At 33.5% G+C, this 137,353-nt stretch overlaps 22 protein-coding genes and 1 pseudogene across 38 annotated transcripts; 12 read left to right on the top strand and 11 right to left on the bottom strand.

Moving 5' to 3' along the window:
* Window positions 1-30,679: 30,679 nt before the first annotated feature.
* On the bottom strand, window positions 30,680-32,405 carry LOC125587596 (mitochondrial outer membrane protein porin 1-like). The gene is made up of 6 exons (XM_048758367.1): window positions 32,271-32,405; window positions 32,075-32,142; window positions 31,762-31,872; window positions 31,609-31,695; window positions 31,321-31,529; window positions 30,680-31,229 (listed from the first exon to the last, which is right to left on the bottom strand). The coding sequence occupies exons 1-6, from the start codon at window positions 32,317-32,319 to the stop codon at window positions 30,923-30,925; spliced, it is 831 nt and encodes a 276-aa protein (XP_048614324.1). The 5' UTR covers window positions 32,320-32,405; the 3' UTR covers window positions 30,680-30,922.
* Window positions 32,406-34,925: 2,520 nt separating this feature from the next.
* LOC125587595 lies at window positions 34,926-35,513 on the bottom strand. The gene has a single exon (XM_048758366.1). It carries the CDS (start codon window positions 35,476-35,478, stop codon window positions 34,996-34,998), a length of 483 nt encoding a protein of 160 aa, XP_048614323.1. The 5' UTR covers window positions 35,479-35,513; the 3' UTR covers window positions 34,926-34,995.
* A 277-nt stretch (window positions 35,514-35,790) lies between these two features.
* On the top strand, window positions 35,791-36,354 carry LOC125587594. Its single transcript, XM_048758365.1, has one exon. The coding sequence runs from the start codon at window positions 35,876-35,878 to the stop codon at window positions 36,266-36,268; it is 393 nt and encodes a 130-aa protein (XP_048614322.1). The 5' UTR covers window positions 35,791-35,875; the 3' UTR covers window positions 36,269-36,354.
* Window positions 36,355-38,935: 2,581 nt separating this feature from the next.
* Window positions 38,936-39,603, top strand: LOC125587593. The gene has a single exon (XM_048758364.1). It carries the CDS (start codon window positions 38,980-38,982, stop codon window positions 39,355-39,357), a length of 378 nt encoding a protein of 125 aa, XP_048614321.1. The 5' UTR covers window positions 38,936-38,979; the 3' UTR covers window positions 39,358-39,603.
* Window positions 39,604-41,711: 2,108 nt separating this feature from the next.
* LOC106345707 (homeobox-leucine zipper protein ATHB-20) lies at window positions 41,712-44,189 on the bottom strand. Its single transcript, XM_013784874.3, has 3 exons — window positions 43,818-44,189; window positions 43,354-43,739; window positions 41,712-42,292 (listed from the first exon to the last, which is right to left on the bottom strand). The coding sequence occupies exons 1-3, from the start codon at window positions 43,912-43,914 to the stop codon at window positions 41,942-41,944; spliced, it is 834 nt and encodes a 277-aa protein (XP_013640328.2). The 5' UTR covers window positions 43,915-44,189; the 3' UTR covers window positions 41,712-41,941.
* Window positions 44,190-44,391: 202 nt separating this feature from the next.
* LOC125587592 (pyruvate, phosphate dikinase regulatory protein 2-like) lies at window positions 44,392-46,421 on the top strand. The gene is made up of 3 exons (XM_048758363.1): window positions 44,392-45,160; window positions 45,454-46,093; window positions 46,174-46,421. The coding sequence occupies exons 1-3, from the start codon at window positions 44,771-44,773 to the stop codon at window positions 46,278-46,280; spliced, it is 1,137 nt and encodes a 378-aa protein (XP_048614320.1). The 5' UTR covers window positions 44,392-44,770; the 3' UTR covers window positions 46,281-46,421.
* A 1,960-nt stretch (window positions 46,422-48,381) lies between these two features.
* On the top strand, window positions 48,382-49,976 carry LOC125587591 (peroxidase 27-like). The gene is made up of 4 exons (XM_048758362.1): window positions 48,382-48,820; window positions 48,895-49,080; window positions 49,167-49,326; window positions 49,415-49,976. Exons 1-4 carry the CDS (start codon window positions 48,608-48,610, stop codon window positions 49,813-49,815), a joined length of 960 nt encoding a protein of 319 aa, XP_048614319.1. The 5' UTR covers window positions 48,382-48,607; the 3' UTR covers window positions 49,816-49,976.
* A 988-nt stretch (window positions 49,977-50,964) lies between these two features.
* LOC125587589 (starch synthase 2, chloroplastic/amyloplastic-like) lies at window positions 50,965-54,423 on the top strand. Its single transcript, XM_048758354.1, has 8 exons — window positions 50,965-51,500; window positions 51,681-52,293; window positions 52,401-52,465; window positions 52,546-52,623; window positions 52,728-52,838; window positions 52,922-52,966; window positions 53,049-53,222; window positions 53,309-54,423. The coding sequence occupies exons 1-8, from the start codon at window positions 51,189-51,191 to the stop codon at window positions 54,263-54,265; spliced, it is 2,355 nt and encodes a 784-aa protein (XP_048614311.1). The 5' UTR covers window positions 50,965-51,188; the 3' UTR covers window positions 54,266-54,423.
* A 569-nt stretch (window positions 54,424-54,992) lies between these two features.
* Window positions 54,993-56,199, bottom strand: BNAA05G34040D (uncharacterized protein At5g19025). Of its 4 annotated transcripts, none has more exons than XM_048758359.1 (2): window positions 56,001-56,199; window positions 54,993-55,913 (listed from the first exon to the last, which is right to left on the bottom strand). In XM_048758359.1, the coding sequence occupies exon 2, from the start codon at window positions 55,821-55,823 to the stop codon at window positions 55,170-55,172; it is 654 nt and encodes a 217-aa protein (XP_048614316.1). In that variant the 5' UTR covers window positions 55,824-55,913; window positions 56,001-56,199; the 3' UTR covers window positions 54,993-55,169. The 4 variants fall into 4 exon arrangements, with proteins under 4 accessions (XP_048614316.1, XP_013750980.2, XP_048614317.1 ...); XM_013895526.3 differs by having other exon boundaries at window positions 54,993-55,862; XM_048758360.1 differs by having other exon boundaries at window positions 54,993-55,862; window positions 56,067-56,166.
* Window positions 56,200-56,304: 105 nt separating this feature from the next.
* On the top strand, window positions 56,305-59,257 carry LOC125587590 (pre-rRNA-processing protein ESF1-like). The gene is made up of 7 exons (XM_048758355.1): window positions 56,305-56,948; window positions 57,044-57,118; window positions 57,292-57,521; window positions 57,607-57,769; window positions 57,862-57,990; window positions 58,099-58,775; window positions 58,874-59,257. Exons 1-7 carry the CDS (start codon window positions 56,415-56,417, stop codon window positions 59,139-59,141), a joined length of 2,076 nt encoding a protein of 691 aa, XP_048614312.1. The 5' UTR covers window positions 56,305-56,414; the 3' UTR covers window positions 59,142-59,257.
* Window positions 59,258-59,450: 193 nt separating this feature from the next.
* Window positions 59,451-62,343, bottom strand: LOC125574894 (polypyrimidine tract-binding protein homolog 1). 3 transcript variants are annotated; one of them, XM_048758357.1, is made up of 10 exons: window positions 62,043-62,343; window positions 61,743-61,952; window positions 61,202-61,264; window positions 61,046-61,119; window positions 60,855-60,950; window positions 60,684-60,741; window positions 60,455-60,559; window positions 60,289-60,370; window positions 59,943-60,145; window positions 59,451-59,834 (listed from the first exon to the last, which is right to left on the bottom strand). In XM_048758357.1, exons 1-9 carry the CDS (start codon window positions 62,214-62,216, stop codon window positions 59,964-59,966), a joined length of 1,044 nt encoding a protein of 347 aa, XP_048614314.1. In that variant the 5' UTR covers window positions 62,217-62,343; the 3' UTR covers window positions 59,451-59,834; window positions 59,943-59,963. The 3 variants fall into 3 exon arrangements, with proteins under 3 accessions (XP_048614314.1, XP_048614313.1, XP_048614315.1); XM_048758356.1 differs by having other exon boundaries at window positions 60,033-60,145; XM_048758358.1 differs by having other exon boundaries at window positions 60,080-60,145; window positions 62,043-62,299.
* Window positions 62,344-65,475: 3,132 nt separating this feature from the next.
* On the top strand, window positions 65,476-67,116 carry LOC125587587 (transcription factor MYB106-like). The gene is made up of 4 exons (XM_048758353.1): window positions 65,476-65,765; window positions 65,856-65,985; window positions 66,068-66,408; window positions 66,477-67,116. Exons 1-4 carry the CDS (start codon window positions 65,633-65,635, stop codon window positions 66,878-66,880), a joined length of 1,008 nt encoding a protein of 335 aa, XP_048614310.1. The 5' UTR covers window positions 65,476-65,632; the 3' UTR covers window positions 66,881-67,116.
* Window positions 67,117-68,293: 1,177 nt separating this feature from the next.
* On the top strand, window positions 68,294-69,461 carry LOC106453253. The gene is made up of 3 exons (XM_013895522.3): window positions 68,294-68,503; window positions 68,614-68,679; window positions 69,145-69,461. Exons 1-3 carry the CDS (start codon window positions 68,456-68,458, stop codon window positions 69,202-69,204), a joined length of 174 nt encoding a protein of 57 aa, XP_013750976.2. The 5' UTR covers window positions 68,294-68,455; the 3' UTR covers window positions 69,205-69,461.
* A 2,607-nt stretch (window positions 69,462-72,068) lies between these two features.
* LOC125587586 (cystathionine gamma-synthase 1, chloroplastic-like) lies at window positions 72,069-74,884 on the top strand. The gene is made up of 11 exons (XM_048758352.1): window positions 72,069-72,589; window positions 72,699-72,802; window positions 72,930-73,003; window positions 73,088-73,256; window positions 73,369-73,428; window positions 73,518-73,721; window positions 73,802-73,888; window positions 73,971-74,078; window positions 74,170-74,265; window positions 74,357-74,475; window positions 74,563-74,884. The coding sequence occupies exons 1-11, from the start codon at window positions 72,139-72,141 to the stop codon at window positions 74,684-74,686; spliced, it is 1,596 nt and encodes a 531-aa protein (XP_048614309.1). The 5' UTR covers window positions 72,069-72,138; the 3' UTR covers window positions 74,687-74,884.
* Window positions 74,885-76,106: 1,222 nt separating this feature from the next.
* On the top strand, window positions 76,107-80,297 carry LOC125587584 (CSC1-like protein HYP1). Of its 2 annotated transcripts, none has more exons than XM_048758345.1 (11): window positions 76,107-76,274; window positions 76,667-77,031; window positions 77,104-77,253; window positions 77,321-77,384; window positions 77,472-77,681; window positions 77,767-77,955; window positions 78,031-78,329; window positions 78,414-78,690; window positions 78,769-79,044; window positions 79,442-79,675; window positions 79,915-80,297. In XM_048758345.1, exons 2-11 carry the CDS (start codon window positions 76,751-76,753, stop codon window positions 80,074-80,076), a joined length of 2,142 nt encoding a protein of 713 aa, XP_048614302.1. In that variant the 5' UTR covers window positions 76,107-76,274; window positions 76,667-76,750; the 3' UTR covers window positions 80,077-80,297. The 2 variants fall into 2 exon arrangements, with proteins under 2 accessions (XP_048614302.1, XP_048614303.1); XM_048758346.1 differs by having other exon boundaries at window positions 76,164-76,274; window positions 76,723-77,031.
* Window positions 80,298-80,595: 298 nt separating this feature from the next.
* LOC106453250 (SNF1-related protein kinase catalytic subunit alpha KIN10) lies at window positions 80,596-83,726 on the top strand. Of its 7 annotated transcripts, none has more exons than XM_048758350.1 (12): window positions 80,621-80,809; window positions 80,879-80,930; window positions 81,145-81,339; window positions 81,408-81,592; window positions 81,673-81,855; window positions 81,932-82,063; window positions 82,166-82,351; window positions 82,450-82,542; window positions 82,660-82,743; window positions 82,823-82,960; window positions 83,060-83,281; window positions 83,381-83,726. In XM_048758350.1, exons 3-12 carry the CDS (start codon window positions 81,156-81,158, stop codon window positions 83,492-83,494), a joined length of 1,521 nt encoding a protein of 506 aa, XP_048614307.1. In that variant the 5' UTR covers window positions 80,621-80,809; window positions 80,879-80,930; window positions 81,145-81,155; the 3' UTR covers window positions 83,495-83,726. The 7 variants fall into 7 exon arrangements, with proteins under 7 accessions (XP_013750973.2, XP_013750970.2, XP_048614307.1 ...); XM_048758347.1 differs by having other exon boundaries at window positions 81,387-81,592; XM_048758349.1 differs by having other exon boundaries at window positions 80,624-80,809; window positions 80,879-81,015.
* A 313-nt stretch (window positions 83,727-84,039) lies between these two features.
* On the bottom strand, window positions 84,040-89,763 carry LOC125587585 (annotated as a pseudogene). Its single transcript, XR_007323845.1, has 12 exons — window positions 89,027-89,763; window positions 88,176-88,732; window positions 87,679-87,828; window positions 87,384-87,562; window positions 86,340-86,781; window positions 85,954-86,238; window positions 85,556-85,873; window positions 85,233-85,463; window positions 85,030-85,130; window positions 84,842-84,944; window positions 84,396-84,773; window positions 84,040-84,313 (listed from the first exon to the last, which is right to left on the bottom strand). The product of XR_007323845.1 is annotated as a cyclin-dependent kinase C-2 C-like (transcript).
* A 6,162-nt stretch (window positions 89,764-95,925) lies between these two features.
* Window positions 95,926-97,184, bottom strand: LOC106345701 (lamin-like protein). The gene is made up of 2 exons (XM_013784870.3): window positions 96,806-97,184; window positions 95,926-96,478 (listed from the first exon to the last, which is right to left on the bottom strand). Exons 1-2 carry the CDS (start codon window positions 96,978-96,980, stop codon window positions 96,120-96,122), a joined length of 534 nt encoding a protein of 177 aa, XP_013640324.2. The 5' UTR covers window positions 96,981-97,184; the 3' UTR covers window positions 95,926-96,119.
* Window positions 97,185-97,823: 639 nt separating this feature from the next.
* Window positions 97,824-100,853, bottom strand: LOC125574892 (probable galacturonosyltransferase 13). Of its 3 annotated transcripts, none has more exons than XM_048758343.1 (6): window positions 100,364-100,853; window positions 99,934-99,989; window positions 99,664-99,822; window positions 98,998-99,588; window positions 98,603-98,905; window positions 97,824-98,528 (listed from the first exon to the last, which is right to left on the bottom strand). In XM_048758343.1, exons 1-6 carry the CDS (start codon window positions 100,572-100,574, stop codon window positions 98,247-98,249), a joined length of 1,602 nt encoding a protein of 533 aa, XP_048614300.1. In that variant the 5' UTR covers window positions 100,575-100,853; the 3' UTR covers window positions 97,824-98,246. The 3 variants fall into 3 exon arrangements, with proteins under 3 accessions (XP_048614300.1, XP_048614301.1, XP_048614298.1); XM_048758344.1 differs by having other exon boundaries at window positions 99,664-99,819; XM_048758341.1 differs by having other exon boundaries at window positions 99,664-99,989.
* Window positions 100,854-101,142: 289 nt separating this feature from the next.
* LOC106453245 (40S ribosomal protein S19-1) lies at window positions 101,143-102,329 on the bottom strand. Its single transcript, XM_013895510.3, has 4 exons — window positions 102,149-102,329; window positions 101,753-101,843; window positions 101,471-101,654; window positions 101,143-101,361 (listed from the first exon to the last, which is right to left on the bottom strand). Exons 1-4 carry the CDS (start codon window positions 102,230-102,232, stop codon window positions 101,289-101,291), a joined length of 432 nt encoding a protein of 143 aa, XP_013750964.1. The 5' UTR covers window positions 102,233-102,329; the 3' UTR covers window positions 101,143-101,288.
* Window positions 102,330-102,459: 130 nt separating this feature from the next.
* LOC125587583 (probable mitochondrial-processing peptidase subunit beta, mitochondrial) lies at window positions 102,460-106,211 on the top strand. Of its 2 annotated transcripts, none has more exons than XM_048758339.1 (9): window positions 102,460-103,235; window positions 103,651-103,815; window positions 103,895-104,032; window positions 104,121-104,272; window positions 104,370-104,478; window positions 104,583-104,681; window positions 104,784-104,849; window positions 105,601-105,708; window positions 105,851-106,211. In XM_048758339.1, the coding sequence occupies exons 1-9, from the start codon at window positions 102,570-102,572 to the stop codon at window positions 105,935-105,937; spliced, it is 1,590 nt and encodes a 529-aa protein (XP_048614296.1). In that variant the 5' UTR covers window positions 102,460-102,569; the 3' UTR covers window positions 105,938-106,211. The 2 variants fall into 2 exon arrangements, with proteins under 2 accessions (XP_048614296.1, XP_048614297.1); XM_048758340.1 differs by having other exon boundaries at window positions 102,502-103,235; window positions 105,601-105,712; window positions 105,851-105,945.
* A 549-nt stretch (window positions 106,212-106,760) lies between these two features.
* On the bottom strand, window positions 106,761-108,329 carry LOC106345700 (UDP-glycosyltransferase 83A1). The gene is made up of 3 exons (XM_013784869.3): window positions 107,816-108,329; window positions 107,319-107,745; window positions 106,761-107,230 (listed from the first exon to the last, which is right to left on the bottom strand). The coding sequence occupies exons 1-3, from the start codon at window positions 108,309-108,311 to the stop codon at window positions 106,777-106,779; spliced, it is 1,377 nt and encodes a 458-aa protein (XP_013640323.2). The 5' UTR covers window positions 108,312-108,329; the 3' UTR covers window positions 106,761-106,776.
* Window positions 108,330-108,491: 162 nt separating this feature from the next.
* LOC106449896 (serine carboxypeptidase-like 25) lies at window positions 108,492-111,248 on the bottom strand. The gene is made up of 8 exons (XM_048758338.1): window positions 110,808-111,248; window positions 110,061-110,264; window positions 109,804-109,979; window positions 109,430-109,711; window positions 109,224-109,354; window positions 109,048-109,143; window positions 108,846-108,951; window positions 108,492-108,762 (listed from the first exon to the last, which is right to left on the bottom strand). Exons 1-8 carry the CDS (start codon window positions 111,070-111,072, stop codon window positions 108,619-108,621), a joined length of 1,404 nt encoding a protein of 467 aa, XP_048614295.1. The 5' UTR covers window positions 111,073-111,248; the 3' UTR covers window positions 108,492-108,618.
* Between the last annotated feature and the right edge of the window lie 26,105 nt (window positions 111,249-137,353).

Genomic DNA, 137,353 nt, shown 5'->3' with positions numbered 1-137,353 from the left:
AACTCAATATTTCGTAGGGGTTAACACATAGATTTTGAAAAAAATTCAAAAAATATAACAATATTGCTTTAATGCATAGTGCCTCCTGTACTAATATATGATGATGATCAAAGAGGTTTGGAACCTTTGTTGTCTCCATTTCTCTAGAGAATAACGATTTTATAATGGTTAGTCCACTAATATAGGGAGTATAAGAGTTTTACTAAATTAATTGATAAAAAAATTATAACGATTCCCATATACCACGAAAGAGAGTTTAACATACATTAATACAAATGTAAATGTGGTTAGCAATTTTAAAACAACAGTAAGAAGTATAAGCTTCAGTATATAGAGCGTTTAACGTAAAACTCAATATTTTCGTAGGGGTTAACACATAGATTTTGAGAAAAATTCAAAAAATATAACAATATTGCTTTAATGCATAGTTGCCTCCTGTACTAATATATGATGATGGTCAAAGAGGTTTTGAACCTTTGTTGTCTCCATTTCTCTAGAGAATAACGATTTTATAATGGTTAGTCCACTAATATAGGGAGTATAAGAAGTTTTACTAAATTAATTGATAAAAGAATTATAACGATTCCCATATACCACGAAAGAGAGTTTAACATACATTAATACAAATGTAGAATGTGGTTAGAAAATTTAAAACAACAGTAAGAAGTATAAGTTTCAGTATATAGAGCGTTTAACGTAAAACTCAATATTTTCGTAGGGGTTATCACATAGATTTTGAAAAAAATTCAAAAAATATAACAATATTGCTTTAATGCATAGTTGCCTCTTGTACTAATATATGATGATGGTCAAAGAGGTTTGGAACCTTTGTTGTCCCCATTTCTCTAGAGAATAACGATTTTATAATGGTTAGTCCACTAATATAGGGAGTATAAGAAGTTTTACTAAATTAATTGATAAAAAAATTATAACGATTCCCATATACCACGAACGAGAGTTTAAAATACATTAATACAAATGTAGAATGTGGTTAGAAATTTTAAAACAACAGTAAGAAGTATAAGCTTCAGTATATAGAGCGTTTAACGTAAAACTCAATATTTTCGTAGGGGTTAACACATAGATTTTGAAAAAAATTCAAAAAATATAAAAATATTGCTTTAATGCATAGTTTCCTCATTTACTAATATATGATGATGGTCAAAGAGGTTTGGAACCTTTGTTGTCTCCATTTCTCTAGAGAATACCGATTTCATAATGGTTAGTCCACTAATATAGGGAGAATAAGAAGTTTTACTAAATTAATTGATAAAAAAATTATAACGATTCCCATATACCACGAAAGAGAGTTTAAAATACATTAATACAAATTTAGAATATGGTTAGAAATTTTAAAACAACAGTAAGAAGTATAACCTTCAGTATATAGAGCGATTAACATAAAACTCAATATTTTCGTAGGGGTTAACACATAGATTTTGAGAAAAATTCAAAAATATAACAATATTGCTTTAATGCATATTTTCCGCCTGTACTAATATATGATGATGATCAAAGAGGTTTGGAACCTTTGTTGTCTCCATTTCTCTAGAGAATAACGATTTTAAATGGTTAGTCCACTAATATAGGGAGTATAAGATGTTTTACTAAATTAATTGATAAAAAAATTATAACGATTCCCATATACCACGAAAGAGAGTTTAACATACATTAATACAAATGTAAAATGTGGTTAGCAATTTTAAAACAACAGTAAGAATAAGCTTCAGTATATAGAGCGTTTAACGTAAAACTCAATATTTTCGTAGGGGTTAACACATAGATTTTGAGAAGAATTCAAAAAATATAAAAATATTGCTTTAATGCATAGTTGCCTCTTGAAATAATATGTGATGATGGTCAAAGAGGTTTTGAACCTTTGTTGTCCCCATTTCTCTAGAGAATAACGATTTTATAACGGTTAGTCCACTAATATAGGAAGTATAAGAAGTTTTACTAAATTAATTGATAAAAGAATTATAACGATTCCATATACCACGAAAGAGAGTTTAAAATACATTAATTCAAATGTAGAATATGGTTAGAAATTTTAAAACAACAGGAAGAAGTATAACCTTCAGTATATAGAGCGTTTAACATAAAACTCAATATTTTCGTAGGGGTTAACACATAGATTTTGAAAAAAATTCAAAAAATATAAAATATTGCTTTAATGCATAGTTTCCTCATTTACTAATATATGATGATGGTCAAAGAGGTTTGGAACCTTTGTTGTCTCCATTTCTCTAGAGAATAACGATTTTATAATGGTTAGTCCACTAATATAGGGAGTATAAGAAGTTTTACTAAATTAATTGATAAAAAAATTATAACGATTCCCATATACCACGAAAGAGAGTTTAAAATACATTAATACAAATGTAGAATATGGTTAGAAATTTTAAAACAACAGTAAGAAGTATAACCTTCAGTATATAGAGCGTTAACATAAAACTCAATATTTTCGTAGGGTTAACACATAGATTTTGAGAAAAATTCAAAAAATATAACAATATTGATTTAATGCATATTTTCCTCCTGTACTAATATATGATGATGGTCAAAGAGGTTTGGAACCTTTGTTGTCTCCATTTCTCTAGAGAATAACGATTTCATAATGGTTAGTCCACTAATATAGGGAGTATAAGAAGTTTTACTAAATTAATTGATAAAAAAATTATAACGATTCCCATATACCACGAAAGAGAGTTTAAAATACATTAATACAAATTTAGAATATGGTTAGAAATTTTAAAACAACAGTAAGAAGTATAACCTTCAGTATATAGAGCGATTAACATAAAACTCAATATTTTCGTAGGGGTTAACACATAGATTTTGAGAAAAATTCAAAAAATATAACAATATTGCTTTAATGCATATTTTCCCATACTAATATATGATGATGATCAAAGAGGTTTGGACCTTTGTTGTCTCCATTTCTCTAGAGAATAACGATTTTAAATGGTTAGTCCACTAATATAGGGAGTATAAGATGTTTTACTAAATTAATTGATAAAAAAATTATAACGATTCCCATATACCACGAAAGAGAGTTTAACATACATTAATACAAATGTAAAATGTGGTTAGAAATTTTAAAACAACAGTAAGAAGTATAACCTTCAGTATATAGAGTGTTTAACGTAAAACTCAATATTTTCGTAGGGGGTTAACACATAGATTTTGAGAAAAATTCAAAAAATATAACAATATTGCTTTAATGCATAGTTGCCCTTGTACTAATATATGATGATGGTCAAAGAGGTTTGGAACCTTTGTTGTCTCCATTTCTCTAGAGAATAACGATTTTATAATGGTTAGTCCACTAATATAGGGAGTATAAGAAGTTTTACTAAATTAATTGATAAAAAAATTATAACGATTCCATATACCACGAAAGAGAGTTTAAATACATTAATACAAATGTAAATGTGGTTAGAAATTTTAAAACAACAGTAAGAAGTATAAGCTTCAGTATATAGAGCGTTTAACATAAAACTCAATATTTTCGTAGGGGTTAACACATAGATTTTGAGAAAAATTCAAAAAATATAAACAATATTGCTTTAATGCATAGTTGCCTCCTGTACTAATATATGATGATGGTCAAAGAGGTTTTGAACCTTTGTTGTCTCCATTTCTCTAGAAAATAGCGATTTTATAATGGTTAGTCCACTAATATAGGGAGTATAAGAAGTTTTACTAAATTAATTGATAAAAAAATTATAACGATTCTCATATACCACGAAAGAGAGTTTAACAATACATTAATACAAATGTAGAATGTGGTTAGAAATTTTAAAACAACAGTAAGAAGTATAACCTTCAGTATATAGAGCGTTTAACATAAAACTCAATATTTTCGTAGGGCACACATAGATTTTGAGAAAAATTCAAAAAATATAAAATATTGCTTTAATGCATATTTGCCTCCTGTACTAATATACGATGATGTTCAAAGAGGTTTGAAACCTTTGTTGTCTCCATTTCTCTAGATAATAACGATTTTATAATGGTTAGTCCACTAATATAGGAAGTATAAGATGTTTTTATAAATTAATTGATAAAAAATTATAACGATTCCCATATACCACGAAAGAGAGTTTAAAATACATTAATAAAATGTAGAATGTGGTTAGAAATTTTAAAACAACAGTAAGAAGTATAAGCTTCAGTATATAGAGCGTTTAACGTAAAACTCAATATTTTCGTAGGGGTTAACACATAGATTTTGAAAAAATATAAAAAATATTGCTTTAATGCATAGTTTCCTCCTTTACTAATATATGATGATGGTCAAAGAGGTTTGAACCTTTGTTGTCTCCATTTCTCTAGAGAATAGCGATTTTATAATGGTTAGTCCACTAATATAGGGAGTATAAGAAGTTTTACTAAATTAATTGATAAAAAAATTATAACGATTCCCATATACCACGAAAGAGAGTTTAAAATACATTAATACAAATGTAGAATATGGTTAGAAATTTTAAAACAATAGTAATAAGTATAACCTTCAGTATATAGAGCGTTTAACATAAAACTCAATATTTCCGTAGGGGTTAACACATAGGTTTTGAGAAAAACTCAAAAAAGATAAAAAATATTGCTTTAACGCATATTTGCCTCCTGTACTAATATATGATGATGATCAAAGAGGTTTGGAACCTTTGTTATCTCCATTTCTCTAGAGAATGGCGATTTTATAATGGTTAGTCCACTAATATAGGGAGTATAAGATGTTTTACTAAATTAATTGATAAAAAAATTATAATGATTCCCATATAACACGAAAGAGAGTTTAACAGACATTAATACAAGTGTAGAATGTGGTTATAAATTTTAAAACAACAGTAAAAAGTATAAGTTTCAGTATATAGAACGTTTAACGTAAAACTCAATATTTTCGTAGGGGTTAACACATAGATTTTGAGAAAAATTCAAAAAATATAACAATATTGCTTTAATGCATAGTTGCCTCTTGTACTAATATATGATGATGGTCAAAGAGGTTTTGAACCTTTGTTGTCCCCATTTCTCTAGAGAATAGCGATTTTATAATGGTTAGTCCACTAATATAGGGAGTATAAGAAGTTTTACTAAATTAATTGATAAAAAAATATAACGATTCTCATATACCACGAAAGAGAGTTCAAAATACATTAATAAAAATGTAGAATGTGGTTAGAAATTTTAATACAACAAGAAGAAGTATAAGCTTCAGTATATAGAGTGTTTAACGTAAAACTCAATATTTTCGTAGGGGTTAACACATAGATTTTGAGAAAATTCAAAAATATAACAATATTGCTTTAATGCATTGTTGCCTCTTGTACTAATATATGATGATGATCAAAGAGGTTTGGAACCTTTGTTCTCTCCATTTCTCTAGAGAATACAGATTTTATAATGGTTAGTCCACTAATATAGGGAGTATAAGAAGTTTTACTAAATTAATTGATAAAAAAATTATAACGATTCCCATATACCACGAACGAGAGTTTAAAATACATTAATACAAATGTAGAATATGGTTAGAAATTTTAAAACAACAGTAAGAAGTATAAGCTTCAGTATATAGAGCGTTTAACGTAAAACTCAATATTTTCGTAGGGAAACACATAGATTTTGAGAAAAATTCAAAAAATATAACAATATTGCTTTAATGCATAGTTGCCTCTTGTACTAATATACGATGATGGTCAAAGAGGTTTGGAACCTTTGTTGTCCCCATTTCCCTAGAGAATAGCGATTTTATAATGGTTAGTCCACTAATATAGGGAGTATAAGAAGTTTTACTAAATTAATTGATAAAAAAATTATAACGATTCCCATATACCACGAAAGAGAGTTTAAAATACATTAATACAAAAGTAGGATATGGTTAGAAATTTTAAAACAACAGTAAGAAGTATAACCTTCAGTATATAGAGCGTTTAACATAAAACTCAGTATTTTCGTAGGGGTTAACACATAGATTTTGAGAAAAATCAAAAAATATAACAATATTGCTTTAATGCATATTTGCCTCATGTACTAATATATGATGATGATTAAAGAGGTTTGGAACCTTTGTTATCTCCATTTCTCTAGAGAATAACGATTTTATAATGGTTAGTCCACTAATATAGGGAATATAAGATTTTTTACTAAATTAATTGATAAAAAAATTATAACGATTCTCATATACCACGAAAGAGAGTTCAAAATACATTTTATTAAAAATGTATAATGTGGTTAGAAATTTTAAAACAACAGTAAGAAGTATAAGCTTTAGTATATAGAGCGTTTAACGTAAAACTCAATATTTTCATAGGGGTTAACACATAGATTTTGAGAAAAATTCAAAATATATAACAACATTGCTTTAATGCATTGTTGCCTCATTTACTAATATATGATGATGGCAAAGAGGTTTGGAACCTTTGTTGTCTCCATTTCTCTAGAGAAATGTGATTTTATAATGGTTAGTCCTAATTAGGGAGTATAAGAAGTTTTACTAAATTAATTTCTAAAAAAATTGAACGATTCTCATATACCATGAAATAGAGTTTAGCATACACTAATGCAAATGTACAATGTGGTTAGAAATTTTAAAACAACACTAAAGATTATAGGTTTCAGTATATATAGCATTTACGAAAAACTCAATATTTTTCGTAGGGGGTTAACACATAAATTTTGGAGAAATTCGAAAAATATGACAATATTGTTTTAATGAATAGTTGCATCTTGCACTAACATATGATAATGTTCAAATAGGTTTGGACACTTCTTTGTCTCCGTTTTTCAAGAAATTAGCGATAGTGGTTATTTTATCGATTTAGGGAGTATTTTAAAGTTTTACTAAATTAATTGATAAAAAAATTATAACGATTCTCATATGCCACGAAAGAGAGTTTAATATACATTAATACAAATTTAGAATGTGGTTAGAAATTTTAAAACAACAGTAAAAAGTATAAGTTTCAGTATATAGAGTGTTTAACGTAAAACTCAATAATTTCGTAGGGGTTAACACATAGATTTTGAAAAAAATTCAAAAAATATAACAATATTGCTTTAATGCATAGTTGCCTCCTGTACTAATATATGATGATATTCAAAGAGGTTTGGAACCTTTGTTATCTCTATTTCTCTAGAGAATAACGATTTTATAATGGTTAGTCCACTAATATAGGGAGTATAAGATGTTTTACTAAATTAATTGATAAAAAAATTATAACGATTCCCATATACCACGAAAGAGAGTTTAACATACATTAATACAAATGTAAAATGTGGGTAGCAATTTTAAAACAACAGTAAGAAGTATAAGCTTCAGTATATAGAGCGTTTAACGTAAATCTCAATATTTTCGTAGGGGTTGTTAACACATAGATTTTGAGAAAAATTCAAAAAATATAACAATATTGCTTTAATGCATAGTTGCCTCCTGTACTAATATATGATGATGGTCAAAGAGGTTTGGAACCTTGGTTGTCCCCATTTCTCTAGAGAATAGCGATTTTAAATGGTTAGTCCACTAATATAGGGAATATAAGATGTTTTACTAAATTAATTGATAAAAAATTATAACGATTCCCATATACCACGAAAGAGAGTTTAACATACATTAATACAAAAGTAGAATGTGGTTAGAAATTTAAAACAACAGTAAGAAGTATAAGTTTCAGTATATAGAGCGTTTAACGTAAAACTCAATATTTTCGTAGGGGTTATCACATAGATTTTGAAAAAAATTCAAAAAATATAACAATATTGCTTTAATGCATAGTTGCCTCTTGTACTAATATATGATGATGGTCAAAGAGGTTTGGAACCTTTGTTGTCCCCATTTCTCTAGAGAATAACGATTTTATAACGGTTAGTCCACTAATATAGGGAGTATAAGAAGTTTTACTAAATTAATTGATAAAAAAATTATAACGATTCCATATACCACGAAAGAGAGTTTAAAATACATTAATACAAATGTAGAATGTGGTTAGAAATTTTAAAACAACAGTAAGAAGTATAAGCTTCAGTATATAGAGCGTTTAACGTAAAACTCAATATTTTCGTAGGGGTTAACACATAGATTTTAAAAAAAATTCAAAAATATAAAATATTGCTTTAATGCATAGTTTCCTCATTTACTAATATATGATGATGGTCAAAGAGGTTTGGAACCTTTGTTGTCTCCATTTCTCTAGAGAATAACGATTTCATAATGGTTAGTCCACTAATATAGGGAGAATAAGAAGTTTTACTAAATTAATTGATAAAAAAATTATAACGATTCCCATATACCACGAAAGAGAGTTTAAAATACATTAATACAAATTAGAATATGGTTAGAAATTTTAAAACAACAGTAAGAAGTATAACCTTCAGTATATAGAGCGATTAACATAAAACTCAATATTTTCGTAGGGGTTAACACATAGATTTTGAGAAAATTCAAAAAATATAACAATATTGCTTTAATGCATATTTTACTCCTTTACTAATATATGATGATGATCAAAGAGGTTTGGAACCTTTGTTCTCTCCATTTCTCTAGAGAATAACGATTTTAAAATGGTTAGTCCACTAATATAGGGAGTATAAGATGTTTTACTAAATTAATTGATAAAAAAATTATAACGATTCCCATATACCACGAAAGAGAGTTTAACATACATTAATACAAATGTAAAATGTGGTTAGTAATTTTAAAACAACAGTAAGAATAAGCTTCAGTATATAGAGCGTTTAACGTAAAACTCAATATTTTCGTAGGGGTTAGTAGACACATAGATTTTGAGAAAAATTCAAAAAATATAAAAATATTGCTTTAATGCATAGTTGCCTCTTGTAATAATATATGATGATGGTCAAAGAGGTTTTGAACCTTTGTTGTCCCCATTTCTCTAGAGAATAACGATTTTATAACGGTTAGTCCACTAATATAGGGAGTATAAGAAGTTTTACTAAATTAATTGATAAAAAAATTATAACGATTCCATATACCACGAAAGAGAGTTTAAAATACATTAATTCAAATGTAGAATATGGTTAGAAATTTTAAAACAACAGGAAGAAGTATAACCTTCAGTATATAGAGCGTTTAACATAAAACTCAATATTTTCGTAGGGGTTAACACATAGATTTTGAAAAAAATTCAAAAAATATAAAAATATTGCTTTAATGCATAGTTTCCTCATTTACTAATATATGATGATGGTCAAAGAGGTTTGGAACCTTTGTTGTCTCCATTTCTCTAGAGAATAACGATTTTATAATGGTTAGTCCACTAATATAGGGAGAATAAGAAGTTTTACTAAATTAATTGATAAAAAAATTATAACGATTCCCATATACCACGAAAGAGAGTTTAAAATACATTAATACAAATTTAGAATATGGTTAGAAATTTTAAAACAACAGTAAGAAGTATAACCTTCAGTATATAGAGCGTTTAACATAAAACTCAATATTTTCGTAGGGGTTAACACATAGATTTTGAGAAAAATTCAAAAAATATAACAATATTGATTTAATGCATATTTTCCTCCTGTACTAATTTATGATGATGGTCAAAGAGGTTTGGAACCTTTGTTGTCTCCATTTCTCTAGAGAATAACAATTTTATAATGGTTAGTCCACTAATATAGGGAGAATAAGAAGTTTTACTAAATTAATTGATAAAAAAATTATAACGATTCCCATATACCACGAAAGAGAGTTTAAAATACATTAATACAAATTTAGAATATGGTTAGAAATTTTAAAACAACAGTAAGAAGTATAACCTTCAGTATATAGAGCGATTAACATAAAACTCAATATTTTCGTAGGGGTTAACACATAGATTTTGAGAAAAAGTTCAAAAAATATAACAATATTGCTTTAATGCATATTTTCCGCCTGTACTAATATATGATGATGATCAAAGAGGTTTGGAACCTTTGTTATCTCCATTTCTCTAGAGAATAACGATTTTAAAATGGTTAGTCCACTAATATAGGGAGTATAAGATGTTTTACTAAATTAATTGATAAAAAAATTATAACGATTCCCATATACCACGAAAGAGAGTTTAACATACATTAATACAAATGTAAAATGTGGTTAGCAATTTTAAAACAACAGTAAGAATAAGCTTCAGTATATAGAGCGTTTAACGTAAAACTCAATATTTTCGTAGGGGTTAACACATAGATTTTGAGAAAAATTCAAAAAATATAAAAATATTGCTTTAATGCATAGTTGCCTCTTGTACTAATATATGATGATGGTCAAAGAGGTTTTGAACCTTTTTTGTCCCCATTTCTCTAGAGAATAACGATTTTATAATGGTTAGTCCACTAATATAGGGAGTATAAGAAGTTTTACTAAATTAATTGATAAAAAAATTATAACGATTCCATATACCACGAAAGAGAGTTTAAAATACATTAATTCAAATGTAGAATATGGTTAGAAATTTTAAAACAACAGGAAGAAGTATAACCTTCAGTATATAGAGCGTTTAACATAAAACTCAATATTTTCGTAGGGGTTAACACATAGATTTTGAGAAAAATTCAAAAAATATAACAATATTGATTTAATGCATATTTTCCGCCTGTACTAATATATGATGATGATCAAAGAGGTTTGGAACCTTTGTTATCTCCATTTCTCTAGAGAATAACGATTTCATAATGGTTAGTCCACTAATATAGGGAGTATAAGAAGTTTTACTAAATTAATTGATAAAAAAATTATAACGATTCCCATATACCACGAAAGAGAGTTTAAAATACATTAATACAAATGTAGAATATGGTTAGAAATTTTAAAACAACAGTAAGAAGTATAACCTTCAGTATATAGAGCGTTTAACATAAAACTCAATATTTTCGTAGGGGTTAACACATAGATTTTGAGAAAAATTCAAAAAATATAACAATATTGCTTTAATGCATATTTTCCACCTGTACTAATATATGATGATGATCAAAGAGGTTTGGAACCTTTGTTGTCCCCATTTCTCTAGAGAATAACGATTTTAAAACGGTTAGTCCACTAATATAGGGAGTATAAGAGTTTTACTAAATTAATTGATAAAAAAATTATAACGATTCCCATATACCACGAAAGAGAGTTTAACATACATTAATACAAATGTAAATGTGGTTAGAAATTTTAAAACAACAGTAAGAATAAGCTTCAGTATATAGAGCGTTTAACGTAAAACTCAATATTTTCGTAGGGGTTAACACATAGATTTTGAGAAAAATTCAAAAAATATAAAAATATTGCTTTAATGCATAGTTGCCTCTTGTACTAATATATGATGATGGTCAAAGAGGTTTTGAACCTTTGTTGTCTCCATTTCTCTAGAGAATAACGATTTTATAATGGTTAGTCCACTAATATAGGGAGTATAAGAAGTTTTACTAAATTAATTGATAAAAAAATTATAACGATTCCATATACCACGAAAGAGAGTTTAAAATACATTAATTCAAATGTAGAATATGGTTAGAAATTTTAAAACAACAGGAAGAAGTATAACCTTCAGTATATAGAGCGTTTAACATAAAACTCAATATTTTCGTAGGGGTTAACACATAGATTTTGAAAAAAATTCAAAAATATAAAAATATTGCTTTAATGCATAGTTTCCTCATTTACTAATATATGATGATGGTCAAAGAGGTTTGGAACCTTTGTTGTCTCCATTTCTCTAGAGAATAACGATTTCATAATGGTTAGTCCACTAATATAGGGAGTATAAGAAGTTTTACTAAATTAATTGATAAAAAAATTATAACGATTCCCATATACCACGAAAGAGAGTTTAAAATACATTAATACAAATGTAGAATATGGTTAGAAATTTTAAAACAACAGTAAGAAGTATAACCTTCAGTATATAGAGCGTTTAACATAAAACTCAATATTTTCGTAGGGGGTTAACACATAGATTTTGAGAAAAATTCAAAAAATATAACAATATTGATTTAATGCATATTTTCCACCTGTACTAATATATGACGATGATCAAAGAGGTTTGGAACCTTTGTTGTCTCCATTTCTCTAGAGAATAACGATTTTATAATGGTTAGTCCACTAATATAGGGAGTATAAGAAGTTTTACTAAATTAATTGATAAAAAAATTATAACGATTCCCATATACCACGAAAGAGAGTTTAAAATACATTAATACAAATGTAGAATATGGTTAGAAATTTTAAAACAACAGTAAGAAGTATAACCTTCAGTATATAGAGCGTTTAACATAAAACTCAATATTTTCGTAGGGGTTAACACATAGATTTTGAGAAAAATTCAAAAAATATAACAATATTGCTTTAATGCATATTTTCCGCCTGTACTAATATATGATGATGATCAAAGAGGTTTGGAACCTTTGTTATCTCCATTTCTCTAGAGAATAACGATTTTAAAATGGTTAGTCCACTAATATAGGGAGTATAAGATGTTTTACTAAATTAATTGATAAAAAAATTATAACGATTCCCATATACCACGAAAGAGAGTTTAACATACATTAATACAAATGTAAAATGTGGTTAGTAATTTTAAAACAACAGTAAGAAATATAACCTTCAGTATATAGAGTGTTTAACGTAAAACTCAATATTTTCGTAGGGGGTTAACACATAGATTTTGAGAAAAATTCAAAAAATATAACAATATTGCTTTAATGCATAGTTGCCACTTGTACTGATATATGATGATGGTCAAAGTGGTTTGGAACCTTTGTTGTCTCCATTTCTCTAGAGAATAACGATTTTATAATGGTTAGTCCACTAATATAGGGAGTATAAGAAGTTTTACTAAATTAATTGATAAAAAAATTATAACGATTCTCATATACCACGAAAGAGAGTTTAACATACATTAATACAAATGTAGAATGTGGTTAGAAATTTTAAAACAACAGTAAGAAGTATAAGCTTCAGTATATAGAGCGTTTAACGTAAAACTCAATATTTTCGTAGGGGTTAACACATAGATTTTGAGAAAAATTCAAAAAATATAACAATATTGCTTTAATGCATAGTTGCCTCCTGTACTAATATATGATGATGGTCAAAGAGGTTTTGAACCTTTGTTGTCTCCATTTCTCTAGAGAATAGCGATTTTATAATGGTTAGTCCACTAATATAGGGAGTATAAGAAGTTTTACTAAATTAATTGATAAAAAAATTATAACGATTCCCATATACCACGAAAGAGAGTTTAAAATACATTAATACAAATGTAGAATGTGGTTAGAAATTTTAAAACAACAGTAAGAAGTATAACCTTCAGTATATAGAGCGTTTAACATAAAACTCAATATTTTCGTAGGGAACACATAGATTTTGAGAAAAATTCAAAAAATATAAAAATATTGCTTTAATGCATATTTGCCTCCTGTACTAATATATGATGATGGTCAAAGAGGTTTGGAACCTTTGTTGTCTCCATTTCTCTAGAGAATAACGATTTTATAATGGTTAGTCCACTAATATAGGAAGTATAAGAAGTTTTACTAAATTAATTGATAAAAAAATTATAACGATTCCCATATACCACGAAAGAGAGTTCAAAATACATTAATTAAAATGTAGAATGTGGTTAGAAATTTTAAAACAACAGTAAGAAGTATAAGCTTCAGTATATAGAGCGTTTAACGTAAAACTCAATATTTTCGTAGGGGTTAACACATAGATTTTGAGAAAAATTCAAAAAATATAACAATATTGCTTTAATGCATAGTTGCCTCTTGTACTAATATACGATGATGGTCAAAGAGGTTTGGAACCTTTGTTGTCCCCATTTCCCTAGAGAATAGCGATTTTATAATGGTTAGTCCACTAATATAGGGAGTATAAGAAGTTTTACTAAATTAATTGATAAAAAAATTATAACGATTCCCATATACCACGAAAGAGAGTTTAAAATACATTAATACAAAAGTAGGATATGGTTAGAAATTTTAAAACAACAGTAAGAAGTATAACCTTCAGTATATAGAGCGTTTAACATAAAACTCAATATTTTCGTAGGGGTTAACACATAGATTTTGAGAAAAATTCAAAAAATATAACAATATTGCTTTAATGCATATTTGCCTCATGTACTAATATATGATGATGATTAAAGAGGTTTGGAACCTTTGTTATCTCCATTTCTCTAGAGAATAACGATTTTATAATGGTTAGTCCACTAATATAGGGAATATAAGATTTTTTACTAAATTAATTGATAAAAAAATTATAACGATTCTCATATACCACGAAAGAGAGTTCAAAATACATTTTATTAAAAATGTATAATGTGGTTAGAAATTTTAAAACAACAGTAAGAAGTATAAGCTTTAGTATATAGAGCGTTTAACGTAAAACTCAATATTTTCATAGGGGTTAACACATAGATTTTGAGAAAAATTCAAAATATATAACAACATTGCTTTAATGCATTGTTGCCTCATTTACTAATATATGATGATGGCCAAAGAGGTTTGGAACCTTTGTTGTCTCCATTTCTCTAGGGAAATGTGATTTTATAATGGTTAGTGTTCTAATTTAGGGAGTATAAGAAGTTTTACTAAATTAATTTCTAAACAAAATTGAACGATGCTCATGTACCATGAAATAGAGTTTAGCATACACTAATGCAAATGTACAATGTGGTTAGAAATTTTAAAACAACACTAAAGATTATAGGTTTCAGTATATATAGCATTTACGAAAAACTCAATATTTTTCGTAGGGGGTTAACACATAAATTTTGAGAAATTTTGAAAAATATGACAATATTGTTTTAATGAATAGTTGCATCTTGCACTAACATATGATAATGTTCAAATAGGTTTGGACACTTCTTTGTCTCCGTTTTTCAAGAAATTAGCGATAGTGGTTATTTTATCGATTTAGGGAGTATTTTAAAGTTTTACTAAATTAATTGATAAAAAAATTATAACGATTCTCATATGCCACGAAAGAGAGTTTAATATACATTAATACAAATTTAGAATGTGGTTAGAAATTTTAAAACAACAGTAAAAAGTATAAGTTTCAGTATATAGAGTGTTTAACGTAAAACTCAATAATTTCGTAGGGGTTAACACATAGATTTTGAGAAAAATTCAAAAAATATAACAATATTGCTTTAATGCATAGTTGCCTCCTGTACTAATATATGATGATGATCAAAGAGGTTTGGAACCTTTGTTATCTCCATTTCTCTAGAGAATAACGATTTTATAATGGTTAGTCCACTAATATAGGGAGTATAAGATGTTTTACTAAATTAATTGATAAAAAAATTATAACGATTCCCAAATACCACGAAAGAGAGTTTAACATACATTAATACAAATGTAAAATGTGGGTAGCAATTTTAAAACAACAGTAAGAAGTATAAGCTTCAGTATATAGAGCGTTTAACGTAAATCTCAATATTTTCGTAGGGGTTGTTAACACATAGATTTTGAGAAAAATTCAAAAAATATAACAATATTGCTTTAATGCATAGTTGCCTCCTGTACTAATATATGATGATGGTCAAAAAGGTTTTGAGCCTTGGTTGTCCCCATTTTTCTAGAGAATAGCGATTTTATAATGGTTAGTCCACTAATATAGGGAGTATAAGATGTTTTACTAAATTAATTGATAAAAAATTATAACGATTCCCATATACCACGAAAGAGAGTTTAACATACATTAATACAAAAGTAGAATGTGGTTAGAAAATTTAAAACAACAGTAAGAAGTATAAGTTTCAGTATATAGAGCGTTTAACGTAAAACTCAATATTTTCGTAGGGGTTATCACATAGATTTTGAAAAAAATTCAAAAAATATAACAATATTGCTTTAATGCATAGTTGCCTCTTGTACTAATATATGATGATGGTCAAAGAGGTTTGGAACCTTTGTTGTCCCCATTTCTCTAGAGAATAGCGATTTTATAATGGTTAGTCCACTAATATAGGGAGTATAAGAAGTTTTACTAAATTAATTGATAAAAAAATTATAACGATTCCCATATACCACGAACGAGAGTTTAAAATACATTAATACAAATGTAGAATGTGGTTAGAAATTTTAAAACAACAGTAAGAAGTATAAGCTTCAGTATATAGAGCGTTTAACGTAAAACTCAATATTTTCGTAGGGGGTTAACACATTGATTTTGAAAAAAAATCAAAAAATATAAAAATATTGCTTTAATGCATAGTTTCCTCATTTACTAATATATGATGATGGTCAAAGAGGTTTGGAACCTTTGTTGTCTCCATTTCTCTAGAGAATACCGATTTCATAATGGTTAGTCCACTAATATAGGGAGAATAAGAAGTTTTACTAAATTAATTGATAAAAAAATTATAACGATTCCCATATACCACGAAAGAGAGTTTAAAATACATTAATACAAATTTAGAATATGGTTAGAAATTTTAAAACAACAGTAAGAAGTATAACCTTCAGTATATAGAGCGATTAACATAAAACTCAATATTTTCGTATGGATTAACACATAGATTTTGAGAAAAATTCAAAAAATATAACAATATTGCTTTAATGCATATTTTCCGCCTGTACTAATATATGATGATGATCAAAGAGGTTTGGAACCATTGTTATCTCCATTTCTCTAGAGAATAATGATTTTAAAATGGTTATTCCACTAATATAGGGAGTATAAGATGTTTTACTAAATTAATTGATAAAAAAATTATAACGATTCCCATATACCACGAAAGAGAGTTTAACATACATTAATACAAATGTAAAATGTGGTTAGCAATTTTAAAACAACAGTAAGAATAAGCTTCAGTATATAGAGCGTTTAACGTAAAACTCAATATTTTCGTAGGGGTTAGTTAACACATAGATTTTGAGAAGAATTCAAAAAATATAAAAATATTGCTTTAATGCATAGTTGCCTCTTGAAATAATATGTGATGATGGTCAAAGAGGTTTTGAACCTTTGTTGTCCCCATTTCTCTAGAGAATAACGATTTTATAACGGTTAGTCCACTAATATAGGAAGTATAAGAAGTTTTACTAAATTAATTGATAAAAGAATTATAACGATTCCATATACCACGAAAGAGAGTTTAAAATACATTAATTCAAATGTAGAATATGGTTAGAAATTTTAAAACAACAGGAAGAAGTATAACCTTCAGTATATAGAGCGTTTAACATAAAACTCAATATTTTCGTAGGGGTTAACATAGATTTTGTGAAAATTTCAAAAAATATAACAATATTGATTTAATGCATATTTGCCTCTTGTACTAATTTATGATGATGGTCAAAGAGGTTTGGAACCTTTGTTGTCTCCATTTCTCTAGAGAATAACGATTTTATAATGGTTAGTCCACTAATATATGGAGTATAAGATGTTTTGCTAAATTAATTGATAAAAAAATTATAACGATTCCCATATACCACGAAAGAGAGTTTAACATACATTAATAAAAATGTAAAATGTGGTTAGAAATTTTAAAACAACAGTAAGAAGTATAAGCTTCAGTATATAGAGCGTTTAACATAAAACTCAATATTTTCGTAGGGGTTAACACATAGATTTTGAAAAAAATTCAAAAAATATAAAAATATTGCTTTAATGCATAGTTTCCTCATTTACTAATATATGATGATGGTCAAAGAGGTTTGGAACCTTTGTTGTCTCCATTTCTCTAGAGAATAACGATTTCATAATGGTTAGTCCACTAATATAGGGAGAATAAGAAGTTTTACTAAATTAATTGATAAAAAAATTATAACGATTCCCATATACCACGAAAGAGAGTTTAAAATACATTAATACAAATTTAGAATATGGTTAGAAATTTTAAAACAACAGTAAGAAGTATAACCTTCAGTATATAGAGCGATTAACATAAAACTCAATATTTTCGTATGGGTTAACACATAGATTTTGAGAAAAATTCAAAAAATATAACAATATTGATTTAATGCATATTTTCCGCCTGTACTAATATATGATGATGATCAAAGAGGTTTGGAACCTTTGTTATCTCCATTTCTCTAGAGAATAACGATTTTAAAATGGTTAGTCCACTAATATAGGGAGTATAAGATGTTTTACTAAATTAATTGATAAAAAAATTATAACGATTCCCATATACCACGAAAGAGAGTTTAACATACATTAATACAAATGTAAAACGTGGTTAGCAATTTTAAAACAACAGTAAGAAGTATAACCTTCAGTATATAGAGCGATTAACATAAAACTCAATATTCCGTATGGGTTAACACATAGATTTTGAGAAAAATTCAAAAAACATAAAAATATTGCTTTAATGCATAGTTGCCTCTTGTACTAATATATGATGATGGTCAAAGAGGTTATGAACCTTTGTTGTCCCCATTTCTCTAGAGAATAACTATTTTATAATGGTTAGTCCACTAATATAGGGAGTATAAGAAGTTTTACTAAATTAATTGATAAAAAAATTATAACGATTCTCATATACCACGAAAGAGAGTTTAACATACATTAATACAAATGTAAAATGTGGGTAGCAATTTTAAAACAACAGTAAGAAGTATAAGCTTCAGTATATAGAGCGTTTAACGTAAACCTCAATATTTTCGTAGGGGTTAACACATAGATTTTGAGAAAAATTCAAAAAATATAACAATATTGCTTTAATGCATAGTTGCCTCCTGTACTAATATATGATGATGGTCAAAGAGGTTTTGAACCTTTGTTGTCTCCATTTCTCTAGAAAATAGCGATTTTATAATGGTTAGTCCACTAATATAGGGAGTATAAGAAGTTTTACTAAATTAATTGATAAAAAAATTATAACGATTCCCATATACCACGAAAGAGAGTTTAGCATATATTAATACAAATGTAGAATGTGGTTAGAAATTTTAAAACAATAGTAAGAAGTATAACCTTCAGTATATAGAGCGTTTAACATAAAACTCAATATTTTCTTAGGGACACATAGATTTTGAGAAAAATTCAAAAAATATAAAAATATTGCTTTAATGAATATTTGCCTCCTGTACTAATATACGATGATGTTCAAAGAGGTTTGAAACCTTTGTTGTCTCCATTTCTCTAGAGAATAACGATTTTATAATGGTTAGTCCACTAATATAGGAAGTATAAGATGTTTTTATAAATTAATTGATAAAAAAATTATAACGATTCCCATATACCACGAAAGAGAGTTCAAAATACATTAATTAAAATGTAGAATGTGGTTAGAAATTTTAAAACAACAGTAAGAAGTATAAGCTTCAGTATATAGAGCGTTTAACGTAAAACTCAATATTTTCGTAGGGGTTAACACATAGATTTTGAAAAAAATATAAAAATATTGCTTTAATGCATAGTTTCCTCATTTACTAATATATGATAATGGTCAAAGAGGTTTGAAACCTTTGTTGTCTCCATTTCTCTAGAGAATAGCGATTTCATAACGATTAGTCCACTAATATAGGGAGTATAAGAAGTTTTACTAAATTAATTGATAAAAAAATTATAACAATTCCCATATACAACAAAAGAGAGTTTAAATACATTAATACAAATGTAGAATATGGTTAGAAATTTTAAAACAATAGTAATAAGTATAACCTTCAGTATATAGAGCGTTTAACATAAAACTCAATATTTTCGTATGGGTTAACACATAGATTTTGAGAAAAATTCAAAAAATATAACAATATTGCTTTAATGCATATTTTCCGCTTGTACTAATATATGATGATGATCAAAGAGGTTTGGAACCTTTGTTATCTCCATTTCTCTGGAGAATAACGATTTTATAATGGTTAGTCCATTAATATAGGGAGTATAAGATGTTTTACTAAATTAATTGATAAAAAAATTATAACGATTCCATATACCATGAAAGAGAGTTTAACATACATTAATACAAATGTAAAATGTGGTTAGCAATTTTAAAACAACATTAAGAAGTATAACCTTCAGTATATAGAGCGTTTAACATAAAACTCAATATTTTCGTAGGGGTTAACACATAGGTTTTGAGAAAAACTCAAAAAAGATAAAAATATTGCTTTAATGCATATTTGCCTCCTGTACTAATATATGATGATGATCAAAGAGGTTTGGAACCTTTGTTATCTCCATTTCTCTAGAGAATGACGATTTTATAATGGTTAGTCCACTAATATAGGGAGTATAAGATGTTTTACTAAATTAATTGATAAAAATTATAATGATTCCCATATAACACGAAAGAGAGTTTAACAGACATTAATACAAGTGTAGAATGTGGTTATAAATTTTAAAACAACAGTAAAAAGTATAAGTTTCAGTATATAGAACGTTTAACGTAAAACTCAATATTTTCGTAGGGGGTTAACACATAGATTTTGAGAAAAATTCAAAAAATATAACAATATTGCTTTAATGCATAGTTGCCACTTGTACTGATATATGATGATGGTCAAAGAGGTTTTGAACCTTTGTTGTCCCCATTTCTCTAGAGAATAGCGATTTTATAATGGTTAGTCCACTAATATAGGGAGTATAAGAAGTTTTACTAAATTAATTGATAAAAAAATTATAACGATTCTCATATACCACGAAAGAGAGTTCAAAATACATTAATAAAAATGTAGAATGTGGTTAGAAATTTTAATACAACAAGAAGAAGTATAAGCTTCAGTATATAGAGCGTTTAACGTAAAACTCAATATTTTCGTAGGGGTTAACACATAGATTTTGAGAAAAATTAAAAATATATAACAATATTGCTTTAATGCATTGTTGCCTCTTGTACTAATATATGATGATGATCAAAGAGGTTTGGAACCTTTTTTCTCTCCATTTCTCTAGAGAATACCGATTTTATAATGGTTAGTCCACTAATATAGGGAGTATAAGATGTTTTACTAAATTAATTGATAAAAAAATTATAACGATTCCCATATACCACGAAAGAGAGTTTAACATACATTAATACAAATGTAAAATGTGGTTAGCAATTTTAAAACAACAGTAAGAAGTATAAGCTTCAGTATATAGAGCGTTTAACGTAAAACTCAATATTTTCGTAGGGGTTAACACATAGATTTTGAGAAAAATTCAAAAAATATAACAATATTGCTTTAATGCATAGTTGCCTCTTGTACTAATATATGATGATGGTCAAAGAGGTTTTGAACCTTTGTTGTCCCCATTTCTCTAGAGAAAAGCGATTTTATAATGGTTAGTCCACTAATATAGGGAGTATAAGAAGTTTTACTAAATTAATTGATAAAAAAATAATAACGATTCTCATATACCATGAAAGAGAGTTTAAAATACATTAATACAAATGTAGAATATGGTTAGAAATTTTAAAACAACAGTAAGAAGTATAACCTTCAGTATATAGAGCGTTTAACATAAAACTCAATATTTTCGTAGGGGTTAACACATAGATTTTGAGAAAAATTCAAAAAATGTAACAATATTGCTTTAATGCATATTTGCCTCCTGTACTAATATATGATGATGATTAAAGAGGTTTGGAACCTTTGTTATCTCCGTTTCTCTAGAGAATAACGATTTTATAATGGTTAGTCCACTAATATAGGGAGTATAAGATGTTTTACTAAATTAATTGATAAAAAATTATAATGATTCCCATATACCACGAAAGAGAGTTTAACATACATTAATACAAATGTAAAATGTGGTTAGAAATTTTAAAACAACAGTAAGAAGTATAAGCTTCTGTATATAGAGCGTTTAACGTAAAACACAATAATTTCGTAGGGGTTAACACATAGATTTTGAGAAAAATTCAAAAAATATAAAAATATTTCTTTAATGCATAGTTACCTCATTTACTAATATATGATGATAGTCAAAGAGGTTTGGAATCTTTGTTGTCTCCATTTCTCTAGAGAATAGCGATTTTATAATGGCTAGTCCACTAAGTTAGGGAGTATAAGAAGTTTTACTAAATTAATTTCTAAACAAAATTGAACGATGTTCATGTACCATGAAATAGAGTTTAACATACATTAATACAAATATAGAATGTGGTTAGAAATTTTAATACAACACTAAAGATTATAGGTTTCAGTATATAAAGCATTTACCAAAAACTCAATATTTTTCATATGGGTTAGCACATAGATTTTGAGAAAATTTCGAAAAATATGAAAATATTGTTTTAATGCATAGCTGCATCCTGCACTAACATATGATAATTTTCAAATAGGTTTGGAGCCTTCTTTGTCTCTGTTTTCAAGAAATTAGCGATTTTATAACGGTTATTCTATCGATTTAGAAGTTTACTAAATTAATTTCTAAAAATAATTGAACGATGCTCATGTACCGTGAAAGAGAGTTTAACATACATTAATACAAAAGTAGAATGTGGTTAGAAATTTTAAAACAACAGTAAAAAGTATAACCTTCAGTATATAGTGCGTTTAACGTAAAACTCAATATTTTCGTACGGGGTTTAACACATAGATTTTGAGAAAAATTCAAAAAATATAACAATATTGCTTTAATGCATAGTTTCCTCCTGTACTAATATATGATGATGGTCAAAGAGGTTTGGAACCTTTGTTGTCTCTATTTCTTTAGAGAATAGCGATTTTATAATGGTTAGTCCACCAATATAAGGAGTATAAGAAGTTTTACTAAATTAATTGATAAAAAAATAATAACGATTCTCATATACCACGAAAGAGAGTTTAACATACATTAATACAAATGTAGAATGTGGTTAGAAATTTTAAAACAACAGTAAGAAGTATAAGCTTCAGTATATAGAGCGTTTAACGTAAAAATCAATATTTTCGTCGGGGTCAACACAAAAATTTTGAGAAAAATTCAAAAAATATAAAAATATTGCTTTAATGCATAGTTGGCTCATTTACTAATATATGATGATGGTCAAAGAGGTTTGGAACCTTTGTTGTCTCCATTTCTCTAGAAAATAGCGATTTTAAAAGGGTTAGTCCACTAAGTTAGGGAGTATAAGAAGTTTTACTAAATTAATTTCCAAAAAAAATTGAACAATGCTCATGTACTGTGAAATAGAGTTTAACATACATTAATACAAATATAGAATGTGGTTAGAAATTTTAAAACAACACTAAAGATTATAGGTTTCAGTATATAAAGTATTTACCAAAAACTCATTATTTTTCGTAGGGGTGTTAACACATAGATTTTGAGAAAATTTAGAAAAAAATGAAAATATTGTTTTAATGGATAGCTGCATCCTGCACTAACATATGATAATGTTCAATTAGGTTTGGAGCCTTCCTCGTCTCCGTTTTCAAGAAATTAGCGATTTTGTAGTGGTTATTATATCGATCTAGGGTGTATTATAAAGTTTTACTAAATTAATTGATAAATAAATTGTAACGATTTTCATATACCATGAAAGAGAGTTTAACATACATTAATACAAATGTAGAATGTGGTTAGAAATTTAAAAACAACAGTAAAAAGTATAACCTTCAGTATATAGAGCGTTTAACGTAAAACTCAATATTTTCATAGGGGGTTTAACACATAGATTTTGAGAAAAATTCAAAAAATATAACAATATTGCTTTAATGCATAGTTTCCTCCTGTACTAATATATGATGATGGTCAAAGAGGTTTGGAACCTTTGTTAGTCCACTAATATAGGGAGTATAAGAAGTTTTACTAAATTAATTGAAAAAAAAATTATAACGATTCTCATATACCACGAAAGAGAGTTTAACATACATTAGTACAAATGTAGAATGTGGTTAGAAATTTTAAAACAACAATAAGATGTATAAGCTTCAGTATATAGAGCGTTTAACGTAAAACACAATATTTTCGTAGGGGTTAACACAAAGATTTTGAGAAAAATTCAAAATAGATAACAATATTGCTTTAATGCATATTTGCCTCATGTACTAATATATGATGATGGTCAAAGAGGTTTGGAACCTTTGTTGTCACATTTTCTCTAGAGAATAGCGATTTTATAACGGTTAGTCCACTAATATAGGGAGTATAAGATGTTTTACTAAATTAATTGATAAAAAAATTATATCGATTCCCATATACCACGAAAGAGAGTTTAACATACATTAATACAATTGTAGAATGTGGTTAAAAGTTTTAAAACAACAGTAAAAAGTATAAGCTTCAGTATATAGAACGTTTGACGTAAAACTCAATATTTTCGTAGGAGTTAACACATAGATTTTGAAAAAAATTCAAAAATTAAAAAATATTGCTTTAATGCATAGTTGCCTCATTTACTAATATATGATGATGGTCAAAGAGGTTTGGAACCTTTGTTGTCTCCATTTCTCTAGAGAATAGCGATTTTATAATGGTTAGTCTTCTAATTTAGGGAGTATAAGAAGTTTTACTAAATTAATTTCTAAACAAAATTGAACGTTGCTCATGTACCATGAAATAGAGTTTAACATACATTAATACAAATATAGAATGTGGTTAGAAATTTTAAAACAACACTAAAGATTATAGGTTTCAGTATATAAAACATTTACCAAAAACTCAATATTTTTCGTAGGGGTTAACACTTAGATTTTGAGAAAATTTCGAAAAAAATGAAAATATTGTTTTAATGCATAGCTGCATCTTGTACTAACATAGTATAATGTTCAAATAGGTTTGGAGCCTTCTTTGTCTCCGTTTTCAAGAAATTAGCGATTTTATAGTGGTTATTCTATCGATCTAGGGTGTACTATAAAGTTTTACTAAATTAATTGATAAAAAAATTGTAACGATTACCCTATACCATGAAAGAGAGTTTAACATACATTAATACAAATGTTGAATGTGGTTAAAAATTTTAAAACAACAGTAAGAAGTATAAGCTTCAGTATATAGAACGTTTAACGTAAAACTCAATATTTTAATAGGGGTTAACACATAGATTTTGAGAAAAATTCAAAAAATATAAAAATATTGCTTTAATGCATAGTTGCCTCATTTACTAATATATGATGATGATCAAAGAGGTTTGGAACCTTTGTTGTGTCCATTTCTCTAGAGAATAGCGATTTTATAATGGTTAGTCCACTAAGTTAGGGAGTATAAGAAGTTTCACTAAATTAATTTCTAAAAAAAATTGAACGATGCTCATGTACCTTGAAATAGAGTTTAACATATATTAATACAAATATAGAATGTGGTTAGAAATTTTTAAGCAACACTAAAGATTATAGGTTTCAGTATATAAAGCATCTACCAAAAACTCAATATTTTTCGTAGGGGTTAACACATAGATTTTGAGAAAATTTCGAAAAATATGAAAATATTGTTTTAATGCATAGATGCATCCTGTACTAACATATGATAATGTTCAAATAGGTTTGGAGCCTTCTTTGTCTCCGTTTTCAAGAAATTAGCGATTTTATAGTGGTTATTCTATCGATCTAGGGTGTATTATAAAGTTTTACTAAATTAATTGATAAAAAAAAATATAACGATTCCCATATACCATGAAAGAGAGTTTAACATACATTAATACAAAAGTAGGATGTGGTTAGAAATTTTGAAACAACAGTAAAAAGTATAACCTTCAGTATATAGAGCGTTTAACGTAAAACTCAATATTTTCGTAGGGGTTAACACAAAGATTTTGAGAAAAATTCAAAAAATATAAAAATATTGCTTTAATGCATAGTTGACTCATTTAAAAATATATGATGATGGTCATGGAGGTTTGGAACCTTTGTTGTCTCCATTTCTCTATAGAATAGCGATTTTATAATGGTTAGTCTACTAATTTAGGGAGTATAAGAAGTTTTACTAAATTAATTTCTAAAAAACAATTGAATGATGCTCATGTACCATGAAATATAGTTTAACATTCATTAATACAAATATAGTATGTGGTTAGAAATTTAAAAACAATACTAAATATTATAGGTTTCAGTATATAAAGCATTTACACATAGATTTTGAGAAAATTTTGAAAAGCATGAAAATATTGTTTTAATGCATAGATGCATCCTGCACTAAAATATGATAATTTTCAAATAGGTTTGGAGCCTTCTTTGTCTTCGTTTTTAAGAATTTAGCGATTTTTATAAAGGTTATTCTATCGATTTAGGAAGTATTATAAAGTTTTACTAAATTAATTGATAAAAAATTATAACGATTTCCATATACCACGAAAGAGAGTTTAACATACATTAATACAAATGTAAAATGTGCCAAGAAATTTTAAAACAACAGTAAAAAGTATAACCTTCAGTATATAGAGCGTTTAACATAAAACTCAATATTTCCGTAGGGGTTAACACATAGATTTTGAGAAAATTTCAAAAAATATAACAATATTGCTTTAATGCATATTTGCCTCCTTTACTAATATATGATGATGGTCAAAGAGGTTGGAACCTTTGTTGTCTCCGTTCCTCTAAAGAATAACGATTTTATAATGGTTAGTCCACTAATATAGGGAGTATAAGAAGTTTTACTAAATTAATTGATAATAAATTATAACGATTCCTATATACCACGAAAAAGAGTTTAACATACATTAATACAAATGTAGAATGTGGTTAAAAATTTTAAACCAACAGTAAGAAGTATAAGCTTCAGTATATAGAGTTTTTAACGTAAAACTCAATATTTTAGTAGGGATTAACACATAGATTTTCAGAAAAATTTAAAAAATATAAAAATATTGCTTTAATACATAGTTACCTCATTTACTAATATATGATGATAGTCAAAGAGGTTTGGAACCTTTGTTGTCTCCATTTCTCTAGAGAATAGCGACTTTATAATGGTTAGTCCACTAAGTTAGGGAGTATAAGAAGTTTTACTAAATTAATTTCTAAACAAAATTGAACGATGCTCATGTACCATGAAATATAGTTTAACATACATTAATACAAATATAGAATGTGGTTAGAAATTTTAAAACAACAAAAAAAAAGATTATAGATTTCAGTATATAAAACATTTACCAAAAACTCAATATTTTTCGTAGGGGTTAGTTAACACATATAATTTGAGAAGATTTCGAAAAATATGAAAATATTGTTTTAATGCATAGCTGCATCCTGAACTAACATATGATAATTTTCAAATAGGTTTGGAGCCTTCTTTGTCTCCGTTTTCAAGAAATTAGCGATTTTATAGTGGTTAATCTATCGATCTAGGGTGTATTATAAAGTTTTACTAAATTAATTGATAAATAAATTGTAACGATTCCCATATACCATGACAGAGAGTTTAACATACATTAATACAAATGTAGAATGTGGTTAGAAATTTTAAAACAACAGTAAAAAGTATAACCTTCAGTATATAGAGCGTTTAACCTAAATCCCAATATTTTCGTAGCGGGTTTAACACATAGATTTTGAGAAAAATTAAAAAAATATAACAATATTACTTTAATGCATAGTTGCCTCCTGTACTAATATATGATGATGGTCAAAGATGTTTGGAACCTTTGTTGTCTCAATTTCTCTAGAGAATAGCGATTTTATAATGGTTAGTCCACTAATATTGGGAGTATAAGAAGTTTTACTAAATTAATTGATAAAAAAATTATAACGATTCCTATATACCACGAAAAAGAGTTTAACATAAATTAATACAAATATTGAATGTAGTTATAAGTTTTAAAACAACAAAAAATGATTATAGATTTCAGTATATAAAACATTTACCAAAAACTCAATATTTTTCGTAGGGGTTAGTTAACACATATAATTTGAGAAAATTTCAAAAATTGTGAAAATATTGTTTCAATGCTTTGTTGCATCCTTCACTAACAGACGATGAAGTTCAAATAGGTTTGGAGCCCACTTTATCTCCGTTTTCCAAGAAATTAGCGATTTTATAGTGGTTATTCCACCGATTTAGGGAGTATTATAATGTTTTACTAAATTAATTGATAAAAAAATTATAACGATTCTCATATTCCATAAAAGAGAGTTTAATATAAATTAATACAAATATAGAATGTGGTTAGAAAATTTAAAACAACAGTAAAAATATAAGCTTCAGTATATAGAGCGTTTAGCGTAAAACTCAATATTTTCGTAGGGGGTTTTTGAGAAAATTTCAATAAATATATAAATATTTCTTTAATGCATAGTTTTCTCATGTACTCATATCTGATGATGGTCAAAGAGGTTTGAAACCTTTGTTGTCTCTATTTCTCTAGAGAATTGTGATTTTATAATAGTTAGTCCACTAATTTAGGGAGTATCTGAAGTTTTACTAAATTAATTTTTAAAACAAAATTGAACGATGCTCGTGTAGCATGAAATAGAGTTTAGTATACATTAATACAAATGTAGAATGCGGTTAGAAATTTTAAAACAACACTAAAGATTATAGGTTTCAGTATATAAAGCATTTACAAAAACCTCAATATTTTTCGTAGGGGTTAACACATAGATTTTGAGAAAATTTCAAAAGATATGATAAAATATTTTTTTAATGCATAGCTGCATACTGCACTAACATATGATAATTTTAAAATAGGTTTGGAGCCTTCTTTGTCTCCGTTTTCAAGAAATTAGTGATTTTATAGCAGTTATTCCACCGATTTATGGAGTATTATAAAGTTTTACTAAATTAATTGATAAAAAAAAATTTATGATTTCCATATACCACGAAAGAGAGTTTAATATACATTAATACAAATGTAGAATGTGGTTAAAAAATTTAAAACAACACTAAAAAGTATATGCTTCAGTATATAGAGCGTTTAACGTAAAACTCAATATTTTCGTAGGGGTTAATCCATAGATTTTGAGAAAAATTCAAAAAATATAACAATATTGCTTTAATTCGTAGTTGCCTCATGTACTAATATACGATGATGGTCAAAGAGGTTTGGAACCTTTGTTGTCTCCATTTCTCCAGAGAATAGCGATTTTGTAATGGTTAGTCCACTCATTTATGGAGTATAAGAAGTTTTACTAAATTAATTTCTAAAAATAATTGAACGATGCTCATGTACCATGAAATAGAGTTTAGCATACATTAATAAAAATGTAGAATGTGGTTAGAAATTTTAAAACAACAATAAATATTATAGGTTTCAGTATATAAAGCGTTTACCAAAAACTCAATATTTTTCGTACACATAGATTATGAGAAAATTTTGAAAAATATGACAATATTGTTTTAATGCATAATTGCATCATGCACTAACATATGATGATGTTCAAATAGGTTTGGAGCCTTCTTTGTCTCCGTTTTTCAAGAAATTAGCAATTTTATAGTGGTTATTCTATCGATTTAGAGAGTATTATAAAGTTTTACTAAATTAATTGATTAAAAAATTAAAAAGATTCTCATATACCACGAAAGAGAGTTTAACATACATTAATACAAATGTAAAATGTGGTTAGAAATTTTAAAACAACACTAAAAAGTTTAGGCTTCAGTATATAGAGTGTTTAACGTAAAACTCAATGTTTTCTTAGATTTTGAGAAATTTTCGAAAAATATGAAAATATTGTATTAATGCATAGTGACATCTTGCACTATCATATGATGATGTTCAAAGAGGTTTGGAGCCTTTGTTGTCTCAGTTTTTCAAGAAAATAGCGATTTTATAGTGGTTATTCCATCGATTTATCGAGTATTATTAAGTTTTACTAAATTAATTGATAAAAAAATTATAACGATTCCCATAAACCATGAAAGAGAGTTTAACATACATTAATAGAAATATAGAATATGGTTAGAAATTTTAAAGCAACACTAAAAAGTTTAGGCTTCAGTATATATAGCGTTTAAAGTAAAACTCAATATTTTGTATGGGTTTATACATAGATTTTGAAAAAATTCAAAAATATAGCAATATTGTTTTAATACATAGTTGCATCCTAAACTAACATATGATGATGGTCGAAGAGGTTTTGAACCTTTGTTGTCTATATTTCAGTAGAAAATAGCGATTTTATAATGGTTAGTCCATTGATTTAGGGATTATATGAAGTTTTACTAAATTAATTGATTAAAAAACTAGAAAGATGTCCATGTTCCATGAAAGAGAACTAAAATACATTAATACAAATCGAACTAAAATACATTAATACAAATGTAGCATGTGATTAGAAATTTTAAAACACCACTAAAGATTATAGGCTTGAATATATAGAGTATTTACCGAAAAACTTAATATTTTTGTAGGAGGGGTTAACACATAGATTTTGAGAAAATTCAAAAAATATGACAATATTATTGTTATCATCATACACTAACATATTATGATGTTCAAGGAGGTTTGGAACCTTTGTTGTCTCCGTTTCTCTAGGAAAATAGAGATTTTATAGTGGCTAGTCTACTGATTTAGGAAGTGTTATGAAGTTTTACTAAATTAACTGATAAAAAATTAGAACGATTTCAATCTATCGTGAAAGAGAGTTTAACATACATTAATATAAGAGAGTTTAACATACATTAATACAAATGTAGAATGTGATTAAAAATTTTAAAACAAAACTAAAAAGTGTAGGCTTTAGTATACGTTATAATTACTTCTGTGATTTTTGAATATATTATTTTTTAAACTCTTTTCGCAGCTTAACTTTTTTTCGGTGATTCAATAAACATATTATTCAACTCTTAGAATTTTTCTCTTGCCCACTTACCTAACCAAAGCACAATCGAATATCCAATTTCATATTCATACTTTTTTCGTATAATGTTAAGCTCATAGGACCAAAAAGATCACGAAAACAAATTCAAATGCATAGGGAAGAAAGAGTAAGGGAAAGGATCTCTAATGTTTCATCATATCACCAAGAAAGACGATAATTTTTCAACCTTATTATTCTCTACAAATCCGACAAGAAAATGAGAAAAAGATCTGAGCAGTGGCCATTAAAACCACCGAACCATGCGGAGGAAAACAGAACCACGTTGGAAAAGAGTTGAAATGCTATGCTTGGATTCATCATCTGTTGCTCATTCTCAAGGCTTGAGAGAGAGGGCCAAACCAACCTTAGCATTCTTGTCAATAGCCTTGGTGTCAACTTCTCCTGAGATAGTGAAGAAGGACCTGGGTGTCCACTGGTGTTGAATGAGTGCATTGGCTATCCCCGCACTGTTCACGCGTGCCTTCACGGTGGTCAAGGGGTCAAGTGAATGCTGCGTTCCCACGGTTATGGTGTTGACATTGGTAGAAAACTTGTGGTTCACTTCAGCTCCCACAGCGGTGTTGAACAGCGGGTTAACAATGTGGTAGTATGATGCGTTGACAGAATCTCCTTTGTCATTCCTAAAACGGACAAGGAAAAGCCAAAGATATCTTTTTTATCGAAATTGATCAAGAAGGAAGGACCCATATTTTCTGACAGGAATTGACTTACAGGGTAAGGGAGGCAATGAGATCATCCTTGGTGAAGTTGACACCAGCGTTGATCTTGGTGAAATTGCCAGATTTGGTGTCGAAGGAAACGTCAGTACCAAGGGCCAACACATTGGTTCCCACTACACCAGAGAAGTTGACAGTGGGGTTTTGAGTCAATCCCATGCTCGTGCTGATACCGGCATATTCATGCAAGTACTGAAGCTCAATCTGATTGACACCATTATTAAGTTAAGGAAGCCAGATGATAAACAATACAGATAATATGGTTGAAAAGAGAATAATATACCTTGCCAGAGTTTTGGTCAGGGGCCCTGAAGCTGAAGATGGACTTCAATCCAGGTGCAGCCTCATCAACCGTAGCAGTGATCAAAACCTGACACATAGGTGTTGGGGTGAATAGATAAGATAAATCTGATAAAAGGAAGGAATATACACTTACGGTACTGTCAGTGGAAACTTTGAGATCGGTAGTGATGTTTTTTTGCTTGAGTTGGAGAGAAACATCTCCCAGCAGTGAGTCACCTTTCTTGGTTCCAGTTGATGTGATGGCCTAAGAGATTGTAACAGGTAAAGAAGGCTTATGAGTAACAATGAGATGTACAGAATAGACTACTGCAATGCAATCTTAGAAGTGAACTTAACAAAAGCTAATTGAATAGAACAAAACAAAAAAGTAGAGAAGACCTCAACATATTCCATATTATCATCACTCATCAGTAAGAGATAATGAAGAGAGTTGAAGTGAAACTTACAACACCGGCAGGAGAGTGAGTAGTGATACTCAATTTCTGGTCGCTGTTGTGGTCCTTGTACAAAAGATCTGTCACCAAAAACCAAAACAAAAGAAACATGAGAGAGAGACCCAAACATCAATTCGAATCTCCTTCAAATTGAATACGAGAATGCACATATCTCCATTTTGATCGGAAAGAGAGATAGTGGTTTTACCTCTGGCTTTTTTGCCGATGTCAGTGTAGCGACCTGGTCCTTTCCCCATTTTTTTCCTCTTCCTAAAACACACAAAATGACTAAACCTCTGCTTCTATAAGAAAACCCTAATTTTTATTCATTTTTCGGGCTAAATTTTATGAGCCGTAGGATCTTCACTCGCTCTTTCAGTTTTCCTCATCCACAGCCGTCCAACGAAACTAGTCATTTTCTTTTCTTCTCTATTTATTACGGCGTCGTTTAGCACTTAATCATTTTTTATTCTTCATTTTCCTTCGAATCAGGGAACGGTCCGATGGCATATTCCATCTGGCTTTCTAGTTTGGACCTCTCTTTGGCCCATTCAATTGTCGATTTTCAATTTCACTTCTGATTTGTAATACACTCTCGATTCTATTCTAGTAAATTCGTGAGTACATAATATATAATACATCAGTTTCAATTCTAATTTGTATCACATCCTATAAAATAATCATATATCGAGTTATACCGGATCGATTCAGATAATTTAATTTAAAATCTTAACTTTAATTTCTTTTAAAAAAAGAGCATAAGAAATATATATTTATTTATATAGAATTGGATATATAAGGTTCTTATTTAAATTTTAAATATTTATCTTTAGATATCATATCAAAATAAATATGAAATTGAATATTTTAAATACATACGTATGTTTCTGATATTTCTATTGCATACTAATTTCGATATTCAGATCGGTTTCTTTGGATATTATTTTGGGTTTTTGGGTTTTTTTTTATTTTTTTTAATTATTCGTTTGAGTTCGGTTAATAACACTTCAGGTTCGGATATATTTTGTAATACCCTACAAGACTCATTCGAGTATTTTTAACATTTCAAATTGGATACGGATCAGGTTTTTGGGTTCGAATTCGAGTTCAGTTCAAATTTAGGGTTTCAGATATTATGCCCATGCCTAATGACAACCATGGATGATAAAAAAATATATCGCTATATTATTTTACTAGATTCTGACCCGTCTTTTGAAGGACGGGTATATTTTTTGTTTTAACTTTTTTTTTTTTAATCTTTTAAAAAAGAATAATTTTCACATTTGTATTTTTTTTTATAATCATATTTGTGTTTTTCTTTGTAATCATATTTGTGTATAAATATTAATCAAAGTTTATTTATAAAATAATTGCAATTTAAAAGTTGATTCGGCATACATTTGGTTCTTTGTAATCATATATCTATATACCCATTTTTTTATAATCATAAATCATATTAGTCTGTTTTAGATCTTGACCCGCATGTATAATGTTGGTTTGTAGTTTTTTGTTTTATATGTTTCTATAAATATGTAACATTTTTCTGTATTTTTTCTTATATGTTAAAAATATAATTTAACGTATGGTTATTCTAACATAGTGGTTAGTGTATATTTATAGAAAACGTAAGGTTATATAATGTATATTAAGGTAGGGTTAGTTTTTTTTACTTGTTGATAACTGCTCTAATGGTATTGTTTAAATAGAATATAGTTATTATATAAAGAGAATAATAAGATGTTTCTTAAATAAAGTGAATAATAGTTGGACATAATATGTATCTATAGGCTATGATTATGTCATAATATAATAGATGATTTAATTTTTTGTTTTAAGTTAAACTAATTTTTTGAAGATTTGAGATAATTCAGACCCGCATTATGGCTTTGTTGATTTAACCATTTATTATTTTAACCTGATTTTATTTTGGTGGTTTAATTTAATAAATCAACAGAATAATCCTGAAAAATTGTAATCATCAATTAAAACTTATATTTAAAAATATCATATATTTTATTTTTATTATATAAATCATGATTGAAATAATACTTAGTTAGTAAATATTTTGGTTCAATCTGTTGATGAAAATTTTAATGAAATTTTTAATATGTTACAAAATTTTAGTGATTTAACCCATATTCATGTATTACGTTGAAGTAATGTTAAAACTCAACATTTTTTGGATCTGTATTGTAATAAACTGAGATTTTTTCCAAATTTATTCAAATGGTATATGTAGATCTTAATTTAAAGATTAATAGTCTCTACAAAAGTATATAATCAATACTATTAAATTTATATCAAATGCATGGTAAGTATTATAAATATACCTATATAATTTGATTAGAAACGTATTGAAATTGACATTAGGAATCTAAATGTTTTGCTTTTATATTTTCTGAAGGTAAAAATATTTAGTGAAACATGTTAAAGTGATTGAACTTTTTAAAACTCATTTATGAAATCCTCACACAAACCATATTCTTATTCAAAAAGGGATGTATTGATACAATTAACATTATACTGTGAGTAATATGAGGTACATTGTAAAGTATTGCATCAGTACTATTATAAAATAAAGGATATGAATGGTATATGATAAAGGATGAAATGATGTTTGACCATAACAACAAAATTGTATGTGGTTGGTTAAAAAAACAAAATAGTGTAGGTCCCGCAAAAATTGTATAGTGGATTATTAACCGTATAATGGAAAGTGATTAATAAGTTACTAAATGAACCCAACTTTTATCAATCGGTCATGATTGTGTTTTAATAGCATTGATTTTTACTAATTTGACCAAATACAACGTTCTTACAAAACACAAAACAAAACAGTGTAATTACTAATTACAAAAAGTTCTAACGTAACAAATAATTGATATATAGACGCGATTTTTCTCTTTTGAATATCATAAAAGTCAACCCTCCCTCTAAGTTTTCTTCAACAGCTTAATAATGCGTTTTATGTTAGACATAAACTCTTTCTCCTTCTCTGGAACCACCGAATGATATGCATTCTCCTTCCATGCTCTGTAGAAAAACGATTCTTTCTCTACAAATATCGTAGCTTTGTTTGCATTGCACGTTCCGTTCTTGAGTGTATCCGACATTTCGTTAAGTAGCGTTTCAGATTTCATCAAAGAACTCAACTCCTCTTTCATATCATCTTTTGATTCCTTCTTCAACGTTTTCAACTCTCCCAGCAATTTCTTTGCATTCTCAATCTCTTTTGTAAGTTTATCGTTCAAGAGTTCTTTTTCTTCTTCTCCTTTTAATGTTGTCAACGTTTCGGGCTTTACATCGCGGAGTTTCACTAGCTTTACGTCTCTCGCTGCAGCCTCTTCGATGTTGCATATCAATGCGATGACTAGGGTCACGACAAGACCATACAGTATTAAAGACTTCGTTGCCATATTGTATAGATTCAAATTAATGCAAATCTTCTAGCGTCATATATATGAGAGGATTGAAACTTCTTTTCGTGGTTGCCTTTAATTACACGGAAAAATGTTGTCTAAAAGTAGAAGGTTTTTTTTGCATGTCTAACAGTAGAAGGAAAAATTAGCAAAAAAAAACAAATTGAGACATTTATGGCTCTATACTAATATGAGTATGACCTAGTCAATACAATACGTTGACCATCAATTTAAGGTTATATATGTACATACTATTATTAGTCACAGATAGTAGTATAAAATACCTTAAAATATAGATGGCAATATCTCACATCTCTACTCACCTCTTTTCCTTTAACAAACTATTTGAATATAATTTCAAATTTAATTGTTAAGGGAAAACTGAGCTCTAATCATGACAAAGATCTCCTTATTGCTTTTCGTCATGGCCCTTCTTGCCTCTCTCCACGCTTATGAAGCTCACCGCATGGTAAAATTCGATGAAGCAATTGAAAGGGACTTGCACAAAGCCGAGGCCCTCATCGAGGAAGACTTAAAGGCCACGCAAACGAGCATTCAAGGTTTGACATCTGAGATGAAAACCTTGAGCAAATCTGAAGAGGTGTTAAATCAACTTGGAAAAGACTACAAAAAGGATATGGATGTAGCTCCTTATGGAAAGAAACTCAGAACATTCAGCAGGGCAGCAAAAAATGTCACGAAAGCACCACCTGCTAAAAACAAGAAACCTGCATCCGTGATCCAAACGATCTTGAAGGATTTTGGGCTAAACGGAGGGAGGGAATGACAAAAATAATAATAATTAGGGTTTGATTAATGTTTTTGAGTGAGTTTAAAGAGGTCTGAACTTGTTCATGGAGTTTAGCTTAACAAGTGAGGAGCAAATAAATACCCCACATAGTATATACGTTACGTTGCTATCATTTTGTAATTAATACGATTAAATGAACTACTTATGATATCAAAATATGTTTCTATGCGATTTTTCTTCTTTTTTTTTTATAGCAGCTTGCTACTGGATTATAACTCAATTAACTGTTTTTGGATACAAAGTTTGAGATAATATTTATAAAATACTAATGATGAACCACATTAGTTTACAAAACGGTGAAACGTTTTCTCAAATATAGATGACAAATTGATAGAATGTGGCTTAATATATATAGTTACAGATAAATGATTTAGGGGTTAATATATCCACTAACATAATCATGTGATTTTCAACATTATTTCTAATATTATTATTGTCATAGGAGATGTTCTACATCAGACGTTGTCACTAATGCTAAAATATATGTCCTCTGTTTATAAAAGATAAAAGGGATAAAAATTGTAAAAAAAAATATTTTTTTGAAAAGATATATAGAGATAAGGACCAATTTTCGAGAGTTATCCCGAAAATGGATGATCATTGGGTCACCAATTTGCATGGATTCTATAGTATATTTGGAAATGCAGGAATAATAAAGTATTTAATAATATTGATATAGACCCCAGGGATACTCTTAATTTGGCAGAGGTTGAATCCACTCTATGGGCGGAAGCACAAACTCTGCATACAAAGGTGGTACCAAACATAGAAGTGGAGAATTTACCATCAATTCCAGGACGATGGTGTTTTGTGGATGCATCCTGGAAAGAATGTGACCCAATGGCCGGACAAGGTTGGTATAGCAATTTAGAAGGTTTTGACGATTTGATGGGTGCAAGGAATGTTAGGGCTCTTCTGTCTCCCCTTCACGCGGAGATGGAAGCACTACTTTGGGCTATGGAATGTATGCGAAACTTACGTCAATTTCAGGTCACATTTGCAACGGATTATTCCCAATTGGTGAAGATGGTTTCGGAACCAAAGGAATGACCAGCTTTTGAAGCTTACTTGGAAGATCTCAAGATTTTGAAGGATAGTTTTCACAGCTCACAGATCATTCATATCTCGCGGACGCAAAATAAAAAGACGGATAGCCTAGCACGGGGTGCCAGGAGACAACTGTCTTTCGTTGTCCATATGGATGCGGAGCAACCTTTTTGGTTTTCATAGCCTACATGAGTCTCTTTGTTGTTGTCAAAAAAAAAATATATATATATATATATATAGATAAGGACATTAGTTATAGATAACGATAATTTCCATATTGTAGTTATCGATCTTTACATATTGTCCTTCGTATTAGGGTTCTATTACTTGTATATAAAAGGCTACCTTGTACATGAATAAGAGACACGCTTTCACATTATTTCAAGATACATGTTTTTACATTGAATATATAACTTTTATTAGCTAATAATGATAAATTGTAAATTGCAAACAAATAATTAGTTATTCAAATACTATTGGTTTAACATTATGAAAAATAGCTGAACATAAAAATAGTACATTTATAATCAACTTTTAATATAGTTTATTATTATGTATGAAACACAAAAGCATTCATTATTTTGAAACAGATAAAGAGTACAAAACAACATCTTCCTTCCATTTCATAATAAGTTTGAATTCCACCTTTTCTTTTCTACATTTCATTCAGGAGTATAGAACCTTGTTATTTAGGCAAAGATCCGCTAATAGAAATGACTTTCCCTGATGTTTTATCATTTTTGTTTCGTAAAATGTGGTTTGTATTCTAGCACACAGATTTTTACAACAAAGTTTTAATTTCTCTATTACTTTAACATATTAACTAGAGATATAAAATTGTGCAATGCACTAATAAAATACAGTCAAATTTCCAATACTTTTCTTAGTATGTATGGAAATAACTTACCATAAACATGTTGACTAATATTTTAGTTCGGAACACTGAATTTTGGATAGCAAAGTGCTTATAGCATACTTTTGATGCAATTGTATAGGACTTTGTAGTATATCATGGTCCTTATAAACCTTAAAATTGAGGACCATGATATATTATTGGGTATGTTTTAATTTATATTGTTTCGCTTCCCAAATGCTACCCATAAGCTTAAAATGTTTTCTTAAATAATTTTCTTAGCATAAAACTCTTCTACATTAAAGTGAGTACATATTATCTTAATTTACATTTAAACATTATAAAAATTAGTTATAATTTTTTTTTAATTTGAGCAGTCTAGGTCGAGATCTCTGAAAATGGCTCCGATGTATTATCTATCAATACATATTTTTTTAACAAATATTTTCTTATGTGAGTGATTGTGGTGAGTTATGTTGGCTCATAGCTAAACGTTACACGAAAATTTTATATATAGGAATCTTATTTCGGGAATTTTCCATAATGAAAATTAGAAGGTTAGAACTTCGAAATTGGAAGGTTTTAAATAAGATGACTATTAAAAAAATTGCGAATTTTATGGGTGGCCAAACAAAACTAATTAACGAAGTCAATACCATTCGCTGACCATCAAAACAAGGTTGCTATTTTTACGTACATGTAAGCTATAGATTCTTTAAGAAATGAACACAGTAAAATATAGTTTGATCTAAATCAAATTACGTTGAGGGAAAATTAATCGTTTAACATGGCAAAAATCTCATTTGTAATTCTCGTTGTGGCCCTCATTGCCTTTCTACGTGTCTCTGAGGCTCAATCTTCGAAAGATCGCGACGAAAAAAAAATTGAAAATGACCTGCATGAAGCAAAGGACTTGATCGAAGAGGACTTGAAGGAAAAGGAAAAGAACATCAAGAGCTTGGAAGACGAGGTGAATATGTTAACCAAATCTGAGAAGATGTTGAATGACATCGGAGAAGCTCACAAAAAAGGTGAGAGTCTAGAACCTTACGGGAAAAAGCTCAAGAAATTCAACAGGAAGGTCAAGCAGGCACCAAAGGCAAAGAGAGGATCCGTAGTTCAAAACATTTTGAAGGATTTGGGATTAAACGGAGGGAGAAACTGAAACAATAACTAGGGTTTGATGGATGTTTTGATGCGTTTAGGAAGTTTCAAATTGGCTTTGCAAATGAGATGAGCAAATATCTTTCCCATTGTATATATTTATTTAACTACATCAACTGAATAATAAATCAATTGTAATACAATTTAATGTATTACTTATATTATCTATCTTTGTGCTACTATTTTGTAAAAATTTTAATATATTTTGTTAATAATTAGTTATTAATATATACATTGTAATATTATTACTTATATAGTATCTAATCTGTATGTGTGCTATATTTAGTTATTAATACATTGTAATAGTTAAACTGAAAGTCTGATATAGTATATATAATTTTTATAAGTTATTTTATAAATTCACACATTGTAGCATGTGTGAATTTCGTAAGAAAAAAAATTACATGTATTGTGTACTGAAAAATCTGAAGTTTTAGCTTATTGATCGTTGTAAAATACATATGTTATCAATTTGACCACTATGAAATAGTTTTCTCTGTTGCACAAAAAAAAAGAAATAGTTTTCTCCCTCAGCCATTGGCTCGTATGAGATAAAAAATGGTCTCTTATGTCGATTCCGTAAAACAGAAAAGGAGACAATGATAAGTCGATAACTCTTTTAGGCCTGCGCATTTTACCCGAACTTGAAGACCCGACTCGAAACCGATTCGAAAAATCCTGGTTCGGGTAGGAACCGAACCGATCTTTTTATCCTATTGGATTTTGTCGTGGAGGACCCGCGGGTCTTGGACCCGACCCGAACCCGAGACTTGAGTGGGGTATCCGAAAACTCAAAAATTTTAGTATATATTACGGGGTATATATATAGGTATTTTAGTATATTTTTGGTATTACGGGTATTAATTTAAGTTTCAGATTTGAGTTTTCGGGTATAGTTTTGGATTTCGGATAAAAAATTAGATTTTCAAAAATATAATTTCGATAATCAGATAAAATTTTGGGTATTTTTCATGTCTTCGAGTCAGATTTTAGATAAAATTTATCATATTTTTTGAGTATTTAAATATTTTCAGGTATTTTTGTGTTTTTGGGTATTTTTTTGGGCCGGACCTGACAGGACCCGAACCGAACTCGAATCAAAACCGGACCGAATCCGAACCGCAAACTCTAATTACCCTATCGGTCCAACTATCTAGGACCCAAACGACCCGGATCCGACAGGACCCGAACCGACAAATTCTAATTACTCTACTGGGGTCTAAATATCTAAGATCCGAAAGACCCGGATCCGGACTCGACCCGGCCCGAACCCGACCTTAGAACCCGAATGTCCGAGCCTGTCTCTTTACTTCTTTAGCTTTATTAGTAGATAAAGTTTACTATTAAAAATTAATAAAGATTCTTCTCAAAGAGAAAGCACCCAAAAAAAGAGAGAACTGATCTTTCTAGTTCTTGTTTTATTCTGTTTGGTTTGTTCTTCTTCGTGTGTTTGGAACGTGTGCTTCCACAGTAGCCTTTCTTCCTATCTTCGGTCCTACTTATTATATTTTTTGTTGTTGCATGAATAATGTAAATATTTGAAGAATGTAAGATCCGTCGGATACCACTGTCGGATAGAAATTTGAACCAACAAAGAATAAATGGTCTCTGGAGAAGAAGAAGGTCATTTTACGTTTTGAGCGCGAACTGATCATGATCATTTGGTTCATATATATAGATACAACTATTAAGTATGTGACGCATGGCATTATAACGATTTAGACACATGAGTGTGTTCAGTAGTTTTGTAATAGTCAGCCTAGATTGTAATTCAGCGACAATTCGTTGTTTTAGACTGAACTTGCAAAATATTAAAAATTTAAAACTTACAAAGATAATAAACAAATAAAAATTATAATAAAATATCCTTACATACAATATAAGTCATGGATCATGTTACCTAACTGACAGAGCTGGAATCCCACTCGAGGTCACATGCATATGAATCTTTCTCACATGCATAGTATAAATTTTGCAATTATATTTATTATAAATTTATTTTAGTTCATGGTTTAGTCTCACCCAATTGGTTAGGGGAGAACTTTTTTCGGATTCAAGAGAGAGTGGTTTTGCTGTCTAATTTGGAACTTGACCACACACACAGACAATTGTCATGTTTAGACGACTTCAAACAGTTTCTTTGTATAAATGAAAGAAACGTAGTTTATATATCTTTGTCAAGTTTGGATAACATAAGAGTCATAGACGGTTGACAGAATAGTATAACCTTTTGCTCAATGTTAATGCAGTGCTTCTTACTTGGTCCAGTTTTTCGGTCACTAGCAAAAAAGTGTAAGATGATTTTTTGATTAGCTTCAAGTTGTAAATTCATGATCCGTATACAAGATGCTAAAAAAATAAAAATTAACTTCATTTATTAAATTATAACAACAACAAATGTTCCACTATACACCAATGATCTACAAACCCAAAACAAACAAAGTAAAAGCCAACTTAAATAAAAGATTAACAATGCTTCCAAATAGTCATATTCAAACAAGGGACGAATTGTTTCTTCTCGTGGTGATGATGATGATGATAATGCCATGGTGGTGATCCCCTCGAGCTATATATAAGATCATGAATCAATTGAATTGGTGGTGGTGGTGGTTGTAGTTTGGGTCAGACCATCCCCAGTAACCAGCCGAAGTCGTTTCATCAATCCCATTAAACATGTTACAGAAGCTCTCTTCTTGAACCATTTCATTATTCTGATGATGATGATCACCATGATGATCTTGATGATGTGTAGATGACGGAATCGATGAAGGGAAAAGGTTTTTGATCGTGTTCACATGTGTTGTGGTGGTCTCTCTAGGAATCTCCAGATTTATGTCTGAGCTATTTTCTGTGCTTCCATTGTTGCTCCATGAAGCTTCTGCTTCCCTCTTTATTATGCTTGCTTCATTATAATCTTTGTTCTTTAAAGACATTACCTTTAACCATCAAATCAAATGTTGAGTTTTAGAATTTAGACAAAATTAGTTCATTGATGCACATGTAGATCCGAAAAAGTTGTACTCCCTCTGTTCCTAAAAGATGTATGTTCTGGAAAAAAAATTTGTTTCAAAAAGATACATTTTTTACTTTTTCGATGTATGATTTTATGAAAAATTGTAAGTTTCAAAAAAATTAATGGTGTTTATTGAATTTCTATTGACTAAAAATTATGAAAAATTGTTATTCACAAAAAAACAATGCATATTTAATGAGTTTTTTTAATATATGTGAAAATTCTAGAATATGCATCTTTTAAAAACAGAGGGAGTATTCATTTGTCTTGATTTCATCACTATGTGACATTTAGGTAAGATCTATTTCAATATATTAAGAAAATGACCGAAATATATACTTATAAAGTAAGATACAAAACCTTCTTTCATAATGATTCGTAATTTCTGTAAGGCTATATAGAATTTAGATATTTACTTGAGCTATTTTTTCTGTAAAAAATTTGTAACTATTACTTTTAAAAATTAATAGAAACTATTTTGCGTTATATTTAATAAATATAGTATATATATAGTATTGTTCTCTTATCTGGTTAGCGGTTCCTTCACATGCCAGTGCTTGAAAGTCATATGGGAAAGTATTTAATTAATACATTGATCAACCAGAACCATTTGTTTAACAAACAAAACACTTACTGTCTTTTGACAAACATCTTATAGTGTTGGATCATGAGCCTAATAATAATCTATTGCATTTCATATAGAATTAGTCATGCACATTTAAACTGGATAAATTCATGAAGCAATCCAAGTAAAAAAAAGTGGTCAAAATTTGTATTAATTAAACTTAAAACATGTTTTCTCTAAAAGATTTCAAAAAGAAGAGAAAAACTTAAAACATGTTTTCTCTTAAACTTATGAGATACCAGATTCATTTTTACTTTATTAGTCTTGTAAAACCAAACAACCCAACCAATGTGAAGCCAAAAGTTTGAAAAAAAAACATTTTCTACATATAATTAGATAAATGCATATATGTTATATACCTCAGCAAGGAGTTTCTTGTTGTGGGCAAGAAGAGAATCATTGTCAGACTTAAGAGAATCAAACTGCTTCTTGAGTGAATCATAGTCTCTTTCGAGCTGTCTAGTCTTCCACCTAGCTCTCCTGTTTTGAAACCAGATCGCTATCTGCCTAGGTTGCATCCCCAGTGCTTTAGCTAGTTGTATCTTCCTCTCTGGATCCAGCTTGTTCCCAAGCTCGAAGCTCTTCTCTAATACCTTAACTTGCTCTAATGGCAGCCTCTTCTTCTTCTCTCCAAGCATCATATGCGACCCATCGTCTGATAAATTCTCCTCATCAACAGATTGATGAGGATCATCTCGCACGTTCGTTAACGACATAGATCTGTTCATCATGTAGTTTCCTCCTCCTATAAACACCAACAAGACAATAAAGTACTTATAAAATTTTATTATCTATCTATTAAGAGAGAGAGAGAGATAAGTACCATTGAAGGGATGAGGAGGAAGACAAGAAGGGAGCTGATCAGGGCTAATGTCTTCATGAAGTTGTTGGAACGTAAAACCATGCTGAGGAAATGCCATCTCAAATCTCGCTCCTGCGGCTGCGTATGTAGTTGGATCTAACACATGCAAATTAACTCCACCACTGGTGTATATATATATATGCTTATATATTGGATTGTGAACTTATAAGCTAGGAGTGTTCAAATGCTTATATATATTTTTCCTAATTGTATACATATATGGAAATCAAGAACAAATGAATCTGGAGTTTCTTGTGGATCTCATCAACCTCTCATATAAGAAGACAAATAGAGAGAGGAGAAACGGATCAAGTTAGGGAGTTTCTAGGACCCATCCTCTTTAAAAATAAATTAAGTTTATGATTATATTTAGAGCCCTTATATTTATTATTCTATATATATTCTATCTACTTCATGTATGTATAAACTCTTTAATCTTCTTAGCAAGGAAAATAATATTATTTCTTCAAAAAATATTTTAATAATTATGTGAAATTTGTCATACATGGAATAGCATTGATGTATCTCTCTCTAACCATGATTTCTTTATTCCAAGATATCTTTATATGGCTGAAATCCTCATATCAAACGAAGCCCAAAGATAATATACAAATCAATCGCTTCTTCCTCCACCACCCCCATGTGGGCCGCTGCTGCTGCACAACACTAGTTCGCTGCCACAAGCCCACAGATGACCAGACCAGAAACAGAGTAAGAACCATATTTGAAATAAGTTCATTCACGGAAGTAACGGTATAGATAGATAGATAGATGAGGAGAGTCACACGATTGAGAAGACAAGACCCGAGAGACACGGAGATGAAAGAGCACATAGTTACTTTGAAGAGAAAAGAGAGATAAATTTAGCTAGAAACGTTGAGGATAAATTTAGCTAGAAACGTAAACCGTCGACGATGAATTCACGAGGCCATCCCGAACCTGATTCCGAGTCTCCTCCGACTATACCGTCGAGTCCCCGGACACCGAGGATGAAGGTTAGTTCCAAACTGAATCGATGGTCCATGGGCCGAGCTTTACGTTCCGGTGCTGTTAAGATTGACCGTCAGACTCTTCGTACCGATAACAACGACAATCCTTGCCGTCAAGTGACGTCGGAAGAGGCTGATAGAAAGACGTCTGCTATCGAGGACGGTTTTAGAGATGACGTGGCGGGAAAGTCAATATATATGGTTTCAGACGGGACAGGGTGGACGGCAGAGCACTCCGTTAACGCCGCTTTGGGCCAATTCGAAGATCCATTGGTCAATCGTGGTTTTCCCGTTAACACCCATCTCTTCTCTTGGGTAATTACTATTAACACAAAGTTAATGATTTTTATTCGCTAACCAACAGGGTTGGGCTAGTGGCACTTCAAGGATTATCCCAATACAATGAAATCCGCACTTTGATTCCTGTTGCACCAGGGATTTACAAATGTTGACATCCTTGGAACTCACAGATTAGTCGGTTGATTTTGTTGGTTAATGAAAAAAAATGTTTTTTTATTGGCTGAGAGTTCTAATTATTGATCATAGGAGCAAAGGAAGACATGATATTTAAATATGAATTGTATGTTTTTTTTTTTGGGAATTGTTAGGTTGAGGATGAGGAGAAGCTAATAGAGATTATCAAGCAGGCGGCGAAGCAAAAGGCAATGTGTTTCTACACTTTAGCCAATCCTTCTATGTCCAAATCCGCTAAAGAAGCTTGTGATCTATTAGGCGTGCTCTCGGTTGATATCTTAGGACCAATCATCCAAGGCATTGCATCTCACTTGGGTGTTTCTCCGTCGGGTCTTACCCGTGGAGCTGCAGGTAGGGTCAAGACTCTCAACGATGCATACTTCAAAAGAATCGAAGCCATTGAGTTTACCATTAAGCAAGATGACGGGACTTTACCTGAGAACTTAGGCAAGGCTGATATCATTCTTGTCGGTGTTTCACGGACGGGAAAGACGCCGCTGTCTACTTATATTGCTCAGAAAGGGTATAAAGTCGCAAATGTACCGTTTGTGATGGGCGTAGAACCGCCCAAGACGCTTTTTGATGTTGAACCGAGAAAAGTTTTTGGGTTGAAGATTCAACTTGTGGTACTGCAAGCCATCAGGAGAACAAGAGCTAAAACGTTAGGTGTGGATACGGTAGGAGAGAACAGATACTCAGGCTTCGATCTTGTTCGGAAAGAACTTGATTTCGCGGCAAAGATCTATGCGAAAAACCCTGGATGGGCGGTCATAGGTAATTAACACACACTTTGAACACCATTCTGTAATTTTCTTCATTCAGTATCATTAGTTTATATTGCGCGGGGGTTGCAGATGTGACGAATAAAGCGATAGAAGAAACAGCAGCTGTGATTCTGCGGCTTTATCATGACGGTAGCGACAGTAGTACTTCTGTACCTTGTATCTCAAAACGCTTCTAAGCTCACGAGAATACAGTTTGGTACTATTTTAACTAATCAAACCTAGGCGCCTGTATTTTGTTTACTCAACTATTGTATTTAAAAAAAAAAACATTTTCATGTAAGAGGATGAAAAAGTAATAATTATGGATTTACTCTGAATTTCTTTTAGGTTTATATCCAAGAATTTTTGGCATGTGATTTACCATTTGTAGCAGAGTATGCCACTATTTATGTAAAACAAGGATAAGTAGTATCATCAGCAATTAGTTGAAAGGTTGCATACAACTTGAATATGTTATATCAGTGTTGACACAAGTTTTTGTATTCTTTCAGAAATTATTTTAGAGTTCTGTTTTGCCATCTACGTACGTTGATCTGGTAAACTACTTCTATTTGATAACGAAATTTTATTTATTGTTGCTAGTTTATATATATGTTCACCATCCACATGATTATAAGATATTAATACATGACTCACTCCACCTAACGATAGCTAAAACGTAGCGGTCAAATGATTGGAGGAACATGCAAATAAACATTATACGGGGATTGGGGGACCTATAATGCATGCATTTGCATGTGGGATCAAATAATTGGTGGCGAGATAACGTCCATGAATTAACATTTCATTGACAAATATTATTCTTGTATGCTTAATTGTTTGCGATAACGTCCAAGAATTAGAAAGTTCATTAACAAAGATTATATATTCTTAGTAAGATTAAAAATTAATTAAAGACTTTCAAGTGTCAGTATTAGGGGTGGGCGTTCGGGTACCAATTCGGGTTTGGTTCGGATCTATTAGGGTTTCGGGTTTTCGGGTTTAAAGATTTCAGCCCTATTCGGATATTTCTAAATTTCGGCTCGAGTTCGGTTCGGATCTTTACGGGTTCGGTTCGAGTTCGGATAATCCATTTAAATTATTTTTAAAATTTAACATTCATTATATCCTTAAATTTCTCAAAATCTATAAAACAAAATAATATATTACATATAAATTTGTATAATATATATCAAAATACCTAAAATTGACATATAAATTGGTTTGATTTGAATATTTGGATAGAAAATCAATAGATATTTCAAGTATTTTGTTGTTTTGAATATATTTTAGCTATTTTAGACATTTACTTTTGACTATTTATGTATATTTTCATGTATTTTAGACAACTTAAAAGTATCTTATATATTTTGGATGTTTTTAATATATATTAAATCTAAAAATAAGTAATATATTTAGATATATAAATCTATTTCGGTTACATTCAGGTACCCAAGATATTTCGGTTCGGGTCGGGTTCGGTTTCGGTTCTTTAGATACCAAAATTTTGAACCCGTTCGGATATTTAATCAATTTAGGTTCGGGTTTGGTACTACTTTTTCGGATCGGATTCGGTTCGGTTCGGTTCTTCGGATCCGGGTTCTTTGCCCAGCCCTAGTCAGTATACTACCTCCCCCGGCTAAATAGATTGATTATACAGTATATGTTTACATCGTGCGTCTCCTCGTCGCTAGTTAACATATTACTATTAGGTTATGAGTTAGACTTAATACAAAGCTGACATTGTTCTGGCTGTAACAATCAACTTGTGTTGATTTACAATTACCGATAGAATAGACATTTTAACACCGTGTAATTGGTGCAAATGAAGGGAAACTATTGATTTCATAAGCTTTTTTTTTCAAAAGCTACTAGAAGGCATAATACTTCATGTTCTATATGGTTCTTGTTGCTATGTCTATTTATGTTCACAGATATATTTTCATCTTTTTCTCTTGTAAGTTGGAAGTTTTCAGTAATGTGTAAGCATATTATTACTGATTACTATATATTTTCGTTCTGTAATATATTAATTTATTAGACATTATTTTAACTACATTCGAACAATGACTTACATATGACATTTACAATATATAAACCCAATTTGTGTTTATTGGGATTTTTAAAAAAAAATTAGGCAACCATTTGTTTCTGGTGGCACAGTATACATCAAGCATACGTAATAGAAACATAGTATTATTATATAAGCAAACATGCATAACAAATACTAGCTATATAAACACAACTAAAACTACGACTTTTGTCAATTTGCCTTTCTCTTTCTACAAACAATGATTAATCATAAGAACAACAGCAATACAACAAGCATTCCACCGCAGACCATTGATAGTCAACTACATTTTGATGTTAATTAATATCAATGTTCTAACCACAAACTCTTATAGTATTCCAGTTTCAGTTTAGACTACTTACAAAATTGAGTATAAATAACTTCATATCTTCATCAACATTCCATCATCAATCGAGCAAAAAGCTAAGAGCTAGTAGCTAAATATAATCTAAAATGGCTGCATGTAAGCGATTAGTTGTCGCTTGCTTTTTCTTAGTGTTGTTGCTAGCAGAAGCCAATGCGCAAGGCTTGAAAGTAGGCTTCTACAGCAAAACATGCCCACATGCCGAGGGTATTGTTAAAAAGGTCGTGTTTGCTGCCATGAAGAAAGCGCCTACCCTTGGTGCTCCTTTGCTTAGAATGTTCTTCCACGACTGCTTCGTTCGGGTATGTTTCTAAAGTGACTCATGACTTTTCTAAATCGAACGATCGTCTAATGAGTGATCATAATCAATATATAGGGATGTGATGGATCAGTCTTGTTAGATTCATCTAACAATCAAGCCGAGAAGAATGCCGTTCCTAACCTAAGCCTTCGAGGGTTCGACATCATAGACGATTCCAAGGCAGCTCTAGAAAAAGTGTGCCCTGGCATAGTTTCTTGCTCTGATATCTTAGCCCTTGTCGCTAGGGACGCAATGGTTGCAGTAAGTAATCTTCATGTTAATCTAAAATCTTACACAAAAAAGTTATTTTAATTCACTGTATATAAATATATATACGTTGACTTTAGCTTGAAGGACCAACGTGGGAAGTTGAAACGGGAAGAAGAGATGGTAGGGTTTCTAATATCAATGAGGTCAACTTGCCATCACCTTTTGATAACATCTCAAAACTTATCACCGATTTTCGCACAAAGGGACTCAACGAGAAAGATCTAGTCATTCTTTCAGGTACGAACAAGTGAATGATATTAGTCTGAGCTTAGATTCAAGAATGAGATTGATATATGGAAAATAATTATTTGTTGTTTATCTAAAGGTGGCCACACTATTGGGATGGGTCATTGCCCTCTAATGTCAAACCGTCTTTACAACTTCACCGGAAGAGGAGACAGCGATCCGAGTTTGGACTCGGAGTACGCCACTAGCCTCAGGAAGAAATGCAAGCCGACCGACACCACGACGGCTCTAGAGATGGATCCAGGAAGTTTCAAGACATTCGACGTGAGCTACTTCAAGCTAGTGGCAAAGAGAAGAGGGCTTTTCCAGTCGGATGCTGCTCTATTGGACAACTCAAAGACTAGGGCTCATGTCTTGGAGCAGGCACGTGGGTCAACCTTCTTTCATGACTTTGGTGTCTCGATGGTGAAAATGGGTCGGACCGGAGTTCTTACTGGTCGGGCCGGGGAGATCCGTAAGATGTGTCGTATTCCTAACTAAGAATTTTTTTTAAAAGAATGAAAAATCTCTCGGCGTGTTTAATTCTTATGGTTTGCTTGTTTGCTTAAAAAACGTTAATTAAGTGTGATTTGTGTTGCTTTGGAATAAGAGAAGCCATGTATTTGGAAATGATTTAATACTATAATAGACTGTTCTGAAAAGAAAAAATGGAATTATCACGTCATCGTTCCATCAAGGTCTTGCCATGCATATTCGCATTCGTCCACATCCGTCTGGCTGACAGATATTATTATAAAATAAAATGAAAAATCGCTCGACTCTTGGTATCCGTAAATTGTGGACGGTTCAGATTGCTCGAGGTAGGTTGCCTTCAATGGAAATAGTGCTGCTCCTTTGTATGTGGTATGGTGTCAGTTTAGCGTTCGGTATCCTTGTTAGTACGACGGTCCTCTCTCCGGAGGGGATGTACCCTTCCTGTCCCTTTGCTCTATATGGGCTTTGGGTTAAAGGGATGTATACGGTCCCAGTTTAGCTTGTTGGAGGCAGCAATCTCCCGCTTTCCTCTCCGAACGACGGCATCGCCGGTTGCGGACTCCGCCTCGTGCTGCCGGTGAAGCGATGTTTGATGAGTTTGTGTTCCCAAGTTGTGATTCTCTCTGTGCATGCATTTCGCTACTTGTGTCTTCGTGCTTATGTAAAAAATTTAAAATTGGGTATAATAATTTAACATTTTACCAGAACGAGTCAGCTCTGGTGGTAAAGGGGTTGCAGCTGTAACTTCCGCCACCCGAGTTCGATTCGCGCTGGGATGGACTATTTACATTGCTTGGGTTCCCGGCAAAGAGGTGAAAACACCTTTTTATTTAGCAAAAAAAAAATAATTTAACATTTTACCAAAAAAAATATATATATATCCCATGCATATTCCCATCGTCCACATCTGTCAACCAGATGTTAAAAAAAAAATTATTAGATGATTTTAGTATTTATTATTTGAAAAATAAAATGAAAAATCGCTCGACTCTTGGTATCCGTAAATTGTGGACGGTTCAGATTGCTTGAGGTACAGGGGAATCTCGAGGAATAAAAAGTATGTGGCGTAGATCAGCTGCCTAATCCAATGCTTTTGAAAAAACTAATAATAAATAAATAAAATATAAATTTGGGCTCGTGAAACACGCGATGGTATCATTTGAGAGTTTATGGTTATCTCTTCGTGGCCCCATTTGGGCAAAGGTTTTCCACTACACGACTCTGTTTTTGTTTTGATTCCGCCTCGTAATCTCACTCACAAAACTCTCTCGTCTTTCTCGCCACTCTCTGTCAAAATCTTCGGTCTTTGGCTCATTTGGTTGAAACCTGTCGGAGTTTGCGTCTGATCTGCTCACAGAGGCAATTCGTCGAACGAGTGAATGGCATCAGTTGCTGAGAGCTCTTTCCCTCTTCTCTGTCAAATCAAGAGTCAGCGTCGCGTCACTTCCTCTACGCTGAGGAATTCGAGTCTTGTCCGAGTTTCTCCTCCTCATTTCGCTTCTGGGTCGCTTTCATTTCGTCGCCGGAGCTTCGTCCTCGGACACCGATCGGAGTTTGCGAGGTGCGTGGAAGCTACGGCCCCAGATTCTTCTGGATCTCCCAGTGGAGATGATGAGCAGGAGGATGCGCTTCAAGCTACCATCGACAAGAGCAAGAAGGTTCTCGATATGCAAAGAAACCTTCTTCACCAGGTAGTTAGATCGATCCTTGGAATTGGCATTGAGCTTGATGAATTTGGTTGGAACTTCATTGTGGAAGTCTAATCCTTTTTCATATTCTTTGTAAACATGATGCTTTGGAGGCTGTTCTTGATTAGTTTTAGGATTACAAGTATTGAATTATTTCGCTTAATCCTTCTTGTTAATCTTCAGATTGCTGAAAGGAGGAAGCTGGTCTCATCTATAAAAGAGAGCACTCCTAACTTGGATGATGGAAAACCTTCTGCCAAAGAAGATGCAAATACTACTACTGATGCAGCTAAGAAAGAGAAGATGGATGGAGACGCCAACGGTAGTGTTACCTATGTCAAGTCATCTCTGAACAAAGAACCAGAAGCTACCACGCCCCTGAAGAGCAGCAAACAAAGCTCACCGTCTGCAAAATCTCCTGAGAAAGAGAAACCATCCGGTGTACCTTGGTCTAGCGTGGTAGCCTCCAGTGTAGATCCTCCTTATGAACCATCTTCCACTATAACCTCCTCGAAGAAAACTTCTGATCCTGTAACTTCTTCTGGAAATACGAGTAAATCTCCCGCTGGTGCATTTTGGTCAGACCCATTACCGTCTTACCTGACTAAAACACCTGCAACACCAAGTATAAAGACAGAGGAGTACATGGAAACAAAAGAGGAAAAAATACATGAAGAAGCCAGTAGTGATACTAACGAACCTTCGAAGGACGAAGAGAAGCCGCCTCCACTTGCTGGAGCAAATGTCATGAATGTGATATTGGTAGCTGCAGAGTGTGCTCCATTTTCCAAAACAGGTAATTACTCCACTTGCTATTTTGTTTGATAGATTGTGTTGTTTTGTTTGCATAACTAGGCTTCTCTTCGAGTACACAAACTGAAGACAGTGAGACAATTTTTATAGGTGGCCTCGGAGATGTAGCTGGCGCTTTGCCAAAGGCTTTGGCTCGGCGTGGACATAGGGTCATGGTAATATTTTATCACAGAGTGCCAGTTTCCGTGTCATTTAAGCTGTGTTAGTGAATCATTTCCGTTATTTTTCTTGTTAGGTTGTGGTTCCTCGGTATGCAGAGTATGAAGAAGCTAAAGATGTTGGGGTACGGAAGAGATATAAGGTGGCCGGGCAGGTATAACAGCTCCTAATGTATCAACATTGAAATATTCACTAATAATTCATTAACAAAAGTATTTGAGGTAGAGAAATTTTCATATGGAGTACACTTAACTGCAGGATATGGAAGTAATGTACTTCCATGCATATATTGATGGTGTGGATTTTGTTTTCATCGATAGCCCTGTGTTTCGGCATCTGAGTGGTAACATTTACGGTGGAAATCGACTCGTAAGATTATTTGATTCTCCCTTTTCTTTCCTGAAAAATCAATTTCAGCCTACATGAACTAAGTTTGGTTTTTGTGAATGCAGGATATCTTGAAGCGGATGGTTCTATTTTGCAAAGCCGCTGTTGAGGTAAACCTCTGCTCCAAGATCATTAGCTTGAGTGGATATTTCTTAGACCAACCAAGTTCGGAGTTCTGGAAATTTTTGGCAGGTTCCTTGGTATGTTCCTTGTGGAGGTGTTTGTTATGGAGATGGAAATTTGGCTTTTATAGCAAATGATTGGCACACTGCTTTGCTACCTGTCTACCTGAAAGCCTATTACCGAGATCACGGTTTAATGAAATACACACGTTCTGTTCTTGTAATCCATAACATTGCTCACCAGGTTAGTAGTATGTCTCAAAAAAAAATATTTGCTTCAATCTTTTTAAACAGAGATTTATGCTTAAACCTACTATGGTTGTAAATTAGGGTCGAGGACCGGTAGATGATTTCTCATACGTGGATTTGCCGGGCCATTACTTGGATAGCTTCAAGCTGTATGACCCTGTGGGAGGTGAGCACTTCAACATCTTCGCGGCTGGTCTCAAAGCTGCGGATAGAGTTCTCACTGTTAGCCATGGATACTCCTGGGAGGTTAAGACCTTAGAAGGAGGTTGGGGTCTCCATAACATTATAAATGAAAACAACTGGAAATTTAGAGGGATTGTGAACGGTATCGACACAAAAGAATGGAACCCGAAGTTTGATATTCACTTGCGGTCTGATGGTTATACAAACTATTCCTTGGAGACTCTTGACGTTGGGAAACCCCAATGCAAAGCTGCATTACAGAAAGAGCTCGGCTTACCTGTTCGTCCTGACGTTCCCCTGATCGGTTTTATCGGAAGATTGGATCAACAGAAAGGTGTTGATCTGATAGCCGAGGCCGTTCCGTGGATGATGAGTCAGGATGTTCAGCTGGTTATGTTAGGCACAGGGCGACCTGATCTCGAAGAAGTCCTCAGACGAATGGAGCATCAGTACAGGGACAAAGCACGTGGATGGGTTGGTTTCTCGGTTAAAACAGCTCACAGGATAACAGCTGGTGCAGACGTTCTGCTTATGCCTTCAAGATTCGAGCCGTGCGGTCTAAACCAGCTTTACGCGATGAAGTATGGAACCGTTCCGGTGGTCCATGCGGTTGGAGGGCTGAGGGATACGGTTCAACAGTTTGACCCGTATAGTGAAACTGGTCTTGGATGGACATTTGATAGCGCGGAGGCAGGTAAGCTGATTCATGCTTTGGGAAACTGTTTGTTGACGTATAGAGAGTATAAGGAGAGTTGGGAAGGGCTTCAGAGAAGAGGGATGACACAAGATTTGAGTTGGGATAATGCTGCAGAGAAGTATGAAGAAGTTCTTGTTGCCGCTAAGTATCAATGGTGAGAGTTAATAAAAAAGTTCCTTTTCTTTGACTGTTTGTAAAGGAATCTGTCTTTGGAATTGTTATGAAGCATAGTTTTGTAGATTTAGTGAAAAAAATACATTGGCAAATAATCATGTTTTGTAAACTCCTTGTGGTAAAAGATCAAAGCTATTGTATCTCTTATGCTCTCTCTAAGGTGATGCTAAAGTGATAGACTTGGCAAAGCGGTGCAAATTGCAATAAAAGAGTGCTGTATAAATTCAAAAAGATGGGAACAAAGCAGGTAAGGAAGTTCAAGATTTTGCCACCATTGAAATCAATGTTGTTGAGCTTGTGTTGACACCATTGGAGGTGAGAAGATGAAACCAAAGACATACACAGAAGTCTATTTTTTTTCAAAACTACATAGACCATGAAGTTGGCCAAGGTGCAACTCTGCAGATTTCTCAAACAAATCAAGAAACCCAAACCCCATGAATTCAACAGTTTAAAGGATATCTCCAAGTTCGAAGCTTGTCACTTCTCAAGCTCCATAACAACAACACAACGTAAAAATAGCATAGAAAAGTAACAGACGCACAAACACACATGATGCTCTTCAATGTTTAGTAACAGCTCTTTTGCTAACCTGCAAAAAGTTCCAACCTTCATGATTGAAAACACAAACAAATCATACCAACAACAACATCAGTGACTAATTCCCATAAAGATCTCGATCCCAAACGCGAAAACTTAGAACAAAGCAGAGATTAAAAGCAAAATGTTGATTCACTATAACCAGTTTCCCACATTATCCTTACAGTGCTTATCCCCATTGCACCTTATTTTTCAAACACATAGATTAACAATATATATAATCTCGTTTTTGTGAGAAACAAAAGAAAAGTATAACCATCTCATTTCTCTCTCTCTCTCTCTCTTTTTTCACTTCTTGATCTTACGCTGCTGTTTCTTCGGCCCCGAAACGACTAATCTCCTAACAGAACAACCACACCTGGCTCTGAAAACGAGCACAGCCCTCCCATTAGGAGGCGCCATCTTCTTCAGCTCAGCCTCCAACTCACGGTGATGGACACGAGGCAGCTCAACCCTCCCCTTCTTCCCACTACTATTAGAGCTGCTTTTGATGCAATCCTCAGTCTCAATCTGAATATCAAACTCAACAGCCTTCCTAAGCCCTTTGCAATTGGGCTTCCCGCACCTGTGCATCGTGCACAGGAGTAGGACGAGCCAAGCGGAGACGGCGGCGCAGAAGACGCTGAGAGCCAGCGAACCGTAGACTATAGGGTTGTGCAGAATCTCGTGGTTGACCAGAAGGGAGATGTGGGAGAAGATGGAGATGGAGGCGAGGGCGATGAGCTTGGCGTAAGGGAAGAAGAGGAAGGCGCAGGATGTGATGACGGCGATTAGGATGAGGACGTCGATGGCGGCGGAGTGGGAGCCTTGGCAGACGGGGAAGCTGGAGCAGGTGGGGGGTGAAGATGATGAACGGGTGGTGGCTCTTGAAGAGTGAGATGGGGCGGGCATAGCTTGGTCGACGGGGTTGCAGACCGAGATTGAGCTATGCAAATATACCATCGAAGGCCGAATCTAAAAAAAAGCTTTGATCTTTCGTCACTAGAAACAAAAAAATAAAATTATTAAATCAGAATCTCGCCGATCAAAGTCCTGAAACGAAAGTTATCGAATTTCAGCAGATTGAATGGATATACAGAGAGCTCTGTTTGAATCTGATCGAGAGAAATGGGGATATACCTGATTGAATTGGATCCGATACAAAAAAAAAAAAAAAAAAGAGAAGCTGAATCGAAAGCGTGTCACCAGAGAAGAGAAGAGAAGGTTGGTTGTGTCCTCAATCAAGCAGGAATCTCAATCGTCGTCGTCATGATTTGAACTTCTGATGATGAATCTGAATGGAATCGTATATTCGTTACGTGAGAGAGAGAGTAAGTGACACGCGTTTAGATAACTCTTTTTTTTTTTATTTATTAAAATGACGTCGTATTGTCTTTTATGCCGTCATTACTCTTAATTTATTTTAAAAACCCTTAGCTATATAGAGACAGTGACAGAGAGTTGTGTAAGAACCCTAAAACGAGCGCAGCCTCCTCCTCTAAAACCCTACGAAGAACCCTTGTTTTGATTTGATTCAATCGTCTACCAACAAAAATGGGTTCCAAGCGTAAGAAGGGAGACGAGATGATTACGGATTCGAGGTTTTCAAAGGCGCACACTGACCCCAGATTCCGTAGGCTTCCCAGGCGTGAATCCAAAGTCACCATTGACTCTCGTTTCAAAGGTGTCCTCACCGATAAAGCTTCTGCTCCGGTTGATAAGCGTGGGAAGCGGAGAAGACGAGGAAGTGCCAAGGATTCTCTCAAAGAGTATTACCGTATCGAAGAAGACGTTAAGAAGCAGAAGCAGAAGCGCAAGGAGGATAGCGAAGAAGAGGGTCAATCTGGGGATGATGGGAGCCAGGGTGAAGAAAAGTTGATGGCTTTGGAAGCTGAGGAACAATCTAGCGAGGAAGAGTCTGATGATGAGCTTAAGAGCGAGGAGAAGATTCTTCCTTTAGAATTGGCTTCTTCTGATAAAGAATCTGATGAGAACTCAGAGTCTGAAGATGAGGATGTTTTGGAAGAAGAGGTGGATACTGACGTGGACGATGAAGATATGTATGAGGACGATGAACCCGAAGTTGCTGTAAGTACATTAGCTTTCAATTTTGATTCATATGGATATATTTAAGTTTTGATTTTTCTCACATTGCAAATGTTGGTTGTGATGATGGTTTGTAGGAAGAGGAGATAGCGAGTATCCAGAAAGAAACTCACAGACTCGCTATTGTCAACATGGACTGGAAACATGTCACTGTAAGCTCTTCTCTCTCTCTCTCTTTTTGTGGGCGTTTTAATCTGTTTACTATGGTTATGGAATACTATTCTGATTGGGAATGAATACTCAAAGATTTTTAGCTTTTTGCTCATTAGGCAGAGATTGTCCAGTAGTGTTTGTTCTTTTGACTGCTATCTTATTTGTTACTTAGGCCAAAGACTTGTACGTTGTTTTCAATTCTTTTCTCCCGAAAGATGGGCGTCTTTTGTCAGTTGCTGTCTATCCATCAGAGTTTGGGCTTGAGCGAATGAAAGAGGAGGAAATCCATGGCCCGGCAATCGGTGGAGACACTGTAGATAACAGTGATGAAGATGATGATGGAGATGAGGATAAGGACCTCATCAATGAGAGTATACGTGATTACGAGAAAAGCAGATTGAGGTAAAGTTGAAAAAGCCACCTCTTAAAGGCTAATAAGGAGATCTTTTTATTTAAAGACTTACAGTCGCCTGTTGCTCTGTTACAGGTACTATTTTGCTGTTGCGGAATGTGATTCCAGTGCCACTGCTGATCACTTGTACAAATCATGTGATGGAATCGAGTTTGAGAGATCCTCTAACAAGCTCGACTTAAGATTCATTCCTGACTCCATGGAATTCAAACATCCACCTCGTGACATTGCCACCGAGGTGCATTGCTTCTCTACTTTTCTATTAATTGTGTAATGATCTTGTTGGTTTCATGGTGATCTGAAAGTTTTTAAAATAAATAAAAATTACAGGCACCTGCTACTTATCAAGGTTTAGATTTTCAAAGCCGAGCACTGCAGATGAGTAGGGTTAATTTTGCTTGGGATGAAGATGAGCCGCACCGTGTTAGGACCTTAAACCAGAGATTCAACCCTGATCAGGTCTCTATGCTTTTTTCTTTAATTTTTCCTCTAAAATCAGGCTTTTTAGAAGATCTCCTATATATAGCTGCAGCCGTTTGTGTTCTGATAAATTTTCACAAATCATAGTTGGCAGAACTTGAGCTGAAGGAGTTTTTAGCTTCTGATGATAGTGAATCGGACGACGATGATGATGATGATGATGATGAGGGAAAACGAAAAGAAAAGTACCTAGCTTTAATGGAATCCGGAGATGCTGATTCTGATAAAGACGAGGATGAGGAGAATGGCCAGGATATGGTAGTAGAATTCAATACGGGGTTAGAAGATCTGAGTAACAAATTTCGTGAAAAGAAAGAAGAGAAACCAGAAACAGTCTGGGAGGCACAACTAAGGAAGATGCAGGAGAAGAAGAAAGCTAGGAAGATGCAAAAGAAGGATGATGATGATGATTCTCCAGATGATGATGATGATGATTCTTCAGATGATGAAGACGACTATACCGTTGATGATCATAAGAAGAAGAAGAAGAAGAAGATGATGAAGAATAAGAATAAGAAGGGTTTAGAGGAGAAATTAGCAGCGGACGAAAGAAGCAGAGTGGAGCTCGAGTTGATACTGGCTGATGAGAATGGAGGAGACGGCAAAGGTCTAAAAGGATATAATATTAAAAGGAAAAGTAAAAAGAGAAGTAAAGAGATGGCAGAAGAGAAGATACCTTCAGCTGATCCTGAAGATTCAAGATTCTCAGCTGCATTCACGGATCCTAACTATGCTCTAGACCCTACGAATCCACAGTTTAAAAGGTACGTTGATGCATAGTTTGAGGTTTTGATGTATTTGAGAATTGTGAAGTAGTTTTTTTTCATGAAGCTTTTGTGGTTTGTTTGATTCTTCTTGGCAGGAGTGCGACTTATGTTAAGCAATTAACTCAGAAGCAAAAGGAAGATCCAAGAAACCAAGAAGAGCAAGTGAAAGATGTGGAGACAAAGAAGGCGTCGACTAAAGATGGCACGGAGGGGTCTTCTAAGAAAAGGAGTTTTGCAGAGTCTGCTACTGTCAAGTCGTTGAAGCTCAAGATGCAGCAGAAGGGTTCGGAGAAGAAGAAAGAAGGGACTGCCGACTTGGCTCAGCGACTGAAGAAGAAAGCCAGAGCTTTATCAAACAAATAATGTCTTTGATTCCTTCATATCAATTTTGTTTTTCTTTTTATTCAGCATTTCAGTGCACTGATGTTTTGAAGTGTTAACAATTTCAATTCGACATTCAAATTGGATAATTTTTCATTTTCCTCTCTCCAGGATCATATCAGTTTACTGTGTGCATCAACAATGTGGAGTATTTCTACGAGTGGTCCAAACAATGTTGCTTTGAACCTTGAAGTTGGAATACTTGTTTAGCTCATTGTCGGACCAGTAGCAGCAGCCGGTTGTATATCAACGAGGTTCTAGTTCTCGCATAATAATGGAAACACGCAACACTGGCGCTTGAAGCACGTTCTGATTTTATTACTGTTTCCCCCACTTAATGTCTATTAAACCAACAAAAAAACAAGAACAATCACACACTTTTAACTGAAACATAACAAACTCGTGAAACCTAAGACATATAAACTCCCAGTTCGGTCTTTAGACTGACAGTAAACCCGTAAATTATGTAGAAAACAAATATATGGATCAACCATAGTAAGGAGGATGACCAGAAGAAGGTGAAGCCCCTGCGTGATAACCTGCGTATTGAGTTTGCACCTGCCCATTCTGCCAACCAGCTGTTGGCGCTGAAGCTTCAGCCACTCCGGGAACATTTTGGCCCACGAGTAGGCTCAGATCAGGTAGTGTGTAGTCTCTGCTTTTGTCGCTAAAAGCCTTCATTCAAGCACCACAAATACAGGAATAGAATTATTAGTACGAAAAAAGATAACAGAAGTTGATTTTACAGATTTCACTGAATTGTTGAAGAGAAAAAAGGCATACGGTTCTTGCAGGCATCAGTTATTAATCTCTTTCCCAACACGTTTTTTTTTTGTGGGTAAGCAACTCAAGAAAGCAACCAATCTTATGTACCTTTACATTGAGATCAGTATGACGAGAGTATGATAGTCGAAGCTTACAGTAGCCACCGTCATATATGCAGTGCCCTTCCAATGCTTCTTTCGCTATTGCCGCCGTTGCTATATCTACAGAAAGTCATGAAGCAAACGATTGCTTAGCATACGCCCATAAGCTACTTTATAAAATAACCAAAAGACGTATACGGTTCAAAAAGGGGTTTGCATCAGATCACAATCAAATATAAAAGCAGATCATCAAGGTCATGTACCAGAGTATTGAATTAAGGCTTGTGTTGAACCATTCTTCTCAAATATAGCAATCTTCTGGACAGTCCCATACGCTGAAAACACCTATCAAAGCAAAGGAAAGAGTTAATTTTGACATATTTAAGCAAGCAGAGAAACAGATTCGTGCATACTATTGTTGTCCCTCACCGTGTGAAGAACATCCACGGTGACAGCATACTGCATATTCTCAATCAAAGCAAGTAGGACATTGCTCTGACTTTCTACCTTCTTTCCATCAGCACCCAAAGCAGGCTGAATGCAACGATATCAAAGACGATCAGTAATATAACATAACACAGTCAATGTAAGAAAGGTCAAAGGTGGTGGAGAAAGATTAGATAAAAAGGTGGCAAGGGCCTTGGAAGGAATATGTTACCTGCATAGACCCGTCCATTGCGGTATGATTCACTGGAAGGTATGGATTTGTGTAATCCCTGAGTAGTACATAAAAGATTCAAACACATGAACCAACTATTTTATAATAACGTTTCCAACATTAATGGCAGTATAATTCAGAGGCACATTAGTAAGGACTTAAAACTCCTACCTGCTACGATGGGACTGAAACTTGATGTTTAGATCAGTATGAGCTGAATAAGACATTCGCAAATTGCAAGAGGCAACGTGGTCTGGAAGTAGATATCTGGATTTTACAAAAAAAAGAATATGATCAACGTGATCAGCAGAGCTATATCTTATAGCGGGGGTGGAAAGCATGCATAAAGAAAAGGAGCATACTTGGGTATACTTCTGCCATCTAGCGCACTCCTTGCCGCTGAAGCAGTCTCCACATCAGTGAATTGAACTAGTGCCTGGAAGGTTATGACAGCAGATAATGAGATTCATTTTCTCCATAAGGCAAGAAGACCTTGGAAACAAAACTCGATAACTAACCTGGAAACCCGCAGCTTTCTCAAAAGTGGCGATTTTGTGAACGAATCCAAAAGCAGAAAACACCTGAAACAAAAGTTTGGATATGAGTCATGGCCATAAGACAGTGGAGCGAATGGAGAATAACAAGAGGAAACCAAAAAAAACTCAAATGTTCCCGGACTGGGAGACTGAAAAAAAAAAAAAGGAAGAGGAAGGCCAGGTAAGTACAGAGTGACACCTGTCCATGAGAATGACGAACACGATACTAATTTCCAAAGTCTCTCCAGAAAGATTTTAATAAAGAGGCATGAACATCTGTGATTGGAGCAATTTTTCATTAATGTTGATATTCCGTAACTGGAATAGAATGTCTCAAGTGGAAAAAATTACTAAAAGAAATTTGCTTAATACAAAAAGTTGAAATCTTTTAATATATTTTCATTTGCTGGAAGCACAACACAAGGCCTCTTATAAGCAAACCAATTCCTACTGAGAAGTAGCCACTAACAAAACAAAAATCAGAGTGAAAAGGGCAAGCAAGAATGAAGGTAAAAGCAGTTACCAGATGGATAACATCGATGCTGACATGGTGAGATTCAACTCCTTCAAAGGTAACCAAGAGTACATTCCCAGGGACATCTCCAGGACTCTGATTGTTCACAATTTCATGGCGATTAGAGTACTGTATATAAACAGTTTTCCCGCGAATCTGCGCAGGCTCCGAAGATGAAGCATAATACGAAACCATCGATATAGCCTGATTCAACTCAGCCTGTAAAGGAACAGCTCAGCTCAACCATCCGATTTCACAAATTCAAAAAACCTAAACAATCTGATTGAAGAAGGAGAAGAAGATGTTTACAAATTCGACGAAGGCTTGGTTGCGATTGGCGCCGACATTGGTCTTGGTATTGACGATCTTGCCGAATCGTTTGCATAGTTCGATGAGCTCCTCTTCCACGCATTCCCACGGCAGATTCCGCAGGTGCACCACCTTCGACGGCGTCTGCGTATACCGAAACTGTGAGCTCGACATCTCTTCTTCGGTTAAAACGATTCCCTCTTCTCTGAGCTTTTAGTTGTGATCGGAATCTATACGGAACCTCAAATCTCAGGCTATTTTTCAAGTTGGTCCCCCAAAACTTCAGTAATTTACGAATCATGCTACAACTTTCTTCTACACAAATAGGTTATTAAGCCCGTGTAGCTTATAGCTTTGTCTACTCTGTTTATAAGCCTGTTAAGGGCCCAATAATCTTCTTTTGTTGGCTTTTAGCTGAATAATAGAGTGATCAAAGGTTTGGGTTAGACAATGATGCGTTACAGTTACTTCAATTAAACTCCTAAAACATACCAAAATATGACTTACTTTTATTTTTGAGTCTGCTTAATTACCCTTGACAAAATTCTTCGTCAATGGGATTAAGAGTTTTACTTTTACATAATCGTTATTTTATTCCACTGAAAGTTTTGAAGTTGATGCGGTTTTATGTGTGTGTGACTTGTGATCACAGCCTCACGATCTTGTTTTTCTATGTTCTTTCTACCTTTGTACTAGAACGTAATGCCCCTGATGCAGGAGTACGTCGATCGAGTTGTTCATTAATCGTTACCTTCTTCTCAGTGTGGCTAAGTGAGAGATTGTGATCAATTCATTCTGTTGTTGCCCCTTTAGATAAATTCTAAATTAAACCTGGAAAAGCAAAACACAATTAATTAATGTGCATGGTCACAGACAATATAGGGACATCAAAGCTCACAGCTTTGAGCTGTTTCTTGGCCCTACATGAACGAACTATCAGTTAGATCTCATATCATTAGCCTTGGTCGAGAGGGTCTCAATAGTCTCTACGGGTTGTGAAGGTACGTACACATCCATTAATACTCTGGTTTAATTTGCATTAATAACTAGTCTTTTAACACTGTATTAAGTCTGGCCCCTCTTCTTGGCTCATTGGTGGTTCTTACCTCTCTCAATTTTTGCATGGGAGGTTGAGCTACGTGGATAGATGTGATTTTGGCAAGTGGCATATCATTATCATCATCTATGGAGCTTAGTTTGAACTGTTTGGACCATAATCAAAGGCGTGCTTCATGTGTAATTAAAAAGGCTTTTGCCTTGGGCCTCCAAAATATATAGAAATTTTAGGGCCCCCGATTCCCAAAAGTCTTGTGTAGCATAGTGGTTTTAGTTAACACTATTACTAGCTAACTATTACCATCATCCAAAGTTCAACTTTCCCAAGTTGCTTTTCGATGCTTTTACTGTAAGTTATATTCAATAACCCCTGCTAAATTAAAGTTAATGAACGATTAATTATGTCACAAAATAATTGAATGTTTAGCAATCATATTTATATTAAAAGAACTAATTAAGAGTCTAAATTATGAAAATTTGGTGAAACAGTTTATAGAAAAAGAGAGAAGAAAGATTATGTTTTATTTTCCAGATTATCGTTTTAGTTTTTATTATAAATATATATATTACATTTTTATCAAAAAAAACAAATTGTAAAGGGCTCCATTTTTTATATTTGCCTCGAGTCCATGTAGACTTTCGCACGGCACTGACCACAATGAGTAGAAGCTGTCAATATGAATCAGCAAGACATTTAAAAGAGTTGTCCCCATTGTCCTTTGCATCTTTTCCATCCAATGTGAATTTTTCTAAGAAAAAATACGGTTGCTTTTCTTTTTGTTTTTATTGGTAGAATTCTTGGGCCTATGAGTTATATCTTTAAAGTCGATGAAGATACTTTCTTCTCTCCCTACAAGCTTGGAGCCCACCTCAATAAATCCTTTCTTTGATGCCATGGAGCACACTATGATACACTCTTTCTTTGTTCGGTCTAGTAAAATCTCTTTAATGTCACCGTCACTGCCATTAATCGTCTACCTTTCTTGGCAGCAAAAAAGTTACCTCTGTCAACAACGTTTGATCACCTATAAACTATCTAAACCATGTATGATAAACAAACTTTTTAGTATAAAAAAAATTGCATGAGGACCCGTTGAGACATACGGTTTTTAGTTCAATCTAAGTTAATCGGTTCTAGCTAGATTGTGAGATGGTGTTCAATAAAAAAAAAAAAAAAAACTAGATTGTGAGATAAGTTAATCAGTTTCCAGCTAGAAAATGTAGTTTCAGAAATCATGTATGATCAATTTGTAGCTTTTGAATGGTAAACTGCATACTAAATACTGGTTTTTACATCACCAATAGCTATTTTGTGGTTAAGTTTCTGGGTGCTTTTGATCATTCACTGTCTATTTTTGTTTATCTTTGTGAAAAGAAAAGATCTTATGATGACTTGACAACAAGAACAGTGTATCAGCTAGTAGAACTTTCATGAAATGGTGAAGGAATCACATAAGGAAAGGTTTTTCATCTCCTTTCTTCTTGCTCCCCTCCACTAAAGTGCTTCCTCTGTTCATATATAAGTTTAGCAATCACTTGAATAGTTAAAGTGCCTGTATACCTAAGACACTGTAAAAGTTTCAAATCTATTTACTACCATCATCAATCCTTTCTGCCTGATTTGCTTTTCCAATTATAGTGCCAGCTTCCTCTTTCTTCACCGCCATTTAACAGCATTTACTACTGTGCAGTTTCTAGTAAAAGGCTAAAAGCTAACTAAAATGTGAAAGCAACAAAAAAATCAATAAACACGTTTTTGATAAAGAAGTGGAACTTATTACGGTAACCAGTTATAGGCTAGCTAAGAGAGAGAGCACTATAGTATCTTTGTAGCTTTCAAGAAACCATAGCTCATTTTAGGATACCTGTAATAAGAAACCTAGAGCATACAAGTGTATGTTTTACACTCTTTATCTATTACATTATCTAAAAGCTAGAGGGTCATCAAAGTGAGGGCAATGGATGGATAGATGTTGACCTGAAAACTTACTCCTGGTTCTGAAATTAACAGTTTTACCCAGGGCCGGCCCTGAGAGTTTGGAGGCCCAAGACCATTTAGTAAAGGTTTCAAAAATTTGGGGGCCTAAAAATTTTTTTTTTACAAATTGGGGGCCTATTTACATATAAAAAAATTCAAAATTTTTGGGGGCCCAAGGCGAATGTTTCATTGGGCTTGGCCCAGGGCCGGCCCTGGTTTTACCTTGGTGTAAGAATCATTTGAGTACTCTATTGAGTCTTTAAAAGGAAATCAAGGTGTTTGAACCACAAAGGTAATAATTTAACTAGGCCCCATCTAATTAAATGCCAATCCATGTCAAAGACCAAGAAAGGGGGAGCTTACAGAACCTAAACAAAGACATCTTCTGTTGTGTCTCTCCCTCTTATAAATCAGAGCCAAGCCAAGAGAGCAGATTTTGTGGATCATCATGTTCATGTAATGACTAGTACTATCTACATACATAACATTACACAGAGTGGATCATTTTGAAGATATTTTTAATTCAGTAGCTTAGCAGCCTAGTTTGTGGCAAATAATGGGAAGATCGCCGTGCTGTGATAAGGATGGTTTAAAGAAAGGGCCATGGACACCAGAAGAGGATCAGAAACTCTTGGCTTACATTGAAGAACATGGCCATGGAAGCTGGCGCTCTTTGCCTGAGAAAGCCGGTATTCTTTCCTCTTCCACAAGCCACACATTTATTTCTTCTTCTTAATCATCATCTTTCTCTATTCAAACCTTCTTTTGATTCCATATAGGTCTCCAAAGATGTGGAAAGAGTTGCAGACTGAGATGGACTAATTACCTAAGACCTGACATCAAGAGAGGCAAATTCACTGTACAAGAAGAACAAACCATCATTCAACTCCACGCTCTCCTCGGAAACAGGTGACAGACTCAATCACCAAAGAGTTGATTTTTTTATTGTCATTTCTTGATCTCTGATATGATCATCTTGATTTTCTCATAGATGGTCAGCGATTGCAACTCATTTACCGAAAAGGACAGACAACGAGATAAAGAACTACTGGAACACACACTTGAAGAAACGTCTGGTCAAAATGGGGATAGATCCAGTGACACACAAGCACAAAAACGAGACGCTCTTGTCTTCCACAGGTCAATCCAAGAACTTAGCCACGCTTAGCCACATGGCTCAGTGGGAGAGTGCTCGGCTCGAAGCTGAAGCAAGGATAGCTAGAGAATCAAAGCTTCTCCATGTACAGCATCACCGAAACAACAAACCAGCAGCTCCTGATTATTGCTTGGCTCACAAGTCATCATCAACAAATTGGACAAAACCAAACCAAGGTAAGAAGAGATATTGTTGTGATCTTGAAAACTAAAATACTTCATTCATAACGTATAATTATTGACAGGAAACGGAGATCAACAGCTTGAGTCTCCGACGTCGACGGTGACATTCTCCGAGAATCTCCCTCTGATGATCATGCATTTAGGAATCCCCATGGAAAACAGAAACAGCAGAGTCGCCGTCTCTTCTTCCACCTCCTCCATCAAAGATTCCGACCACGACTGGATCAAGCAAATCAACTGTCCAAAAGAAGGAATCGAAGAAGGATTCACGAGCCTCCTGCTCCGTGATTCAGTTGACCGGAGTCTCTCCACCGGTAAAAACGACGAGGCGATCGCAGAATCCGTCGCCGGCGCGGTCGAGGTAAACGAGAGTGAGTATAGCTACTATGAGGATAACAAGAACTACTGGAATAGCATTCTCAGCTTGGTTGATTCATCACCGTCCGACTCTCCGACGATGTTCTGATGTCCACAGTGATTCCGCCAAATATTTAAAAAAATTCTCAGATTGTTATGTCGATAGCTTCCAATACTTTTTTTTTTTTAATTTTCTTTACTTTATTTATATAAATATATCATGGTATTGTGATGGAGAACTTCATGAAAATGACCATTTGGCAATATATATAATATTCCTTTGGTTTTTGCATAATTGAATGATAGTAAATCCATTTACAATATATATGCAAAATGCTTTCTTTCTTTTTGAACAACAATATATGCAAACAATTTAGAAGAAAAATTGATATTTTAATACATTTTGATATTTTGACATAAAATAAATTACTTTATTCTTAAAGGGCTACAACTATTATGCTCATAAGCACTCTTCATTTTAGTTATTTTATTTTTATGCAAAGAGATGTGAATGAAAGGGGTGTAATAAAAACAACACGTTGACATGTCGAGTAAAAGAAACACAATTAAACGTATGGTAGTTTCATGTCACTTTCTTTGTAATAAATAGAAATATAAATAACACAGTAATATGAAAATGGTTACACTCATCACTTATGACTAGATTGAATTAAAATATAAATTACATAGTAAATATGAAAATGGTTACATTCATCACTTATGGAATACACAAGCATTGGTTTCCGAACTTAATTTGTAGATTTGTTTTATTAAGTTAAGTTTTTTTTTTTGGAATAAAAATGAAAATAGGCTAATAAGGCTCTAAGCATAGCCTTAAGGTATCTATATTATTAAAATAGAAGTACAAATATAAATTAGCTCTTAAATTTTTTAATTTCATATGCCACTGTAGTAATAAATTTACGTACCTTCTAATATTCTTGTCTTTTATAGTTTAATACTTTAATTAATGCATTTTCTTAAAATAAAGTATAACAAATTATGTTTACTTATTTAAAAGATATTTCCTATAATCTAACTAAACAATAAATTATACTTAATCAATGTCAAAAATGTAACAAGATTTTAATATTACGGGGTGGTTATTTTTTATTTTGGTATATTAACTATGTCTAAAAAACATACAAGTGTTATAAAAATACATAATATAAACCACAAAATTGTAAATAATATATTGAATTATTTAATCGTATAAATCAAATATAAAAATAGATAACTATTTTATTTTACATTAAACTTTTGATCCGTAAAAAATACATTTACACAAACACACGGGTTATATTTTAAAAATATGGTTGTAACAGTTGACGGATCAAAAAAAAAAAATTATTCATTATAAATTATAAAATAATTGTGTTTAGAAATATATTAAATAATTATTTAATATATATAAATTTTAAAAATGTATATTACCATTTATATAAGATAAATATTTTTTTGGCCAAAAAGGAATATCGGCGCGGGTGCGCGCGGATCAAGTTTCCATTAATTAAGGCCCATAGAAAGGCCCAGTGTGACCTTTGTGAGAAGACAGAGACAAAGACAAAGGGAAACACTGTTCTGTCTCAATACCACTCCTCGCGAATCTGAGATTGTCGGAAGATACGATCGAATTCGGGGTCAGGGTTTTTCTCTGCCGACGAACTGCTTAATAATCTGATCAATGACGCCGCCTCCAGGACTTTACTCCGGTCGCAGCACTCTTGCCCTGGTAACAATCTCTCTCTCACTCTCCGATTTCTCGATCTGTATCCTTGACTCGTCTTCGACTTGTAGAGTTTGGTGTTTTTGAGTCTGTCATCGTCTTTCTGAATCGATCAGGTGGCTCGTGCTTCGGCTTTCGGGCTGGGTCTCATCTACGGCAACGTCAAGCTCAAGGCTTTGAAGGTACTTCTCTCTCTCTCTCTCCCTCGAATCATTTTCCGTGAAATGAGAGAATCTGGGACACATGATCTGTTGTTGTTGATGTCTAAAGGTGGTTTCGATCATAGTCCATTGGAAGATTGTGTCTTTTTAATTGATGGGAACATGATCGAATCATATATGATATAGATATATTGTAGCTTGACTCTATTATGCTTTATTTAATTAGATAGTCTATTTTACAAGTATCTAAGTCCAATGTTTAAGCTGCATCTCCTATTCCATTGAATGATCATATTCTACTCTATAAACACTCGGATTTTCATATTGATTAAACTTTGTTTTATCTTGCAATGCAACTATTTGTTCATAGCTGTATTGACAAATGCGTTTATCTTTCTTTCTTTTTTTTTGAACAACTCGTTTATCTTTCTATAATGTGATTTGCCTACTGAGTGATTTATTAACAAATACTTTTACCATATGTAGATAAAGAAGAACTCACAGATTAAGGCTGAAGCCAAGGCGGAAGCCAAGGCTCATCACTAAACCGAACATCTTTCTCTACCTTCAAAATAAGATTATGAAGAATCCCAGTGAACGTTCCACAAATGTAGCTGTTTCTTCTTCTTGAGCTATATCTCCCTTGGTGACATTTTTTTGGTTTTTTCTATGTTCATTTTGGCTATCGTTGACGAAGAAGAGCAACTACTTTTGTCTGCAAAAGCAATCATAATACCATTTTGATTAAACCTGATGCTATGAACACCCATATGTTTCTACTCATAACAAGATTGGTTATATGATCTGTTGTGTGTTGCCACTCAAAAACCAAGGCATTCATAAATGCATTCAGGTGCTTACCTAGCTAGGATTTACCAATTGGCAGTCGGAATTGTTATTTGATTTCTTATCCCACTTAATACATAACTTTAGCATAAGTGTGGCTTATACGAAATGTGACTCAGATACCATATAGTACACATACTAGTATCATATTCATCAACATTAAGCACTATAGACTTTAGTGGGCCACGTCGTTTTCGGTTAATTAGTGTTGTTGCTTTCTTCATTGGATGGATGATACCTTGCAGAATAATTTTGTATGCTTTTCCTAATAAAGTATACTATATAATTTCGAAGACAACTTTTATTGTGGTCCATTGGCTATCATCAACTAGAGGTGTAAGTGCTGGGGTAGGATAGAGTTCTGGATGGATTGGAAATTATTAGAGTAGACACAAATCAAAACATCTATTATTTGACTGATGATCCAACCTTTATACGGAGGAAGTTGAAGATCTTAAATCTGAATCTAATACTCTTAGCAAAGTTTATCATATGAATTACACAAACATTCTAGTGCTACATGTCATTAAACATACACTTAATCTAGTTATATAGCATTTGAAGAACAATGTAAATAGAAAAGAAGAAAGTGATTAGACAAAGAGCTATCGTCTTGTCTCATTTTTAGCATTATAAATAGCTATTGTCTACATGAACATATTTAGGTTTTAGTTTGTATTTCTTTTTTTCTTTTAGAAAGAATTTTTTATTGTCATATCCAAATCTATAATCGAACAATAGTTTATAAGTCTCAAGTGAAGCGTTTCTTCGGGGCATTTCACTCATTAAACACATATATCTCTTTTTTTGTTATTGTTTTTTTTTTTGGTCATCTCTTTTTTTGTTATTGTAGTTTTCGTAATTCAGGTTGTCGTTGAATTTATCTCCATTTGTACTCTTTAAACCTTTTTGAACGTTAGATTAATATAATCGTTTCGTTGAAAGAAAAAAAGAAAAGCAGCGCAACCTACCCTGATGTCTCAAAACGCACGTTCACAAATTTGAAGTGGCATTTCCGTAAATTAGCTTAAGAAAAGCTTCTCTAAATTATTTTGTAATAAGATCAGTAATAATATCTTTGTTAATGGTCATTATGAGGCTCAGGATCAGGGCTACGAGAGTGATTGATGTCTACTAATCTTTTTCTTCTGCTATTCAAAATATGCAAACATTGTAGTGTGATGGTATTCTAGTAAAACTTTGGACAGACCATTATTCATTCCACACATTCTAATGGACTTATACTTTATATTGTTGGTGCAGTTGCTAAACAAGATACAATTAAAAACAATGATTCTATTATAGAAATATCTTTGAACTTTGGTTTCAAGTCATATTCCTGTGTGTTACCGCAATGTTTGACTTCTAAATAATGCAAGTATAATGTTTATACTGGGATTAGTGCATTTTTGACAAATCCTTAGCAAAATAGAAGCATATAACATTGTCAAATTGAAGATTACACGCTTTAAAAAGAATTCATAAAGACATTTCCAACCCTGCTTAATTTTTTATTCTAAAATGGAGTAAAATAGAATACGAAATAAAAAATATTACAATTCAACTTCATATCTCATTCTATAATGAAGTTTATTTTATAATAGAGTTTACTACATAAATGAAATAATCTATATTTTGTTTGTTCATTACTTCATTATAGAGTGGAATATATAGTTGGATTGTAACAATTTTATTCTATTTTTCTTTACTCCATTTTAGAAAAGAAAATAGAATTTTACGTTGGCCATTCTTGTACTTATCAACTGGAAATAATCTAAACAGACATTTGTGTGCTAAATTTTGGGGGAAAAAACTAAACAAACATTAAAATGAGTTAATTTTTTTATATAAAATCATGTATCGGTATGGATACTATATATACTATACGAATCAATTTAAAGATGCTACAATTTTCAAAAAGAGCGGGATGTTCAAAATATTCACATCATTATTCATTAGCATTTTTAAATACCCTAAAGATTCCGTCTGTTGAACAAATTTTCTACATGCATTAGGGCATCTCCATCCCTGTTCCATTTTTTTCTCTAAAATGGAGTAAAAGTGATTATGGAGTAAAGAATGCTCCAACCCAATCCCATATCTCACTCCATAATGAAGTTTACTCCATAAATGGAGTAATCTATTTTTTTTTTGTTCAACACTCCATTATAGAGTGGGAAATGGAGTAGGACTGGAGCAATTTTACTCCATTTTCACTTTTACTCCATTTTAGAGGTAAAAATGGTGTTTTACATTGGAGATGCTCTTATAACCCATTTAATAATTAACAACTTATCACAATTTCAAATAAATATATTTTCAAAGCAACTACCCTCTGTAAAAAAAAAATATGCCGATACTTGCAATTGTTGTAACTAAAAAAAAAAAAAAGAGTTCTATTTTTGTAACGTTGAAAATTAGAAAAATGGTAAGAATATACGTATTAAAAAGAAAAACTAAAACCGTGGGTTAGTTTGAAAGATGGTTAAGTTAGATCTAAACTCAAGGAAGGAGTCACGGAAACGCAAAACGACAAGCAGTTTGGCTTCTTAAAAACCCGCCCATTCAGCAATCCCTCACGCACCTAACCACAAACCAAACCCCAGAGAGAGAGAGAAGAAGAGAGGAAGAGAAATGGCCGTCTTGTCGTTCCAGAGCCCTACAAACTTCTCCGCATCCTCCATCCCCGGCTCGTCTCGACGCCGTTTCGACTCCACCGCCGGCTCACCGTCGTCATTCACGGGAGACGGCCCTATATCCTCAATGATCCTGAGGTTCCCTCCCAATTTCGTCCGCCAGCTCAGCATCAAAGCCCGCAGAAACTGCAGCAACATCGGCGTCGCGCAGATCGTCGCCGCCAAGTGGTCCAACAACCCCTCCTCCGGTTTACAGTCGGCGGCGGCGGCAGCATCGTCTGTTTCCGCCGCCGCCTCGGCCCCTGCGGCCGCCGTTACTCCTCCCGTAGTCGCGCTGAATGGCGTGGACGAGGAGGTTGTGGCGGCCGAGGGAGCCGGGGAGATAGGGTTGAAGAAGGATTCGAAACCCTCATTTTTGAGCTCCGATGGGAGCCTCACTGTTCATGCCGGTACGACGTCGTAGCTGTAGATCCGTTTCATTCTGAAGTCATTTCATGTCTAAGAATCATTTCATTGGAGATAATTTGAGTTTTGTTGGGGTTTATGATGATGATACAGGTGAAAGATTAGGTCGTGGTATAGTCACGGATGCAATCACCACTCCTGTAGTCAACACATCTGCCTACTTCTTCAACAAAACTGCTGACCTTCTTGACTTCAAGGTGTGATCAACTCTGTTGCTTTAATTAATCTATTGTCTTGATTTTGGTGAATACAATAAGTTAATATTGGAAAGAATCTTTCTTGACGAGATCATTGACTTTATTTCTCCTTCAATAATTATTGTAGGAGAAACGGAGTGTCAGTTTCGAGTATGGTCGTTATGGCAACCCGACCACTATCGTTCTTGAGGAGAAGATAAGGTGTTATTATATGTCTCTTTAGAAATCTACACTTGCCTTTTATGTTCTTTATGTTTTTGATTAATATATATATGTATTGTGCAGTGCACTTGAAGGTGCTGAATCAACCTTGGTTATGGCTTCTGGAATGTGTGCAAGCACTGTTATGCTTTTGGCTTTGGTTCCTGCTGGTGGACACATTGTGACTACTACCGATTGTTACCGGAAGACTAGAATCTTCATGGAGAATTTTCTTCCCAAGATGGGCATCACTGTAAGAAACCCATTTTTTTTTTTAATTACAGTAGTGTCAATTCTAGTTTCTCTGATTCCTGAAAGAAAGAGAATTTTCAACTTGAATGATGAACCATCATGTTTATGTCTAGGTCACTGTGATTGATCCTGCTGATATCGCCGGGCTTGAAGCTGCTGTGAATAAGTACCAAGTCAGTTTGTGCAGTCATATTATTTCTCTTGGAGTTGAAAACAAAAGAGTAGTGTATGCCTGACAGCTTTAATTCAACTGGTCTTACAGGTCTCTCTGTTCTTCACTGAGTCACCGACAAACCCATTCCTTAGATGCGTCGACATTGAGCTAGTTTCAGAAATATGCCACAAGAGGGGAACTCTTGTTTGCATCGATGGCACCTTTGCAACACCTCTGAATCAGAAAGCCCTTGCTTTTGGTGCTGATCTCGTCGTGCACTCTCTTACAAAGTACATCGGAGGACACAACGATGTGAGTACAAACATAGATAATTAAAAGCTCTTGTTGGCTGTTTACTTTGTTACCAAAGACTGGTTCTTCCCTTGACGTAGGTTCTTGGTGGATGCATCTGTGGCCCACTGAAGATAGTTTCAGAAATTCGCAATCTGCATCATGTGTTGGGAGGCACACTTAATCCGGTGAAACACCTCACCCTCTCTCATGAATTTCTCTTATTTATGCTCTTTATTTCATGAATCTCATAAGATGTTTGTTAAACAGAACGCAGCGTACCTAATGATCCGAGGCATGAAGACAATGCATCTTCGTGTACAGCAACAGAATTCAACTGCCTCAAGGATGGCCGAAATTTTAGAGGCACATCCTAAGGTATATGCAATAACTCTTTCTGTGTGCTTACCGTTTTTGAGTAAATATCCTGAGACACCTCCTTAATCAAAGCTTTTTTTGATTATTGCAGGTGAGTCATGTGTACTATCCAGGCCTTGCAAGTCATCCCGAGCATCACATTGCCAAGCGACAAATGACTGGTTTTGGAGGTGTAGTCAGTTTCGAGGTAACATTGATCAATCACTCTCTCTATCTACACAATATTTAGCTTTTCTAACTGAAGAGTGCGATGATCCTCATATCTTTGTGTGTGGTAGATTGATGGAGACATAGAAAGAACGATAAAGTTTGTGGACTCTCTCAAGATTCCTTACATCGCACCATCTTTTGGTGGCTGCGAAAGCATTGTGGACCAACCGGCCATCATGTCTTACTGGTATGTATATGCTTTTCACGTCTTTTGATCTATCAATCTTGTGGTTTTACTAATTCATCGTGTGGTTGGTTGATTTTATGATGATAGGGATCTGACGCAGGAGGAGAGGCTAAAGTATGGAATCAAAGACAATTTGGTTCGTTTCAGCTTTGGAGTTGAAGACTTTGAAGATGTCAAAGCTGACGTTCTTCAAGCTCTCGAGGCCATCTGAAAGAAACTCCAACTATTTCAACCCCTCCAAAAACACAATGTCGTTTCTGTGATCTTTTGAATTATTGTCTGTTTCCTTGTCACTCTCTTGCTTCTTATCGCTCTCTATTTGAACGGTTTGGTTACTGTAATAATGTTGTCTTTGAACTATTGTTCGGCGACATTTACCGTTTCGTAATAAAAGGGGTCTATTTATGTTTGTTGGGCTAGTGAATTTCATTTATGACCTGCACCTAGCTCTTGAGACATACAAGACTCTTTCTACAAATTTCAAGAATCTTGGCAGCGGCATATCATCTCCGTACGGTAACCTAGGTTGCACGGAAGCTTCATCAGACGTCCGCTTCCCGCTTCGGAACCGGAATCGGAATCAGAACCTTGTGGAAGCTTGCGGAATCTCGCTTCCAAAACGTTTCTAAAATATTCTCTTTAAAAACTTGTTGGAAGCTTATGATTCCGTTTTGGAATCACGCTTCCGTTTTTTTTAAAAAATACAATGTATATCAATAAAATATAAAACCATAGTTTTAATCTATATAAAATAAAAAAAATTAATAGTAATGAATATTAAGTTATAAATATACAAATATCAAAAATAATACTATAAATTATCTTTATGCATTGAGATTTTTTATCAAAGATATAGCACATATTGAAACATATTGTGTCAATTATTTATGAAGTATTAAAAATAATTAATATAATATTTTTTGTAAACATAATTTTTGTGTATTTTTACAGTTTTAATATAAAATAATTTCAAAATTATTATAAATGAATAAATGTTTTATTTCAAATTTTAATCATATAATTTTTAGTCCTAATTTTTTAAAAAATTTACGTATATATATATATATTTATATATGGATATACGCTTCCAACACGTATCCGCTTCCTAATATTTTAAAAAATCTCGCTTCTGCGCTTCCTTACGCTTCCGCTTCCACGTACCCGCTTCCGTTTCCATGTAAGATAGACGGTAACAAATCAAGAGTTGGGGAGAAGGCAAAGAGGATGCGCCATCTCTTTGAGAGAACCGAAGTTTGAGCAGACTTCTCCAACGGTAAGAAAGACAGGATGTGGATGATCACACCATCCGGTAAACTGCTTATCCTGCCCATCCCTACGCCTAATAAACCCCTCGCTTTAAATAAGTCGAGTGAAGTTAACTAGGCTAGGACTAGAAGACAGTGACTTGCAAAGAAAAAAAAAAGAGTTTAGGGAAATTACGGCCACAGAGATGATGAGAAAACTCGATTAAGTTTCAGATCTAGAAGACAACAAACATGCAAATGCTTCTTGAGAAGCTGAAACATCCAAAAGAAAATGTTGAGTGTTAATGCGAGCACTAATAGGATAAATAATGGGCCATTTTATAGGCCCATTAGTAAAGATACCTCCTAAAGTGACGTTAGCTCATGTGGTGTGTCCAGCGAGAGAGAGAGAGAGTAATCAAAGCAAAAGAGTTTCTGACCCAGCAAGTAACATTTTATCAATAATAATTATCCGATTCCTTTTTGAATCCCGACGCAACAATGGAGAACTCCAGCATTTGTATACGTATCGCCTTCACTAATCTCATACCAAAGGTTCCATCTTTTCTCCCCTTCGTTTGTGGTTTTTGAATCGAAAAGCGCTTCAGCCTTTCTTTTTTGGAAGAATCGTCTCTTGCTTTGTATCTGATCCATATTCGATAACGTTTATAATTGTGTTAGCTTGTAGATTTCATAGATTGCTTCTGGGTCTATGATTGGGTTCCTAAACCCAGTTCTAGCTTATTACTACTCTCCATGCTCTTCTTCACAATTATAATCTTTTTTTTTTTGTCAATTTTCACATATATTCTTCATTTAGCTGAATGCTGCAACATCATTATCGGTTTTGGGGTTCTGATGATTTCATTTAAAAAAAAAAAAAAAAATGCTGGGTCTATTTGTAACTTTAATTAACTCCTGACAATCAGTTTTGCATATATTGCCAGGCTTGTTCTCTTGGTCTCCTCCTTTGTTGAAACCGAACAATCCTTGTTGTCTTTAGTTCAGGAAGGAGGCACAACGTCGGAGCTATGATTCTGTCAGCACTTTTAACTTCAGTGGGAATCAACCTTGGCCTCTGTTTCCTCTTCTTCACTTTGTATTCCATATTGAGAAAGCAGCCTGGTAATGTCACCGTCTACGGTCCACGGCTTATTCAAGCTGGCAAATCTCAGCAGACAAATGCCTTCAACCTCGAGAGGCTTTTGCCTACTGCTGGTTGGGTCAAAAGAGCTTTGGAGCCTACCAACGAAGAGATCCTCTCCAATCTTGGCTTAGATGCTTTGGTCCTCACTCGTGTCTTTGTCTTCAGGTGAGAATTTGTTTTTAAAAGTTTTCTTTTGGATGAATGATTTGAGACTTTCAAAGCTTTTTTTGGTGGCAGTATACGAGTGTTTAGCTTTGCTTCTGTGGTTGGGATCTTCATCCTTCTTCCAGTGAACTATATGGGTACTGAGTTTGAAGAGTTTTTCGACCTTCCAAACAAGTCTCTTGATTCCTTCAGCATCTCTAATGTTAACGATGGATCAAACAAGTAAGAAAGAGATCAAAAGCTAAACTTTTATTTTCCCTGGCTTATGCTTGTATGCGTTTTGCTTCAGGTTGTGGATTCACTTTTGCGCAATTTACATCTTCTCCGCGGTTGTTTGCTATCTGCTCTACTGTGTAAGAAGTCTCTTGTTTTCTCCATTCATTCTATACTCCTTTGCGCTTAAATGTGAACATAAAACAATGTTTGGACTAACTTTACAGGAGCACAAATATATTTCATCAAAGCGGATTGCTCATTTTTATTCATCCAAGCCTCAGCCGCAAGAGTTCACGGTTCTGGTCAGTGGCGTCCCTCTTGTGTCTGGAAACAGTATCAGTGAAACTGTGGAAAGCTTTTTCAGGGAGTATCATTCTTCCACTTATCTTTCTCACGTTGTTGTTCATCGGACTGACAAGTTAAAGGTTCTCATGGTAAAGCTTCTGTCAACCAAGGGTTCTATATTTCCTTGAATTTTGATAGTTCTTGATTTCATATATTCGTTTTAACACTTTGTAGAATGATGCTGAGAAGCTATACAAGAAACTTACTCGAGTGAAATCAGGAAGCATATCTCGTCAGAAGTCTAAGAGGGATGGGTTCTTAGGGATGTTTGGGAAGAGAGTTGATGTGGTTGATCATTACGAAAAGAAGCTCGAGAAGTTAGAAGACGACATGAGGTTGAAACAGTCTTTACTAGCCGGAGAGGTGAGAGTTTGTCTTTGTGTGTGATTAATTGCATTCTTCAACATATTCATTCCTTTTTTGGCAAACCCTTTTTAGGAAATTCCAGCGGCTTTCGTTTCCTTTAGGACAAGACATGGTGCTGCAATAGCATCAAACATTCAGCAAGGAATGGATCCAACACAATGGCTAACTGAGACAGCCCCGGAGCCTCAAGATGTTCACTGGCCATTTTTCACCGCATCGTTCGTGAGGAGATGGATCTCCAACGTGGTGGTATTCGTGGCTTTCGTAGCTCTGATAATCCTATACGTTATCCCTGTTGTATTGGTTCAAGGTCTTGCTAATCTTCACCAGTTAGAAACATGGTTCCCTTTTCTTAAAAGCATACTAAATATGTAAGTAACAACACCCTGTTCTTTGTCTCAATTGAACCAGCTACAAAAATCTCTTAATCTTTCTTCTTCTTTCTTTGTTTGCAGGAAAATTGTGAGTCAAGTGATTACAGGATACCTTCCGAGTCTAATTTTCCAGCTTTTCCTTATGATAGTACCACCCGTTATGCTTCTACTTTCCTCAATGCAAGGATTCATTTCTCATAGCCAGATTGAGAAATCTGCGTGTATCAAGCTTCTAGTCTTCACTGTGTGGAACAGTTTCTTTGCAAATGTACTCTCCGGATCTGCTCTTTATCGTGTTAATGTGTTCCTTGAACCTAAGAACATTCCCCGTGTGCTTGCTGCAGCTGTTCCAGCACAGGTAATAAACACACACAACATCAAGTTTTACGGTTTCCACAATCTCTTTTCTTAAACATGTTTAATCTCATTGGTGCAGGCATCGTTCTTTATATCTTATGTTGTGACCACTGGGTGGACTGGTTTATCATCAGAGATCTTCCGTTTGGTTCCTCTTCTCTATAGTTTTATGACGAAACTCTTCTGTAAGGAAGATGAAAAAGAGTTTGAGGTCCCTCCCACTCCCTTGTGCCAAGAAATCCCAAGGATTCTCTTTTTTGGACTTCTTGGTACAACTTACTTCTTCCTCTCGCCGTTGATACTGCCTTTCTTGTTGGTCTACTTTTGTCTTGGATATGTCATCTACCGCAACCAGGTAAACCGGATCAATCTTCAGTTTCTTTATGTGGATTGAGTATCCAATAATTTAAAATCTAAAATGATTCCATTTGCATTCTCTTGGACAATGCTTGAGTATATTCTCCTTTAATGCTCCTCAAAACTTTCTTTTTAAGCACATATAGGAATCTACCCTACAACCAATGAATCGTCTACACATCTTTTTCTGTTATGGAATGGAATCTCTCACTTTATGTGTAAAACCCTTTTCTAAATTCTCGAATAGCATCTTATTAAAACCGAAAGTAATGTTTCGAGCTATGACACTAACGTTACATCAAGAATACATTTTGTTGTCCTTGATTCGTTTGTTTCATTGCAACTTGGTGGTAGTAGAATGAACTTCACCTTTTTTCTTTGTGTGTGTGTTGCAGCTCCTAAACGTATATGAGGCCAAGTATGAAACTGGTGGGAAGTTTTGGCCAATAGTACACAGCTCCACTATCTTCTCTTTGGTGCTAATGCACATTATTGCAATTGGATTATTCGGCCTTAAAAAGCTTCCATTAGCATCTTCTTTAACGATTCCCCTCCCGGTTCTCACCCTCCTTTTCAGCATCTACTGCCAGAGACGATTCTTGCCCAATTTCAAATCTTATCCTACGGAGGTAAATGCTTTGTAGATCATTGCCTCTTTTTACATAACTTTTTGGGAACATAATGCTGACTACTTTGAATCAAATTCATGATCTCAAAGGATATACAAACAGAACAATAGTGCGTAGTCCTTAGGATTTAGCCTTGAGCAAGAACCTTTTGCAGCCCCATATATAAATCTTAGCATAAAGTTCTGTTGCTACTACAGCTGCTTCTCATATCCTTTATACATGTCTTACCTGTGTTGCAGTGTCTAGTAAACAAAGACAAAGCAGACGAGAGAGAAGAGAACATGTCTGAATTCTTTTCTGAACTCGTGGTTGCATACCGTGATCCTGCGCTATCGGCATCGCAGTACTCACGGGACATGTCACCTGAGGATCCTCCGCTTCTTCGTTCATATCAATCCTGAGAAGGAAAACAAAAAACATTCTTAGACCAAGTCTTTTGCTTGAGCTTTTGGAAGTTTGCTTATGATGTTGAAACAGTGTTGGTTACTACATGCTCGGTTTGAGCTCTTTAACCGATGAAACGGGTCGCTTGTGGTTTGGCTCTTAACCGATAACAAACCAGTTTATTTTGTTTACAGTTGTAATTAAAGAAAGAAAGAAAGAAAGAAAGAATCACTAGTCACTACTAACATGTTAGACGGTACGATAACTTTTGGAAATTGCTAAACACGTAAACATCTCAATACTTTCTTAAAAATAAAGTAAATTGTTGGATAATTAATTTAGTAACTAACGATTAATCATCACTACAAGTGTCAGATAAACTTTTTTTTTAGGGACAAAACACCTGGTGTATGTTAAACCGAGAATAATTGCAAAAAACAAGATGAAAGCTGATGACTTCTTGCCACGTCCGCATAGGGGTATTCATTGTAATTAAACCTAACCTTGAGGGTAAATTAGATAAAGATTAATCCGTTTATGGAAACCGAAAAAATAAAATTAAATATATTGTGTCTATAGGCTACACAAGCAACGAGAAGAGAGAGAGAGAGGGAATCTCTCAAATTCTGGGTTTAAGCTCATCTGTTTGATCTTCATTCAGTTTCGAATCTCAATTTCTCCTCTTTTGAGCTCAGAAATTTGGGGCTTTTTGTTTCCTTGCTGCATTTTGGGCTTCTCTCTTTTTTTTGGGTAAGTTCGATCTCTCCAAAGCTTCTATTTTCGGAAACTAATTGTCTCTTTTTTTTTTTTATATGTTAGTTTGCAAATCGGGCGTGTTTGATCGCTCTCGGTTTCTTCATTTCTGTAACGGGTACGAGAGAGATCCGTCGATTGGATTGTTTAGGGTTCTTATTCCGAATTGGGGGATAGTTGAAAAAATTGCTAATTTAAGCTCCGTTAGTGTTTCGAAATCTTCATGCTTTTCGCTCTCACTTGTTCGTTAATAGCAAGAATCGGTTGAATTTTTGATTGAATAGATAAAAAAAACCGGTTTATTGAGTAATCTGATGAAGTGTCTTGTGTAGGAGATTGAAAAATGGATGGATCAGGAGGTAGAGGTGGTGTTGAATCGATTCTACCAAACTACAAGCTCGGGAGGACTCTTGGTATCGGTTCCTTTGGTAGGGTTAAGATTGCTGAGCACTCTTTGACCGGACACAAAGTTGCTATCAAGATCCTCAATCGTCGCAAAATCAAGAACATGGAGATGGAGGAGAAAGGTACTCACTTTGTTCTCTATTTTGATTTTCATCCTCTTTTAGTTTAGTGTTTGTTTGTGTTGGTGCAGTGAGGAGAGAGATCAAAATCTTGAGACTCTTTATGCATCCTCACATCATCCGTCTCTACGAGGTCATTGAGACTCCCACAGATATCTATCTCGTCATGGAGTATGTCAACTCTGGTGAGCTGTTTGACTATATTGTGGAGAAGGGTCGGTTGCAGGAGGACGAGGCCAGGAACTTTTTTCAGCAGGTATTGTTATCCAAGCAGTCATTCATTTATCATTATATCGGAGAGTTCAAAATTTAGCCATGACTTTACTTTTGATGTAGATAATATCTGGAGTGGAGTATTGCCATCGGAATATGGTAGTTCACAGAGACCTTAAGCCTGAGAACTTGCTTCTGGACTCCAAAAGCAACGTTAAGATTGCTGATTTTGGCCTGAGCAACATTATGCGAGATGGTCACTTTTTGAAGACTAGCTGTGGTAGTCCAAATTACGCTGCTCCAGAGGTAAAAAGCTCTTCAACCTTCATGTGTAATATATATGTAGGGATTGTTGGTAAATATCACTTGTAAAATGTTTCAGGTAATTTCGGGCAAGCTATATGCTGGCCCTGAAGTAGACGTCTGGAGCTGTGGAGTGATACTCTACGCTCTTCTTTGTGGGACTCTTCCGTTCGATGATGAGAACATTCCCAACCTTTTTAAGAAGATTAAGGTACTGTCTATTGAGTTTTGTTTCTTAGTCTATTTGTTCCCTTTCCATTTTTTTTTTTTTTTTTGCCTAATCTACGCGAGTGTAATGCTTTTCTTTCTTCAGGGAGGGATATATACTCTGCCTAGCCATTTATCTGCTGGTGCTAGAGATTTGATCCCCAGGATGCTCGTGGTGGACCCCATGAAAAGAGTAACCATACCTGAGATCCGGCAACACAATTGGTTCCAAGCTCATCTTCCAAGGTATTTGGCTGTCCCTCCTCCAGATACGGCCCAGCAAGCTAAAAAGGTAAAACCTAACGTGTATTTTCATTGGAGATTGTCTCTATCCTTCTTTTTTCAAGAACGCTTGGCTTCATTTCTTTTCTCTTTTTTTTGTTTTGGTAGATTGATGAGGAAATTCTCCAAGAAGTTATCAATATGATGGGATTTGACAGAAACCTCCTCATTGAATCTCTCCGCAACCGGACCCAGAATGATGTATGTGTTTCTCTCAGCCTCTTGTCCACTTGCTTCTTTTTTAAAAAAAATTCAAAAGTGAAAAAGTTCATCGTAATATCTAAAAATAATGAATTGTTGTCGACTGCAATCTTCCAGGGAACTGTGACATACTATCTGATACTGGACAACCGGTTCCGTGTCTCTGCTGGTTATCTCGGGGCCGAGTTTCAAGAGACGATGGTTGGTCTTCATTGTCCTCTTTTGACTGTAGCAAAAGTTCTTTGAAGTAATAATACATTGAATATTTTGATTTAATCAGGAAGGTACTCCGCGTATGCATCCAGCAGAAAGCGTAGCTTCACCAGTTAGCAATCGGCTTCCAGGACTGATGGAGTTCCAAGGAGTTGGCTTAAGATCTCAATACCCTGTTGAGAGAAAATGGGCTCTTGGACTTCAGGTCTTGATCCCCTTTTGTTCTCTCTTAATTTATACTTTATAATGATATCAAGCTTTTGCTATCTATATTGATAATACAACCATATCTGGATTGCAACAGTCCCGTGCTCATCCACGCGAGATAATGACAGAAGTCCTGAAAGCCCTGCAAGATCTGAATGTGTGCTGGAAGAAGATAGGGCCGTACAACATGAAGTGCAGATGGGTTCTTAACAACGCAGATAACTCGATGCAGGACAACAACTACTTTGGAGATGATTCCAGCATAATAGAGAACGACGCAGCTGTGAAGTCGCCTAATGTTGTCAAGTTTGAACTTCAGGTTAATTCTCTTCTTCTTCACTTCATTATATAACTGAAACTGGGTTTTTTTTTTTTTTGTTTGTTACTGATGTCTGTTGCTATTGTTGGTTTGAAACAGTTGTATAAAACACGGGACGACAAGTATCTGCTGGATCTGCAGAGGGTGCTAGGTCCTCAGTTCTTGTTCTTGGATCTCTGTGCTGCCTTCCTTGCTCAGCTCCGAGTCCTCTGAATAATTCTATCCATCAGACCTCTTCAAGAATAATCCCCACGTCTTCTTCCTTTTTTCGTTGGTTTAAGAAATATTCAGAAAGAAATGAAAAGCGAACTTCTTCTACTATTTCTCTCTTTAGTATTCTATTTTGGTGCTCTACTCTAAGTCTAAAACACTTCTTAAAACTTAAAATGTAAGACCGATGAACTCTAGTAAACAAAACAAAAAGATGGTGCAACTTTGTACATAATTTGTAGTGCATTGTGCCACCTAGATTGTGTTTTTGTTTCTTTTGCAACTCCATATATTGTAGGGAAAAAAGATGAAATTTATTAAGATCAGTCCTTAGGTTTTTGGGGGACTGGAGTTACATTTAGTTTTGCTTAATCCATATCATTTCACTTCCGAACACATGAGACTTGCAAGTTTTATTGATGGGATAGGAAAAGCTGTAAAAATTACGGACGTGTGCATATAGAGCTGCTAACTATCTTCTCAGGCGCACAACACATTAAACGGTGTGTCAACAACATCTCAAAACTACAAGGAAATGAACTTGTATGAAGAGAAACAAAATCATCATTTCAAAAGCTTTTCAGACCAACATGGTTTGTTTGTGAAAGATTTTTTTTTAAATTTTATGGACTACAAATGATGCCAAGTGAAAACATGGCTAAAAAGAATAATGGTAAAGCTTTCTCTCTTTCGTTATTAACCTCTTTCTATCCGTGGCGGTCTTCGAACAGCGACTCTTGCATCACTTTCTGTTCTCCTTAATATCTCATTCATCCCATTGGTTTGAAAAATCTTTGGATTCGCCCCAACATTCCTCAAATCCTAACCAAAAAAAAAAGACCTCATCATCATATATACCATAGCACCAAATCATGAAAAAGCATAATCTCAGTTTAGGTCGTACCGAATTTAGTTGACTCATATTATCTTCTTCTTTCTTGTGATGCACGTTAGGGTACAACAAGATATCACCAGAGGAGTCTAAAGAAACGTGTGGCCTAAGAAATGGTCTGTCCTCGTTTATTGTTAGCCCGAATGTGTTCTTAGCAAAAGCCATGCTCATACCACTCACGTGGCTCGCAGATCCTGCAGGCTGATTATATGTCAGCGTCGAAGCTGCGTCGTTTTCTTTCCTCTTCTTCGCTCCAGCCCATGCGAACCCGCTTGCCGGCGCCGTGGCTTGAGATAGAGCAGTGTACGGGAACTCGCTTCGAGTGGTCGCTTGAGATGTCTCTGATGGCGTCTGGAGAGTGATCTCTGTCTCGGCTTCTTTCTTCGTTTCCTGCAAAAAAAAAATAACGAATATAGAACCGAGATTGGTTGGTCACTTCACTTGTTAAAATCCATTACCTGTTGGGTTGGTAACTTGCTAAGAGGGTCTTTGATTGTTCTACGTGATTTCCCCGTTTTCTTGGATACCAAGTTATCTCTTTTCTTTATAGTTGCTCTTCTCCTGCATATCAAATACTTTTAATCTTTAAACACACGTAACTACATAGTGACACACATATATATCAAGAGTTTGTGAGAATTGAAACCTTCGTTGAAGTTCTTCACGGTACTTAGCATCCATTTCTTTGTTAGGAGGGTACTTAGGTAACGTCGATGGATCACAAGCGTAAGGCTTTGTATTAAAATACTGAAATAACACATACGACCAAGTTGTGTCAGTTTAAAATCTATACATGTGTAGTTTGGTTAGATTTTGATTAACGTTTAGGTTTGTTTTTGTTAATCTCACCTCTGACATGAGAGCAGAAGAGGCAGTTCCCCGTTTCTCTGGATCAATAGAAAATAGATTCTCCAGAAGATTAACTGCTGTTTTTGGAAACTCCTCAAATGTTTCTCTCAGACAACCTTCATATTGATGTTGTTGTCCAAACATTTTAGTTTGAGGATGAAGCTTGTTATTTCTCCAAAGTTCTTCATCTGGTGATCCACATAGTTTATAAATCTTGTGAAGTTGTTCAATCTACAAAAGAACAAAACCACAATAAATAAACTCATAAAAAATGGATATGAAATAAGTAGTTTCTATCTATCGCTTTATAGTCCAATTCTCACCTCTGTTCTTCCTTTAAGAGGTGGTCTTCCGGTAAGAATCTCGGCGAAAACACATCCGACGCTCCAAAGATCGACCGACACGCTATAACTCGTGGAACCCATTAGAAGTTCGGGTGCACGGTACCAGAGCGTCACAACCCGACTTGTTAACTGATTCTTGTTTCTTGGTGTTACAATGTTGGCTAGTCCGAAATCAGCTAGCTTCAAAACTCCTTTGTTATTCACCAGAATGTTTGCTGCTTTAATGTCTCTGTGCATGATCCCTCGTAAATGACAATGTTCTACTGCCAATAGAAGCTGCTGCATATAACATTTGATCTGAAAACAAAAACAAGACAGAGTTAGTTATTTGCACGAGACGTTATGTTTTTTTGTCAATACGTGTCTTAAATTCTTGCCTGTGCCTCGGTGAAGTTGATGTCAGGAGATGAACATAAGCCTTCAAGATCATGTTCCATGTAATCAAACACAAAGTACATGCTGTTTGAGTTCCGTGAGGCGATGATACCTTCGAGTTTCATGATGTTTGGATGATCTAATCTTCTCAAAATCATGATTTCTCTTGCTATGAATCTTATGTTTTCTGTGTCAAAGTTTTGAACCCTTATTTTCTTTAGAGCCATGACTCGTCCCGTCGATATCTCACAAGCCCGGAACACGTTGCTATACGTCCCTTGTCCAATCTAAAATATATTGAAAATGGTAGAAATTAAATGGTTGACCTCATGGATAGGTTTGTTTCTTGTCTCGCAAGGAATATTATAGGGTTTTATGCTTATATTACCTTCTCTCTTTTCTCGAAGTCCTCTGCACGTAACGGGACCAACCCATGAACGGCCTCTGGTGAGGCGGAGGTTAGCCATGATGGCCAACCAGCAGCCACCTGCTCAACCTCTACATTTCCATGCGGCAATCCCGATCTATGGCTAACTCCGGTCGTCTTCGATCTTGGAGCGTCATCGTCATTATTGTGATGTTTTTTAGGAGATGAGTTGACGACACGGCGGTGAGATGGCGGAGTGGGAAGAACATAGGGTTTGTGGGTGTTTTGGGGATGGCCTCGGTTGGCGGCTGTGTCTGAACGGCGGCGGATAGGGCGTGGAGGAGGAGAAGAATGCTTGGAGTTGAAGCAACCCATGATGGATGAACTAATTGTCAGAAAGTTTCCGGGCGGCGTGAGGATCGACCGGGACGGGTAAACGGGTCCAACGCAGGGAGGACGATCCCTGCATTAGACCATAAAGAAACGAAAATAAAGGGGAAAGAACAGAAAACTAAAGGAAACAAATATTTGGATGTAAGATAGATAGAAACAGAATCCGAGAGATTGAGATAATTACGGAGAATTAGACAATTTTCCTTAATCTTTGGAAGAGAATGAGACAATAAAAACAAAATATTTTATCTTACATTTTTCTTAGTAATTTAAAATATATATATTATATATCTAAGTATACTTAGAACGAAATGAGGAAGAAAATAGAGAATTACCAAATTTTGAAAGCATAAAGGAAAAGAAATAAATCAAAGGAAATTAATGATTAAATACAACAAAGAAAAGAATTCACAATTTAAAGAGGAAAAATGAAACAAAAAACTTATCAGAGGTTTTGAGTTTCTTTTCATTGGTCAAGCATGCACTCAAGTCACATCATACATGTTACAAGTCACTAAGCAGTATCCCGGTTCAGTATCAGTAACCGAGCTGCTAAATCAATCCCCAATCCTCGGTTTAAAAGTCAATTAATGACCAATTTCTCTTCTTTCAGTCTCAAAAGAACCGGACTCATATGTTGTTGCACATTGTTCCCCGACAACGATCTCATACGATGGTGATCGGACGTACCCGCTGTGGCTGGGGTTGCTGGGGCGGTGCCATTTCTAGCGGCAGGGACGTCATGGTTATGTTTACCTTCATAAGTTGTAATGACAGCCTTCACATCCGTAGAAGCTCTCTCTACATGTTTACGTACCGTACAATTCGCAGTTGTACACTTATAGTAGCTCCTAATATTCACCAAAATAAAAGGAGATGTCAACAAAACAAGAAAACGAGTTATATAATGTTCCATAATCGAATTATTTCTACAGATATGTACTCAATAAGTAAGACTAGATATTACCTCGGATGGGGGTTTCCTTTGACAACCTTTTGTCCGTACTTGCGCCACCTATAACCATCGTCGAGGAGGTCGACTTCACTTCTTGTCTGAACGATGATCTTTGGCTCGGTCACGGAACGGTGAGTTGTCGACACACCTCCGTCAATTTTTCTACAATCCCAATTAAAATGTTTACTTAATTACGCCATTGAAGATATTACAAACTGCATGCAACTTAAACTAATAATTAATTTGATTATTGACGCACTACAAATTAGAGATATGTTCTGCTTAATATGCATATAATATTTTCAATCATAAATCGAGATTATTATCATGGACTGAAAATAAGACACTACTAATAATTTGTAGTCTGCATGTGATATATGTATTTTGCAATTGCTATAGAAATATTATTCATCTTTTCTTTTTTTGTAACTAAATATTATCCATCTTCTTTCTATCTATGTGCAACATGTCATGACTATTATCTTATTTATATGTTCTTTCTACTGTACCTTATCTTTGAAGCTGGAATATCTTCATTGTCATCATCATTATCATTGTCATGATCATTAGCATAACCGCTATCATCACTAGACTCCATATGTCCTACACCACCAATGTAATGAATATCACCAATTTCGCCGGAACCTCTAAGTTCACCACCACCGCCACGGCGGTTCTGAGGCCTCTCGTGGTCATGTTGACCTTTGTAAATGATCTGAGTGATCTGTCCATCTGATGACCGTTCAACTTTCTTCTTAACCGGACAATTAACATGTGTGCATCTATAATAACTCCTCGGATATTCACACCCTTTTATAGGCTTTTGGCCGTACTTCCTCCAGTTATAGCCGTCATCCGCCGGTTTATCAACGTGCACCACATTATAAGACCGGTTAGTATTGTTGTTATTCGCCGCCGGATTATTATAACGATCGGCTTGCGGAGCTTTACATGATCGACGGCCATGAACGGTCGTGGATGTCGATGGCGGCATTTGGTTAGGAAATGAGTCTGGTCGTTTTGGTTGCGACTGCGGTTGAACAAAGACGGTTTGAGTAGGTGACTGCTGCATTAGCCATTAGGTATCATACTATGGATATAGTTGATATTATTAAGGTAAAAAGATAAATTTATAAGAATAATGTTCATTTGATACTTACTACTACTAATAATAATACCAAGTCTAAATAGTTGGGTTTTCAAGTCTAAAAAGTTGAGAATCTTGGGTATTGTTAGTAACTAACTATATGAAACTCAACAATTAGCAAAATATGATAGGATTGAGTATATCATTTAATTATTAACTAAGAACAATAAATAAGTAATTACCTAAGCCACAGAGAAGAGTATATTTGATTACCTGAGGAGGAAAGAACATTGGAGAGGTGAGAAGACTAGAAGGGCTGAAACCAGAAGGAATTGTAAACAACGGTCCTCCACCGGCGATCATCCCCGCCGTAGAACGTCCACTACCGGGAGACACCGACATAGCTCCGGCGAGAAGCTGAGAAAATGATGTTGTCCTTTGATTATCCGGAGTCAAGAGGTCAGGGAAGCTATCAACGAACAAAGACGACACAAAAGAAAGTGGGCCTGGGCTTAGACTAAGACCATCTCCACCTCCTAAAAAGTACGCCGCCGTTTCGATCGCCGGTGGTCTCTGAGGAACTGTGATCGTGGGTCTTGTTGGAGCGACTAACGTCGTTGTTCTCATCGAAGATACATCATCCCCTACAGCCATTTCTTATTTAAAACTTGATCTTTAAATCTCTCTAGATACTGATATTACTTTGTGTGTGTAAATATATAGAGAGATACAAAAAGACAAGAGTCTTCTGTTCCAATAGATCGATTTCGTGCAGCCTTGACATTGGTGTTCAAAAGTCTCTGCGGGATAAAGATGGAATTTCTTTAATTTATAATAGTTATATTACTAGTACTAATTTATTATAGTCCAATCTCTCTATTCCGAATTTCATCATATTTAAGTTTTTTTATTAGTACTATGGAAAAATAAGGGAAATAATCCCACTTGCATTTTCTTTTGTATGAAAGCTTGATTGGATTACCATGTTGATGGTGGTTAACTTGTAAAAGTCATCTTATATGTTCTTTGTCAACGTGATGCTATCTGTAGTTATGCATAACATATGGTACTTTTTTATGGGTTAACAAAAATTAGAATGTTTACTAGACTTCTTCCTTTCTAGAGTTGTTAATTATCTCAGTAAAGGATAACCAATATACTTAAAATATGGCTGAAAGCTGTCTCACTTGGTAGACATGTTTATTATTAATTCGTATACGAGTCTTCTATAATAATCCATATTAATATCTCAAATCTAAAACCACAATAATTATTGATGAGAAGATACAGAGGCTAGTTTTGATGAGTAACTCCTGGAATGATAATTTCTTGAAATGATTTTGTGATTTTACATGGTTTTATCAACCGCCATTTTAATATATGTGGGTTCTCCGTTGTTTTGCAAATTTAGTGACAAAAATAAGGAATTATTTTCATGTTCAAAGTTATAAATTGCTTGCTCTATTTTATTTTGTATTATACTTTTTCATTCTCAAAATTTACTTCTTCTCTTTTTTTGGTAACATGTTAAAAAGTAACTTTATCAAAGTTACTTTATCAATTTCCATTCAAAAGATTTGATTTACAGGTTAACGGAATACGATAATACCAATATCCGTCACGTAAATGTATCTCATTTAAATATATATACATGATTGAAAATTGTGTGAAGTTTGCCTCATAAGACCGGCACTGCAAGGCACAAAGGCGGACCCAGTAAAGTAAAGGATTTGGGGTGTCAGTTGACACAGGTAAAATGATAAAAACAATTGTTTTTGTATTGAAAATTGTATTAGAGTCATCAATCCAACGGGTATTTATTTGCTAAAGGGTTGACACCCCTTAACCCTCCATTTAACATTTTTGTTGTGAATATTTAAAAAAAAAAGAAAATTATGACACATGTTAATATAACTGCTGGGTCCGCCACTGGCAAGGCATCCACCAAAACGCGACAAAATACACTTTTTAGGTTAAATGAACGTGTACCTGTATATAGTCCAACATGCACTAATAAACAAGTGTCCCATTGTGGCTCTATAGTCTACGCAAAGCTACAGTCTCCTACACAGTCCAATACTTACTCTATGCATCGTAACTTTGGATTTAACTACTTGACACTGCAGATGAAGTAGATATGTGAACCAACCTTTTAGAATTACGCAATGTTAAGACTTAACAATCTTAACAATTTTACTTTGAACAAATCATATATCAATGTGTTTCCTTGAAATATGCTCTCTTTAAAATATCCACTTTTCACATATTGATTCACAGGAAAATATGTTAATTGCTGTCTTTTGTTAGAACGGAATTGTATGCATGAACTTAACTTTACGAAGGGAGGCGGGCGGGTTGGTTTTCTTTGCTAAGTAAAGGTCAATAATTTTACAGGTGGGAATTAAATGTGATAAATGGAATAGCCAATAAGAATTCCCCCTCATTCATTTTCTAGCCAAACACACAAGGACCAACTTGCCTACGTTATTTATGTCATGTAGAACATAATCTGCAATTTGCAAATAAATACAAGAGCCATAAAATATATATTTGATATATAGTAGGTTCAAAAACATTAAATTTCAACTTCCTAATGTATTATCACTGTATATTTCTTGTTTGGGGGGGGGGGGGGGGAGGGGGGGAGGGGGTGAAATCATGGTTAATAGAAACTGCACCATGAACTTTAACATATCAAGTAGATTTTTGTTTATGTATCTCCACAACCTTGTAAACATGTCAAACTCCGAGTTATGATCAAAATCTATATATTATCATAGCATATATAGAGTACAGTATAGAGGTTTTCACACGTTTTCCTAAATATATACACTTGGTTTTCTTTTTGCTATATGATAGAGATTTGGATAATACTTGATTGATATTTCCACTAAGATTGGATTTTGAATGGGAATAAATCTAAAGGGGATCCATTTGAATGCCGGATCATAAGATTGTTATTCATTAATTTTAACATATCAAACTCAATATTTCCCCTCGACTTTGGTCCATTACCTGATAGTTGATACTATATTTTATACCGCGCGCTCGAATCATTATTAGGTATTTTTCTATTGTCTGCCCAACTGAAAAAACTTTAAGCTGAAAAGTGAAAACTGTCAAAAGACTCAAAATTTCAAAGATATAATATCGATGATCACACCATCTAATGGTTCTAATAATATTTTTTTATATCAAACGGCTTAAATTACTTCTAACGCAACTGTGGGAATATTTGTGAAACGATTTGAGCTTCTTAAATTATATTTTTGGGTTTGTTGAGAAGTGAAACAAAACATAATTAATAACTGTCTGCGTTGCATGTTCTTGAGAGTGTTAAGAGTAATAGAGGAATCAACATAAACAACTTAATTGACATTTGTTTTTGCAATAAGCTATAGTACTATTAATAAAATTTTCTTTGACACCTAGCGACAGCCTATTGATATCCCATTGATTACGTAAATTAACGGGGGGATTTTCTTAATAGTATCCCGTTTGATAATCAGAAGTTTTATCTTAGTGTCACTTAATATAGAGTAACAAATAAGGAAGCAATCAAGTAATTGAACTCTTATTTTCCAGGAATAAAATTAAACATTGAAGTCGATCAGAAAACATTAAAAAGGTTTGAAAGGTTATATATACACAGTATATTACGATATTCTAATGACTAGAAACATAAAACATTAAGTAAAACTCGAGAAGGGTAAAAAAAAATTAAGACTTCACATCCCTTGAGAAGGGTCAAAAAAATTGTAACGACCAAAAAGAAAAGAGAAAATGTCTAGACTTGATCTAATTATTAAAACATCATTAATTTTTAATGATTGTGTTTATATAATGTATGTTTTAAATAAAAAGGCTCGATGCATAGACTGTAAGACGATTATAAGAAACATGGCGAACAGTAATCGTATGACCAAAAAAATACATTGAAGAGCTGGTTGCTTTGTCGTGACGTGTGGTTGACTTTAGGATAAGGGTCAAGCTATTATTTTAACAATTTATTCATTATTTTAGGTCCCTTTACATAGTCGAAAATCCGAAAACCACACGAACAAATATCGAATGTCTTAAAGGGTTTGAACTAAACTTTACAAATTACAATCACGTCATTTTCTATGTGATGAACTAGTGATATAAATTAATCTGTCAACTTTAGTTATACTCAATAAACTAATATAGCTAGTTTTGGTGGTTGTTTTTAATGATTATTTCCTGGCTATTGATGAAATTTTTTATATAATTAAACAGAGTACTTAGGGTTTCGATAGGTTTAAGAGACTATTCATGGTCTCCACTGTTTCAGAAGTAGATTATTAGATTAAACCCTAGTCAAGGATTTAGCTAGTTCGTTGTAATATTTTAACAGGGTATATATGTACACCATTAGTTTGAAACAAATATAACTGTACATCAAACAACTTTTAAATTTTTTTCTAAACTTTCCACAATAATCAAAAGGTAGCGTTTTACGTCTATATGAAAAATATTCTTCATGAGTTTCTCCACTGTTTCAGGATTATACCCTCGCATTGAACAGGACGTGAAAAGCACAAACTTTTTTTTTACCGGCAAAGAACAAACTTAGCAGCTGCGAAAGAGAATTTAACAATAGAATATTGTCTTTACGTCCATACTCCAAAAATATGATGAGTTTCGGCTCAAAACTTCTTGCCAACAAAAAAAAAACAAATCGAATTAATTCTTTTTTTTAAATAGTAAAACAGTGATAATATGGGTAAAAAAGAAAATAAACCTCCAGCTACTGAACTACGTTGTTGATTACATTTCCTAAAACTCTTAACGAAAATGAAGTTTTATTTCAAGTTCAATATTGTAAATGTTGTCAGAACATCATGGCCCAATGTCGGACATGCTCCTTCCTATATCCAGGTTGCAAGTTCGAATCCTGCCGGAAGAAACTATTTTATGATGTTTCTGGACACCACACTTATATATATCCATGTTTTAGGGCTCATTTGCATATCCAGAGAAAGAATCTATCTGTGGGCTACGCTTCCCATTGAAAATTAGTATGGACCCTTTCCATAGGTTCGGAATACCTCCAGATTAAAAAAGAAATTATTGTAAATGTTATTCGTACAAATTGGTCTTGAGGTTTCTTTTTCTTATCATACACTAAAATTGCAAGTGGAGTAGTTTAGAATGCATAAGAGTCGAAGATAAACGTGTTCTCAAACATCCTTTTTCGTCTTTTATGGCATGTGACCATGCGACCAACTTGCAACTTATCATATCACCTACTAGCTAACAGACATCAATTATTGGGAAATTAACATGTTAGTTAAAGTACTTTAGTTATTTTTCTCATTCCACATATATTTTCTTGTAACTCATCAGATCTATAGATGTGTTTTGTCATAAAATAAAAGAAAGAAATAAAAATGTATGGATGTGTTCTCCATAATAGTAGCATATAAGTTCGGAGTGTTTCTTCTTTATCCTCTCATCCCTCTCATCCACCTCTCTCAAAAGCTCGCCTCTGCACTTCCGGTGACCGGCGCGTGGCGGCTCCGTTAGCGCCACCGCCGGTCCCGTTAGCTTTATTTTCCTTGTATTGTGTAGATCTTCGGTTTAGATTATCTTAGGACTCGCATATGGGTTAGCGGGTGGTGTTTGTTTCGAGGAGCTCGTGTTGGGTCATGGTCTCCGTGGAGGTTGGGTGGTCTGTGGTTTAGGTCAGCTTCCGGTGTAGATTGTTGGCTTATTATCGAGTTGTCTCTTTAGACCTTTCATTTTTTCGGGGTGGTGATGCGATTGGTCTTGTTGTGTTTTAGCGGTGGGGTTGCGTTTGTCTGTTGTGTAAGTCATCCTGGTTGGTGTTTTGTTTTAGCATCGGTTAGTATATGGTTTGGCCAGTGTAGTTTTCGATGTCGCTTTACTTGGGTTGTCAACTGATTTAGCGGATTTAGTTTCCAGTGGTGGTGGGTTTAGTGAGTGCTTTCCTTCGGTTCTTTTGCCGTGAGTGACTCCGGAGAGTTCTGTTGGGCAAGGCTTCGGTTTCGATGTTGTGTTAGTTGGACTTATATTCAGGGGATAGTGGGCGCTGGTGAGTGTGTGACACCTGTATCCGAAGGTAGTGTTGATCGAGGTGTGGTCCTGCGGTCCTCTTGTCGGGTTATGAAGTCTTGGGTTCTTGGACGTTATTGGTTGGCGGGCGTGAGCAGCAGCGATAGGTTGTGGTGTCTTGGGTGCGAGAAGTGGAGGTTATCAGGTGGCGATCAAAGATCAGCAACGATAATTCCCGTTCATTAGCCTCCGTCAAGTTCTAAAATTTGCTAAGTTGGTTGCTTAATTCCCAGGTGTAGATGGTAATCGTTTTACTTTGGTTAGTTTGATATTCAGCTCTTGTCTTGTTTTTGTAAGTCACCCATGTGTGGGTTCTAGCTGCCGCCTACATGTGGGCTTATGTGTATGTTCTAGCTGCCGCCTCCTGTGGGATTATTCGTCTGGGGAATGTTCGATTATCTGCCAGCTCACTTGTAACAAAACTAGTACTTTTCATTGGAATGAATCTTAATTTGGGAAAAAAAAATGTATGGATGTGTCATAAAGTAAAAATTGGGGGATCAAACCGAGAAAAAATAGCGTATAGAATTTATTCTGTCTGGCTCGTATAGTCGTCACATGTATATAAAAACGTGGAATGTGAGCAACTGATGATTCAAATTAAATGTTATAACATTTTCTTTCACACGTTTATTTCATAGAAACCTCTAACCAAAAACAAAAATGTTGTGCGTTCCCACGTCAGCTATGGATTCGATTTCTCATGGTAACTAAATTATCATTATTTGGCTAATCCAAACTTGGGCTTTAACCAAAGTAGTTTACATGGTGGATCGTAACAGATGATCGGTCCACCTCCCTATTTCTGGCATTATTAAAAAAATATTCCAAATTTGGGTCAAGCAATGTGGTAGACAATCTTCTCTATAATACTGATAGTATTTATCAAAAAAAAAAAACATATATGCTGTATGCATTTATTGATTCTTTTATCAACGAGATCATATATATAGATGTAGATAGATAGTTGACATGTTGCAAACTGGAGGACCTATATAACTCACAAATCAAAGCCCATGCATGCTATATAACTTACATGTCATAGCCCAAAGTATAGGCCCAATCAAGTTTGGAAGATTCATCATATAAATAAAACTACACTTGTTGTTCTTCAACAATTGATTTCCCACCAACAAAAGCGAGAGCATAAACAACCTCCTAAGGCGCGCACACACACGTCCAGGGAACAATGATAGAAGATCAACAAAACCAACATTAAGAAGAAAAAAGAGAGTAACACTACAATCTAAAATGGAGAAATCAAGACTAGTTACCAAAAAGGTAGTACCACATTGTCCCACATTAACCCTATTGCTGCAAAAACAGCTACCGGAATAACAAACTGAGGAGCAAAAGCTGAGACGGTGAAGGCTCTTCTTGCATTGCTTTTGTTAGGTGCTGGAGCTGGTGGAAGAGGCGGCTTCTCAACTAAAATAGAGAGCTTCATACCGGCGTAACATCCACCACCATAACCGCTAATGAGGTAGTAATGTTTGGTCACATTGAGATGAACGACGTCCCTTCCGGATCCACGACTCCAGTTAGCGATGGGGTTATCGGAATTGCAGCTTATGTAGTTGGTCTCGTTCACTTCTATAACGTTGTATTGGTTTCTCTCGTACACAAAATCTAAGAGAACAGCCAAGAAACCAAACAGAGGCACAATGAGAGAAACCATACAAGTCAACAAGATTCATGAATGGAGTAGAAACACTGATCTTTTGAAAGTACCAACTGTTTATGTTTGTAATTAAAGGGGCAGAGAAGAATCTAGTGGTCCCACTTTTCAGACAACCTACGATTCATTGTGTTCGACAAGATCTTATCATATTTTGAAAATTCTGAATATTCTCAGTGTAAGATAAACACATTTCCTATCAGATCTAAATCATCTAAACTAGAATGTGATAAGAATCAGTGTTGAGAGAGAGAGAGAGAGAGAGAGCGAATAGTTACAGAGCCAGTCGTCGAAGTAGAAATGTTTGTCCTGAGCCCAAACGGTATAATTGACATTGGGATTCCAGAACTTGTTATTTCCCACCGTCCATTTCTTCGCCGCCACTTCACTCACCAGCCCTGCCGCAAGACAAGCCACCACCACTACCGCAGCCATCAAAGCAATTCTCGCCATCGATCACTCTAGAAAGAAAATGCTAAGTGCTTTCTGACTCTCTGTCTATCTCATTAGAAACGTGAACGTTTTTTAATTAAAAAGAGTGACAACTCTTGAAATCTGACACTAGTAAATTTCTCTTTTTCAGGAAAAAAATCCGCAAATTCTTCCACCAACCTTTTCGATTTCTCTTCCAACTTTACTTAAAAAAAACAAGAGGTTGACGAGGTGATTACACAAGATCATTAATTAAAAGGTAAGCGTTACACAATTAAGGTAATTACAGCTTGTAAATTGCTGGCATACTCGTCTTATTACCTTTCTCGTGATTATATTTCTTACCTTTTTTGGCGGGGATTTGTTTCCATTTTCTTCTGACGTCATTACTTTGAATTTTAACCAACATTATGTCCACACGATATTTACTGTAAAATCCACGTGGGATTACATTCATACCCATGTCCTTTCTCAAGGGAGAGGAACTTGAGAAACAGAGCTACAAAGCAGAGTCCTTAGCAAATCCTTTTTACATGTTCCATTCCAACTTACTACCTAGCCATTACCAGATCTTTAATTTTGCAAGCAGCACGTTTTAATGTCATGATAATTCATCTAGCATGAGCGGTCATCGGTAGGTGCTGTCCACAACCCTATTTATTTCTACCGCACCAAATTCAATCAAGTTTTAAATTTCTTTTTTGAAACCACGGCTTTTGAAATTGTAACTTGGCAAAACCCTTCCCTTGGTATATTCCATTATGTAAAGTATATATACAATCGTATGACTAGGGCATCTGTACAATATATGAAAAGTAGAACAACCTACCACTGTACAAGTTGCTATGCATAGCCAAATGTCTAAAACAACAATCAAGAAGTGTGGTCATCTATTGACCTTAATAAATCAAATATGTTCTCTCATTAAAATCGATGAATAATACTACTGAAATTAAATTGTAAAAAATTGGAATTGTAACTTGCCAAAAAATTACGAACCAACAAATTTAGAAAGAAAAAAAAAAAAGTGGAGCAACTGTAACAGTGTTTGTTGTCTGATCATGACCAAAAAAATCCAATTTCTTCTGCTTTGTCAAAAGAATCTCAACAAAGGGTAACCCTTCTACCTCTACAGAAGAATCAATCTTAGAATCAATCTTTCTCCTGCATAGCTCTGTAACTAGTTTCATCTTTCAGCCAAAAATCCCAATGTATATATCTCCATAAACCCCCGCCAAATCTCCACTTCTCTTACCTTCAAGGTTTTATCTGAAAGCTTTCTTTTTGCTATTCCAAGATATGACAGCTCCTGATGAAATCATTGGAGTAGTTCAAATATTTTGTCCAGAACGGTCTCAGATGCTCGAAACCTATCTCCAGCCACGGCTTTGATTGCCCATTGTAGTGAATCACCGCAGCTTTCTTCACGTTTTCGATGTTGGTATTGCTCTGGTATCCTAATCCAAGCATGTGCCAAGAAGAATCTATTGCCTGAACATGCCCTTTAAATGCAATCAGAGCTGGAGGCAATGTCCCCAGTTTCCACATTGTTAAGTTAGACTTCAGATTCTGCACACATCATCACAGCAAAATCAAATCATAAAACTCAAAAGACATAACAGGTTTCTCTGATGATGCTTTACCGCTTTTAGCCAAGAATGATAAGTTTCTCTGATGTCTGTCTTCCTCCAAGTCCGTAGATCAAAGATATTCATTCCGTAAGCCCAAGCACATTCCTCCGGATCCAAATGCTTTGCTATGAGAGGGTGAGAGAAGTTGAAGTAGTTCCTGAGACGCTTTGACATAACCCATTCGTCTTCTCCTCTACAAGTCTCCACGGCTCCATTCACCTTCCCGTGAAGATCAATATCCCAAAGAGGAGATAGATCTCTCTGAATCACTATATCATCATCCAAGAACACCACCTTGTCCAAGTTTGGAAACAGCTGTATCAAAAGAGCCAACCAAACAAACAAGCTTTACACTCATAATCTCAAATCTGAATGATTGATTTAAACGAGTAGAAATATTTTTTTACCTCTGGTAGATAGATTCTAAGATGGTTGAGCAAAGATATGTATTTGGGACTTCTTGATTGCAACTTCGAAGCGAATTTTCTTGGAGTTGTTTCACTGAGGTTTGCACCAGCGATATGATTCCCATGGTAGTAGTTTCTGATACCGTGATGAGTCTCCACAGCTTCGAGAACAGGAACATTCTCTCTTGTCAGCCAGTCAAACTGATGAACGCTTTTGACTTCAACGATGGCAGGAGCGACGGAGTTAAGCGCAAACCAAGAATGCATCCCCGCATAGGTTTTCTTGTCGGTGATAACATGGAAGACAATTTTCTCAGGCTTGGAAGACGACTGAACAGCGGATGAGACCACAACCGACGCAGCCAAAATGTTGTCTGTAGCTAGGACAAAATGGTGGTAAGCGTTGTCCGAGAGAACAGGGAGACGCTCAGGGGAAGGAAGCTGTCTCCGAGCGTGAGCATTTGAGGAGTACTCATCAGTTAGTCTCAAAGAGAGGCAGTGGATCCCTTTTGGAATGGAACTTGCTGCAAAGTGTTTGTTCATAAGTTCAGCAAATTTGGATTCCCTCATATCCCTTTCAAACTTCTCTATCTGTTCAAATCATATTAAGCATAATTAGCAAACTCTACAGTTTAAACAATTAGCTTTCAGATTTAGAGAATGAACCATAGCTCGGAGAACGAGGGAGAACGTTTTGGCATCGTAGTGGTTGTTCTTCATATCGGAAACAAGTTGACGAAAAGAATTGGGAAGCTTTAAACCATCTGGAATCTCTTGAGTGCTTACTTCGTTTAGAATTTTGTAAAAGTCTCTAACTAGTCTCTGCTGCAACAACAGAAAAATGATCCGAATTAAAAGTAAAACAATGAAGAGGGAATCCATCTTGTAATAACTTGTCAAAAAATCTGAAAAAAAGAAGGAATCAATCTCACTCACCTCTGAATCATCTACCCTACCAAGAAGGCGTGGTCCTAACCGCCTCCCTAAACAATCTGAAGCCAAAAAAAATAAAAATCATGAGCTCAGTCAGCTCTAAGCAAAAAAAGATAACAGCTTTAACATTGATTTTGTCAGAACTTGTCTCTGATCCATTAATATTGAGACTAATCAAAGATAATCTGAGCTTAAAGCATCATAATAGGACATTCAAAGGAAGCTCATTTCATTTGGGACTCTTTAAGTGATTCATTAATCATTTGTGGATAGAACGCAATAAAATTTCAAAAATGCCAAGAATTTGTTGACATAACCAATGGATCCAAACAGCATAACAAGATGCTTGGTAGATCCTAAGCAATAAGTCTGAGATCCGAACGAAACGAATGGCTATCAAGAAAAAAAAGGAAGAGGCTTTAGTGTTAAATACCAATGGAGGAGCACTTGTTGACACCTTCAAGGGTGACAAGAGCGGTGAGGATGAAGACGAAAGGCAAGAGGAAGGCGAGGATCAAGATAGTGTGGAAGAGAGTTCGGTAAGAGATGAGAGGAGGCGCGACTTTGATCTTCATCGAATCAAAAAACTCATTGCTGCTCGATATCGTGAGGCTTCTCATGCTCGGCGAGATGTGAAGTTGCATCCTTGTTCCTGATTCCAATCGGATAAAACCCTAATTCTTCCCCATCCACACAACATCACCTCCCTTCCTCCTCCGACGATCCCAATTGCATTTAAGGTTTCACCCAATGATCTCAATTTGTGTGAGAGAGAGAGAGAGTTCAAATTATCACTGATCAAACACACGAAATCACTGAGCTGCTCCTTTGATTAAAATGAGAGAAGTTAATTTTGCTCCTCCCCCAAAAAGTGATTTTGCCGGTGGATCTAAATATTAATTCGCAAAAAAAGAATCGTAATTAGTTTAAGATCTTGATTATAAATGGGATTAGAAGATTTATTTGGATTTTTCTATTATAAAACCGTGTTTTTGAATTTGGTGTCTTCACCTTGAGTTTAGGGTTTCTGTATTAAGCTAATTTTAGTGTTTTATTCCGGTTTTCACGCCCAAACATTAAACTTGTTTATTCATCTTTTATCCTAACCATTATTGGACTAATAATCATCTATTTTGAAACGATTTCTCTTACAAGTGATATATTTATATAATATTTCGGCTGAAAGTATTTGGACGAGAAAGGAACTCAGAATTGAAAGAAGATGAGACTTAAATGTCTAAAGACCCAAACATAAAAAGATATGATGAGTGCAAGTCTTCACCAATGATATTGATAAAAGATTTAACAGTAAAAACAGGACATTGGTTTCAAAACATGTAAAAACAACATTCAAAACTTCAAACTTCAACTGCAATACGCCCAGCAACTTGGTCCAAATCCCTTTGCCCACTCGAAGTGATCCTTCTTCCTCTGAAAGACAGCAAAGCAAAAACATATTTTATTCATTAGCATCTTGCTCAGAGAAAGATATAAAGACAAGGTTTTGTTTTTAAGGGAAAGCCTTATGAATGTTTTTTACCCTTTGGTGTCAATCTCAACAATGTTCATAGTCTCCAGCTGCTGGAGGATGTGACGGGCAATGCCACCGCTGCTTTTGCAGAAATGTGGTGGGCGACTGCCGTTTCTCTTGCTGCCACCATAGATTCTACGGAAAGCACCAACTCCAAGTCCTCCCCTTAGGTATACCTTCCTTGCCATAGAAGCTGCATCATAAAAAACAAAGCACTCTAGTATAAAACTTTTATATTATGAGTAATTGAGAAATACAGTTGAGAATAAGGGACAAGTCAAGTCAGCTAACCAGCTCTGATGTAGTACCAATCAGGATCGTATGGGGCAAGCTCCTTCAGCTTACCTGTCTTCACAATGTCTGTCCATGAGGGAAGCTCGATCTGAAACAAAACAACATATATTTCGTTATGGTCTCTCCTACGAAACACACAAACAGGAAACACCAACCCAATAGAAATGCTTATCATAGACACAACACTATGAGTTTAGCTTTGATTATTGTCCTAAAAAGACAAGATATCTATCCATTCAAGGCAAAAGCCCAAGACAACTTCACACTATTACACAAACGGGGAGACTTGTGTTGATCTAATTCGAGAAAAAAGGCTAATGAATTTCCACATTAAAACAAAATGAAAAACTTAGAATTTTTCTTTAAGTAAAACAAAGTAAGAAAAGCACTGACCTTGCCAGATCGCTTGAGATGGGAAGCGTAAGCCTTCACGAAGTCATGTGGAGAGACGTCTTTCACAGTTTTACCGGTGGCCATGGCTGAAGGTTTTTGCCTTTAACGCAGCTGAATCTCTCTCTATCTCTCTCCGTCGTCACGCCGCGAAGACTAGGGTTTTCAATCTCCAACAACAATGTCTTAATTTATATATACCTCCATTACATTTCACTTAGGGTCTTTACACTAATGGGCCTTTATTCATCTTTATTTGGGCCTAAGTGCTTGAGAAAACGACGTCGTATTAACCCTGTCGGAGAAACGTCCACGTTTTATCATTGCATAACTACTGGCGACTAGTTCGCATCTCGAGTCTTGTCTCATCAAACCCTAGAGAAAGAGAGAGAGAGAGAGAGAGAGAGAGAGAGAGCCATCAGCAATGGCGATGAAGAACCTATTGACCTCCGCCCTCCGGTCTCAGAGGCGTCTCGCCCTTAACCGAGCCGCACGAGCTTTGTCCTCCGTTTCAGCTCTCGATTCGGCTTCTCTGACGTCTCACTCCCCCTCGCCGCCGACGCCGATTCTCATGCCCTACGACCACGCCGCCGAGATCACCAAGGAGAAGCTCAAGAGGCTGGAGAATCCAGATCAGAGATTCCTCAAATACGCATCTCCTCATCCAATCCTCGCCTCCCACAACCACATCTTGTCCGCCCCGGAGACACGCGTCACCACCTTGCCCAACGGTCTGCGAGTCGCCACCGAATCCAACCTCTCCGCGAAGACCGCCACCGTCGGGGTATGGATCGACGCTGGATCGAGGTTCGAGTCCGATGAGACGAACGGGACGGCTCATTTTCTGGAGCATATGATATTCAAAGGCACGGAGAGGCGCACGGTGAGGGCGTTGGAGGAGGAGATCGAGGACATTGGTGGTCATTTGAATGCGTATACGTCGAGGGAACAGACTACTTACTATGCCAAGGTGATGGATTCGGATGTGAACCAGGCTTTGGATGTGTTGGCTGATATCTTGCAGAACTCTAAGTTCGAGGAGCAGAGGATTAACCGGGAGAGAGATGTCATCCTCAGGGAAATGCAAGAGGTAATGGCGTCATCACTCTGTCTTCTTAAAAATTCAAACTTTATGATTAAGTTACATGTTATATTGCAGTTTATGTGTGTTCTCTCTTTCTTTCTTCACAAAGTTAAGTCTTCTTAAAAGTTAAAAACTTTTTGCTCTGTTCTCTCTGTTCTTAGTTTGAGCCTATTTGTTTCGTAGACACTAAAAGTTCAAGACTTTTTCCTCTTATTGATTTATGGACTTAATCATATATGTTGCATGGTCGTGGAGTAACTATTTCGTGTGCCTTTTGCATTCATTTGGTAATATTAGAGTGTGAACTGCTACTCATTATGGTTTATCTGATTCTTCACTCTGTTTAGCTCTTGTTTATTGTTAATTCGATTGTTGATTCGCTCTCTGAAGCTGTAGTTTACTGTTGTTGTTTTTTCTATAGGTGGAGGGACAAACTGATGAAGTTGTTCTTGACCATCTACATGCCACTGCGTTCCAATACACACCTCTTGGAAGAACTATTCTAGGACCTGCTCAGAATATCAAGTCTATCACCAGAAATGATCTTCAGAACTACATCAAGACTCACTACACAGCTTCCAGGATGGTATAACATTTGTTCTCATTTTCTTCATTCGGTTATTGAATTTGTTTATTTGATGTTGACTCATCCAAAACGTTTTCAGGTGATTGCTGCGGCAGGAGCTGTCAAGCATGAGGAAGTTGTTGAGCAAGTGAAGAAGCTATTTAACAAGTTGTCATCTGATCCGACTACTACTACTCAACTAGTTGCCAAAGAACCTGCTAGTTTCACGGGTTCTGAGGTATATATACACCCATTTATGATTTTATTGTTCCTTTAGTTTAGTTTCCTTATTTCTAAATTTCTAGTCCATTGATAATTTTTGTTAGGTTCGAATGATTGATGACGATCTACCCCTTGCACAATTTGCTGTGGCCTTCGAAGGAGCTTCTTGGACAGATCCAGATTCCGTTGCTCTTATGGTTATGCAAACCATGTTGGGTTCTTGGAACAAAAACGTTGGTGGTGGCAAGCACATGGGGTTAGATTTTACTTTCTCTCTGTATTGCTTGACATGGGTTAAACGCTGAGGTTTGTTTCTACAGTATGTTGATGAATATTAACTTGTATGTGCGCAGGTCTGCCCTGACCCAGAGGGTTGCCGTTAATGAAATAGCGGAAAGCATAATGGCATTCAACACCAACTACAAGGATACTGGACTTTTCGGCGTGTACGCAGTTGCTAAGGTCAAACCCAAGAGGACAACACAGCAAGCTTAGCTCTTACTGTATAAGCAGTTTTTTTTCGTTATTGCATCTATTTTAACATGTTGCATGCTATTTTTTTACAGGCTGATTGCTTAGATGATTTATCATATGCGATTATGCATGAGGTAACCAAGTTGGCCTTCCGAGTTTCAGACGATGATGTGACACGTGCGCGCAATCAGGTTTACTAACACACAACTGTTTATTCCTCTCTTTCCCTAGATTCAGCTTCTTCCTCACTTATTTGTACAACAATCTAAACTGATTTAAAATTTTCCCTTCAGCTGAAATCATCGCTATTACTTCACATGGATGGAACTAGTCCAATTGCTGAAGATATTGGTCGTCAGGTATGATATCAATTAGGCCTGGGCAAAATAACCGGAACCGAAGAACCGAACCGAAATATCGGAAACCGGAACCGGACTAATACCCTCAAATACCCGAACGGTTCTTATATTTTTATATCCGAAATAACCGAACCGGAACCGAATCGAGAACCGAACGGGTACCCGAATATATAAAAATATTAATTATACATATATATAACATCACTAAATATATATTTTTAATTTAAAATTCTATTAAAAGTATCTGAAAATAGTTGAGGATAACTAAATTATTATAAAGTATCCAAACTACTCGAAAGTATCCGAAACTATCCAGATAGTTTTATCCGAAATATCAAAAGTAATCCGAAATATCCAAATTTTTTATCTAAATCATCCTAATTATTTGATATTTTACCCTAAATAACCGATATTTTATCCAAATTATCCGAACTACCCGAACTATCCGAACCCGAACCGGATCCAAATGAGAACCGAACTTTTTGCGGATATTTTCCGGTTCCTACATTTACTATCCGAACCGAACCCGAAACTATCCGAACCGAACCGAACTGAAAATAGGTCAAGTACTAAATGGATCCTCTAGCCCCTATCCGAACTACCCAAAACCTGAAATACCCGAACCGAACCGATACCCGAAATGCCCAGGCCTATCAATCATCTAAGCATCTTTATAACATAAGTGCATTGGTCAAAGATAACAAACCTTAGTTTTTCGTTCTAGTTTATACTTACTTCCCGATATATGCAGCTGCTGACATATGGGAGAAGAATCCCAACGGCTGAACTCTTTGCAAGGATCGATGCTGTTGACGCCAGCACGGTAAAACGTGTTGCCAACAAGTATATCTATGACAAGGTAAGTCATTTCTCTCGCTCTCGTCCTGGTTTATGTATGTATACAAGCAAGAAAAGGAAAAAAATGATAATGGCGTTTAGGTGGCTAAAATAGAGTCTAAAAAGTAAGAGTAATTAAGGGTGTTTTTTGGGATAATGTGCAGGACATTGCAATCTCAGCTATTGGTCCGATCCAAGATTTGCCAGACTACAACAAGTTCAGACGCGGAACCTACTGGAACCGTTACTAAGCCTCTGAAATAACGCTCACAGAACGTCCACAGGGAGAGCATGTTAAGGTGGGGCGATGGATTCATTATTTTTGAGTTTTATTTTGCTGTAATCTTGCATAATTTTCAATCGTTGCTGGTAAAAATAAATGTTCCATTTACTCTATTTATCCGGCTACAGGATGCTAGAGATCCTATGTTTTATTGCTTTTTACTTCTCAATAATTTTGCCATACATACTAAGTTGTTGGATGTTGTTTGAAAACCTCGAATGGAATCATTACTTTCATCTGTATTCATGCAATTTATATATTTCTACGTACCAATTCTATGAAAAGGTATAATAACTGGTGGACAAGATTCTTGAATCACTTAAAAAAAAACAAGGCCGAGGTAGAAGAATGATGAACCATAACCAATCATTTTCTGGGTTTTGGTTTATGGTTAATGTTGCTGTTCTGATCTCAAGTTCATCATTTGGATGTGGTTTATCTTATTGCTGTCTTTGGCGTTTAACACTTTACTCAGCAAGTCTTTTACCTTTTTCTTGTTTTTCTCAAGTCATTCCAATATATAATGCATTATAAGCATCATCTTGTCGTTGTCCAAAAACAAAAAAAAAGGTATCATCTTGTCAAACTTTTTATCACACCATCATCATCATTCTGTGAATCTTACCTCCACTTTTTATGACCATTGTCATCACAAACATCACTAGTCTTCGGAATTTTACATCCACTTACAGTTCATGTTCAACTTTTTTATTACCATCATCATCATTCTATGAATTTTGTGAAAATACAAGGCATGTCTCATTTCTTTCAAAAGTAGTGGTCGTATTGGAAACATTCAAAACTTTATCAATTAACTTCTGTTTTGATCCAGTTGACAAATTTGTTTAGATTCTCATAAGAAATGCCATCTTTCACAACATTTTTCATTACAATCTCTTTAATCTTGATAGCTCGCTTTTTAAACTCTCCATTGTCTCTCATGATCTCATCGATCTTCCTCTTCACCTCTAACCTTGAAATTATTCCTCGTTCATCTTGTTCAAACCCTAATCCAATCTTCCACACATCGCATATATATGTTTTGTTGATAAATTGGTCTGCAAAATAAGGGATACATAAAAATGGTATGCCACTTTGGACTCCTTCCAAAGTTGAATTCCATCCACAATGGCTCACAAAGCATCCAATAGCTCGATGCAAAAGAACCTCACGTTGTGGAGCCCACTTCACCACTATGACCTGACCAGACCCAACTCTCATTGGTGGCTGATCACCACCGCTGGTGACCCACAAAACCGGCCTATATATTGAATCAACATGTAAATCATTAGGTAGTGTAAGTAACACACATGGGAAGTTAGTAAAGTAAACCGGAACCAAACCCATACCTCTTGGTCAGTTCTAGACCAATTGCTAGCTCTTCTAATTGAACTTTACCCATAACCCCATAGCTCCCAAAGGCAATATATATCACCGAACCAGGAATCTGCCGGTCCAACCAGTCTAGACAATCCCGGTCTTCAGGTAAAAAGCTTCCCAGTGACATGAATCCCTCTTCAAGACTATGATGAGCCAAACCAATGGGACCAATTGGTAATATCTTTGAGCTCATTTCAAACGCCGCCGTTTCAAGTTCAAACACAGAGTTACATAAAAACCAATCCGTTGACTCTATTGATTTATTGTTTTGGAGCATAAGTTGGAATATGTTTCTCTGAGAATCTTTGTTCTTCAGACAAACCCACACAAACTTGTCTGTTTCCATCTCTGGCATCCCCGGAGATAGTTGTATTGCCTTGTTCACCTTCGGAGTCCCTACAAATATAAAAATGATAGTATAAAAAGCTGGTCTAAGGATCATAACTTACTATTATATTAATCTTACCATCATAATCAATGAGACCATCATCGACTAGTTTCTGAATACTAAATCCAAGAACCATAGACGCAGCCGCAGCGGGACAAAACGCCGCTCGTCTGATACCAAACTTAGCTGCAACTTCCATTGCCCATCCTAGGCTCTGATCCGCCACAACGCAGCTAATGACCGCACCGCTAGTTTCCGAGATCATCCTCTCGATCAGTTCCTCTACTTTGGTCGGCATAAAACGCAAAACTGATTCCGACAACTTCCCAGGAACGTTCCTCTCTTCTGGTGAATCCTCTAAACCGTCGGGGATTGAAATAAGCTTGATCCCATCCACGACATGATCATCGTGGGATGGTTTGGATGAGGAATTGATGATGCGGTTGTGGTTAAACTCGGTGTTTACGAATGTGACTTGGATTCCTTGAGACGCAAGGTAACGTGAGAAGCTCATTAGAGGAAGTACATGACCTTGTGCTGGGTAAGGTATAACCATAACATGAGGCCTTCCCATTTTCTATTTTGAATTATTATCCAAATAAGAGTTTTCATTCATTATAAAGAATGGAAGGACAACGAATCTTCTTGAGAGTACTAATTGACTTTTGTCTTTTTCCTTTGGGAATCAAGACTAATTTGATACTGCGCTTACGTTAGTACTTTCTTATAATCAAACCAAAATGATAGTAACACATTAACTCTAAGATTTGATTTTAATTCAATCTCATAACTCATAAATCATAACCCAAACTTTACATTTAGTTTGTTTTTTCTCGCCATAATTTCGAATATTACAATCTCTGATCTTGACTTGGACTTTTTCAAGCCTTTGGAAGTGGCTTGCCTGTCAAGAAATACTTGAACAGCTCAAAAGCAGCACGAGGCTTGAACAACGGCACCTCGTGACCTGCTCCTCTCACCGTCACGAACGTTAGTCCCTCGTATACTTCCGTCCATCCTCCGACCTAAATCCACAATCTTGGTTCAATTCGATGTATTATAGCTAAACCGAAGATAACCAAAGAGAATCAGGGTTTTAGTCACATACCTGCTTCTTGACATACCAAGGATACCAAGGGACTTTGGTACTCAAACTAAGTCTTGCTAGTGAGTACCTAGTCGCCGTCACCGGTACAACTGAATCGACATCACCACTTAACCATAACAACAACAAAAGAAACACCAAGTATTAACGACTTGGGTAAATATTTCACGGTGATATCATTGACAAAACAAAAAAAATCACAGACCTGAAAACCCAAACCCTAATCCCACCGGCAATCATTTCCCGGTATATAGGTAGAACCGATGAATCTGAGTCGTTCCAGTTCCGGTTTAGTACCTCACTGCCAACAAAACCAACTCTAATTAAAAACAGAGTTATTAGGCAATTAAACTAACATGATATCAGTTATGGTATATGAACCTGCAAGCGGTCCATTTGTAAGGAATCTTGGTGACGTTGGCATGAAGAGCTTTCTGAACATCAGGCCGGTTGTAATAAATCTCCGCATATCTCTCGGTACATGGATCATACCCTGATATTTTCCTCAACACCTAATCCCAATAACCAATCATTTGAAACAGTGAACCGGATCCAAACCAGAGGAAACAGAGGTAAGAGGCTCTTACGGAGTGAGGGAGGTGAGGGACACGCATACTCCTGCGACCAGAGGAACCACCACTTGACTTGTTACACGGGGGTGAATAGATGTTGTACTGATCGATGTTACCAAACTCTTTCTCCATCGCGTAAGAGTAAAGCGTTTCGCATTCATCAGATTCCGTCTGTCGAGTAAAGTCGCAAGTGTTCACCAGCTGGTGATACGTCCTATCAGAGATCATCGCATGGCTCCACCAATACGTCACCGTTCCAAGGTTATCATAGTGATTGTCAGTCACGGCGTTTCCAACCTTACAAAACACACAAAAAAAATGCAACAGTTTCAAACGCTAAGACACGACTTAGTGTAATGAAAACAGAGGATTTTGATTTTTTTTAGTACCATGATTCCTTTGAGATTGATTGGATTCTTAGAACGTTTGTTGTAACGCATGATTTCTCTAGCGAACTGAGGGACGTAATGTCCGGCGTAACTCTCGCCGGTGATGTAAATCTCACGGCGGTTGTATCTCGGAAACCGTTGAAGCCATTTAATGAGAAACTGAAGTGAATCTTTGGCTGCAAGACAGAGAGAAACAGAGTCCTCGGTTAAGTCAAACCGTGAGTAATTAAGAGGGATTGGTTATGGTTTAGTTGTACCGGTACGGATGTCGCCGGTATTGAAGAGATCAGAGGAGCGGTTAGTGTAAGAGAAGCCGACGCCGGCGGGAGCTTCAAGGAACAAGAGATTGGCGATTGAGTTCCACGCGAACTTGTTGAGATACAGACCGGACCCACCTTTGCTTATCCTGAATGGTCCAATCTCTTCCGACGCACCGTACGCTACCGACGAACAACCCGGTCCTAATCATTTTTTACATGTATTAAAATTGTGCTGTTTTTTTTTGTAAATTTGTTAAATAAAAAAGAAAATTGGGATAGAGGTTGAATTTAAAGGGGGCTAAAAAGAGAGACCAGCAAATAGTTAGGTGTGTATTTAATAGTGTCTGAATGCTGGTTTGAATATTGCATTTAATGATATTTACAATTTTCAACATCTACAATTACTCTATTGAATGCATGCATGTTAAACTACGCATTACGATATCATGAACATAAATGTATAGTAAAAATATCCATTTATCATCTTTGTAATGACGAGTTGTAGTATAAGATACGCAAATCATGATACGTCGTAACACAAACATAACTGTTTTTTTTTTTTGAGAAATGTGGGCTCCAATAAATAGTGAGTATCCAGTGGTAGTTAGGGCATTATTCGCATGCCTCTAGTAGGCCAAACCCAATATATTGTATTATAAAATATAAATAATGTAGATAAATAATCACAGTTCCATTATAATGTCAGAGAGTAAACAAATTAATAATGTTTAAGAGATCAATTACCTCCGTTGAGCCAAATCACGAGAGGTTTGGAGAGGGGAAGGTGAGAAGCTTCAGTGAGCCAATAGAAGAGTGATCTTCCGGAGTGTTTAGCGACGGTGACATAGCCGGAAAACTGCTCAAACGTGACATTAGGCTGACCGGGAAGTGATGTAATCCGGTCTGCCTCGGCTTGTTTCTCCCCTTCTCTTGCTTGACTTCTCCCTTGAGATGTCATGATAAGTATGGCCATGAGAGTGGTGAAAAGTACGCATTTTACCATCGTCATGGTCAGATGGAGGGGAAGAAAATCTAGAGTGTGTCGGAGACTTTTCAGATCGGCTTCTACAGTTCTACCTTTAGCATGTCTTAAATAGAGAGAGAGATACGAAACAAGGAGAATATTAATGACATTAAGATTTATTATAATAATAATAATAAATATATATATATATATATATATATATATATTGGAAACAATGTATTTACTCTCTTTTCTGGTCAACAATAAAATCATAGAAACATATTAATCAGTAAAGAATTTAATACTGTATTGTTAACTGTTTAACAAAATAATGTCAATTAATTTCAGCAGTTTAGTTAATTAATTTCCTTTCGCATGGTTTTTGTAGTTTGACTCTTTCAATTATGTTTCTTATGCTAATTATTACCGCCAGTTTTCAGAAAATATATCATTACTAATTAACTTTTTGCCAATAAAACCCATTAGACCGTTACTTCTACAGTTGTTTAAACTCTAAAACTATAACACTATTAAACACAATTGTCGTTCTTATTTTTTTAGGAAAGCCAAATCTCTATTTTTTTGTTGGCTCGTGTGCTCAAGTTTATTTGAGAAAGGATAAACAACAGCCAAAAAATGAGTGATGGTAAGAAAAGCCCACCAGTGTTGTCAGTGACAGTAACTTTATGAAATATGGAAGAAGATACAATGATGACTTAAATGACACCACCAGCTTATAATAGCCAATACGTTATTTGATATGACAGAGCATTAGATCAATCGTGTGTTCATATATATATATATAATCTATACTACATCTCCACATGCATGCATGTAAAACTTAAACTAATTTTGGATACTGCGGTTACCTCTTAAATCTCTTATTATAAAAATGAAGTTAGATTTCTCTTAATGATTTTTTGTTTTCAATCGTTTACGGAATAGATATGCTACTAGATATGCTACTGAAAGCAGTCCTGGCCATTATGCCTACATATGCTATGTCGTACTTCAAACTACTGGTCTCTTTGTGTAAGCAGATACAATCAGTTCTCACCCGTTTCTGGTGGGACGTCAAACCATAGCTCAGAAAAATGAGCTGGATATCTTGGGTTCCCGAAAAGTGTAGGGGGCCTGGACTTCAGAGAAACCGAAGTCTTCAATGATGCTCTCCTAGCGAAGCATACATGGCAATTACTGAAAAACCCCACCTCCCTGCTAGGACAAACCCTGCTCACTAAGTACTGTAAGGATACATACTTGCTCACCTGCTCAGCGCCAAATTCATCATCCCATGGGTGGAGAGGGATTTTGGCGAGACGAGATGTTATCAGGAAGGGTATGGGCTGGAGCGTGGGTAATGGTGCTAACATCAAGGTATAGAGCGATAAATGACTATCCACTGATCGTCAACTAGCCCCCATAGGACCTCCTACTGCTCAGAACCAAGACCTTAAAATCGAGGACCTGCTGTTACCAGCCTCAGCAGGATGGAATGTTGATGAGATCAGACGACACTTACCTCATCACGAGGAGCATATCAGGAAATTGATCCCGTGTACTGATCAAGAAGATGAGCTCGTTTGGTTACTGGAAAAGTCAGGCTATTACTCAACGAAATCAGGGTACGCATTGACTAAAATCCACAATGGAAACCTGAATGATGCTTTCAACTGGAAACGGTTTGTATGGAACGTCGAGTGTTCTCCAAAGATAAAACACTTCCTATGGAAGCTGAAAAATGAGGCGCTGGCTGTGGGAGAAACACTGATCAGGAGGGGAATGCAAGTTGATGGCAGGTGCAAGCGATGTGGAGAAAGCGAAACTATCTTTCATGTTATGTTTACTTGCCCTGTGGCTAGCAAAGTTTGGGACCTAATCCCTGCATTGGCGGTCCCTTCTATTCAGAGCTGTAACTCAATGGAGGACTTTCTAATAGCGTGTGCTCGACTGACTAACCTCCCTCTGACAGGGTTTGCAAAATCCTTGTACCCTTGGATCTTCTGGGTGTTGTGGACAAGTAGGAATCAGCTGAGATTCGAAGATAAGTCTTTCTCAGAAACAGAGATGTTGAACAAAGCCTTAAAAGCGGCAAAAGAGTGGCAGGCGTCCCTGCCGCAAAGAAAACAATGCTCTGTTTCATCTAAAGACTATCATGTTTCGAAAAACCCCCGCTGGTTCCAAATAATGTGTTCATGTTATTCTCGGATGCTGCTTGGATATGCTTCTTCTCTTGCAGGTGGGCTTGGATGGGTCTGTACAGACTCAAAAGACACATGCTGCTTCCAAGGAAATGACAACAGACGCTATATCGCCTCGGCTCTTGCAGCAGAAGCCTTGGCATTGCGTGCAGGCCTCTCGCAGGCTGTCTCTACTGGCATCAAGGATGTGGTCTGTTTATCAGACTCTAAATGCCTTATCGATTTGATCACATGTCACAAATCTGTGGTAGCTCTTAGAGGGATACTCCATGACATTGACATGTTGAGTGCTTCCTTCACCTCTAACTCTTTTGTGTTTATTTCAAGAGTCTGTAATGAGTCGGCCGATAGGCTGGCAAAGAACGCTCTGTTTCATTACATTAACACTTTCCTAGAGAGTGAAAACTATATTGTACGTTAAGTTTAAGGAATGCAATGAAGGTTTGAACAAAAAAATAGATATGTTAAATACATACAAGAAATATACATATATTTGCTTTTGGACCCATGCAAGAAATTGATCTGTGGACGTTATGGGAAAAGTATTCTCTCCTTTTCCACGGATGAAATACCTACAAGTTTGACCATCTTTTCATAGGTCACTACAACATTTCCTCCATTTCTATTTTGTATTATACTTAAAACCATTTTTTTCTTCTCCATAATTTATACTTACATTCAATCTCACTTATAAGGGTGGTGAATAGAATATTGCTGGTCCTGGAAGCCATGAATGACTTCTTGATGACCAATGTCTGTGACTTCTATATAACTTTATAAATAGTAAATATCCAATAACAACAAAATTTACATTGCTACCTAAGCTCGACACATGTGATTAACTGGGTGTTTTATCATCAAGTTTATTTCGCGTTTCTGTCCATAAAAATAAACTATTTTTGGAAGAATCTGACATTTGCTTTAGAAGATTCTGATCCCGTGCTTACCAATATATGTATAGTTTTTACTTTCAGATGTCTTATAAAGTATTTCAAACTTTGAAAGAAAAAAGAGAATGATTAAAAGTGATTTAATGGAATTTAAAGAAGCACATAAGTGGTAGTTGGCATATGAGATATATATTAAAGTTTCATAATAATGACGCTTTCGTATCTCTATCTAAATACACTGTTTTTTTTTTCTTTAAAAAAAGAGTAAATGATGAAATGGCAGAGAAACGAGTGAGGTCGAATAGTGTTAATGTCATTTCAAGAAACTGTGCTTACGTATATTTTGTCCTAACATATTCAGAGTTTGTGTCAGTCACTTTCTTCCTTCTTCCATTTCTCTTTCTGTGACGTTTTTAAGGACATGAAAGCGGTGAACCTCTGCTAACCTCACGTACCATTTACAGTCGCTTATGTCACCAATCCAATCATAAATCGATGCTCCTTCGGCATCTCCTCATGATTGTTGGACATTTGTACTGGGCTTGGCCCAGTTAAAACCACGACTTATCATATCTGTTAAGCTCGGAACTCAGTTCATGGAATATTCTAAAGGTCCAAAAACCATTTCATTTTTCTTGAAGCAATGATGTCTCGCAAGAAGCTGAAAAGCTTCCGGTTATCTTATTCCACCCAGTTCCAACTTATTCAAGGTTCAACTTTTTAATTATACCAAACCGGTTCATTAACTGCCGCCGCTTGCACTCACTGATTATTGTTTTCAGATTCAAGATCAGCGCAAACCGGAATCCGGTCTATCATCTTTCGGTTGCTGAACGTCGATGACATTATGGATGTGATAGTTGAACCGAATAAATTTTTTAACCCCTACAAAAATATTGAATTTTTCGGTAAATGATATATATATTAAAGCCTAATATTTTTAATGCTGTTTTAAAATTTCTAGCCGTATTATACATTTTACTAATGTATGTTAAACTCTCATTTATGGTACATGGACATCGTTCTAATTTTTAATCAATTAATTTAGTAAAACTGCATAAATTTTCTAAATTAGTAGATTAACCACTATAAAATCGCTATTCTTTTGAGAAACGGAGACAACAAAGGTTTCAAACCCTCTTTAACCATTGTCATATGTTATTGCAGGATTTAACTATGTAATAAAACAATATTGTCATATTTTTTTAATTTTTTTTCAAAATTTATGTGTAACTCCTACGAAAATATTGAGTTTTCGGTAAATGTTCTATATATTGAAGCCTATAATATTTAGATTTGTTTTAAAATTTATAACCACATTATAAATTTGTATTAATGTATGTTAAAATCCTTTTCATGGTACATGGACATGATTCTAATTTTTATCAATTAATTTAGTAAAACTACATATACTTCCTAAATCAATGGAATAACCAAAGTAAAATCGCTATTCTCTTGAGAAACGAAGACAACAAAGGTTCCAAACCCATTTGACCATCATCATAAGTTTGTGTAGGATGCAACTATGCATTAGAACCGTATCATCATATTTTTGAATTTTTCTCAAAATCTATGTGTTAACCCTTAAGAAAATATTATATTTCCAGTAAATGCTGCTATATATACTGAAGTCTATTATATTTATTGTTGTTCTAAAATTTCCAGTCACATTCTACATTTTACTAACATATGCTAAACTCCCTTTCATGGTACATGAGCATCCTTCTAATTTTTAATCAATTAATTTAGTAAAACTGCATATACTTTCTAAATTAGTGGATTAACCACTGTAAAATTGCTATTCCCTAGAGAAACAGAGACAACAAAGGTTCCGAACCTGTTTAACCATCATCATATGTTATTGCCGGATTCAACTATGTAATAAAACAGTATTGTCATATTTTTTTAAATTTTTCTCAAAATTTATGTGTTAACCCCTACAAAAATATTGAGTTTTCGGTAAATACTCTATACTGAAGCCTATAGTATTTTGTTTTAAAATTTATAACCACATTATAAATTTGTGTTAATTTATGTTAAATTCTCTTTCATGGTACATGAGCATATTTCTTATTTTCTATCAATTAATTTAGTAAAACTGCATATACTCCCTAAATCAATGGAATAACCACAGTAAAATTGCTATTCTCTTGAAAACCGGAGACAACAAAGGTTTCAAACATATTTGACCATCATCATATGTTTGTGTAGGATGCAAATATGCATTAGAACTGTATTGTCATAATTTTCTCAAAATCTATGTGTTAATCCTTACGAAAATATTAATTTTTTCGGTAAATGCTATTATACTGAAACCTATTATCTTTAGTGGGTTTTTAAAATTTTCAGCCACATTCTACATTTTTACTAATGTATGCTAAACTCCCTTTCATGGTACATGGAAATCCTTCTAATTTTTAATCAATTAATTTAGTAAAACTGCATATACTTTCTAAAATAGTGGACTAACCACTATAAAATTGCTATTCTCTAGAAAAACGGACACAAGAAAGGTTCTAAACCTCTTTAAACATCATCATATGTTATTGCAAGATTCAACTATGTAATAAAACAGTATTGTCATATTTTTTAAAATTTTCTCAAAATTTATGTGTTAACAACCCCTACGAACATATTGAATTTTCGGTAAATGCTCTATATATTGAAGCTTATAATCTTTAGATTTGTTTTAAAATTAATAACCATATTATAGATTTATATTATTGTATATTAAACTCATTTTCATGGTACATGGACATCGTTCTAATATTTTATCAATTAATTTAGTAAAACTGCATATACTCCCTAAATCAGTGGACTAACCACTATAAAATTGCTATTCCCTAGAGAAACAGAGACAACAAAGGTTTCAAACTTCTTTAAACATCATCATATGTTATTGAAGGATGAAACTATGCATTAGAACCGTATTGTCATATTTTTGATTTTTTCTCAAAATCTATGTATTAACCTTACGAAAATACTAAATTTTTCGGTAAACGCTCAATATACTGAAGCTTATAATCTTTAGTGATGTTTTAAAATTTCTAACCACATTCTACATTTGTGTTAATTTATGCTAAACTCGCTTTCATGGTACATGGACATATTTCTTAATTTTTATCAATTAATTTAGTAAAACTGCATATACTCCATAAATCAATGGACTAATCACTATAAAATCACTATTCTTTAGAGAAACGAAGATAACAAATGTTCCAAACCTATTCGACCATCATTATATGTTTGTGCAAGATGAAACTATGCATTAAAATAGTGTTGTCATATTTTTGAATTTTTCTCAAAAGCTATGTGTTAACCTCTACGAAAATATTGAATTTTTCGGTAAATGCTCTATATACTGAAGCCTATGATATTTTGTGTTGCTTTAAAATTTATAAACACATTCTAAATTTTTATTAATATATATTAAACTCTCTTTTATGGTACCTGGGCATCGTTTTATTTTTTTGTCAATTAATTTAGTAAAACTTCATAATACTCTCAAAATTGGTGGACTAATCACTATAAAATTGCTATTTTCTAGAAAAACGGAGACAACAAAGGTTCCAAACCTCTTTGACCTTCATCATATGTTAGTGAATGATGCAACTATGCATTAAAACAAAATTTTCATTTTTTAAAATTTTCTCAAAATCTATGTGTTAACCTAACCCCCTACGAAAATAATGATTTTTTCGGTAAATGCTCTATATATTGAAGCATATGATCTTTAGTGTTGTTTTAAAATTTCTAAACACATTCTACATTTGTATTAATGTATATTAAACTCTCTTTCATGGTACATGGGCATTTTTTTAATTTTTTGTCAATTAATTTAGTAAAACTTCATAATACTCCCTAAATTGGTGGACTAACAACTATAAAATCGCTATTTTCTTGAAAAACGGAGACAACAAAGGTTCCAAACCTCTTTAACCTTCATCATATGTTAGTGAAAGATGCAAATATGCATCAAAACAAAATTTTCATTTTTTAAAACTTTTCCCAAAATCTATATGTTAAACCCAACGAAAATATTGAATTTTTCGGTATATTCTCTATATATTGAAGCTTATGATCTTTAGTGTTGTTTTAAAATTTCTAAACACATTCTACATTTGTATTAATGTATATTAAACTCTCTTTCATGGTACATGGGCATCGTTTTAATTTTTTGTCAATTAATTTAGGAAAACTTCATAATACTCCCTAAATTGGTGGACTAACCACTATAAAATCGCTATTTTATAGAGAAACGGAGACAACAAAAGTCCAAACCTCTTTGACCTTCATCATATGTTAGTGAAAATTGCAACTATGCATTAAATTTTTTTTTTCATATTTTTGAATTTTCCTCAAAATCTATATGTTAACTAACCCCTACGAAAATATTGATTTTTTTTCGGTAAATGCTCTATATACTGAAGCCTATGATCTTTAGTGTTGTTTTAAATTTTCAAAACACATTCTAAATTTTTATTAATGTATATTAAACTCTCTTTCATGGTACATGAGCATCGTTTTAATTTTTTGTCAATTAATTTAGTAAAACTTCATAATACTCCCTAAATTGGTGGACTAACCACTATGAAATCGCTATTTTTTAGAGAAACGGAGACAACAAAAGTCCAAACCTCTTTGACCTTCATCGTATGTTAGTCAAGGATGCAACAAAGCATTAAAACATTTTTTTCATATTTTTGAATTTTTCTCAAAATCTGTGTTAACCCCTACGAAAATATTGAGTTTTTTTTGTAAATGCTCTATATACTAAAGCCTATGAACTTTAGTGTTGTTTTAAAATTTATAAACACATTCTACATTTGTAATAATGTATATTAAACTCTCTTTAATGGAACATGGGCATCGTTTTAATTTTTTGTCAATTAATTTAGTAAAACTTCATAATACTACCTAAATTGGTGGACTAACCAATATAAAATTGCTATTTTCTAGAGAAACGGAGACAACAAAAGTCAAAACCTCTTTGACCTTCATAATATGTTAGTGAGGGATGCAACTATGCATTAAAACATTTTTTTTCATATTTTTGAATTTTTCTCAAAATCTATGTGTTAATCTCTACGAAAATATTGAATTTTTCGGTAAATGCTCTATATACTAATGCCTATGATCTTTAGTGTTGTTTTCAAATTACTAAACACATTCTAAATTTGTATTAATGTATGTTAAACTCTCGTTCATGGTACATGGGCATTGTTTTAATTTTTTGTCAATTAATTTAGTAAAACTTCATAATACTCCCTAAATTGGTGGACTAACCACTATAAAATCGCTATTTTCTAGAGAAACAAAGACAACAAAAGTCCAAACCTCTTTGACCTTCATCATATGTTAGTGAAGGATGCAATTATGCATTAAAACAGAATTTTCATTCTTTAAAATTTTTTCTCAAAATCTATGTGTTAACACCTACGAAAATATTGATTGTTTCGGTAAATGCTCTATATACTGAAGCATATGATATTTAGTGTTGTTTTAAAATTTCTAAACACATTCTAAATTTTTATTAATGTCTATTAAACTCTCTTTCATGGTATATGAGCATCGGTTTTAATTTTTTTGTCAATTAATTTAGTAAAACTTCATAATACTCCCAAAATTGGTGGACTAACCACTATAAAATCGAAATTTTCTAGAAAAACGGAGACAACAAAGGTTCCAAACCTCTTTGACCTTCATAATATGTTAGTAAAGGATGCAACTATGCATCAAAACAGAATTTTCATTCTTTAAAACTTTTCTCAAAATCTATATGTTAACCCATATTTTATTGAATTTTTCGTTAAATACTCTATATACTGAAGCCTATTATCTTTAGTGTTGTTTTAAAATTTCTAAACACATTCTGAATCTGTATTAATGTATATTAAACTCTCTTTCATGGTACATGACCATCGTTTTAATTTTTTGTTAATTAATTTAGTAAAACTTCATAATACTCCCTAAATTGGGGGACTAACCACAATAAAATCGCTATTTTCTAGAGAAATGAAGACAACAAAAGTCCAAACCTCTTTGACATTCATAATATGTTAGTGAAAGATGTAACTATGCATTAAAAAATTATTTTCATTTTTAAAATTTTTTTTCTCAAAATCTAAGTGTTAACACCTACGAAAATATTGATTTTTTCGGTAAATGCTCTATATACTGAAGCATATGATCTTTAGTGTTGTTTTAAAATTTCTAAACACATTCTACATTTGTATTAATTTATATTAAACTCTATTTCATGGTACATGGGCATCGTTTTAATTCTTTCTCAATTAATTTAGTAAAACTTCATAATACTCTTTAAATTGGTGGACTAACCACTATAAAATCACCATTTTCTAGAGAAACGAAGACAACAAAAGTCCAAACCTCTTTGACATTCATCATATGTTAGTGAAGGATGCAACTATGCATTAAAACAGAATTTTCATTTTTTAAATTTTTTTCTCAAAAGCTATGTGTTACCCTTCAAAAATATTGAATTTTTCGGTAAATGCTCTATATACTAAAGCCTATGATCTTTAGTGTTGTTTTAAAATTTCTAAACACATTCTACAGTTGTATTAATGTATATTAAACTCACTTTCATGGTACATGAGCAGCATTTTAATTTTTTGTCAGTTAATTTAGTAAAACTTCTTAATACTCTCTAAATTGATGAACTAACCACAATAAAATCGCTATTTTCTAGAGAAACGAAGACAACAAAACTCCAAACTTCTTTGACCTTCATCATATGTTAGTGAAGGATGCAACTATGCATTAAAACAGAATTTTCATTTTTAAATTTTTTTTCTCAAAATCTATGTGTTAACACCTACGAAAATATTGAATTTTTCGGTAAATGCTCTATATACTGAAGCCTATGATCTTTAGTGTTGTTTTCAATTTTCAAAACACATTCTACATTTTTAGTAGTGTATATTAAACTCTCTTTCATGGTACATGGGCATCGTTTTAATTTTTTTGTCAATTAATTTAGTAAAACTTCATAATACTCCCTAAATTGGTGGACTAACCACTATAATATCGCTATTTTCTAGAGAAACGAAGACAACAAAAGTCCAAACCTCTTTGACATTCATCATATGTTAGTGAAGGATGCAACTATGCATTAAAACAGAATTTTCATTTTTTAAATTTTTTTCTCAAAAGCTATGTGTTACCCTTCAAAAATATTGAATTTTTCGGTAAATGCTCTATATACTAAAGCCTATGATCTTTAGTGTTGTTTTAAAATTTCTAAACACATTCTACAGTTGTATTAATGTATATTAAACTCACTTTCATGGTACATGAGCAGCATTTTAATTTTTTGTCAGTTAATTTAGTAAAACTTCTTAATACACTCTAAATTGATGAACTAACCACAATAAAATCGCTATTTTCTAGAGAAACGAAGACAACAAAACTCCAAACTTCTTTGACCTTCATCATATGTTAGTGAAGGATGCAACTATGCATTAAAACAGAATTTTCATTTTTAAATTTTTTTTCTCAAAATCTATGTGTTAACACCTACGAAAATATTGATTTTTTCGGTAAATGCTCTATATACTGAAGCCTATGATCTTTAGTGTTGTTTTAAAATTTCTAAACACATTCTAAATTTGTATTAATGTCTATTAAACTCTCTTTCATGGTACATGGGCATCGTTTTAATTTTTTGTCAATTAATTTAGTAAAACTTCATAATACTCCCTAAATTGGTGGACTAACCACTATAAAATCGCTATTTTCTAGAGAAACGGAGACATCAAAGGTTCCAAACCTCTTTCACCTTCATCATATGTTAGTGAAGGATGCAACTATGCATTAAAACAAAATTTTCATTTTTAATTTTTTTTCTCAAAATCTATGTGTTAACACCTACGAAAATATTGAATTTTTCGGTAAATGCTCTATATACAGAAGCCTATGATCTTTAGTGTTGTTTCAAAATTTCTAAACACATTCTAAATTTGTATTAATGTCTATTAAACTCTCTTTCATGGTATATGGGCATCGTTTTAATTTTTTGTCAATTAATTTAGTAAAACTTCATAAAACTCCCTAAATTGGTGGACTAACCACTATAAAATCACTATTTTCTAGAAAAACGGAGACAACAAAGGTTCCAAACCTATTTGAACTTCATCATATGTTAGTGAAGGATGCAAATATGCATCAAAACAAAATTTTCATTTTTTAAATTTTTTCCCAAAATCTATATGTTAAACCCAACGAAAATATTGAATTTTTCGGTATATTCTCTATATGCTGAAGCCTATGATCTTTAGTGTTGTTTTAAAATTTCTAAACACATTCTACATTTGTATTAATGTATATTAAACTCTCTTTCATGGTACATGGGATTCGTTTAAATTTTTTGTCAATTAATTTAGTAAAACTTCATAATACTCCCTAAATTGGTGGACTAACCACTATAAAATCGCTATTTTATAGAGAAACGGAGACAACAAAAGTCCAAACCTCTTTGACCTTCATCATATGTTAGTGAAGGATGCAACTATGCATTAAAACATTTTTTCATATTTTTAAATTTTCCTCAAAATCTATTTGTTAACTAACCCCTACGAAAATATTGAATTTTTCGGTAAATGCTCTATATACTGAAGCCTATGATCTTTAGTGTTATTTTAAAATATCAAAACACATTCTAAATTTGTATTAATGTCTATTAAACTCTCTTTCATAGTACAGGGTCATCGTTTTAATTTTTTGTCAGTTAATTTAGTAAAACTTCATAAAACTCCCTAAATTGGTGGACTAACCACTATAAAATCGCTATTTTCTAGAAAAACGGAGACAACAAAGGTTCCAAACCTCTTTGACCTTCATCATATGTTAGTGAAGGATGCAACTATGCATCAATACAAAATTTTCATTTTTTAAAACCTTTCCCCAAATCTATATGTTAAACCCAACGAAAATATTGAATTTTTCGGTATATTCTCTATATACTGAAGCCTATGATCTTTAGTGTTGTTTTAAAATTTCTAAACATATTCTACATTTGTATTAATGTATATTAAACTCTCTTTCATGGTACATGAGCATAGTTTTAATTTTTTGTTAATTAATTTAGTAAAACTTCATAATACTCCCTAAATTGGTGGACTAACCACTATAAAATCGCTATTTTATAGAGAAACGGAGACAACAAAAGTCCAAACCTCTTTGACCTTCATCATATGTTAGTGAAGGATGCAACTATGCATTAAAACATTTTTTCATATTTTTGAATTTTCGTCAAAATCTATATGTTAACTAACCCCTACGAAAATATTGAATTTTTCGGTAAATGCTCTATATACTGAAGCCTATGATCTTTAGTGTTGTTTTCAATTTTCAAAACACATTCTACATTTTTAGTAGTGTATATTAAACTCTCTTTCATGGTACATGAGCAGTATTTTAATTTTTTGTCAGTTAATTTAGTAAAACTTCTTAATACACTCTAAATTGGTGAACTAACCACTATAAAATCGCTATTTTCTAGAGAAACGAAGACAACAAAAGTCCAAACCTCTTTGACCTTCATCATATGTTAGTGAAGGATGCAACTATGCATTAAAACAGAATTTTCATTTTTAAATTTTTTTCTCAAAATCTATGTGTTAACACCTACGAAAATATTGATTTTTTCGGTAAATGCTCTATATACTGAAGCCTATGATCTTTAGTGTTGTTTTAAAATTTCTAAACACATTCTAAATTTGTATTAATGTATATTAAACTCTCTTTCATGGTACATGGGCATCGTTTTAATTTTTTGTCAATTAATTTAGTAAAACTTCATAATACTCCCTAAATTGGTGGACTAACCACTATAAAATCGCTATTTTCTAGAGAAACGGAGACAACAAAGGTTCCAAACCTCTTTGACCTTCATCATATGTTAGTGAAGGATGCAACTATGCATTAAAACAAAATTTTCATTTTTAATTTTTTTCTCAAAATCTATGTGTTAACACCTACGAAAATATTGAATTTTTCGGTAAATGCTCTATATACTGAAGAAGCCTATGATCTTTAGTGTTGTTTAAAATTTCTAAACACATTCTAAATTTGTATTAATGTCTATTAAACTCTCTTTCATGGTATATGGGCATCGTTTTAATTTTTTGTCAATTAATTTAGTAAAACTTCATAAACTCCCTAAATTGGTGGACTAACCACTATAAAATCACTATTTTCTAGAAAAACGGAGACAACAAAGGTTCCAAACCTATTTGAACTTCATCATATGTTAGTGAAGGATGCAAATATGCATCAAAACAAAATTTTCATTTTTTAAATTTTTTCCCAAAATCTATATGTTAAACCCCTACGAAAATATTGAATTTTTCGGTAAATGCTCTATATACTGAAGCCTATGATCTTTAGTGTTGTTTTAAATTTCTAAACACATTCTACATTTGTATTAATGTATATTAAACTCTCTTTCATGGTACATGGGAATCGTTTAAATTTTTTGTCAATTAATTTAGTAAAACTTCATAATACTCCCTAAATTGGTGGACTAACCACTATAAAATCGCTATTTTCTAGAAAAAACGGAGACAACAAAAGTTCCAAACCTCTTTGACCTTCATCATATGTTAGTGAAGGATGCAACTATGCATTAAAACATTTTTTCATATTTTTAAATTTTCCTCAAAATCTATTTGTTAACTAACCCCTACGAAAATATTGAATTGTTCGGTAAATGCTCTATATACTGAAGCCTATGATCTTTAGTGTTGTTTTAAAATTTCTAAACACATTCTAATTTGTATTAATGTATATTAAACTCTCTTTCATGGTACAGGGCATCGTTTAATTTTTTGTCAATTAATTTAGTAAAACTTCATAATACTCCCTAAATTGGTGGACTAACCACTATAAAATCGCTATTTTCTAGAAAAACGGAGACAACAAAGATTCCAAACCTCTTTGACCTTCATCATATGTTAGTGAAGGATGCAACTATGCATTAAACAAAATTTTCATTTTTTAAAATTTTCTCCAAAATCTATATGTTAACCCCAACGAAAATATTGAATTTTTCGGTAAATGCTCTATATACTGAAGCTATGATCTTTAGTGTTGTTTTAAAATTTCTAAACACATTCTACATTTGTATTAATGTATATTAAACTCTCTTTCATGGTACATGGGCATCGTTTTAATTTTTTGTCAATTAATTTAGTAAAACTTCATAATACTCCCTAAATTGGTGGACTAACCACTATAAAATCGCTATTTTCTAGAGAAACGGAGACAACAAAAGTCCAAACCTCTTTGACCTTCGTCATATGTTAGTGAAGGATGCAACTATGCATTAAAAATTTTTTTTCATATTTTTGAATTTTCTCAAAATCTATATGTTAACTAACCCTACGAAAATATTGATTTTTTCGGTAAATGCTCTATATACTGAAGCCTATGATCTTTAGTGTTGTTTAAATTTTCTAAACACATTCTAAATTTGTATTAATGTATATTAAACTCTCTTTCATGGTACATGAGCATCGTTTTAATTTTTTGTCAATTAATTTAGTAAAACTTCATAATACTCCCTAATTGGTGGACTAACCACTATAAAATCGCTATTTTATAGAGAAACGGAGACAACAAAAGTCCAAACCTCTTCGACCTTCATCATATGCTAGTGAAGGACCCAACTATGCATTAAAACATTTTTTCATATGTTTGAATTTTTCTCAAAATCTATGTGTTAACCCCTACGAAAATATTGATTTTTTCGGTAAATGCTCTATATACTGAAGCCTATGATCTTTAGTGTTGTTTTAAAATTTCTAAACACATTCTAAATTTGTATTAATGTATATTAAACTCTTTTTCATGGTACATGGGCATCGTTTTAATTTTTTGTCAATTAATTTAGTAAAACTTCATAATACTCCCTAAATTGGTGGACTAACCACTATAAAATCGCTATTTTCTAGAGAAACGGAGACATCAAAGGTTCCAAACCTCTTTCACCTTCATCATATGTTAGTGAAGGATGCAACTATGCATTAAAACAAATTTTCATTTAATTTTTTTCTCAAAATCTATGTGTTAACCCCTACGAAAATATTGAATTTTCGGTAAATGCTCTATATACTGAAGCCTATGATCTTTAGTGTTGTTTTAAAATTTCTAAACACATTCTAAATTTGTATTAATGTATATTAAACTCTCTTTCATGGTACATGGGCATCGTTTTAATTTTTGTCAATTAATTTAGTAAAACTTCATAATACTCCCTAAATTGGTGGACTAACCACTATAAAATCGCTATTTTCTAGAAAAACAGAGACAACGAAGGTTCCAAACCTCTTTGATCTTCATCATATCTTAGTGAATGATGCAACTATGCATTAAAAAAAATATTCATTTTTTTAATTTTTTCTCAAAATCTATATGTTAAACCCTACGAAAATATTGAATTTTCGGTAAATTCTCTATATACTGAAGCCTATGATCTTTAGTGTTGTTTTAAAATTTCTAAACACATTCTACATTTGTATTAATGTATATTAAACTCTCTTTCATGGTACATGGGAATCGTTTAAATTTTTTGTCAATTAATTTAGTAAAACTTCATAATACTCCCTAAATTGGTGGACTAACCACTATAAAATCGCTATTTTCTAGAGAAACGGAGACAACAAAGTCCAAACCTCTTTGACCTTCATCATATGTTAGTGAAGGATGCAACTATGCATTAAAAATTTTTCATATTTTAAATTTTTCTCAAAATCTATGTGTTAACTAACCCCTACGAAAATATTGAATTTTTCGGTAAATGCTCTATATACTGAAGCCTATGATCTTTAGTGTTTTTAAAATTTCTAAACACATTCTAATTTGTATTAATGTATTAAACTCTCTTTCATGGTACAGGGCATCGTTTTAATTTTTTGTCATTAATTTAGTAAAACTTCATAATACTCCCTAAATTGGTGGACTAACCACTATAAAATCGCTATTTTCTAGAAAAACGGGACAACAAAAAGGTTCCAAACCTCTTTGACCTTCATCATATGTTAGTGAAGGATGCAACTATGCATTATAACAAAATTTTCATTTTTTAAAATTTTTCCCAAATCTATGTGTTAAACCCTACGAAAATATTGAATTTTTCGGTAAATTCTCTATATACTGAAGCCTATGATCTTTAGTGTTGTTTTAAAATTTCTAAACACATTCTACATTTGTATTAATGTATATTAAACTCTCTTTCATGGTACATGGCATCGTTTTATTTTTTGTCAATTAATTTAGTAAAACTTCATAATACTCCCTAAATTGGTGGACTAACCACTATAAAATCGCTATTTTCTAAGAAACGGAGACAACAAAAGTCCAAACCTCTTCGACCTTCATCATATGCTAGTGAAGGATGCAACTATGCATTAAAACATTTTTTCATATTTTTGAATTTTCTCAAAATCTATATGGACTAACCCCTACGAAAATATTGAATTTTTCGGTAAATGCTCTATATAATGATGCCTATGATCTTTAGTGTTGTTTTCAAATTTCTAAACACATTCTAAATTTTTATTAATGTATATTAAACTCTCTTTCATGGTACATGGGCATCGTTTTAATTTTTTGTCAATTAATTTAGTAAAACTTCATAATACTCCTAAAATGGTGGACTAACCACTATAAAATCGCTATTTTCTAGAGAAACGGAGACAACAAAAGTCCAAACCTCTTTGACCTTCATCATATGTTAGTGAAGGATGCAACTATGCATTAAAACAGAATTTTCATTTTTTAAATTTTTTCTCAAATCTATGTGTTACCCTACAAAAATATTGAATTTTTCGGTAAATGCTCTATATACTGAAGCCTATGATCTTTAGTGTTGTTTTAAAATTTCTAAACACATTCTAAATTTGTATTAATGTATATTAAACTCTCTTTCATGGTACATGAGCATCATTTTAATTTTTGTCAATTAATTTAGTAAAACTTTAATACACTCTAAATTGGTGACTAACCACTATAAAATCGCTATTTCTAGAGAAACGAAGACAACAAAAACTCCAAACCTCTTTGACCTTCATCATATGTTAGTGAAGGATGCAACTATGCATTAAAACAGAATTTTTTCATTTTTAAATTTTTTTCTCAAAATCTATGTGTTAACCCCTACGAAAATATTGATTTTTCTAAGTAAATGCTCTATATACTGAAGCCTATGATCTTTAGTGTTGTTTTAAAATTTCTAAACACATTCTAAATTTGTATTAATGTATATTAAACTCTCTTTCATGGTACATGGGCATCGTTTTAATTTTTTGTCAATTAATTTAGTAAAACTTCATAATACTCCCTAAATTGGTGGACTAACCACTATAAAATCGCTATTTTCTAGAGAAACGGAGACAACAAAGGTTCCAAACCTCTTTGACCTTCATCATATGTTAGTGAAGGATGCAACTATGCATTAAACAAAATTTTCATTTTAATTTTTTTTCAAAATCTATGTGTTAACCCCTACGAAAATATTGAATTTTCGGTAAATGCTCTATATACTGAAGCCTATGATCTTTAGTGTTGTTTTAAAATTTCTAAACACATTCTAAATTTGTATTAATGTATATTAAACTCTCTTTCATGGTACATGGGCATCGTTTTAATTTTTTGTCAATTAATTTAGTAAACTTCATAATACTCCCTAAATTGGTGGACTAACCACTATAAAATCGCTATTTCTAGAAAAACGGAGACAACAAAGGTTCCAAACCTCTTTGACCTTCATCATATGTTAGTGAAGGATGCAACTATGCATAAAACAAATTTCATTTTTTAAATTTTTTTCAAAATCTATGTGTTAACCCTACGAAAATATTGAATTTTTCGGTAAATTCTCTATATACTGAAGCCTATGATCTTTAGTGTTGTTTTAAAATTTCTAAACACATTCTACATTTGTATTAATGTATATTAAACTCTCTTTCATGGTACATGGGATCGTTTAAATTTTTGTCAATTAATTAGTAAAACTTCATAATACTCCCTAAATTGGTGGACTAACCACTATAAAATCGCTATTTTCTAAGAAACGGAGACAACAAAGTCCAAACCTCTTTGACCTTCATCATATGTTAGTGAAGGATGCAACTATGCATTAAAACATTTTTTTCATTTTTAAATTTTTCTCAAAATCTATGTGTTAACCCCTACGAAAATATTGAATTTTTCGGTAAATGCTCTATATACTGAAGCCTATGATCTTTAGTGTTGTTTTAAAATTTCTAAACACATTCTAAATTTGTATTAATGTATATTAAACTCTCTTTCATGGTACATGGGCATCGTTTAATTTTGTCAATTAATTTAGTAAAACTTCATAATACTCCCTAAATTGGTGGACTAACCACTATAAAATCGCTATTTTCTAGAAAACGGAGACAACAAAAGTTCCAAACCTCTTTGACCTTCATCATATGTTAGTGAAGGATGCAACTATGCATTAAAACAAAATTTCATTTTTAAAATTTTTCTCAAAATCTATGTGTTAAACCCTACGAAAATATTGAATTTTCGGTAAATGCTCTATATACTGATGCCTATGATCTTTAGTGTTGTTTTAAAATTTCTAAACACATTCTAAATTTGTATTAACGTATATTAAACTCTCTTTCATGGTACATGGTCATCGTTTAATTTTTTGTCAATTAATTTAGTAAAACTTCATAATACTCCCTAAATTGGTGGACTAACCACTATAAAATCGCTATTTTCTAGAGAAACGGAGACAACAAAAGTCCAAACCTCTTTGACCTTCATCATATGTTAGTGAAGGATGCAACTATGCATTAAAACATTTTTTCATATTTTTGAATTTTCTCAAAATCTATGTAACTAACCCCTACGAAAATATTGAATTTTTCGGTAAATGCTCTATATACTGAAGCCTATGATCTTTAGTGTTGTTTTAAATTTTCTAAACACATTCTACATTTTTATTCATGTATATTAAACTCTCTTTCATGGTACATGGGCATCGTTTTAATTTTTTTGTCAATTAATTTAGTAAAACTTCATAATACTCCCTAAATTGGTGGACTAACCACTATAAAATCGCTATTTTCTAGAGAAACGGAGACAACAAAAGTCCAAACCTCTTTGACCTTCATCATATGTTAGTGAAGGATCCAACTATGCATTAAAACAGATTTTCATTTTTTAAATTTTTTCTCAAAATCTATGTGTTACCCTACGAAAATATTGAATTTTTCGGTAAATGCTCTATATACTGAAGCCTATGATCTTTAGTGTTGTTTTAAAATTTCTAAACACATTCTACATTTGTATTAATGTATATTAAACTCTCTTTCATGGTACATGGGCATCGTTTTAATTTTTTTGTCAATTAATTTAGTAAAACTTCATAATACTCTCTAAATTGGTGGACTAACCACTATAAAATCGCTATTTTCTAGAGAAACGAAGACAACAAAAGTTCCAAACCTCTTTGACCTTCATCATATGTTAGTGAAGGATGCAACTATGCATTAAAACAGAATTTTCATTTTTAAATTTTTTCTCAAAATCTATGTGTTAACCCCTACGAAAATATTGATTTTTCGGTAAATGCTCTATATACTGAAGCCTATGATCTTTAGTGTTGTTTTAAAATTCTAAACACATTCTACATTTGTATTAATGTATATTAAACTCTCTTTCATGGTACATGGGCATCGTTTTAATTTTTTGTCAATTAATTTAGTAAAACTTCATAATACTCCCTAAATTGGTGGACTAACCACTATAAAATCGCTATTTTCTAGAGAAACGGAGACAACAAAAGTTCCAAACCTCTTTGACCTTCATCATATGTTAGTGAAGGATGCAACTATGCATTAAAACAAATTTTCATTTTTAATTTTTTCTCAAAATCTATGTGTTAACCCCTACGAAAATATTGAATTTTCGGTAAATGCTCTATATACTGAAGCCTATGATCTTTAGTGTTGTTTTAAAATTTCTAAACACATTCTAATTTGTATTAATGTATATTAAACTCTCTTTCATGGTACATGGGCATCGTTTTAATTTTTTGTCAATAATTTAGTAAAACTTCATAATACTCCCTAAATTGGTGGACTAACCACTATAAAATCGCTATTTTCTAGAAAAACGGAGACAACAAAGGTTCCAAACTCTTTGACCTTCATCATATGTTAGTGAAGGATGCAAATATGCATTAAAACAAAATTTTATTTTTAAATTTTTCTCAAAATCTATGTGTTAACCCTACGAAAATATTGAATTTTCGGTAAATGCTCTATATACTGAAGCTATGATCTTTAGTGTTGTTTAAAATTTCTAAACACATTCTACATTTGTATTAATGTATATTAAACTCTCTTTCATGGTACATGGGCATCGTTTAAAATTTTTGTCAATTAATTTAGTAAAACTTCATAATACTCCCTAAATTGGTGGACTAACCACTATAAAATCGCTATTTTCTAGAGAAACGGAGACAACAAAAGTTCCAAACCTCTTTGACCTTCATCATATGTTAGTGAAGGATGCAACTATGCATTAAAACATTTTTTATATTTTTTAAATTTTTCTCAAAATATATGTGTTAACCCCTACGAAATATTGAATTTTTCGGTAAATGCTCTATATACTGAAGCCTATGATCTTTGTGTTGTTTTAAATTTCTAAACACATTCTAAATTTGTATTAATGTATATTAAACTCTCTTTCATGGTACAGGGCATCGTTTAATTTTTGTCATTAATTAGTAAAACTTCATAATACTCCCTAAATTGGTGGACTAACCACTATAAAATCGCTATTTTCTAGAAAACGGAGACAACAAAGGTTCCAAACCTCTTTGACCTTCATCATATGTTAGTGAAGGATGCAACTATGCATTAAAACAAAATTTTCATTTTAAAATTTTTCTCAAAATCTATATGTTAACCCTACGAAAATATTGAATTTTTCGGTAAATGCTCTATATACTGAAGCCTATGATCTTTAGTGTTGTTTTAAAATTTCTAAACACATTCTACATTTGTATTAATGTATATTAAACTCTTTCATGGTACATGGGCATCGTTTTAATTTTTTGTCAATTAATTTAGTAAAACTTCATAATACTCCCTAATTGGTGGACTAACCACTATAAAATCGCTATTTTCTAGAAAAACGGAGACAACAAAGGTTCCAAACCTCTTTGACCTTCATCATATGTTAGTGAAGGATGCAACTATGCATTAAAACAAATTTTCATTTTTTGAATTTTCTCAAAATCTATGTGTTAAACCCTACGAAAATATTGAATTTTCGGTAAATGCTCTATATACTGAAGCCTATGATCTTTAGTGTTGTTTTAAAATTCTAAAACATTCTACATTTGTATTAATGTATATTAAACTCTCTTTCATGGTACATGGGCATCGTTTTATTTTTTGTCAATTAATTTAGTAAAACTTCATAATACTCCCTAAATTGGTGGACTAACCACTATAAAATCGCTATTTTCTAGAGAAACGGAGACAACAAAAGTTCCAAACCTCTTTGACCTTCATCATATGTTAGTGAAGGATGCAACTATGCATTAAAACATTTTTTCATATTTTTGATTTTTCTCAAAATCTATGTTAACAACCCCTACGAAAATATTGAATTTTCGGTAAATGCTCTATATACTGAAGCCTATGATCTTTAGTGTTGTTTTAAATTTTCTAAACACATTCTACATTTGTATTAATGTATATTAAACTCTCTTTCATGGTACATGGCATCGTTTTAATTTTTTGTCAATTAATTTAGTAAAACTTCATAATACTCCCTAAATTGTGGACTAACCACTATAAAATCGCTATTTTCTAGAGAAACGGAGACAACAAAAGTTCCAAACCTCTTTGACCTTCATCATATGTTAGTGAAGGATGCAACTATGCATTAAAACAGAATTTTCATTTTTTAAATTTTTCTCAAAATCTATGTGTTACCCTACGAAAATATTGAATTTTCGGTAAATGCTCTATATACTGAAGCCTATGATCTTTAGTGTTGTTTTAAAATTTCTAAACACATTCTACATTTGTATTAATGTATATTAAACTCTCTTTCATGGTACATGGGCATCGTTTTAATTTTTGTCATTAATTTAGTAAAACTTCTAATAATACTCTAAATTGGTGGACTAACCACTATAAAATCGCTATTTTCTAGAGAAACGGAGACAACAAAATTCCAAACCTCTTTGACCTTCATCATATGTTAGTGAAGGATGCAACTATGCATTAAAACAGATTTTCATTTTTTAATTTTTTCTCAAAATCTATGTGTTAACCCCTACGAAAATATTGATTTTTCGGTAAATGCTCTATATACTGAAGCCTATGATCTTTAGTGTTGTTTTAAAATTTCTAAACACATTCTACATTTGTATTAATGTATATTAAACTCTCTTCATGGTACATGGGCATCGTTTTAATTTTTTGTCAATTAATTTAGTAAAACTTCATAATACTCCCTAAATTGGTGGACTAACCACTATAAAATCGCTATTTTCTAGAGAAACGGAGACAACAAAGGTTCCAAACCTCTTTGACCTTCATCATATGTTAGTGAAGGATGCAACTATGCATTAAAAAAAATTTTTCATTTTTTTTTTTTCTCAAAATCTATGTGTTAACCCCTACGAAAATATTGAATTTTCGGTAAATGCTCTATATACTGAAGCCTATGATCTTTAGTGTTGTTTAAAATTTCTAAACACATTCTAATTTGTATTAATGTATTAAACTCTCTTTCATGGTACATGGGCATCGTTTTAATTTTTGTCAATTAATTTAGTAAAACTTCATAATACTCCCTAAATTGGTGGTGGACTAACCACTATAAAATCGCTATTTCTAGAAAAACGGAGACAACAAAGGTTCCAAACCTCTTTGACCTTCATCATATGTTAGTGAAGGATGCAACTATGCATAAAACAAATTTTCATTTTTTAATTTTTTCTCAAAATCTATATGTTAAACCCTACGAAAATATTGAATTTTTCGGTAAATGCTCTATATACTGAAGCCTATGATCTTTAGTGTTGTTTTAAAATTTCTAAACACATTCTAATTTGTATTAATGTATATTAACCTTCTTCATGGTACATGGGATCGTTTAAATTTTTGTCAATTAATTTAGTAAAACTTCATAATACTCCCTAAATTGGTGGACTAACCACTATAAAATCGCTATTTTCTAGAGAAACGGAGACAACAAAAGTTCCAAACCTCTTTGACCTTCATCATATGTTAGTGAAGGATGCAACTATGCATTAAAACATTTTTCATATTTTTAAATTTTTCTCAAAATCTATGGTTACTAACCCCTACGAAAATATTGAATTTTTCGGTAAATGCTCTATATACTGAAGCCTATGATCTTTAGTGTTGTTTTAAAATTTCTAAACACATTCTATTTGTATTAATGTATATTAAACTCTCTTCATGGTACGGGCATCGTTTTAATTTTTTGTCAATTAATTTAGTAAAACTTCATAATACTCCCTAAATTGGTGGACTAACCACTATAAAATCGCTATTTTCTAGAAAAACGGAGACACAAAAAAGGTTCCAAACCTCTTTGACCTTCATCATATGTTAGTGAAGGATGCAACTATGCATTAAAACAAATTTTCATTTTTAAATTTTTCCAAAATCTATATGTTTAACCCTACGAAATATTGAATTTTTCGGTAAATCTCTATATACTGAAGCCTATGATCTTTAGTGTTGTTTTAAAATTTCTAAACACATTCTACATTTGTATTAATGTATATTAAACTCTCTTTCATGGTACATGGGCATCGTTTTAATTTTTGTCAATTAATTTAGTAAAACTTCATAATACTCCCTAAATTGGTGGACTAACCACTATAAAATCGCTTTTCTAGAGAAACGGAGACAACAAAAGTTCCAAACCTCTTTGACCTTCATCATATGTTAGTGAAGGATGCAACTATGCATTAAAAAACATTTTTCATATTTTTGAATTTTCTCAAAATCTATGTAACTAACCCCTACGAAAATATTGAATTTTTCGGTAAATGCTCTATATACTGAAGCCTATGATCTTTAGTGTTGTTTTAAAATTTCTAAACACATTCTACATTTTTATTAATGTATATTAAACTCTCTTTCATGGTACATGGGCATCGTTTAATTTTTGTCAATTAATTTAGTAAAACTTCATAATACTCCCTAAATTGGTGGATCTAACCACTATAAAATTGCTATTTTCTAGACAAACGGAGACAACAAAGTCCAAACCTCTTTGACCTTCATCATATGTTAGTGAAGGATGCAACTATGCATTAAAACAGAATTTTCATTTTTTAAATTTTTCTCAAAATCTATGTGTTACCCTACAAAAAATATGAATTTTCGGTAAATGCTCTATATACTGAAGCCTATGATCTTTAGTGTTGTTTTAAAATTTCTAAACACATTCTACATTTGTATTAATGTATATTAAACTCTCTTTCATGGTACATGGGCATCGTTTTAATTTTTTGTCAATTAATTTAGTAAAACTTCATAATACTCTCTAAATTGGTGGACTAACCACTATAAAATCGCTATTTTCTAGAGAAACGGAGACAACAAAAGTTCCAAACCTCTTTGACCTTCATCATATGTTAGTGAAGGATGCAACTATGCATTAAAACAGAATTTTCATTTTTAAATTTTTTTTCTCAAAATCTATGTGTTAACACCTACGAAAATATTGATTTTTTCGGTAAATGCTCTATATACTGAAGCCTATGATCTTTAGTGTTGTTTAAAATTTCTAAACACATTCTAAATTTGTATTAATGTATATTAAACTCTCTTCATGGTACATGGGCATCGTTTTAATTTTTTGTCAATTAATTTAGTAAAACTTCATAATACTCCCTAAATTGGTGGACTAACCACTATAAAATCGCTATTTTCTAGAGAAACGGAGACATCAAAGGTTCCAAACCTCTTTCACCTTCCTCATATGTTAGTGAAGGATGCAACTATGCATTAAAACAAAATTTTCATTTTTAATTTTTTTCTCAAAATCTATGTGTTACCCCTACGAAAATATTGAATTTTCGGTAAATGCTCTATATACTGAAGCCTATGATCTTTAGTGGTGTTTTAAAATTTCTAAACACATTCAATTTGTATTAAATGTATATTAAACTCTCTTTCATGGTACATGGGCATCGTTTTAATTTTTTGTCAATTAATTTAGTAAACTTCATAATACTCCCTAAATTGGTGGACTAACCACTATAAAATCGCTATTTTCTAGAAAAACGGAGACAACAAAGGTTCCAAACCTCTTTGACCTTCATCATATGTTAGTGAAGGATGCAACTATGCATTAAAACAAAATTTTTTCATTTTTAAAATTTTCCCAAAATCTATGTGTTAAACCCTACGAAAATATTGAATTTTCGGTAAATGCTCTATATACTGAAGCCTATGATCTTTAGTGTTGTTTTAAAATTTCTAAACATTCTACATTTGTATTAATGTATATTAAACTCTTTTCATGGTACATGGGCATCGTTTAAATTTTTTGTCAATTAATTTAGTAAAACTTCATAATACTCCCTAAATTGGTGGACTAACCACTATAAAATCGCTATTTTATAGAGAAACGGAGACAACAAAAGTCCAAACCTCTTTGACCTTCATCATATGTTAGTGAAGGATGCAACTATGCATTAAAAACATTTTTCATATTTTTAAATTTTTCTCAAAATCTATGTGTTAACCCCTACGAAAATATTGAATTTTTCGGTAAATGCTCTATATACTGAAGCCTATGATCTTTAGTGTTGTTTAAAATTTCAAAACACATTCTAAATTTGTATTAATGTATATTAAAACTTCTTTCATGGTACAGGGCATCGTTTTAATTTTTGTCAATTAATTTAGTAAAACTTCATAATACTCCCTAAATTGGTGGACTAACCACTATAAAATCGCTATTTCTAGAGAAAAACGAGACAACAAAAGTTCCAAACCTCTTTGACCTTCATCATATGTTAGTGAAGGATGCAACTATGCATTAAAACAAAATTTTCATTTTTTAAAATTTTTCTCAAAATCTATGGTTAAAACCCCACGAAAATATTGAATTTTTCGGTAAATTCTATATACTGAAGCCTATGATCTTTAGTGTTGTTTT

The sequence above is a fragment of the Brassica napus genome, chromosome C5, assembly GCF_020379485.1.
Source record: "Brassica napus cultivar Da-Ae chromosome C5, Da-Ae, whole genome shotgun sequence".
NCBI lineage: Eukaryota > Viridiplantae > Streptophyta > Magnoliopsida > Brassicales > Brassicaceae > Brassica > Brassica napus.
The sequence above is the reverse complement of the archived record's forward strand: the minus strand, read 5'-3'. Positions and strand labels throughout refer to the sequence as shown.

Coding starts and splice junctions, on each gene's coding strand:
- LOC125587596 (XM_048758367.1), bottom strand. CDS start 32,319: ATGGGGAAAGGACCAGGTCGCTACACTGACATCGGCAAAAAAGCCAGA. Junction 31,873..32,074: donor CTCACTCTCCTGCCGGTGTT/GTAAGTTTCACT, acceptor ACAATCTCTTAG/GCCATCACATCAACTGGAAC. Junction 31,530..31,608: donor CTGACCAAAACTCTGGCAAG/GTATATTATTCT, acceptor GGTGTCAATCAG/ATTGAGCTTCAGTACTTGCA.
- LOC125587595 (XM_048758366.1), bottom strand. CDS start 35,478: ATGGCAACGAAGTCTTTAATACTGTATGGTCTTGTCGTGACCCTAGTC.
- LOC125587594 (XM_048758365.1), top strand. CDS start 35,876: ATGACAAAGATCTCCTTATTGCTTTTCGTCATGGCCCTTCTTGCCTCT.
- LOC125587593 (XM_048758364.1), top strand. CDS start 38,980: ATGGCAAAAATCTCATTTGTAATTCTCGTTGTGGCCCTCATTGCCTTT.
- LOC106345707 (XM_013784874.3), bottom strand. CDS start 43,914: ATGGCATTTCCTCAGCATGGTTTTACGTTCCAACAACTTCATGAAGAC. Junction 43,740..43,817: donor TCCTCCTCATCCCTTCAATG/GTACTTATCTCT, acceptor TGGTGTTTATAG/GAGGAGGAAACTACATGATG. Junction 42,293..43,353: donor ACAAGAAACTCCTTGCTGAG/GTATATAACATA, acceptor TGATGGTTAAAG/GTAATGTCTTTAAAGAACAA.
- LOC125587592 (XM_048758363.1), top strand. CDS start 44,771: ATGAATTCACGAGGCCATCCCGAACCTGATTCCGAGTCTCCTCCGACT. Junction 45,161..45,453: donor ACACCCATCTCTTCTCTTGG/GTAATTACTATT, acceptor GGGAATTGTTAG/GTTGAGGATGAGGAGAAGCT. Junction 46,094..46,173: donor CCCTGGATGGGCGGTCATAG/GTAATTAACACA, acceptor CGGGGGTTGCAG/ATGTGACGAATAAAGCGATA.
- LOC125587591 (XM_048758362.1), top strand. CDS start 48,608: ATGGCTGCATGTAAGCGATTAGTTGTCGCTTGCTTTTTCTTAGTGTTG. Junction 48,821..48,894: donor TCCACGACTGCTTCGTTCGG/GTATGTTTCTAA, acceptor ATCAATATATAG/GGATGTGATGGATCAGTCTT. Junction 49,327..49,414: donor AGATCTAGTCATTCTTTCAG/GTACGAACAAGT, acceptor GTTTATCTAAAG/GTGGCCACACTATTGGGATG.
- LOC125587589 (XM_048758354.1), top strand. CDS start 51,189: ATGGCATCAGTTGCTGAGAGCTCTTTCCCTCTTCTCTGTCAAATCAAG. Junction 52,967..53,048: donor TTTGCAAAGCCGCTGTTGAG/GTAAACCTCTGC, acceptor AATTTTTGGCAG/GTTCCTTGGTATGTTCCTTG. Junction 53,223..53,308: donor TCCATAACATTGCTCACCAG/GTTAGTAGTATG, acceptor GTTGTAAATTAG/GGTCGAGGACCGGTAGATGA.
- BNAA05G34040D (XM_048758359.1), bottom strand. CDS start 55,823: ATGGTATATTTGCATAGCTCAATCTCGGTCTGCAACCCCGTCGACCAA.
- LOC125587590 (XM_048758355.1), top strand. CDS start 56,415: ATGGGTTCCAAGCGTAAGAAGGGAGACGAGATGATTACGGATTCGAGG. Junction 57,522..57,606: donor TACGAGAAAAGCAGATTGAG/GTAAAGTTGAAA, acceptor GCTCTGTTACAG/GTACTATTTTGCTGTTGCGG. Junction 57,991..58,098: donor AGAGATTCAACCCTGATCAG/GTCTCTATGCTT, acceptor CACAAATCATAG/TTGGCAGAACTTGAGCTGAA.
- LOC125574894 (XM_048758356.1), bottom strand. CDS start 62,216: ATGTCGAGCTCACAGTTTCGGTATACGCAGACGCCGTCGAAGGTGGTG. Junction 60,742..60,854: donor TTTCAGTCCCATCGTAGCAG/GTAGGAGTTTTA, acceptor TGTACTACTCAG/GGATTACACAAATCCATACC. Junction 60,560..60,683: donor CAATGGACGGGTCTATGCAG/GTAACATATTCC, acceptor CGTTGCATTCAG/CCTGCTTTGGGTGCTGATGG.
- LOC125587587 (XM_048758353.1), top strand. CDS start 65,633: ATGGGAAGATCGCCGTGCTGTGATAAGGATGGTTTAAAGAAAGGGCCA. Junction 65,766..65,855: donor CTCTTTGCCTGAGAAAGCCG/GTATTCTTTCCT, acceptor GATTCCATATAG/GTCTCCAAAGATGTGGAAAG. Junction 65,986..66,067: donor CACGCTCTCCTCGGAAACAG/GTGACAGACTCA, acceptor ATTTTCTCATAG/ATGGTCAGCGATTGCAACTC.
- LOC106453253 (XM_013895522.3), top strand. CDS start 68,456: ATGACGCCGCCTCCAGGACTTTACTCCGGTCGCAGCACTCTTGCCCTG. Junction 68,504..68,613: donor GTCGCAGCACTCTTGCCCTG/GTAACAATCTCT, acceptor TGAATCGATCAG/GTGGCTCGTGCTTCGGCTTT. Junction 68,680..69,144: donor TCAAGCTCAAGGCTTTGAAG/GTACTTCTCTCT, acceptor TACCATATGTAG/ATAAAGAAGAACTCACAGAT.
- LOC125587586 (XM_048758352.1), top strand. CDS start 72,139: ATGGCCGTCTTGTCGTTCCAGAGCCCTACAAACTTCTCCGCATCCTCC. Junction 72,803..72,929: donor CTGACCTTCTTGACTTCAAG/GTGTGATCAACT, acceptor TAATTATTGTAG/GAGAAACGGAGTGTCAGTTT. Junction 73,429..73,517: donor CTGCTGTGAATAAGTACCAA/GTCAGTTTGTGC, acceptor CTGGTCTTACAG/GTCTCTCTGTTCTTCACTGA.
- LOC125587584 (XM_048758345.1), top strand. CDS start 76,751: ATGATTCTGTCAGCACTTTTAACTTCAGTGGGAATCAACCTTGGCCTC. Junction 78,691..78,768: donor CTGCAGCTGTTCCAGCACAG/GTAATAAACACA, acceptor TCATTGGTGCAG/GCATCGTTCTTTATATCTTA. Junction 79,045..79,441: donor ATGTCATCTACCGCAACCAG/GTAAACCGGATC, acceptor TGTGTGTTGCAG/CTCCTAAACGTATATGAGGC.
- LOC106453250 (XM_013895516.3), top strand. CDS start 81,156: ATGGATGGATCAGGAGGTAGAGGTGGTGTTGAATCGATTCTACCAAAC. Junction 82,064..82,165: donor ACCTTTTTAAGAAGATTAAG/GTACTGTCTATT, acceptor TTCTTTCTTCAG/GGAGGGATATATACTCTGCC. Junction 83,282..83,380: donor TTGTCAAGTTTGAACTTCAG/GTTAATTCTCTT, acceptor GGTTTGAAACAG/TTGTATAAAACACGGGACGA.
- LOC106345701 (XM_013784870.3), bottom strand. CDS start 96,980: ATGGCGAGAATTGCTTTGATGGCTGCGGTAGTGGTGGTGGCTTGTCTT. Junction 96,479..96,805: donor CTACTTCGACGACTGGCTCT/GTAACTATTCGC, acceptor CTGTTCTCTTAG/ATTTTGTGTACGAGAGAAAC.
- LOC125574892 (XM_048758341.1), bottom strand. CDS start 100,574: ATGCAACTTCACATCTCGCCGAGCATGAGAAGCCTCACGATATCGAGC. Junction 99,589..99,663: donor CCCTCGTTCTCCGAGCTATG/GTTCATTCTCTA, acceptor TGATTTGAACAG/ATAGAGAAGTTTGAAAGGGA. Junction 98,529..98,602: donor ATCATTCTTGGCTAAAAGCG/GTAAAGCATCAT, acceptor TGATGTGTGCAG/AATCTGAAGTCTAACTTAAC.
- LOC106453245 (XM_013895510.3), bottom strand. CDS start 102,232: ATGGCCACCGGTAAAACTGTGAAAGACGTCTCTCCACATGACTTCGTG. Junction 101,844..102,148: donor ATCTCAAGCGATCTGGCAAG/GTCAGTGCTTTT, acceptor GTTTTGTTTCAG/ATCGAGCTTCCCTCATGGAC. Junction 101,655..101,752: donor TTGGTACTACATCAGAGCTG/GTTAGCTGACTT, acceptor TTTATGATGCAG/CTTCTATGGCAAGGAAGGTA.
- LOC125587583 (XM_048758340.1), top strand. CDS start 102,570: ATGGCGATGAAGAACCTATTGACCTCCGCCCTCCGGTCTCAGAGGCGT. Junction 103,236..103,650: donor TCCTCAGGGAAATGCAAGAG/GTAATGGCGTCA, acceptor TTTTTTCTATAG/GTGGAGGGACAAACTGATGA. Junction 105,713..105,850: donor GTATATCTATGACAAGGTAA/GTCATTTCTCTC, acceptor GATAATGTGCAG/GACATTGCAATCTCAGCTAT.
- LOC106345700 (XM_013784869.3), bottom strand. CDS start 108,311: ATGGGAAGGCCTCATGTTATGGTTATACCTTACCCAGCACAAGGTCAT. Junction 107,746..107,815: donor TGGTCTCATTGATTATGATG/GTAAGATTAATA, acceptor TTATATTTGTAG/GGACTCCGAAGGTGAACAAG. Junction 107,231..107,318: donor GGTCTAGAACTGACCAAGAG/GTATGGGTTTGG, acceptor TTCAATATATAG/GCCGGTTTTGTGGGTCACCA.
- LOC106449896 (XM_048758338.1), bottom strand. CDS start 111,072: ATGACGATGGTAAAATGCGTACTTTTCACCACTCTCATGGCCATACTT. Junction 110,265..110,807: donor CGTGATTTGGCTCAACGGAG/GTAATTGATCTC, acceptor AAAAATGATTAG/GACCGGGTTGTTCGTCGGTA. Junction 109,355..109,429: donor TCCCTCACCTCCCTCACTCC/GTAAGAGCCTCT, acceptor TATTGGGATTAG/GTGTTGAGGAAAATATCAGG.